Here is a 131,393-nt window from a genome sequence, read left to right as displayed (position 1 = left end):
CACACATCACTTTACACTTGCTTACATCAACTTTTGTTTGCCATTTGAATTCCATTTCCCTCCATTTGAAGAGATCCTTTTCAAGTTCTTCACAGTACATTTTTGTGCACACCAAACTAAATAACCTTGCCACCACCGTACTCGCTTGTTAGCCCAGAACATTTATGACCAAGTTTAAAAGCACTGATACCAGTATTAAGGCTACTCTGGTTCACATCCCTCTGCTGTGAAAATTTAATATTTATTCCTGTTCTCTGCTTCCTGATGTTTAACTAATATTCAGCCCATAAAAGAACTTCTTTTATCAGTGACTGTCACATTTGCTCAGGAGTTTTTGATGATGGACTTTGTCAAAAGCCTTTAGGAATTGTGAAATAAAAATGGCTTGCAGATCACTTCTGTCCATGTGTTTATTTGTATTTTCAAAGAACTCCAAATGATTAGTGAAACAGAATAAATCAGTCATGGACTGACTGATTGATAGGTTGATTGGTTGAAGTAGGACTTAACCTTTGCAGAAGCCATGTTGATTCTATTTAGCAGGCTTGGCTTTTTAGATGTCTGTCAAAGTATCTTTGATTATACTTTCTAGTAATTTACATAAAACAGAGCTTAATCCAGCTGGTCTTTGAATTCCTGGATGTCCAATGGATTCCTTTTTAAAGAAAACAATGTTATTTAACACCAAACAAAATGGCCAAGATTTACAAAACTGGATCCGATAGATGTTGGAAATGTCAAATGGCTTCCGGCTCATAGTTTCATGTATGGTGGTGGTGCCCAAAACTTAAAATATACTAGAAGCAGATACACACTACAATTGAACAAATGTTACACATAAAATATGAAATGACACAAGAAATATATTTTTTGAACATGTTGAATAAAATTCCAGTACAGATTTAAAGGAAGCATGGACATATAATGATACAGTATATTTAATAAGGACTGCCAGAATAGTGATGGCTCAATACTGGAAGAATCAAGAAATGCCTAAAGTTGAGGACTGGTTAAGTAAGTTATTAGAGATGTGTGAAATGGACAAATTAACCTGCTAAACCATAAAGATATGGAGGTAGCAGAGAAGGAATGGTCCCCAATATTATTATATTGCAAAAATAAGTATTGAAAGGTGCAGAAGAATGACAAATGGTTTAGAATACTACATGAATACCATGATAAAATGTCTGGGTATGGAATAAACTTTATAAAAACTTCATTGAAAATGAGCATAATTGTAATACTGTTAAAAATAAGTATAAAAAAATAACAAGAGGATTTGAGACCATGTATGAGAGGGACCGAGGAAGTTCATGTTCAATGTGCATTCATGTTGGTATTATATGTTATATAATTGCCATATTGGAAATATTTGATGGAGCATATTTTTATTATGATTATATGTATTAACAATAAAAAGTAAAAAAAAAAAAACAACCAATGTTACGTTGGCTTTGATTCCTCTAGCACAATAGTTGATCCTGGGATTATTTTATTAGTGAGAAGGTTCACAATTTCACATTTGATTTGTTTAAGAAGTCTTAGGGAGATACCATCTGGACACAATAATCTCTCTGCAATTTGTAAGGTATCAGACTTCCTCTTTAGTTGCTATTATCTGACACATTTCATTATTCTCCTCACCTAGAGAAGCACAGGTATTTATTAGAACTGAAGGAAATAAGAAAATAATTCATTCAGCTTCATTGCAGTGGCAAAACAAAAAGATATGAGAAGGGAGGAAGAAACAAAGCAAACCCAGGAGCTAATTGTCATTTACAACATTTAAAACTACTGTACTTCTTAATTACAGACTTTTTATAATAACCACACAGATCAAGGAGAAGAAGAAACAATGTTTTATGGTTCTCAGCAGATCCTCTGGACTGGCACAGTTTGCTTCTCCTCACCCTTAGCTTAGGTGACAGGTTAGATTAGGGTCAGTGTTATTCTTTTGCTCATCTTGTAAAGAGATGTTTCTATTTACGGATTTTAAAAAGAAAAAGCATTTGTTGCAACGAACTAACTTTTGGGGGGAAACAGACAGGTAGGAAGGACTGGCGCTGCAGAGAACAGATGCCGCAACCCCAATCCACCTTGAAGCCAGCCAAAAAAGGAACAGATAAGATCAAGCCAAAACAGACAGGCAAAAAAATCCCACTTCCAGGCACCATTGGCACATTTAGACAGCATACATCCTGAAGATGGTAGAAAGCCATCTTGAAGCTGTCTGGCTGGCCAGACATGGGTGGCTTTATGACACTCCAGCAAAGTGCCATTTATATGGTGCCTGCCCCCGGAGTATCTTAAAGCTGGCTTCAAGCTACAGCGGGACGGGATAAGCCAGCTTTTTGCCAGCTGGAAAAGAAGCAGATCCATTCCATTTTCAGCTGGCTTCAAGAGGGATTGGGGCTGCAGTGTCTGTTCACCACAGTCTCAATGCATCCTTGGAAGGGGTGGCTTGAAGTCTTCAAGCTGCCCCTTCCTGCCTATCTCTTTCCCCCATCTACTCTTTTTTTGGCCAGCAAAAAGCTGGCTTTTCCTGCTCTGCTGCAGCTTGAAGCCGGGTTTAAGACACTCTGGTGGTGTACAGCATATAAATGCCGCACTGCTGGAGAGTCATGAAGCTGCCCACTTCTAGGCAGTGAAGCAGCTTCAAGCCGGCTTCTAGCCATCATTGGGACATGCGGCATATAAACACCTTGTGCCAATGACACCTGGAAGTGAGCATTTTTCGCCTGTCTGGTTGGGCTCTAAATAACTATATTTAATTTTAAACATATGCTTTACTGATCCTAAATTGCATTTTATACCATTGTGATTCTACTTTATAATATTTTCTATTGTATATTTTTAGACTTTATAACTGTTGGTATAAAGGGACTTATCTTTCCTTCATCATTCTGTAACTGCAGTCATCCAAAATGAAAATCTTAAACATTTTCATTGTTTGCATGTACTTTAGACTTTAGACTCTTTATTTTCTTCTCCTTTTTTTTTTTTTTTTTTTGAAGAATTTTGCCTGAATAAAAGCAATAACACTATAACTAAGAAAAATACTGGGCCTCAAGTACTTTAATATAAGAAAAATGTGTGTCATATGCATAAAAGTATAAAGGACACATACCCAGCCAGCAGCACCTTCCAAACCTGTAACATATATGTGTTTGGCAGACTTGTTTACTGAGTTTTAAATAAAAACAGTAGTTTCTATAGTAACATTTGCATCATAGGTTGTACTTATGCTACCAGTGATACAGAAAGACAATCTGATATGTGACCCTTTGTATTTCTTCAGTATTATAAAGAACAAGTCTATTTTCCAATAAATAGACATTTCCCCCCTGAGGTTTATTCCTTTCAGATTTTCAAGTAGTATAGTTGATCTATTTTTTAAAAAAACAAATGTAATAAGTAAATGTTATGGGAGGTAAAAGGGCATGTCTGATCTCTGAGGAAAGGAATAATAGAAGGTGTAAGGCTATAAGTATCATGAAAATATTAGCAACATTGGTGGTTCATACTTGTAGCTTTGTTTCTCTTACAACTGTAAATGCACAAGCAAGAGTTAACAAGCCTCTGACAAAGAGGCTCCTTTTTACAAAGTCTTTTATACCACTACAGCCCTCTTTCTCATCCTCATCCTCTGTCTAGCTAGTCTTTTTAGCAGCATCTTCATTGGGAGAATGGTGAAGGGGCACTGGAGAAACACAGACTTTCAGTGTTAGGCTGCAGCAGCATGTTTGCAGTAAACAATACACTAAAGCTTGATCTGGTAAAGAGTGGGATTCTGCTCTTAACTAATCCTACTGAAGCTGTGTGTGTCTACCAACACAGGAAAGATAGACACCACTAATGTTAGACTCCTCACATGCATGTGTTAAAAAGTTTACTGAAACATGTTCAGCAGCTCTTCTTTGATTTCTATATTATTTTTTCTCTGGTACCAAATTTTCTGTTGAAAATGTAATGCCTGGGAACACATCTACTTCACCAACTGTATAGCTGTAATTGCTTTCAAGTCATTTAAGACTAACACGCTATCTCTAAAAGCACTTTCCCACAGCCTCTCAACAAGTCAAGCAATGGACAACCAGTAAAATCAGTCTACCTGTCTACTAATTAGTTTTATCAATAATAACAGAAGAGAGTTGTGTATCCATGTATGTGTGTTATTTCCATTATGGCTCCAAGATCATGAATTTAAAATCCTGAAACTTGTTGTGGAAACTAAGTGGATTGTAGGGTGTGCTCCTCAGAGTTATTTTTAATTTTTAATTGATTAGTTATTTTTATTTAATTAAATCACAATTTAAAAGAACAATGCAATCAAATGAACAATGTAATTTAAAAGAACAATACGATTAAACATACAAAATGTAAACATTAAAATACAATTAAATTATTCAAAGTATTAAAATAATTCAAAACTCAAGTTAAAAATAATAAGAAGCTATTAAAAACAGTGCAGTTAAACAGTTTAGTTAAAACAATATAGCAACTTCTAGCCCATTACTTGAAAAAGCTTTCTGTTTTAAAAGCCTGTTTGGATAGAAAGATTTTAAGCCTGCTGATGGAAGGACAACGAAGGGCAACATTTTGGCCTCCTCAGAGAGGAGAGTTCCAGAGTCTAGGGACAGCCACCAAGGAGGCCCTCCCTCATGTCCCCACCAACCTTGCTTGTGATGGTGGTGGGACTGAGAGATGTGCCTCTCATGATGATCTCAGGGCCCAACAGGCTCATAAGAAGTCTGCCGAATAGCTTGGACTTGAGCCATATAGAGCTTTATAGATCAAAACCAGCACTTTGAATTGTGCAAAAGAACAAACTGGCAGTCAGCAGAATTGTTTTAATGGGATGTAGTGTGGTTTCTGTAACCTGTCCCAGATAACAGTTTGGCTGCAGGTGGTTACCAAACATTATTCAAAGGCAGCCCAAATACAGTGCATTGCAGTAGTCTAAATGAGATGTAACTAAGGCATGTACCACCAGCAGCCAGATGTGATATCTCAAAGAAGGGGCATAGTTGGCATGCAAGCTTTAAATATGCAAAAGCATTCCAGGCCACCACAGAAACCTGGGCCTCTAGGTTCAAAGCTGAGTCCAAGAGTACACCCAAACTGCAATCCTGTCTTCAAGGGAAGTGTAACACCTTCTAACATTGTCTGAATCACTCTTCCATGATCTGCCTTTCTACTGGCCAGAGGCACCTCTGTCCTATCTGGATTAAGCTCCAATGTATTTGCCTTCCTCCAGTCCATTACTGGTGACACACTTGTTTACTATCAAGACAGCCTCTTTGGACTGAAGTGGAAATGAGTAGTAGAGTTGGGTGTCATCTGTATATTGATAGCACCACACCTCAGAACTCCAGTGGTTTTATGTATGTGTTAAATAGTATGGGGAAACCAGATATAACAAAAAGAGAACCCCTCAGGGAGCTCATAGGCCAACAGCAAAGACTCAAACAGGAGTCTCCTAGCACCATCTACTGGATTCGCCCCTTCAGGAGGAAACAGAAACACTATAAAACAGTGTCTTTGTGGTGGCCCAGAAGATACGATGGTTGATGGTATCAGAAGCTGCTAAAAGGTCCAATGTAACCAACAAGACCATGCTCCCTCTGTCAATTTCCCTGACTAGGTCATCCTCCAAGGTGACCAAAGCTGTCTCTGTTCCATAGCTAGTCCTGAAACTAGATTGAAATGGATCCAGATAATCTGTTTCATCCAGAAATCCCTAAAGATGGAAAGCCGCCACAGACTCCAATACCTTGCACACAAAATAAATGGTATATTGAACACTGGCTGATAATTATGTATTGCAGAGGGATTCAGTGATATCTTTTTCAACAAAGGCCTCACAATGCATCCTTTAGTCAAGTTGAAACTCTTGCTGTAAGGAGGCTTGTTTGATAAGCCACGGAGGACAAGGGTCTAACACATGGAGTAGTGAGGTGGCTCTCACCTCTCCAAGGATCCTGTCCACATCCTCAGGCTGCACAAATTAAAAAGTATCTATCCAATGGCACTGGACAAGTAGAAACCAAGATTACATTCACTGGAACTGTATCAACTGTAGCATCCAAGTTGGAGCAGATCTTAGCAATTTTCATTTACAAACTGCTATTGAGTGGTCTGCATTTTCCACTTGAGGACGAGTGTGTAATAGATCTCTGACACTTGAAACAGTTTTGCTGAATGGCTCCTTGCAGATTCAATGGTTAAAAATGCATTCAAAAATTCAAAATGCATTCAAAATGGTTCAAAAACAATTTATTTGCTGCCTGCACTGCTATAAAGTAGGCCTCAAAAAGGCTCTAGCCTATGGAGTTTATCGCATGAGAGGCTAAGTGCCTAAATCCCATGCAGAAATTTAAATCACAGAGAAATCCTGCAAAAACAGGATCGTTTTCAGACTCATTGGGGACATTGAGCATTAATACAAAACTAACACACACAGAAAGTGGGCAAAATCGGACACTTTTTACTTTCAGGAGAATCCTGAAGCACAGTTGGTGGGGACATAAGAGAGGTCCTTTTCTGTAGCTGCCCCTAGACTATGGAACTCCCTGTCCAGGGAGGCCAGAATGGCCCCTTCCTTGATGGCCTTCCGCCATCAGGCAAAAATCTTCCTTTTCAAACAGGCATCCAAAACAGAAAACTTTGAAAGAACTGGGATGCTATATTGTTTTAATGTATTTTAGATATTTGTATCTTCTTTTTTATTTGATTGTAGTAGCTTAATATTATTTTAATGTTTTATTTTTGTATCTTTTTAACTGTATTGTTTTTAATGTTGTAAGTCGCTCTGAGTCCCAGTCCTGAGAGATGAGCGAAATATAAATAAAATAAAATGATCTCATCTGAACATAACCAGTGCCTTGTTCTACCTCTTGAGAAAACACCATTTATACTAGGCAAAGCATTCCTAACCATTGCCACCTGTCCATCCAAAAGCAGCACTGAATATTCACAAATTGAAAATCATAACTGTACAACACTATCCTAAACAAGGAACAGAATGTCATAGAGGTATGTCTGTCTCATTTACCAACAATGTCCTGACAAACACTCTGTCCATTCCTTCAGCCCACAGGGCATTAAAGTTTCAGGAATCCAAGTATGCTGTCACTATCTTGCTATTTCACTAGGCAGCTAAACTGTTTGGAAGGCAGGTGATGAAAAAGCAAAGCTGGAATGGAAACAGAGTATGAGCAAGGGAAAAATATTAGGACAACTGATAAAAGCAAAGTGAATGAAAGCTGTGAAATGAAAGACATGTACCAGAGATTGGAATGTGGGGACAACACCAGAGGGAAGGGAAGTGAAAGCCATAGAAATGTGGAATGGTTCATGGAACAACATTCATCTATTAGTCCATGTAATACTTGGTTCCAGGCAACTTTCTCTTGATCTTAAGCCATGGGGAGCAAAATGATAGTCTTGTCATAATGTCATCAGAGGATTGTGGCTTTATTTGTGTAAGGCTTCATGTACTATAGGACTCAAACCATCAGTTCTGTTCAAAAGACACACTATCGGACTATACGTAGCTCAGGGATTGTTTTTCCATGAATTCATTCCACAGTACTGCAGAATATTTGAAACAAGGTAGATATGTGTCCTAAAAGGATAGCCTTCTTTTTGATGGCCTTGTAAAAGACAGCCCTCTCTTTGTAAGCATATTCTGTTTTAAAGTTCCCAGTTTCTAAAGAGAAAGTACATGAGAGATGAAAGCAAGTGCCTCAAATGTATTCACAGCCTTCCACACTGTTTTGTTGATGTGCGCCTCCAAGTCATTTTCAATTTAGGGCAATCCTAAGGCAAACCTATCACAAGGTTTTCTTCAGAGGGCATTGGCCTTCTGAGGCTGATAGAGTGTGACTTGCCCAAGGCCACCCAGTGGGTTTCCATGGACAAGCAGGGATTTGAATTCTGGTCTCCAGATTTATAGTCCAATGCTCAAACCACTTCACCATGCTGGCTCTCTCTTTGCTACTGTGCTGTGATATACTCTATTTTTGTTTAAAATATAATTATACATTTTCAAGGAATGTGTGCACGAGTGTGCAAATTTGGCTCAAATTTTGTTCTCTTTCAAGATGCTGCATTTTAGCTTTGATTGGCAATATCAACGTGGCTACCCTATTTTGAAAGTCCAGCACCCCCAACATAGATATGTATGCTGGGGGGTGGGGTGAAATGTGCATAACCTTCCTATATGATGACAGACACAACTTTAATGATGTTACTGTAGGAGACTAAAGATCCATGACTACTGAGGTGAAGTAGTAACTTACAAAGATGTGTGTGTATGTGCACGCGCGCATGCACGTACATGTGCCTTCAAGTTGCCTATTGACTTATGATGACCACATGAATTTCATAAGGTCCATATGTGTGTGTATTGTTGTTGTTGTTGTTTTAAGGTAAAGAGTACTCAGAGGTGGCTTTGCCAGTTCTTTCCTCTGAAATATAGCCTGCAGCACATGGTATTCATTGGTGGTCTCTCATCCAAGAACTAACCAGCACTGACCCATCTTAGCTTACAAGATCAGATGGGATCTAATGCCTTTTGGGTATATCTTGTTGCTAATTCTGCAGCTAGAATCTTGTTGTTAAGTCATGTTCTCAGCAATATATTTATTTTTGGTGTTCTAGGAAAATTTTCTATAATTATAGGGTGTATGCGATATAGATTTCTACATGATTATGATAGAAAAAGCCAATTCAGGACGACAGCCATGTTGCACACAAACAAAGTCTAATGTTTAATAGGTTGTACGTGCTGAACAGAAAGATGTTTGGGCAGAGTAGAAGTGGGAGAGGACTATGGAACAAATAAGCATGTCATTTTTTCATTACAAAATAGAAAAAAAACCACTCACATTTTAACTTTCCCAGTAAAAATACTCCTAGAGCCTGACATGAATTAGTTGCTAGACCGCTTAATAAAGTACAGAGCAGAACTCAATTAAAGTGAATAATTGACATTAGAAATTCCAGAGAAAGCTTGATCTACTTTGCATTTTCCTCTTTTTTCTCCACTTTAAACATATGACTTGGTCAGACTATACAGAAGATGTAAACAGACCTAGCAATGCAGAGAAGGAACATAGCTGGTCATGTAAAAATGAAATTCTGCTGCTAAATGTGAGAGGTCAAATCAAAACTTTCCTTAACAGGTGCTGTGCAGAACATTATTGTCTGAAAGTGATGAGCTGTGGTACTTCATAGAGGGCAAGAGAGAGCAAGAGAGACTACTTTCCTGCCTTTGCCCTAACTTTCTACCCATCTCACCAGCAGATCAGGTGGAAAGTGAGGACAGCACTCATTCACAGATAGGCACGTATGCATAGCCAGCCTATATATATGTATAATCATGCACAGGCATATATCTTTCACTTCTCTACTCATACTCATAAGAAGTCAAAAGCTGCCTTATAACTAAGCAGACTTTGGTCCATCTATCCATTCATCCATCCCTTCATTTATAATTCCACATTTCCAATACTGGGGCTCAGAGATAAAGAATACAATAAAATACACATAGTTAAAAGCATACATAATTAAGATTGAAACATCATTAAAAACAACATAATTAAAATAAATTAAAATCATAGTTTAAATACGTTTTAAAACAGTATAGCATTATAAAAGCTATTTTTGGTTAAAATAAATTTCCAAATATTTGCTGGGAAATAAAACTCTCAGCCTGTCCCTGAAATGAAAACAAAGAAAGAGCCACCCAAACCTGCCGAAGGTGGGAGTTCCAAAGTGTGGGTGCAGATACACAGAAGGCCATCTCCCATGTTTCCATCAGTCATGCCTGGGAAGGTGGTGGGACAGAGAAAAGTGCTGCCCCTGCAGATCTTAGAGTTCAGGAAGGCTCATAGGGTAAGATATGACCCTTCAAATATCCTAGACATGAGTCATATAGTGCTTTATAGGTCAAAAACAGCACTTTGAATGGTGCCCAGAAACAGCAGCAGTTACAACAAGGGAAGTTGTGTGCTGTTGTGAGAGAAGAAAGGAGAGTTCCCTGGTTTTTGAAAAAATTAAATTTTATTTTAAAAAAAACTTTTTAAAAAAATCACATCTTACCAAATTTTAAATTTAGCACATGAAGCTATTTACATGTAAATACAATTATACTGAGTATATGATATTGTAATTTAAAGGTATCATTTTAATAGTTTTTTGTGGGGTTTTCAGGTTATGTGGCCATGTTCTAGAAGAGTTTCTTCCTGACGTTTTGCCAGTGTCTGTGGCTAGCATCTTCAGAGAATGCTTGCCTGGAAAGGAGTTCGGTATCAGTTTAATTTTGACAGTTGTTTCACAACTTTTACAATTACATTCAGCGATATATGGGAATGATGATTTATGAGTTACATTAGTACAAAAAACATTACTAAGGATTCTGTATGGAGTAGTATGGGAGTATGTCAGTGGGGCCACATCAAGTGACACCATGAGTTACCGCACTGAGCAATGCCAACTCTAGTGATGCCACTGCATCATGGTGGGCAACCAGCAGCATTTGAGACCACGAAGTGTCACTCCCTCATTACTGTACACCTCCTCCCCATTTTGGAGTTGTGGCTTTAAAAAAACCATTCAAATTGCAGAACAATTTCCAATGTTTGGCGTAGGGCAGAGCCAAGGCTGGTTTAAGCCCAGGGAATGCTTTTATATTAAAACAAGGAAGTAAACCAGAGTTTGACTTTCAAGAGGTACATTTTACGGTTGATTTCTTAGAGGTACATTTGGGGGGGTGCTGGCTGGTCTTGGGGCCAATTCCAGCCCACTGGCCATATTTTCTCCATCCCTGCTCTCCATCTTAAAACAATACATTGCACTACCATATGGCTGCCTATCACAAGCTACCTGTGTGCCTTTTTCCCTGTATTGATCAGCTTCTTTAACCAAAAGGTCTTGCTGTGATCCATGTCAAATATAAGCCTGATTTCGCTGTTTAGACAGACATTACTTCCCCCAGTAAAGGTCACATTTAACATGATTCCAAAGTGTACTTTGTCACCGATTATATGGCCAGAGTTTGTTTTGTTTATACATCACCCAAACCAGCCAAGCGAAACATTAAACCTGCACATAACATATTCACTGTTGGTTTGCAACTGAAAAAACAATAGGAAAAAATCCAGTTTTGAGTTGCTACTAGTGACAGGGTTGGCGTCAGGTTTGAGTGGGCTCAGAGCAAGCTGTCCTCTATGCCCCCAATACCACTCCCACCTCCCTTCTGCAAGGTTAATTTTGCCACCACAACCAGTTCACTGGGTACTTGTCTGCTATGTACAGGCTCTGGTTGATATATCTGCCAACTGGCTGCAGCCTGAGCCCCTCCTTTACAGATCCTCCTTTACAGATCCTCCCTTAAATTTACAAGGCCAGGCATGGCAGACAACAGTAAGGACTGGTGACAGGCTTTTGCTCAGTGCTCAGCAGAAAAGAGAGGCACTGGTTGAAATGGCTGTAACATTATCTTTCTTTCCCACATAATATCTCTAGGCTCCATTTCTTTGGAGTGCAGATAATATATGGGGTAATCAAGACAAGGACTTGGAAATGTTACTTCAGGACAACAATTCCCAGAATCCCCTGCTTTCTGGTGATTCTGGAAGCTGCTGTTCAAAGAAGTAACTTTCTCCAGCTGTGATCAAGAAGGCAACTCCAGCAACTTCCTTGTTCAATACATCCTATCAGAGTTACAGAAGAGCTGGTTGCTGTTTTTGAATTTGAGAAATAAAAAAGTGATAATGCTTGGTAGGTGATCCAAGGTCTGGAGGTTCCAACATTTGCCCCTACATACCAAGTATGGATGTTGGTACACAAAGATCAGAACAACAAATAGAATTCACAATCCCAACTTCTCCCTTACCCACAGATTCTGTTGCTACAATGTTACTCCATGTATACCAACAACAGAGACCATTTGCTATCCCTAAACCTTGAGTACTTTCCTTTTGTTTTATATTTTCATTGACCGTGAAAATGTTGTCTGTCTTCTTTCATTCTTCACAGCCCATGCGTCATTTACACCCTTTCATCTTAAGAACCAAGGAACTTACATGGTAATGTGCATACTAATTTCTTACGCACAAAAACATTTTTTAACAAAAAAGTCAAATTACAAAGAAAATGGTGTTGTACTCAGGCTTCTATTTGTGCTGGAACTAACTGAATATAAAATATGGCACCTAGATTCAGAGCCAAATCCTGATATACATGTAGAAAAATGCCTCTAAGCATGTGCTGAATATATCATCCTCATTGTTTCAATTATATTTTATATGGCCACTGCTAATATTCAGGATTAATTATGTGGGTTTACAGGGAATAATGGACTAACAACACATCAAGAGCTAGTATGGTGTAGTGGTTTGAGATGGATTAGGACTCCAGAAGACCAGGGTTCAAATCTTTGCTCAGCCATGGAAATCGACTGGGTGACTTAAGCAAGTCATACAAGGCAACAACAAACCTCCTCTAAATAAATATTGGTGGAAAAAAATATTGTGATAGAGTTACTATATGTCAGAATTGACTTTAAGGCATATCAAGACAACAGCAGAAATCCTCTTTATGGCTCTCCACAACTCCCGTTGAAATTTTGGCAATCTCCTTTTTGACTTTGGCTTATACCACCACTGTATTTTCTCATACAGAGAAAACTTTTTGCTTTCCAGTCAGTATAGTAGATACCCTAGGTGTCTCTATGGTTTATGTTTTCCACTTCATTTTGCATTCAAATGCTATGTGATTGTTTTTAGTTGTGGCAGATCTGCAACCAATGTGCAACAAATGAAAAACAACAAGGACACATACTGCTGCGCCTCGGCACTTCTCTTAATTGGAATTAAGCATAAGAGCTTGCCCAAGATCATCTTTCTGCTCAAGGTGGCAGCTACTCCTATTCCATGCACCATAGTTAATTAGAGTGCTGGTTGAATCTTTCTTCCACAGTGGGACAGCATTCTCCACTGTACCTCCAGGGAGCAGGCTAATGGTGGAAGCATAGGGTAGTCTTTGTGGCTTATTGCTCCACTTAACTCATTTTAACTTATCCAAATTCAAGCCTAAATCAGGAGGCAGCCAGGTCTGACCACAAGGATTTTGCGACCTAAGCCACTGGGTGATACAGCCTGGCTGCAGCCCAGGTCCCAGGCAAGCTCCGGCAGCCTTATTTCGAAGTCAGGAGCTTTCTGACTTGGAAAAATGGAGCTTGCTTGGGACCCGGGTTGCATCCGTGCTGTACTCGCCCAGTGGCTTGGTGGCAAAATCCTTGCAGTATGCCTCATAATTTGGACTTGAATTCAGATGAGGTAAAACGGATTATTTAAGTGGAGTGATAAGCTGCTTTACAGAATTTATTCACCAACAATGTGTTGCTTTCTCACAGTATCTGCTTAGACATCACTCGGCCTGTTTATTTAGTTACTGATCGTCTTTTTAACACACATGTCAAGCAAGTGTCTCGTAAAGCAGCTCACAGCAATTTTATAAAAAACGAAACAAGGTCTGCCATCAGGCTTAGTAATTAAAACAAGACACACAAAGAAAAAGGATTGGGAGTTAAAGGAAGCAGTAGGAGATCTATTCTTCAAATAATATTGCTGACGCATCTTGCTTGAAGACCAGTTAGTGGCCTTCGTTCTTTCAGCTAATGAATAGGTATATTTCTTCTGCATTTCCAAATCAGGCAGGGAGGAGAAATCAAACTCCCCACAGTTTCTTCTGCTCTGCTCAACAGATAGTCTAAATTGTACTCTCCTTTGGCTCTTCAGATGCAGTGGGGGCATCTTCCCTGTGGTCTTAGGTTCTATTGATGACAGGCAAAGATGGTGTGCTTTTAACCGTAGGGCCAGAACTATAGGTTCTGTGCAACACACAACCCCACCCTTTAATGTTTAACCATTTTCTATCCCCTGCATCTGCCACCTGAGGTGGCAATGTCATTCTGCCTAACAGTAGGCCAATCTTTTAAATAAAGTCCCAAACATCTTTATCAGAGTAACACAGAGAGATCCCAGCATTTCCCCATAAATATCTCATCATGCTTTTCTTCCTGCTTTTGAATAGCTCAACAAAAATGTGCTTTCCATTGAAAACTCTCTCTTTCCCAATATGCAAGTTTTCAATTCTGTGTCTTCGTGACAAAGAATTCATGACAACTTGTGTCATGTCGTGTTTTTGATGCCCAGGCCAAACCCAGAGTGTCCTTCTTTTCCCTCTATCAAAATGTGCACCATGTGTTCTCCCCATCAACTTTTTTCAAGTTGTGTTTCCTCTATTTTCCCAATACAGCTTTGTCTACAGTGGTCTGAAATGCAACAGGAGCATTACAACATGAAGCTATCAAATTTTATCCATTTGGTATGTAAGGCCAACAACTGCTTGAAGGTATTTTCTTTTTGCTTTATGGCCTTGAAGATTATATGTATTTTATTATACACACCCACCACTTTTCTGCCTGTCAAAAAGGTTCTCTGAGTAGTTTACGAAGGCTGCAAAACTTACAAGAGCAGCAGTTAGATAAAATAAAAAATCTGAAAAGGTCTAGTAGAATAAATAAGTTTCAGCAGCTCTCCTGAAATTATAGTCTCCTACCTCAGGGGTCTTTCATCTCTTCAAGAAAGCATCATATAATTTTATTTTATAATTTATTTATTGCAAAGAAGAGAATGGGAGGGATTACTACAAGACACTATCATAGCACTGCTGTAACAATGAATGATAAGACTTTGAATGTAAGAAGTACTGAAGCATAACATTTGAAAACTAACTTCTTAAAATTAAATATGCAAAGGGATTTTGTAGCACCTTTGAGACTAACTGTGCAGAAGAAGTTAATCTAACAGTTGCAAAGGTATGTAAAGAGATCTTGTAGCACCTTTGAAACCAACTGAAATGAAGAAGTTGGCAGCAGGAACTTTCTATAATGAAATCTATGAAAGCTCATGCTGCCAACATCTTTATTTCAATTAGTCTCAAAGGTGCTACAGATCTCTATACATACTGATTCTACAGACTAACATGGCTATATCTTTGAGTTTCAAAGGTACTACAAGATCCCTTTGCATACTGATCTTTCATACTAATATGGCTATGGAGTCATGCAGACCAGCAGCTTGGAGCGGCCTCTAGCCACTCCAGTGCCAGTCGGAGCCCATTCAGTGTGGGACTGTAGCAACTGGATTCTGCACAGTCCCAAAGCCAGCCACTGCCATAGCCCTCAATGGACTGCTGGCAAGGAACAGCTTTTCACTGCTCTTTTTGCGGCTGGCTTTTCCCATGCAGCTTCTGGCCATTCTGGGGGTATGCATCATCAGAAGTCACACTTTACTGCCCATCTGTTTCAGGTCTATATCTCTGAATTCATAACATTTAGTTTGGTGGGGAGATGTTTTATGTCCTAAAAATGTTTTATTTGCATGGATGGACCACAACCATACATACATTTCTCTGAAGTAAGTCTCCTTGAATGCTGTACTGATTTCTCAGTAAACATGCACAGGATTGTGCTACAAGTCTTCAAGTAAGACATATGAATGATCTCTCACTTAAGCCTACATGTTTGCAGAAAGCCGAAGAAATGTTACAGAGCTAATGAAATTATACAAAGCGCTACAGGGAAACACATATTGACTGCTCCTAATAATGAATTTAACTAGAAGACTTCCTCATTATCTGCACATTACAAAAGAGATTTAGCGTAGGGAATAAAATTAGTTTCAACAACTTATAATACCTTACTGGAGACGTGCACGACAAAATGTTCATTTCACTGTCAGAAGAACAAAACATAACCATTAGGGTTTGCCCTTTGATTTACTTGCACTAAGAGGGTTTGTTGTTGTTGTTGTTGTTGTTGATTAACAAGAATACACGTTTGCAACTTCTTTCTGTGAAGTGAGATACAAACAAGATTTTGCTTTTCCTCTAAGCAATTGGTCTTGATGCTGAAGAAAACAGAAGATAGCGTGTGCAATATGCCAGTATGTCCTAATGTTTATGTGTCATGGGAAATAAGTTTTCTGGGATTCATTCAGATAAATTGTAGCCTAAGGGTCAGTAGAGCTCAGGGAAATATTAGAAGGATGAAGAAAAGACTTTATCACGAAACCTCATGTAAATTCGTTCAATGAGTAAAGTTAAAAGAGTATTATATGCTAAGAAATGCCCATGGAATATTATGATAGATGTATAGAGGATAAACAGAGAAAGAAAGTATTAATTTAAAATCAAACTGTACAGCTGTTGAAGTATTTAAAAGGTTTTAAAAAATATTTACTTTCTTTAAAAAGGAGGTTTTTTAAAGTTTAGAAAAGTTTTTAAAATGTAACACTTTAAAAATGTTTATGTTGGGGGTGGAATACACATATTAGGGGAGACTTCAATGTCGCGATGGATGTGAACTTCTAGAGTGAATTTTTGTAGTGCAAGTAGCAGCCATAAGGGAATATTATTGGCTAATTATTTTATCATGGTATAATTTCATTTCAAGTAGCATCCAAAAATAGACTAAGAGGAAGAGAGTGACATAGTCTTGCTTACTGTTGAATTATAATATCATCAAAAGCCAAGGTTCTGGATAACTCAAGGAACAATTTCCTTACAAAACCTTTTCATAAATTATTTTTAAATGTTCTAATTCATTTTCTCCTCAAGGTGGGAAGTTCAAGGGAATGTTTTGGTTGTGCAACATATCCACACTCCATGTATGGCACCATCAGTCATTGATGAAACAGGACATTAAGAACAAAGGGCTAGGGACAAAAAGTGGGCATAACCTGCACATTGCAAATGTTCCTCAGAACCTCTTCCTCTGGAAAGGTAACTGTGTGCCTGAATAAAGCACAATTGCTCATTTGAGAGCACTCCCTGGCATTTTATTTTCCTAATATACTCAATGATAGAAGACATAATGAATATTGCATTTGGTATTCTAACAAATGGGCTCAGTTACAAAACAACCTATTGACTAGCTTTTCAAATAATGTTCAGTGCATTTCAAAAAGATTTAAAAGCCTTGACCTCCAAACCTAGCCATTCATATCTGTCTTGTATGATGATGATTGCTCTATATTCTGAAGCGCATTCTCGTTACAAGTGAGCTCTGCAGGCACTTTTATGAGACCACACATGTTCCAAGGTATACTTGCATAGAGGTTTTTTAATCTTTGCAGCAGCATGTCTTAGCAGCTCTGTTCAGTGACTGAAACAGAGCCATTTCTTAGGCATTTGTTATTGAATGCAGATAAAGAACAAATATGCACATAAATAATCACAGTTTCTGAATTAATCTTATATAGTGCCTTGCTTCTTTAACCTTCCACATTTTATGTCACAACCTACTGCATAGTAACAATATTTTGCAACTTCACTGTTTTGTATATCAAGTGGTAGCAATGCCAGTTATATCCATTTCGATTTCAAGTCATAACACAACAAAATATTCAAAGGGGAGTAGCAAAATACTGTAACTGTGAACTATAGTAGAACAGTGTGCAGTGTGCGATAGACTATCTGATGTCAAAAGTATAAGACAAAGAATTAAATAAACACAATAAAAATCCATAAACAAGACTTCAATGTGGGAAAACTAACTTAGAGATACACTTGGGAATTTAGAGTGAGAGCTTGTGAAATCTGAAAACCGAGGCCAAGATCAGGGAAGGCCCAAGTGGACCAAAGTGGGCAAGTTTTCAGTTTCTGGGAGAGCACAAGAAGTTATGCTTAGCAAATTTGCTAAGTTCAGGTACTTCTGGGAATTGTAAAGACCAGAAGAAAAGAAAGAAGAGAATGCAAAAGAAAATTTAGACTCTTTCAGTAGTTTGCCTAGAGTAGATCAGTTGAATTGGATTTACCTACATGTTGAATCACCAGTTCCTTGATCATGCTACGAAGAGGATTAGGGGCACATTTTAGGGACAGGAAAGAAACTGTGGAAGTATACCCCCCCCCATGTATTTGGAGAAAACCATAATAGGCATTGACTCCTTTTTTTCACAGGAAGAAAAATGTATTTTTTGTAAAAAAAAATAATTTACCTTTCTTTCTTCCTAACTTAATTGTAGTCTGAATTACCTTCTGCTTGACAATAATTATTTCCAGGTTCATCTGTCTGTTTTCTGAATGTTTTCAGAGATTTCAGTCCCAGTCCATTATCTCCCTCTGACTTAGGGTTGTTGACTAAATATTACCCTATTGTGGCTAATTTTGTATCTTCAAATCCAGAAAGTATATTTGGGATAACCATGCTGACCATGGAGCAAAATTCAACAAAATACAAAATCCACAAAACAGTGATACCTTTATTGGCAAGTTTTACCTACTTCAGTGGCTATTGGAAAGGGAAACCCACATTTCTCCTGCAAATCTACTCCAGTAGGTTTTACCTTTAAGATTGAGGAACCCTCCAGAACAGCATTAATCATGGCACCAGCGGTGGTGATGCAAGAGGGATGAAGAATAAGGAGAAATCATATTCTTCTCCTTCCCTTAATGGAAGTGTCTAATAGATTAAAAGACCATGCTGTGAATGAAAGGACATGACAAGAAGCTACAGCTCTAGAAAACATTCTGAATCAATCTCATTTGAAAATGTTAAAATTCGCAGCAGTTTCAGTAAGTTCAGGTTCTTTCCCATAAGTTATGAAAGAAAATATATATCTCCCCAGATGTCCAACTCACTTGACAAATATGCTTTTTACCCTGTTACAAATGAAGAAAATGTTGAACTATCCACTTGATCTCAGAGTAAGATGTGCCACCAATTTAAAATGAAACTGTATTTTGTTACACTCAAGCAACTCTTCTCCCTATGCACCAGTTTTGATAAGTGCTAAACGTCATATAAGAGCATATGCATAGTTTAAACTAAGTTTGGAACATTTACTTGGCAACAGTTGTCCAAATCTGAAGAGCAAATGGTTTTTGAACTTTTGTTCTACTGTGCTTTAAAGACATTCTTTATTCGTCTTTAATTTATACCGTCTTGCCTTGTATGAGGTCAGTGTGATCTTGAGCTTCTTCTCAGTTGAAATAAAATGGAAAGACACAAAAATAATTCAAAGTTAATGACAATAAACTTTAAAGTTTAGTTTTATTAGAGTTTAAAACTTGCTTCAATTCACAATTACATTGCAATAGTGCATGATTTCAGTACTTCAAATGACAGAGTTTATAATAATATTACTGAATACCAAATATGAAATATAGAAAGCCTAAACATGAGCAAATATAAATAATAATAATAATAATAATTTGTTTTATTTATATACCGCTATTCCAAAGATCATAGCGGTGAACAGCAAGTAAGCTAATTAGCAAGTAAGCTAATTTGCCCCCAACAGTCTGGGTACTCATTTTAGCGACCTCGGAAGGATGCAAGCCTGAGTCGAGCTTGGGCCCTTTTGCTGGTCTTGAACTCGCAACCTTGTGGTCTTGAGTGAATGGCTGCAGTACAGGCATTTAACCACTGCGCCACCAATTCTTTGAAAGATCAGCTTGCAAAAATACATATTGCATTATGCACAAACTTTCTTCAGTAATAATAATCTTGGAGGTAAAGGCACTTTGATGTTTACTATCATGGAAACCATTAAAGTAAATGAATGTTCACATCAGGTAGGATGACAAGCTTGGAACGGGTCAGTATAAGGCTTATGGGAATTTTTACAACTATAGCAGTAAACCCATGTCAAACAAACTGCAACAGGGAAGCAAGAACAATTTAAGTTTGCACAAGTAAGAGGAGGAATAGTATGCCATTTTGTTTCAATTTTAAAAAGAAAAATGGCAGTTTGATATTGGCTAGAAAACTAATGTTACTAGTTACCATTATACTTTATTCATCATATACCATTTTGAAAAGCTTCTTAATACAGTGGTGAGTATCCAATGTAGCAATTGTGTGTGTGGAAGCAGCCCCCTCCCACAACTCACCATGTGATCCAAAAACCTGGTGTAAAGCAATTTGTGGTAAAAAATAAAAATTTGCAGGGTAAAAAAATCCCAACACTATCATAAGTATTGTGCTGAATGTGAGCCTGTATGATTTTTGAGTGGTGGTTTTCCCTGGAACAAAAATCCAACCTTAGTTCCTACTCCTTCCTTTCAAAGTAGTTCTTCTTTCTATTCCTTCCTTACCAGTGATATTTACAGGGTAGCTTTAAAGCTCATGTTTATTCAAAAATGAAACCCATTGTATTCACTGCAATGTACTTATATGTATGCTGAAGACTGAAGGTTTAATCTTTCTGTCTCTACTCTGATTATTGCTAGAACCACTTTTAAGAATTAAAAATTATTATGATCTACATTAATGCAAACCAAATATGAAATTGGTGATAGGTTCAATCCAGCTATGTGTGGAAGCATTCTTTGAGCATGGTTCCTCTCAGAAAACTCCCACAGGCAGAAAGGGAAGTTGCCTTCTCCCTTTTATTAGTGGGATTCTTCTGACAGACTAGAAGATTCCTATGACTGGAAAGAGTCCATCCATTTGCCAGAGAAAATTCTGAATGCAATCCAGAACATGAAAGGCACTTTTAGGATTATACCACACAATCTGCAAGTAGAGGATCATTTTTTTTTCTAAATGTAGGTCCAAAACACACTGCAGAAATAATCCAGTTTGAGACCGCTTTAACTGGCCTGGCTCAATGCTAGGGAATTTGGGGACGGTAGTTTATTGCTGTACCAGAGCGCTCTGACAGAGAAGGCTAAATGTTTCACAATACCACAGTTCCCAGAATTCCCTAGCATTGAGCCAGGGCAATTAAAGCAGTTTCAGACTGGATTATTTCTGCAGTGTGTTTTAGACCGTAGTCATGCAAAACTTAATTATTTTTATTTTTTGGTGAGATTTAATAAACTCTTTTTACAAGATTGTTTGAATAATTATAAATCTTTAGTGATTTAAGATTCTAATAGAGTGGATAGACTACATGTATCACAATTAAAGTAGGCCTGTGCACCTGCCACAACAGAAAGCTCTACTAGGGAACAGTTATATGAGCATTTGGACAAAATTGAATTTGTTAATCTTTTAACAGATTTAATTTTGTATTTCATAAACCTCAATACCTTTTGTTATAGCACACAAAAAAGAAGAGAAAAAAGCAACTGTTGTACTTAATATGAATACTGAGGGGGGAGGGGGTTGTGTTTTTATGTGCCTCCAACATATGTATGAATGAACTCCACAGAGTTTTCTTAGGCAAGGAATACTCAGAAGTAGTTTTATTAGTTCCTTCCTCTGAAATGTAGGCTACAGCACATGGCATTCCTTAGTAGTCCCCCATCCAAGGACTAACACGACTGACCTTGCTTGATTTCCCAACAGCTCTTCAAGTCTCCCTTAACTTTCAAGGCCATCCCAACCTTCAAATGGATGCTACAGTCAGTCAATCACTGCCCCTTTATTTAGTCCCTGTTTTTGCCCCAAGACTGTGATTCAGGAGACTTTTCCCAAAGATCTTCACAAGCTAGAGTAAGGCCCTCAACAGACTGGCAATAAACGCTGGCATCAGGGAAGAGCTGGGACGTGGTGACTGCTCACTGGCCGCCGTGACTCCGTCCCCATGCCGGCTTCACACTGCATGCCCCACTGCATGGCGGGCAGCATCACACCACATCTTTGGCACAGTGTGTAGATGTGCTGCATCAAAGAGCTGCAGAAGAGCCAAGGTGGATGCAAAAAGGGTGCCATTTCTATGGCACAAAAAGAAACCACTTTTTGTGGCTTCTTTCTGCATCAGGTTAGGGACGTGGCATGCAGTTGTCAAGTCTCCAATCCAGTGCTTTCAGGGGCAGTGCTGAGCCACCACTTAGGGGCCATCTGCTGAGCCCCTAAATTACACATACCCAGCTAAACACATATTCCAGCATTAGAAATGCAATGAGTCTTCAGTGTTTTTGGCCAACCAAAATATAAAGGTAAAAATCGAAATGTTTACTTCCACTGGTTCCTCTTGCTTCTGTCAGAATTAGAGGCCTGCCTCTTCCTGCAGCTCTTATTTCATCCATCCATACATCCTACAGAAATGTTCCAGAAATCTGCTTCTCCAGAGCAAGATTTTCAGTATCAAGGAGGACTGCAGCTGGGGTAAAGTGGGGCAAGGGACTCTCAATTTTGCTGATGTTGATACCCAAATGCATTAATGGATTCTGACCAAAGGTTATTCTCATTTCTAACATTGTACAGCTATATCTGCATGCACTTAATACAGGTTAACATATGCACATGTATACATAGTATATACACACAATTACAACGCACTGTAAAATGCCAAGTCAATAGTCAAGGTATATAGGACAGATCCGTATCATACTGAGGTCTACCACTGTTCCCAGGTAAAATCATCTCCTCTTCCAAACAGAACAAAAAAGCCTAGAACCGTAAGGAAAATTACAGCATTGCCAGCCAGCACAAGGGCACAAGCTCCCCACTTGATCTGAAATAGAAAATTAAAACATATATATCCCTTCATGAATTGATCAAAAAAACATATTATTTCCAGCATTAGAGTGGCACAAAGAAATACAACATCTGCATGCTAAAAGCGCTTAAGATCAAACAGTAAATTCTGAATATGAAGCCAAGTAAAGTAATTTATAGTCATTACATAATTAGTAATAATTACAGCACTTGCTTATTATTTTACTGAAATGCAGAACCATTTATTAGTCCTTGATCATGTATAATAAATCTGATCAAGAGAGCAAATAAGAAAATATGTACAAGACATTCTGAGATTTTTTCCATCAGCAGCAGCATCCGTGCCCTATGAAAAAATGATTTAGCCACACTCCTCTCAAATTAATTGAAAAGCTCCTAGCTATCACAAGAGATATAAAGATCTGAACCACTGCTCCTCACAGATTATTTCTCTTCTTTACTCCTGTTTGGTTTAAAATATTGGAAGAAACCTTAATATTAAGTATTTCATTGTTCAGAATGATTAATAAAAGACTATTTTCAACAAGCTTTAAATATACAATTCTTACATAAAATTCATTCTGCCGTAAATTTCCTAGGAACCAAAAATAAAAGATGATACCATATCACTAGTGATACCATTGCTATGGTACTCAACTGGGTTGTTAGCAGTGCAACTTAATTTTATGCATGTGTTCTCTGAAATAAGCCCCAGTTAAGTCAAAGGGAGCTTCTCTCTCAGGAAGTGAGCAAGGAATTGCATTCACAGCCAGGAACATTCTTAGGAGTTGGTGTTGGAAAACTACTTTTACTGTTTATATAGAAATAAGTGTACTGTATACCAAAATACAATTCAGATTGATCAAGAAGTCCAAAAATTTGGTTTGTGGTCAGGAGGTTTATAAAGAGACATAACTTTGACCTTAAAAAAAGACCAGTAGTTGAAAGTCCTCACACAATAACAACATATTATCCCCAGAGTATTTTAAAGAAGTCAGTCAGTCAGAGGTCAGTTAGTGGCTGAAAGCTAGAACAGGACCTGAAGACTACAGGAAAACATTTGGATCATCTTAGAAGGTCAGAGCCACCAAGAGGAATGTGGCATAGAAGGAATATGCTATGATTATTTGCTTCTTTCTTTGTTTAATGCACTTTTAGACTCCTGAACCACCAGAGTTATCTGCAAAATGTACAACTGGTGTGTGTGTGTGTGTGTGTGTGTGAGAGAGAGAGAGAGAGAGAGAGAGAGAGAGAGAGAGAGAGGTTCAATGGGTACATATAAAATACACCATCTGTACAGCATAGTGGTGAATGATTGGCTGGGGTGAAAGTTATGACAAACTGGTCTGGTGGGAAAGTTGCTGAGAAATGTTTAACACCCTTAAGAGTCAAGAGTAAAATTAGCAAAGATTGTTTCTGTGCTTGACTGGATTAGGACTACATATGCTTATGTAGCTCAATGCACACTTTTGTATGTATGGGAACTATTAAGTTAGCATATTTGACTTAAGAACTGTGTGTAGACAGTCTCTTTCTACTATATGAAAGATAATGTTTACTCATTATTCCTTTAATTAATATTTTAATTTTGTTGCCTTTATTGGTACTGTTGCCATTGAAACAAAGCAACTGTTTCTATAAAGTGGCATCAGAAGAGGGTTTTACAGTTAATGCTGGATACTACGACTGAAAAATCTATTGAAGATCTTTATTATTTACTGTGGCAAGAAGGTCCATACACCCAAACACCCAAAATTTTATAAAAAATATGCAGAAAGGAGGGAGATATTGTTTTCTCACACATCATCCTGTGCAGCAACTGAAATCAACTGATATTTTTGAAAGATAGGCTACACTTTAACTACTATACTACTATAGCTGGGACAAACCATTTATTATAAGGTACACCTTACTAAGTATGTACATGTGAAAGTTAAGAAGCATGTTTCAATCAATGAAACCTCCCCATTTTCTGAAATCCATGAAGTATCGAGAGCCCAGAATCACAAATTCTGAACATTTCAAACACTGATAGGGATTAATGAAATAAACTGGTTATGCTTTTTCAGAGATATTCATCCATTCGCTCAAAGATATACCCCACTTTCCTTCCCTCAAGTGACTCAAAGCAGCTTACAATAAATAAAAGTGCAGCTAAAATCTTATTTTACAAAAGTTAAAAAAATAAACAACATCAGAGTTGTCCTAAGCAAGCTACTGCTGTATATATTGCTCTAACAAAAGGCATAAACAGCATAAATATGAGTTTAGGATAGTTAGCTCTATTTGTTGTTCTTATGTGCTCTCAAATCATTTCTGACAGGACATATCAAATCCTTGGCAAGATTTGTTCAGAAGGAGTTTGCCTTTGCCTTCCTTTGAGGCTGAGAGAGTGTGACTTGTCCACAGCTACCCAGTCTGTTTTCATGGCTGAGTAGGAATTAAAACCCCAAGCTCCAGAGTTGCAGCCAAGCTACACCACACTAGCTCTCAGTTTACAGCTAATACAGTAGGCCCTTAGTATTTGGTGGTGTTTGGTTCCAGGAACCCCTGTAGATAACAAGATCCATGGATGATCAAGTCCCATTAAATACAATGGCAGAGTAAATGACTCTTATATAAAACACTCCTATAAAATGGCAAAATCAAGGTTTGGTTCTTGGAATTTATATATTGTATGAAGATTTTCAAGCCATGTAAGATTGAATCCCCAGATAAAAAATCCATGGATACGGAAAGCTGACCGTATAGTATTTTCAGCCTGATTCTTTGCATCAGGAGTGGACAATTTTAGTGGGTCTGCCAACCATTTTCCCCCGAGGACTGCACAGATTGCCCCAAATTGGGGGAAGGGGAAGAGCTGGAAATAGTAAAAACTTGTATTATTTGATATTACACAGCAAACTATTTAAGGGGTATATCTTCATTCCTGGAGACTTCTGTGAGGGGGTAATTCACCCCTACCTCTCTTTGGCAGAAAAATACAGCCTGGAAGAGGCTGTCCGCTCAAAAATAGCTCTGGGGATGCACTATACTCACTCCACATTTACACCAAAGCAAGTCTCATTGATTCAGATAAGCTTACAAATATGGGACAAACATGCAGATTTCCAGTAGATGGTGATGTAGCACTCAATTATAAAGCTTAAATTCATTGTCCAGAGTTGTTGTTATTGCTGAATTATTTTCTAAGCTTTCTAAGTATATAAGGGGTTTAAAATTTTTGCTTCGTATTATTCTTACTGCTATTATTGTAAAGTATTATATACATTTCATTTCTTCCTCATTTCTAACAAGAACAAAAAAGGAAATAAAAAGAAAAAAGAATGTCTTTTTGTAAGAAAAAGAAGGAATTAGAGCGCTCTCTAGTGGTAAAATTACATTACTTACTCTTATACTAAATTAGAAAAAAGAAGTGTATTTTACTGAATGGACTAATGCAGATGTAAAAACAGTTTCATCAAGAACCTAGGATAGATATTTTATAGAAAAACACAAGTGCCAGTAAAGACCTAGAAAAAAGGAACCTAGAAACAGTATGACATCTAAAAAGGAGAAATACACAGTTTTAGTAAAAGAGTGGAATAAGCAGTAAGAGTAATCAAAAAGCAAATAAGGAAGAAGCAAAAAGAATAAGAAGAAGCAACCAAAAAACCAAACAAACCTTGCAGGAAATTCCAAGTGCCTTACCAAAAATGCTGAAGAAATACATGTTATTGTTTTTAAAGAAATCTTAAAATTTATATCCCATTTAATCACTGAATTCTCAAACTTCTTTCTCAAACAGAACATGAAGAAAAGGTAAATAATGTGGGGAGGGGGACCGCTCGACATTCATGTACAGAAAAGAATAGTTGAGAAGTATATGTGTGGCGTAGTGGTTTGAGCACTGGATTGCGACTCTAGAGACCAGAGTTCGAGTCCCTGCTCAGCCATGGAACCCACTGAGTGACCTTGGGCAAGTCACACACTCAGCCTCAGAGGATGGCAATAACAAACTTGCCAGGAAACCTCCATGATAGGTTTGCCTTAGGGTCGTTGTAAGTCGAAAATGACCTGAAGGCACACAACAACATTAATTGGAGAAAGCCAACATAAGGAAGTGGTTTGAGTATTGGACTATGTCTCTGGAGACCAGGGTATGATGCCCCTCTTGAGGGCCAAGTGGGCAAGTCACACCTTTTCATCCTCAGAGGGAGGCACAGGCAAACTCCCTCTGACCAAATCTTGCCACGATTTGTCAAAAGACTAAAAATAGCGAAACAGCAACTGTAATACCCAGTAGAAACACTAACAATTAATAAATAATACATTAATAAATAATTAAGAAACCAATCATTAAAGCATGTAAGTCAAGAGACACATGAATCAGCTTACATTATCTTGGTTTGATATCTTACCAATTCAACTCGCGCAAGGATGATAGGAAATCCAAAGGCAGAAACCACAATTCCCGTAGTGAAAAAAATATGCCAGTTCCTTGCAGGCACTGCTTGCAGCATCTGTATCGTCACTTACTCTTTTTGCAATGAAATGAGGAATAGGGCTTATGAAGTAAAATATCAAGACAAATAATGGCCAGTAAACCCTGTCGAATACAAAGGCAAGAAATGCAAGTGTAAGCTAGTTTAAAAAATAACTTCATCTATAAGCTAGTTTCATCCCTAATTAAGCACTCATATATACACAAACTATATACATAGGCGTAATAAACTGAACATAAATATAATATTAGGGTGAAAACTTTTATGGTGAGGTGAGATGCACTGACTCCTTGCAAACTCATGGGAGGATGTATTTTTCACCATACTAGTCCCAAACTCCACAATTTCCCTTTGAACTAAGGCATGGGAAGCATAGTAAGATATGCTTTTTCGTAAAATTCCCTTTTTAGTAAGATTGTTAGTGCTTGCCACAAAATATAATCCCACCACACAAACACACACACACACACAATAGTTACCATCGCTGAATAAAATGTTTGAGGTAGGAATAGGGTGTATAGTAGTTACTCAAATACGCTGGATCCAGATTATTTAACATTATATACACTAATGTCAACATTTTTGATATGGTCTATATACTGTAGTATGCGGACCGTCAGTACAGAACTTACAAGGCCACTTTTATGCGCTTTTGACACCTCACTCTACTCAGGAAACAAGCAACTGCATTCATTTACAGATTTCAGTTTCAAAAGTAGGCCCTGTGCAGAACATATTGTAGAGGTTACCAGCACTTGGACCACTGTGGTCAAACAGACATGGTTATAGTTCAGTTAGCTGAAGCTGACAAAAGGTATTTATTCCAAATGAATTGGTCAGAACATGAACCAGTGTGGCCAGGTCATAATGTTGGACTTGGGAGACAATCCAGCTACTGGGGCCCACTGGATGATCTTGAGCAAGTCACACACTCTCAGCTTCAGAGGAATACAATGATAAACCCCCTTTGAATTAATCTTGCCACAAAGACCCTATGATGAGATCGCTGCAAGTTAGAAATGACTTGAAGGCATATGACAACAATAAACAATACACGCATACACACAGAGAGACAAAGACACACACACATAATCAGTACATTCTTACCCATAACGTTCTAGAGCACATCCCAACATTAGGAATGTCAGTCCAATGACTCCAGTAAATGACAAACCAACCAAAGCTGGAAAAATTAAAATAAAATGAATAAGATCACCAAGCTGTAAATCAAATTAATTTGTAAAAATCACTATCCAGTTATTGACATATAACATATTTTCTGCAGTAAAATTCACAGATCACTACACAAAGCAATCCAATGTTTATCTTAAATGTGTAGCAGCTTCCTTATCCAATAAATGTTCTCAAGGTGAAGTTACTTTGCTATTGCTAATGGAGTTGAAATTTTAATTTGTTGTGTACCTTCAAGTCATTTGTGACTTATGGCACTCCTAGGGCAAATCTGTTGTGCATATGTGCCATAATAATAATAATAATAATAATAATAATAATAATAATAATAATAATACTGTTTATTTATAGCCCACTTTTCCAAAAGAGATCAAAGCGGGTTACAACAAGAGCACAAAACAATGTACAATTTACAACAGTATCCACATCATAAAAACACACGAAACTACACTAAATTTAAAACACGATTTAAAAACACGATAAAAAAATTGCAAACATTAAAAACCACAACAAAAACTAGCTTAAAAGTGCCAGTGTAATGGGGGGAGAACAGATGTCACAACGCATGGGGGAAAGCCTGTTGGAAGAGGTAGGTCTTCAGCTTCTTCCTGAACAGGTCAAGGGAGGTAGCCAAGTTGCCTTCAAGTTGCCTGTTGGCTTATGGTGGCCCCATGAAATTCGTAGGGTTTCCCTAAGGAAGGAATACTAAGTGGTGGTTTTTGTCAGTTCTGACCTCGGAAATACAGCTTATAACACCTGATATTAATTGAATATCTCCCATCCAAATACTAACCAGGGCTGACTCTGCATAGCTTCCAAGATCAGACAGGATCTGGTGCTTTTAGGATATGAAGTACACACTGCTGTTTGCACAGAAATGGTGTGGTGGTGGCTACCAGAAACAAAGTTGCACGTCAAGGGTAAAAATTACAAAATTTTCCAAAGAAAATGGGAGTGGGCTTTGAAATGAAGGTGTCTGTTCACTAGATCCACAGGCTGTCAGAGCATTGCTATCTTAATAGATTCCAATAGGAGGAAATTTCATCAAATGTAAATCTTGGAACTGTTGGGTTTTGGACTGCAGCTCCCAGAATCTCCCAGCCAACATAGCCTGTGGGATCCTGGGAATTACAATAAAATAAATTATTCCAAACATTGCATTGTTGCAAAGACAGTTTTGCTTGGTCCTATATGGCCCTATACGTGTGATGTTCTGTTTTGGACTATGATTCTGGAGATCAGGGTTTGGTTCCCTGCTGGTGCATAAAGATCCACTGGATGACCTTGGTCAAGTCATAGTCTCTCAGCCTCAGAGGATGGCAATGGTGAACCCCCTCTGCCAAGAACACCCTACAAAAGCCTACGAAGGCACACAACAACAACAGGATCAGTCACCCCAACCCGAATGTCCTGTTTGATGCAATTACAAAAGGAGCCGCCCTGCCTGGTGATCCAAGTTCTCACAGGAGTGTCCAAACAGGAAGCTCTCAGAAACATTGCTCCAGATTACGTTTCACATTTACAAAAGAAGTCAACCATATACAGTATGTATGTATATATATATATATATATATATATATAGAGAGAGAGAGAGAGAGAGAGAGAGAGGATATTTACAGCACTTTCTCAAGGGATCTGGAAAACATCAGGAACCAGAGCATTTCCCAACATGGCCTCAGTTTGGTCATATTTGGTCAACACCCCAAAAACAAAGGCAAGAGTGGAGGCAGTGATTTTAAACAAGGGGCAAGCATGGTGTAGTGGTTTGAATGTTGGCCTACTATTCTGGAGGCCAGGGTTTGATTCCCAGCTCAGCCACTCAGTGACCTTGGGCTAGTCACACTCTCTCAGCCTCAGAGGATGGGAAGAGCAAACCTCTGAATAAATCTTGCCAAGAAAACCCACTTAGGGTCACCATAATTCGGGAATGACTTGAAGCCACACATCACCACCAAGGCAGATGTTGTTGTTGCTGTTGTTGTGGGCCTTTAGTGCATCCGTTCATACATTCATGTATATTCACATAAGGCAGTGGTTCTCAACCTTCCTAATGCCGCAACCCTTTAATACAGTTCCTCATGTTGTGGTGACCCTACAACCATAAAATTATTTTCATTGTTACTTCATAACTGTAATTTCGCTCCTGTTTTCCAGTGGTCCGGCAACCTCTGTGAAAGGGTGGTTCGACCCCAAAGGAGCTGCAACTCACAGATGGAGAAACACTGACATTAAGGTGTAGTGGTTTGAGCATTGAACTAGGACACTGGGGAGAGACCAGGGGTCCACTCCCTGCTTGACCACTTGGTCTAGTCACACTCTCTCAGCCTCAGAGGAAGGCAAGGGGAAACCCCCTCTGCATGAAAGTTGCCAAGAAAGAGAGGGTCGCCATGGGTGGGGGAAGACTTGATGGCACCCAACAAAGCAGAGCACAAAAGAAAAACAAAAAATAAGTATGCTTTCCAGCTGAGAGCCATCTGCATGCCAGGGACCTGAAGTCCCCAAGCCATTTGGGGCAGAGAAGGGGTATCCCTCCAGAAAGTGGGGGAATAGGAAGGGAAGACGAGGGTGCCTTTAGTTTTCCAAGAAAGAAAGAAGGACGCCTTGGCCAAAGCCATTGCAAAGGAGTGTGGAGAAAAGGGCGTGTGTATGCCGGGAAAGTTAGGCAATCCCTCAGAGAGAGGGAGAAGAAGGGGCTACTACTACCTTTAATTCCCGCCATGCCCCCCTCCTGGCTTAGGGGTGCCTTTCCTTGTTGTGGGGGCTCTTTTCCGGACTCGGAAGGCGAAGATGGAGGCGGTGTCTTCCGTGTCTAGTCCTCTGCTCACGTGGGCCTTGCCTAAGCCTTCCCTTTTCCACCCACAGAGAGAAACCCAAACAAACAAGGAAGCCCTTTTGCTAGACATAGTATTATCAAGAGAAGAACGTGTTGCTCCAGGAGCTCCTCCTGGGAAGGAAGGGGAGGTGGGCTTTCTCCTCAGAAAATGGCCCCTTTTCAGAGATACATTTGTTTGGGGGCCTTTGCTACTGTTACTGCAGGGAGAGGAATCCAGCCAATTCCTCTTTTCCTCACTGCTGGCAAACCACCGCTGTGAGGCTGCATCCACACTGGAGAAATAACCCGGTTTGGCACCGCTTTAACTGCTCTGGCTCAAGGCTATGGAATTCTGGCAGTTAGATTTCCAAAATCACTTAGCCTTGAGCCAGGGCAGTTAAAGGGGTGCCAAACCCCAACTCCCAGAATTCCATAGCCTTGAGCCAGGGCAGTTAAAACAGTGCCAAACTGAGTTATTTCTCCAGTGTGGATGCAGACTTGAGTAACCTTTGCCTGAGAAAACCCTGTCAAATGCATGGGGTCACCCTAAGGCCTCACAGCTTATTTGAAGGGACACACACAGAGTCTTTTTATTTTAGGCACACTTCCCAGCCCAGGGCCCGACTTTTTCACTTTTCGAGGAGTGTGAGCTCTCTGACAGACCAGGCTGAGCAGCGCAGCAAACTACAAATCCCAGGAGTCTTTAGGATGAAGGCATGGCAGTTAAAGGGGTGTCAGACTGCTTTAATTCTGCACTATTGCCCCAATCACACAAGGCACTGCCCTGGAATCATGGGCCAAACGCTTCAGAAGCTCGGAGGTTAGATCGCCGGTCACGCTTCTCAAGCATCATTAAGGCATTTCATTCTTCTCCCGTCAACAAATCGTTTGCAGAGAAGCTGTTATTATACAAATGATCCTGTTATTACACAAATGGCTGCTCCGTGAACGATTTGTCAACAGGAAAAGAGCAGGATGCACTTCAGTGACATTTGAGAAGCACAACTAGCGATCCCACCTCCACACTTCTGAAGTCTTTGGCCCACTATTCCAGCATGGTAAGTGCCTCGTGTGATAAGGTCCTTAGAGTCTCTCAGGGCCAGAGCAGACAGGAAGGAAAAAGCAACTCAATCCTGGGTTTTCCAAAAGTGGTTGGAAACCCCACTATCCACACAGCCCACTTCCAGGATGGACCGAACACCCAGGGGCTGTCCGCATCACGTGGCCTCAAGCTGCACTGTGTGGTTTGCTGGTTTGTTTTTGTCACTATCTAAGCACACCATCACATAAACACCACCTGCAACCTCTTCCTGCCCAGATGCCATTCCATTGGATGCCCACCCACATGACCGACCACACAGTCGCAGGTGCAATGCACTGCCTGTGTAGTGCTTTGGTGCATTGGTATGCTCAATGATACACTGGCAAACCACAATCATGGACCACCCCCATACATGCTCCCTTCAGCCCATGCCCCTCTGTTGGACTCTCTGGCTTGTGTTTGTTGCCTTCCCTGATGTACTTCCGCATTTTTGCTTCACCGCAGTCCTGCATTGCCTCTGGGCTGTTTATATGCAGTGCAATGATGCACATTGTCTACCTTGAAGCGAAGTATCTAAGCTTCTTTTTGCTCCAGTTTTTAGCCCCGGAGTGCGGCTTCGTTTCTCTTTCCTGGTTTTGCTTTGTGTATCGTCTGAACAGCTAGGCTTCAAAGGAGTTAGAAGTTGCTTTATTTGGCCAGTGCGGACAACTCCTCGGCTTCAGTTTTCCCCATATCTGCTACCAAGAGACTGACCTGCAGAGCTTGGTTGTCTACAAGGTTAGAAGTGTTGCTCACCAAGATGGCATAAAGTTAACATCCTATCCCCTGCGAGCCATCCTGACAACAACATATAATGGTAACCACATTTCTGCTTCTGGCATTTGTAGCTATTAAAAGATTAGACAAGGGTTTAATTCAGAAAAATTAAAGTAATCTATGCTGGTTACACATCAGCTATTTCAAGAGCAGTTGGTTTCGTGGACATCTCTGCTTCCCACCTCAGATCAAATGGCACACAGGTTTGCTTATTTTGTTTCAGAATTCCTCAATAATTATGGAAGAAAAGAAAGTTTTGTAAGTTCTGGTTTTCTCTTATTTCCCTCTATTTCTCATATATGCACATTGATATTTAGATGTGATCTTCCATACTTGGGATATAGCTGTACAGCTGTAGAACCATCTACACTTTCATGGCTATTGAGATCTTTTGTTGCAATTCTAATGTATACTTTTGCTTGTTCTGCTCCATACGCTATTGATACGAAGCAGCAAAACCTAGAAACTGTTGCCATTCCTACTGCCTGTATACTTTAGCCAGTTCTGATACTGAATTTTGTCCACACTGAAAAGTGGAAAATCTGTTTATTTAGCATGGAGAATGAAGCCACAACATTGCAGATAATACTTGAGACTCAAGGCCCAAGATCCTGGATTGGGAGATGTGTTATAAAGTTCCACATTAGCAAAACTATGAAATGCATTCTGTCAAACACTCCTCAACCCACTATTCAGTTGCTGTAGTTTTCTCTTCCCCCCCCCCCCCCCCCCACCCAACACATAAACATAAACATAAACATAATCAATTTATTGGCCAGTGGAGAATGAGAGGCAACATAGAAGCATTTTGCTGTATTTCTATAATTGAACACATAGCTAGGAAGCATCCTCTGAGAGGATCATCCTGGAGCATGAGCTCAGTGCTGTGTGTGCAGGTATGGGAACATAGCTGGATGTTTCTCTGCTGCTCCCCTGCTCTCCATGAGCCAGTAAATTGGTATTGGGTGTGTGTGTGGCCTACAACAGCTAAACAATGAGTTTTGCAGAGCAGTTTGGTCATTGCACGAGGTCAGTAGAGAACTCCAGCCTCTACAGTGACAAATAAATAAATAAGCTTTGTATGTATCAGTTGGACTTGTACCTGTGTAAAGCACTAACAGGATGCCAACCAAGCTTTTCTAGACAGAAAAAAAAACCCTAAGTGTATTAGTCCTAAGACAACTGAATTCTGTTGCTTCTCTGAGCATATACAAAGATTTACACCCAGAAATGGACAGATAAAGAAATATGCAGATGTGCAATGCGTGTGTGCGTGCATGCATGTGTTCTGTGCCTTCAAGTCATTTCTAACGTATGGCGACCCTAAGGAAAACCTATTGTGCAGTTTTCCTGGCACAATTTGTTCAGAAGAGGTTTGCCATTGCCTTCCCCTGAGGCTGAGAACATGTGACTAACTCAAGGTCACCCAATGGGTTTCATGGCTGAGCTGGGAAATGAACCCTGGTCTCCAGAGCTGCACTCAAACTACTATGCCCCACTGACTCTTGGAAGTACAATATAGTACATATATTATGTCCCATATATTAAGTTCAATGAGCTTCTTTGCTTGTAAGCAGGTTCGGGGCAGCCCCCTCAGTATAGTTAGAATCAGCACAGTAGACCTGCAGAGGGCTTTCTCTCCAGCAGCGCCTTGACTGTGGAACTCTCTGCCCACGGAAGCTTGGGTGGGCAGCCAAAATCGTGCTGTTCTTAATGGTCTTTAAAGTCTGAAAATGCTCTGTTCCAACTCTTAAAATTGGATTTTAGGTTTGTTTTTAAATTGTTTACAAGTTTTAAGGAGTATACTAACATGCTTTTAAATGTTTGTATCTTTCTACTGTTTTGAGTGTGGGCTAGAAAGCAATACAAAGATATCATAAACAAACAAACAAGCAGTTGCTCTCCTGGGGATATACAGAGTTAACATAAAAACAGAGATATCATATATACGTACATAAAGAAATCTTCAGAAGTATATATATTGAGTCCCATATATTAAATTCAGTGAGCTTGTTTTCCTGTAAGAGGGTTCAGGACCGTTCCCCCTCCCCCCAGTATAGTCAGAATGAGTAAAGTCTTTTTTCTATCTGAAATGTCATGTCTAATGGTGGTCATATTTTGCCACTTGAACCTTTCCTTTTATATGAAGGATAAAATACAAATAAAATGAACTGAGTTCTTTACGGGTTTTTTTTTAATATATACAAATGTTTTAGACCAGTCACAACTGAGTATACTGTATATTTACACCAAAAAAAAATACAGTAAGCTTTCAATCAGACAGTAAATCTAAACAATGACAAGTTCTGAAATGTCCAGATATAACCAAGAAAAAGGGGGAAAGTGTAGGAATTCATTAACAGGACTGACTTTCATGCACCATAAAAACACACTGGAATTAAAGGTGGTGTTTCAGTTAGGGGATTTTTTAAATTTTTAACTGAACTAAATGATGCTTCAATAACTTCTATTTTGGGGATCTGAGTTATTGAGGGCTTTTTAAAAATAAACTAGTTAAATCTAATGTACAAAGCTAGTGCCATTTTTGGAATTTCAAAAATGTATGCTACATTAATCAAATTCATTTGTTTATCATAAGCATTGTTCGCACAATATCTACAGATGTGGATGAAAGACAGGAACATGATTCACATTCCAAAATGTTTTTAATAGACAAGCACATACTTGATCAAAACATTTTATTATATGTTAATAAATAACATCCAGTTTGTTATAGCTGTTCAATGTTAATATAAAAAGGAGAACTTGTGTTTTGTTTCACATTGGCAGTAAATGGCAATAAATAAAGGATTAAAACAACAAAAAGATGGCATTTAATATAAAAATAAATGTAGGCTGGTTGACATGCTGTATCTGCAGAAAGGAGTTTCCCACTAGAAAACCAGGACAACAGAAAAACAGATTGTCTTTTAAAAAAAACATCAATTTGACAAAAGATTTTCACACCACTTACAGAGTTTTTTGTTTAACAACGTATGCGGAAACCTTTCTGCCTGTCCACTAGCTGCCTAATGAAAATACAGATGACCACTTTTCTCATGTAGTGAATGTAGTGTCTACCGAACAGTACTCATGAGGAAATGGGTTGTGTATCAGAATCCAATGTACGATAGCACTCTAGTGTCACCATGCCTTCAACAAACTGAAAATACCTTCTTGTCAAAAACTGATGCCATTTCAGAATCTAATCAATACTGTGGTTCTCTCCAAGCAACCCAGTTCTTCATGGCTGTCATTTCAAACTGACTAAATGTCAACTTCTTTAAGAGAAAACAAGCACGTAATATTCATCCACCTCATGCCTGAGGAACTGCGTTTCATTCAGGAGGTGTCAGTAAATAAAAGTGCCTTTACAATTTTTTCTGCAAAAGTAAAAAAAAAAAAAGGCATGTAAAATTAGTTTTGTAAGAAGATGAAAAAGAACATGACTTTCATTTTATCTTTTCAGATACTACCATGTGAATACATGAACATTATTGCTTACTGGCCCAATATATCTTTTGTAGGTAAGTAAATCTGATTATTTGCTGATTTTCATTTCTAACAGAATCACACGAACAATGTAATGAATTATCCACAGAGGTTTAGAAGCTATGTCACAGCATCAGCTTCCCTTCCTGACTCTCTGGGAAACAGTGGATATTTTGATTTTTGACTGAATAAAGTCTGAATGAATTAAGAAAGATATAACTTCACAATGTCAAAGGAGAAGAAAGGACTCCTCTTTGTTTTAGATGTGAGATATTTAGGCCTTATTTCAGTGGGTATTTTTTTTAAAGTGTCTGCAAAATATTTACTCTCATTTTCTATCAGTGCCCAGAAGTCAACTCAGTACTCTGTTGATTTGGAAACTTCAACTGGTTTCTGTCTGTATAACATATTAAATAATTTAAATAATTTAAAGACATTCCCCAAATTCTAGGGTCACGTAGAACGTCTGCTTATTTGCTTGTCTGAAACATGAGATACAGTACTATGCTTAAGGCAGCAGTAAGTTGCCAGAGACATAATCAATTGCTTAGCTGTCAGATTTGAAAACATACTACAGCCAATAATTGAAGGGTCAAATTATAAGAGATAGTGTACAGTGAATAGCTGGATACAGATGAAGATTTTGCGGAAGTTTGTCCTGGATACAAACTTTCAAGACTACGCCACATCCCTCATGGTACGGGGTCCATTTGGTCAAGGTCATAAAAGGCCATCTATTTTACCTCACATTCCAAGACAAACTATCCCAGTTTGCTGGAATGTCTCCTTCCCTACCCTGTTTCACCCTGAAATAACACTATTAGACTAATGCCAAGAACTCCTTTGCATTTGTGAGACATGGCAGGTGCAAGGAGCAGCCTCCATATTTCCCCCCTCTCCATGAAGAAAGGTTTCAGTTTTACTGTTTTCACATTTCCAGCCAGGAATCGGTTCAACTGTGAAAATCTTGTGGCAAGGAACTATACAAGCACTAGCACAGGTCTATAGCAATGTCTGAGGAAGGACACTAATACAAGGGCTTTTGGCCTTGGTTTTCAAATTCTGACCAGGCATCATTGAGCTCCATAAAAATCATCTTTGCATATTGTTCATATGGCTGTCCTGTAGCCTAGAAGGGGAGGAAAAAAGACAAGTTATTTACTAAGGCAGCGTAGGATATAAAACAGTAAGATCCATCACAAACATTTCAAAAGGTGTTGGAAGATGATTAATAAAATATTACTTTACTTTAGATTTGTTGCAGAAAAGTGAGCAAATTTCAGAGCCAACAAAAGCCTCTGGAGCAAATCAGCAAAGGTCACTAGTCCACAAAACCCTTCCATGCCTCTATTTCTGTACCTCTTAGTAGTTTTGGAGTTAAACAAATCAAATATGTAATGAAGCTTGAATTTATTTATCATTTATCATTATTTATTTATATATTTCTACTTATCAAAAGCAACAAGTGTTTAAGCCTGGTCTCTGTACACATTTTGCAGCATCGAAGTCTGAGTAGATGGAAGTGTTTTCAAAGGAGAATAAATAAAGAATACCCTACCCTATCAAGGAGGTCATACTCTTAATATCATACTCATGTATCACTAGCAAACTGTCCAGAATCTATAATCTTCTTATTCTTGTTCTTCGTCTTCTATGTCTTCTTCGTCTTCTACCTTTTTCCCAGATTGGGTTTCACAGAGGTTTACTTTAGACTTGTAACTTTCTCCCTCAACCTGGTCATAATCTATTTTCAAAGCTGCTCTGAGTTATATAATTCTTCTTATCATATACAGACAACATTCAAGATAAACATTTTCCCAGCAATACACCCTACTGGTCAAAGTCTTCTGGGGAATCAGGGATGGATGACCATTATGTAGGGTGAGGCAGATGGCACATGCAAAAGATTTTGGTGGTCAGAGGGCAGAGGCAATATGTTGAAGAACAGAGCTGAACATGACATGTACCTATAACCTGTCCCCTAAGCTAGCCTGCCACACTCAGGTGCAGTGAAAATGCTGACACATCAGCATTGTCGGAGAGAGATTAAATGGTCACTCTTTGCACATGGAACTGAAGTGGGGATATCCTCTAATCCTTTGCCTAAGGCTGCAAGATATCTTAGGTTGGACCCATGGCTAATATTATTTGATCATTTTGCAAGAAAAAAATCACAGGGCTGAATCTTACATCAATCCACTGGTTACATAAAAGAGGTTGATAATCTAAAGATAGCATCACTTACTTTATCAGGATGAACAACAAGAACTGCTCTCCGGTAAACCTTCTTCACTTGTTCTGGAGTTACAAGATCTGCCATGCCCACTGGTTTCCATTTTGTTTCTCCCTCCCATAACACTGTATGCATTGTAGATAACAGCGCTCTTATGTTTCTCTCCTTTCCTTCAATCCATTCTAATATCTGTGTAGACAGATACAAATTTGAACAAACTGCAATCAGTATTTGGCTGATTAGAGCAGAGGTAGATATTGTTGCAGAACACATTCTTGGATATGCTAGCTAGGTTTGATGGGAGTTGCAGTCCAAAAGCATTCAAAGGCAATGGTTATATATTTCGTCCCAAACCATGCAGCAAAAACTGCTGAATGGGAGGGGACCTCTTTGTTGGCCTCCATGAAGGGAGACCAAATGACTCTCCACTTGTCCTTCTTGGCCAAGCTGCATCATGTGATGGGGTGATCACTGAACCTATTTAAGTCTGTTGTCCCCTCACACTGTGTCTTCATTGATTTCTGCAACCCATCCAGCTGCCTACAGTGCAGTGTGAGCTTTGCTGGTTGCCTAGGGGCTGGGTAGGAATTTTATTCTCATTACCTGGGTTTTGTCTCCTACCACATACTGTATTGTACTGTTGGGACTTGAGAAATTGGCTTGAGGTGGTGTCGACAACTAAGTTTCCTTTGGCAGGTAGTCAGGAGTTAAGATTTTAGAATGGTGTACACCTTGGCACTCCATTGTAGTGGAAGTCTGGCCTCTGGAACTGCTTCTATGGATTATGTCAACCGAGCTGTGGGAAGGAGTCTACCCTTGGGGCTGATCTGGGGCTTACTCTCTCTAAGAGGTGTCAGAGGTTGATATCTGGGATTCAGCTGGACCTGCTTGAGGTTTCTTCCCCCCCCCTCCCCATTTATCAGTTTGCTTATTCTCATGCCTCACACAGTTAAATTGATTATAGATCAATAAAATGTGCCTTGTTTAATCCAGCTAATCGTGTCTGGTCTTGTTATTTCACATACTGTTTCTACCTGACTTGCTTCAGAATCAGAAACAAAAGTGAGCTCTATCAAATGGACAGGTCACCCCAACCAAATATATAAATATATTAAACCTTCTGAAAGTGAGAAATAAAATAGCATCTCTCAAATTAGGATTAAAGTTATAAGGCTAAAGAAATTATTTTTGAAAGACAACGTATAGTAACAGAAGGATAAAACTTGTGGACCAAGGAGATTAGTGTGTATCAGAAGTACAAGGGCTTGAGATGCAAAGATTATAAACCCAGGAAAATAAATACTAGGAAGGAAAGTGTGACTTTGTGAATATACGTGTGTACATGCACATGAAAAAGGAGAGCAGACTTTCAAAGTGACAGCAGTGGGATGAAACAGACAGGGCTGATAAAGCAATTTAAATAAATCAATTTGGGCCACTGCTGCGTTTTTTGGAGCCTGTCTGTTCATTTTTGGCCCAGTTCTTCAGCAAAGGTGCAACCTCACAGTGGCTTCCAGCTGCACTCAAGGCATGCGTCATCTAGACACTACACACCAAACGTGTCTGGAAACCAGGTTATTTGGCCCATCTGTTTCAGGCCAGTGTTAGTCTGTTTCAGTACATGAAGAAAGGTATGTTGTGGTACCTTTAATCAATTTATTCTGAAAGAGGTTTAAATTTAACAAGGGAAGATATACAACTGTGAAGTTAAGAGAAACAAGCACACTAGGATAAGACTGCAAGAGATGAAATTAATAGGGTGATGGTACAGGAGTCTTTCTCAATTACTGTAGCACTTTTCAGTAAAAACATCAGCAAAGTGTTGGCATTGCGGTGGGTCCAAGGGTTTCTACATGCATATGTGGTGGGATTGTCCTTTTGTTGTTGTGTGCCTTCAAGTCATTTCCAACTTATGGCGACCCTAAAGGAAACCCATTATGGGTATTTTGGGGGCTGAGAGTGTGTGACTTGCCGAAGGTCACTTGCCCAAGGAAAACCATTGCACAAGTGGGTTTCTATGGTTAAATGGGATATCTCTAGAGTTGTAGTCCAATCCTCAAGCTACTTCACCATGCTGGCTGTCAATATACATAGACTTGGAGGCTGCAGTAATTTTGTCCTCTGGCCCACTGTAGGGGTCCAAAAAGAAGGGGATACTTTTCTCCCAAATCAAAAGTGACTGCCTCCATTCACAAACACACACAAAGCAGCAGTGGACAAAGTGCACTTCCCCTGGTCTGTTTTTTGTAGCTCAGGACTCCCTGAATTGTTGCTGCCAAAAATAAAAAAATTAGAGTAAATGACCTGGAAACCTCCAGGAACAGTGCATTATACATCAGTAGGTATCTCCTGCCCAATAGGACCAGATGTCATAACTGCAAATGAAGACAAGGCACCACAAAATGTAGAACATTTGAGAAAAATGTAAGCCATTACAAAATAAAAGCTAAAAACACAACTATAAATGTAAATTCATGCTTCTCAGTCATGCTCAAAATGGAAGACATTTTGAAATTCTTCATGGACATGTCCTGGAAAAGGGGGATGTCTGGTCACCCTGCTCCTGCCCTTTATAACAGAAGGAAGGTACATTTTTTAAAAAATCAGTAACCTCAGAGTGTGAGGCTTCTTTTGAGGTTTTTAAATAGAGGGTGTCTGGCTATCTGTTGGGGGGTGCTCTGATGTTTTTTTTTCTGTGTGGCAGAATGAGGTTGGATTGGATGGCCCTCAAGGTATCTTCCAACTCTAGGATTCTATGTGTACATCTGGGCACTTTCAGCTTTCAGCAGTTTGTGTGAAAAATTGTCCAGCCCTGTGCCTTGCTGTAGAGGAGGAGTACTGTTCATGGAGACTTCAAAAAATGCCAGATCTTCCTCGTGGACTACCTATCTATCTATCTATCTATGTACAGAGCTACAAAACTAGTGATAGGCTGCATGTAGCTCATGGTCCAACTGTCGTATAAACAAACAGCAAACATAATTAGCAGAATTCTATGCATATGTGGCTCTTGCTACATGTTTGTTATCTGTCACTAGTTTTGTAAACTTATATGAAAGGGGGCTCAGATCCCATCTAATCTTAGAAGCTAAGCAGAATAAGCTCTGCTTAGTACATGGATGGGAGACCACCAACAAATAGCAGGTGCTGTAGGCTGTATTTCAGAGGAAGGAACTAGTAAAACCATGTCTGAGGCGTGGCCTCTTGGCACCTGTTTTTCTGCTGGAAGGAAGCCACAGCCGCCAAACCACATGACTTCCCGCTGGCGGAAAAAGAACCTGAAAAAAGCGGGTTCTTCTAAAGCCATGGCAGCAGCATAACAAGTGCGCCATTGGCACACTGGTTACATAAGCGCCGAGTGGTGCTGTGCAGACGCTGCATTACGTTTACGTAACAATGGCGGCGCCCATGTATACAGGGCACCACCATTGTTATGCCCTCATCATGTGGTAGGGTTGCGGGGCGTGTGGGCGCTCCGACCCCAGGCAACCTTAGCATGTGATGAGGGTGTCACAAAGGGCCCATATGTACCAGGCTTGCGTTTTCCTCCCCTAAGGAAACCCTATGAAATTGATGATTTATGGGTTCTCCAAAAGTCAACAGATGACTTAAAGGCACACACACACACACACTCATGTGCAGTAATAAAAGCATTTATACCCACAGTCCAATGCAATTCCAACTTTTACTGCACCAGAAAATGAAAGCTTCTTTAAGAGGTGCAGTAAAACCTATTGATTCTCCCAATAGAGCCACATTAAGTCATTGCACTACAAAGTTACACTACTAAGTTGTTTATTGTGTGTGCATTTGCAGCTGAAATGGTACTAGGGGAACAATTTAAAAGAATACACAGAGAGATAGTCCAAGCTATAAAGCTTGTAATTAGCTTTTAATGCATAATTAATACATTTTCAGTCAAACTGCCTGACAACATTCAGGAAGTGTGCAGTCTGAAGGACAGTTGTGTTTTCATTTGTGCATGAGTATGGGAGGTGTGGGTTGTATTACTATTAAAAGGAGACCAATGAAATCCTCAAGCAAGGTGCAAGAGTAACACACATATCAGTTTCAATTTGAAATGAACTTGGGACGTGAAAAGGTTTGCAGCTTTTCTGCCATCAGCAGAGATTCCCTCCTACCTTTACAAATGAAATCCCCAGAGTTTTCTATCATCAGTGTCTTCACACAGACATTGATGTTTGTAACGCAAAGGACCTTATCACACAAGAGGCAAAGTGCCCAAATCCCATGGATAAACGGGGTTTAAATCCCAGGAATATTCAGCAAAAGCGGGATTGTTTTCAGACACGTCGGGCTAATTGCGCATTAACACAACATTAACCCATGCAGAAAGTGGGGAAAATCGCACTGCTTTTTACTTTCAGGATTTTCCTGAAAGTAAAAAGCGGCACGATTTTGTAACTCTCTGCACGGATTAATGTTGCATTAATGCTCAATTAGCCTGATGTCGTCTGAAAATAATCCTGCTTTTGCAGGATATTCCTGGATTTAAATCCTGTTTTATCTACAGGATTTGGATGTTTCCCTCCTGTGTGATAAAGTCCAAAGAAATAATATAAACCTGTATCCTAAAATACAGAGCATGAAAAATATGCTGCAGGATTGTTGTATTGGACACAAAAATAACAAAATATCCCCTAAAGCATCTGCAATGTTTTAAATGTTAATGTGTTTACTAATACAAAAAGGACAATGTCCTAAATTATGTTAAACATCTCATTCATGCTACTTACTTTTAACTTTTCAGGGTCCATCTCCTTGGCCATTTCTTCTTTCCGCATTTCTGCTATTGTTCTTGGTCCTTTTTTGTCTTTGTGGGCATTAAATCCTTGACCAGATAAGAGGTCTTCAAAATCAGCAGCCACTTTTGGTTTGGAATCTTGATGAACAAAATCAATCAATAAAAATCCAGACAGTTAATGTTTTTCTTGATTTAGGAAGACACAATTGCCATAACATTAATCGAAGGTTATTACTTTCTGCAGTAAGAACTCAGGCCAAACACGTTTTAAGGGGCACTAGAATTTTTCCTATAGCATGAGGAGGAAACTATTTTAGCATCTGCTCTGCCAGCCAGGCTATTCTGAGCCCACTGAGATCCCTCAAAGTAGCATATCCCTGAAAAAGCTAGTCAAGGATTCAGTCACAGATCTCTCATATAATGTGTAGCTTGGCAATTAACATGTAGTCCTTTCTAAACTGTCCATGAATTAGCAGAATTCCTCAAATGAGTTTCTGATGTCTTCTCTCCCATTTTGATCTTGAAATCACTTACCAATTCAAGCTGGAAGTATTTTATTGACCATAACAGTGAGAAGTAAGAGTTGGATGCCTTTTAATTTTTACTCACTATATTTGATAATGATAGAATTCAAAGACATAGCCATATTGGTCTGGAAAATCAGTATGTAAAGGGATCTTAATAGCCTCAAAAGTTGTACAAGATCCCTTTGCATATGTTTGATGAGTTCAGCCCACATAAGCTGATAAAAAAGGTACTGTGAATGTATAGTTGCAAGCATCTTTGAATGAACCTTCAGATGAAGTTACAGTGGTACCCCGGGTTACGAATTTAATTCGTTCCGCGGCGTCGTTCGTAACCCGAAAGATTTCGCAACCCGAAAAAAGGCTTTCCGCTAGCGCTGGAAAGCCGCGGCTTTAAAATTTCGTGCCAAAAAGCGCCGAAACACACCAAAAAAAATTTTGTAACCCGGAACAGTTTTTTCCTATCTATTTTTTTCGTATCCCGGAAATTTCGTAACGCGATCAATTCGTATCCCAGGGTACCACTGTACATTCTCACTCTCTTCCCAATAATATCTCCCTACTAGCTGCTGGAAGAACTCACAGCATGATGTCACATGTAAATGAAGCTCATGGCAAGAAGTTATTGGAAAGAGAAGAAGAACTAAATCTAGACTACTCTTTTTATCAAAAGCCCCATATCTGATTAGAAATGGAATATCTAGGTAAATGCTGGCTAAAACCCCTTAGCTTAGAAGTTTTTGTCCCACAGCTTTACATCCATTTTACAAGAAAAATACGAGAGTTTTTAAATTCCATTTACCAGAACTGCCTGATCCTTTTCCACGATCATTTTGGCCACCTGGCATTGCAGAAAAACTCACATTATAGTTAGGCCTATTTTGTGGAGAGGAATGTGGCATGCTTTGCTGAGGTTTGGTCTGTGATTGTGGCCAGGAGTATCCAGTGCCCTGTTGCCAGCTGCCACCTCCCATTGGCTGGGGAGATGGTTTCTGTGGTGATCCCATAGGAGGAAATCCTCCACCTATTCCTGTAGGTGTGCTAGGCTTGCTGGCAAAGGAAGGACAACCTGAAATATGAAGCAAAGCAATGTGTATTAATAGTTTGGTCAGCTTAACAGGAAGCCAGAATGAGAAATGGATGATATAGCTGTATTTTAAGAATTGCAGTATTTCAAAGGAACAAGTGATATTTCTAGGCCTCTCCGGATATGTTTTTGATCCCAAATATGTTATGAACGACTGGTGGAAAACAAGAGTTTTATTGTTAATTAATAGATGTAGCAGTTATTTACAACAGAGAATGCTGACTTTCCCCACTCAAGTGGCTGGACTAGGGTTGCCATAAGTGAGGACCTCCAAACCGGGACAAATGTAGGACAAATGCAGGACAACATTTTCAAATGTAGGACACATTTTATAAAAATGGAGGACACGCAAAAAAATTGAGGCTTTTTTTGAAATGTTAATATAAATCCATGTTTCTTAGGCATGATCAAAATGGAGGACATTTTGACATTATTCGTAGACAGATCACGGAAATGTACTTCCCTTTCTGGCCATCCCCCTCTCCCCATTCCAAACAGCACATTTGAGCATTGAACATGGCTTTATTTTAACATTGCCTCTTGCCTATTTCAGAGGCTTATTCCACAACCAAACCCTTTGGTCAAGGGACTTTGGTTTTTCTTCATTTTGACTTGTTTTGTCTGTATTCCTCCCCACTAAATAAAGAAGACATGAAATGGAGTTAATGGGTACAAGTTGTTAAACAAAAAAGTCTTGTGAGACTCTGTAGGCAAGAGGTGCACCATCTTAAGAACTGCATTAAGCACACTTATGCTGCTGCCACACTGCTTTCACTCTCATCACTCCATCCTATGGAATCCTGGGATTTGTAGTTTGTTGTGGTGCCAAGGCTGGGCTTTGAAATCTCAGGCATAAGAGAGGCAAAAGGCTTGGGCTGCATCTACACTGGAGAAATAATCTGGTTTGAGATCACTTTAACTGTCTTGGCTTAATGCTATGGTTTGTTCCAGCACCACAGCAGAATGGCAGTTAACCCCTGGAAAGCTCTCTGACCAAGGTGACCAATGCCCTCACCCCAAAATGTAGGGCACCCAAGCAAAAATATGTAGGACATGGCCAAAAATAAAAGCTAAAAACACCCATGTAATTATAAATCCATGCTTCTTAGCCATGATCCAAATGGAGGACATTTTGAAATGTGACAGAAGAGGACATGTCCTGGAAAAGGAGGAGGATGCCTGGTCTCCTTGTCTCTGGTCCAAAATGCACTGCAGAAATAAAACAATGCTGGACTGAAATGCCCAGAGTTCCTCACCAAAGCTGCATCCACACTGAGGAAATAATCCAGTTTGAGAGTGACTTAACTGTCCTGGGTTAATGCTGGGGAATGCTGGGAATTGTAGTACATTGTGGCCCCAGAGCTATCTCTGACAGGGAGTCCCATAACCCTCCAAACGTAGTTGAACTGCAGTACCCAGAATTCCTCCCCAGGTGCATCCACACTGAGGAAATGTTTGAGACTGCTCAGTGCTGGGAAATCCTGGGAATTGTAGTCTATTGTGGCCTCAGAGCCATCACTGACAGAGAAGTCTCAATGTCTCCCAAACACTAGCATTCCCAGGATTATTATTACTGCAGTGTGTGAGAGAGATATAAAAGCTAGGGACTGGATTCATTTGGAGGATCTCTGTCTCCAAAACACACTGCTTGGACTGCCAGGGCTCAGTGCTATGGAATCCTGGGAATTGTAGTTTATTGTGGCACCAGAGCTCTCTGACAGAGAAGGCCAAATGCCTCACAGACACCAGAATTCCAGAGCATTGAGCTTTGGCAGTTAAAGGGGTCTCAAAGTGCAGAGGGGGGGGGGAGAGAAAAGCCAGGGAGTGTGAATGAGCTCTGAGAGGAGGAGGAGGAGGAGGAGGAGGGAGGGAGGGAGGGAGCCAAGGGAAGTGGCCAGGACCATCAGCCTCCTCTCTTCCACTGAAGACTGCTGGCAAGAGGCTCTGCCCCCGCCTCCTCTGTGGACCATTCAGCTTCCTTTTGTCAAAAGAGCTCTGGTGCCACAAGAAACTACAATTCCCAGAATCCCAAAGCACTGAGCCATGGATGTTTAAGGGGGGGTCAAACTGTTTCTGCAGCCTTTTGCTACCCCAAAGCCCTTCCTATTTACAAGGAAGGCAAAATTTCTTCCTTCCAAGCCATTGAAAACCAACCCAAGTGGAGGGCTGATTGCTTCTTTCTGATTGGTCAGCTTCGGGAGAAATTTGCATATTACAAGTAAAGGTGTTTAGGGCCTCAAAAACGACCCTGTGATAAAGAATTACAACAATACTGAGTGGTAGACATTGAAAAGATGAGGCATTTAGACTCCCAGTGAAACATGAATGATTTATGGCTTTTTTTACTTTGCTCACTGTAACCTGGAAAGTAAGGCCTCTTGCAGGTTATATATACCAAGTGGGCTGGCAATAGCTCTGCGTGGCAGATGTTTTGAAGACCTGCTCTCTAGGCTAAGCCAGGCAGGGAGGCGGGGAGGGTGGCACACAGCCATGGGGAGGGGTGGAGCTGCCTCCAGGGCTTTGCGGGGGGGTGGTCCTGGGGGAGGGGCTAAACTGGGGCGGGACTGTGTGGCCCTGCCCCAAACCGGGAAAGTCCCGCCCCCAGGTGGGATATGGCAAGCCTAGGCTGGACTCCAAGACTATTGAGAAGGGCCTAAAAACTCTCACTCTCAGGATGCATAGTGTATGCATCCCCACCTGGCATCAGGTCAAAGGTGTGGCTAACAGAGGAAGTCTTATGATGAAAGCCTATGCAAAGTAATTTCTTTTATACAGGTGCAAGGGTCCCCTCCTGTCTCCTAAAAGCTGTGAGGCTAGGAAGAGTAAAGACAGGTCCAAAATACACTGCAGAAATAATCCAGTTTGAGACCGTTTTAACTGCCCTGGCTCAATGCTTGGGAATTCTCATCTTCTTATCTACTGGAAGGTTCTGCCAAGATTCAAGGTGAAGTGCAAAATAAACTTCTTCATGCCTTTGGATAGTTTTCCTTTATCCCTTCTGTTCCTGAAGGGCCATGAAGCCCCTAGAGTGACATCCAATATTGCATAAAGGATAAAAAATTAAAACTGAATTCTTTGAAACCTGTATGAAGCTTTTTAGGTGAAACATGCAGGGCTATCTAGATTGCTTCAAGTTTCATAGTCTTGTTAAAAAAATTCTTTATTTAAAAATCTATTATTTATTTATTTTAAAATATGTTAGATTTCAAAATTATATATAAATATCTACATGACTTCCAATTAAACTGAAAGTAGGTAAAACTTACTTACAACTATATAAATGTTTAAATATTTTGAATGTTTAAACCTTTTAAAAATGTTACGCAGAAACATTGAAAATTTTTTTTACAAGAAGTAGATAATTGTGAACTTCCTAAACATTTTGGATTTGGTGTATAGATGAAATTCCAAGTTTTTCAACACTGTTAATATTGGAAACATCCCATTCTGGAGCAGAATATTTACACATAGTCTCTGGGAGTGGGGAAGATCCTCCCACAACTTCCCACACCTCAGCTATCAGCACTTTCAGAGAAGGCAATCATAGTTCCAGTGATTCAATGAACCTACACTAGCTGAAAATAACAATCACAATCAGGCTTAAGAAGTGAGCAAAATATGGCCCATGGACTCCTACCCTACAAAATAAAAAATAAAAACAGCTTTCTTGCAGTGGCAGTTCTGTGATTGTAGAAGCCTTCACACACATACCTCCTCGGAGCTACAATAATAATAACAGAAAGAAGAATGGCCACTTCCAATTCACTTTTGTTTCAATTTATGTTTTGCATTTGGTGGACCACAAGGACCAAAAACTGCCCCTTCCCCGGGGCCTTCTGCAATAGTTCATTCCTGCATTAAATTAATTTAAAAATATCCAGAACCAACATGACATCACTGTTTCCCTTCCCACCCAGGTGTTTAGATCCTGTATATTCTAAACTTTCCCTTAAAATTACAGAAGTCCATCTATATTTTTAAAAGGGGGGGGGGGGGCAGGAGATAAGAACCATAAGTAGCAGCACTACGTGACATCAGGCACATTTTTTTGTTTTGATCCTGCAGAGCTACAAAAAACCAGCAGGAGGAGCAGAATACCTAATTTCAGAACCAACAAGACATTTTAGCAGATGAGGCAGTAAACAGCAAGGGAGGAAACTCAAACTGCCTGCTACCATGGCAGAAATTAAGGGGTAAGAACTATCTAAAGTAGGGGGGAGAATCCGTTTATGAAAAGGGGAGGAGGGGAGAAAGCACCAACAGATTGAAAAGCTATTGTAAAAGATAACAACTGGTTACATTTAATTTTCCTTTTTAATTAATCTTCATCTGTTTCTCTAATATTATTAATGTCAGACCTTTTATTAAAACTGGTAATTTTTCACATATAAAACCAAAGATGCAAAATTGGCAATGCTGCGTAAATGTATAGCTTCTGGGACCATGCCCTACATTTAAGTGATGCCATGTACACGATCCCACATTACAGAAATAATTTGATAAATCCAGTTATCACTTAAAATTTGAGTGTGAAATAACTTCTGCTGAGAGTAACATGTGATCAGCTACCACTGACTGGCTGGAACTGGCAACAATAACAATAAAAAGATAATCTCTGCTGCCAAAGTACTTACACTGGTAAATCCTATTGGATATAGGATCACAGCTTAAACTGCAAAGCATAAAACCTTGCTTACACTGTCAGGCATGTGTATAATAATTTAAGAATATTTCTGTGAAAAGATAGAAAGCTAAAGATTTGCTTGTACTCAAAAAGCACATGGGATGCTAGAATTACAGAGCTGAAAGAGACCACAAGGGCCATACGTTCCAATCCCATTCTGTCATGCACTCCCAACCAAAGCTCTCCCAACAAATGGCCAGCCATCCTTCATTTTAAAAACTCCAAAGAAGGGGACTCCACCACACTCAGAGGCAGTCTATTCCACTGTCACACAACTCTTGCTGTCAGGAGGTTTTAAGTAATGTTTTGGTGGAATCTCTTTTTCTGTAGTTGTGATCAGCTGCTCTGTGTCCTAGTCCCATAGTGGCAAACCTATGGCACACATGCCAGAAATGGCACAAGAAGCCATTTTTCATGGAGAGGCAGCTGAAGGCCCAGGAGGGTGTGGGGGGAGGAGGAGGAACAAGTGCACACCTGTTCCTCCTCTTCCCAACCATCCTGGGCCTTCAGCTGCCTCCAAATAGGCATGTGCCTGTTCCTCTTCTTCATCCCTCATTCCCACCCCCAGGACTTCACTTCCTCCAGAGAGGCAGCTGGAGGCCCGAGAAGGTAAGGGGAAGAAGTCCCACCCCAGAGATCCTGCCCTCAGGGGGCAGAAGTCCTACACCAGAAGTCCTGCCCCCGGCACCAGGTAACACCCGGTGCCAGAATGTCTTTTAGTTTGGGCACTCGGTCCCTAAAAGGTCATCCATCATTGCCCTAGTCTCTGGAGCAGCAGAAAATGAGCTTTTCCTTTCACAATATGACATCCCTTCAAATATTTACACATGGCTATCATGTTCAAAGCTGGTTAGTCTTTGTTATAAAGTAAGATTTTAAATTGTTTTAATTGTGTTGTTAAATTCTGTCTTAAAAGTAATTCTGTATGTTTGTAACTATCTGTGTTTTATTGTCTTTTCTGCCTTTTTTTAAGCCACCTTGAGTCCCAGTCAGGGAGGACAGCAGGACGTAAATAGATTGGTGGGTGCAGTTTTCAACAAAATTCCATTCTACTGTTTGTCGCCTACCTCTTTAAATCGAGAAGTATAAGATTCTTACATATCTAAGATGTGGGACAGACAGTCCCAAAGTGCCGTGCTGGTACTGATTCTAGGGTTCGGGACTGTGCACCAACCGCATGGTCCCTAACCCTAGCATGGCTTGGCGGCATGCTAATGCCGGCGTCCCATGTACACGGGCGCCACCATTTCTATATAAGAAATGTGCTGCATATACATGTAGCTGCACGTTGCTTGCATCGTCCGCCCGGTGGCTGAAAAAGAACCCGGCTTTTCCGTGTTCTTTTTACTCTTGAGGGATGCCATGTGGTTGGGCGGCTGCAGCGGCCCTCTGGAGGGAAATAGGCCGCCGACAGGCCACCTGGTTGGGGCGGTCTGTCCCGTGCCTAAAAGTGCTTCCATAGAGTTATAGCAGTCTGATACCATTTTAACCAATATGCCTCCTCTCCACTGATATCTGGGATTTGGTGAGGTATTTAGAATTCTCTACTAGCTTGCTCTAGCAGGGAACGTCCCTGAACGTCATATAGCTCTTGAGCTCTCCAGTGCAAAATTCTAGATATCTCACCAAACTGCAAATTCTATGCCTCCACATGACGGAATCACATTTGTAAAGTAGCCTCAAATTGCTATAACTAGGTAGTGTAGATACATTCTGAGAAAACAACTTACTTTAGAAAGGTGTATTCAGGTGTTCTAATATTGGATTGAATAATATCATGAGATTATTTTGTGTCAAAAAAATAATACTGATATGTTGTCATGTTCTGTTTGTAGGGCTACATGCTTTATTGCCATTTAAAGCAGTAGTTTGGGCCTTAAATCCCCATCCAGCCATGGAAATCCACTGGGTGACCTTGGGCAAGTCACATTCTCTTAGCATCAGAAAAGGCAAAAGCAAATCCCCTCTGAACACATATTGCCAAGAAAAGCCCATGATTTAGGTCGCCATAAATCAGAAATGACTTGAAGGCACAAAACAACAATAAGATTTTACTGCTATACCTTTCAGTTTTCCTGTAAGCATAACTTCTCATTTGGTTAAAAAAAAAAGCTAGTGAAAAGTTTGAAGCAATTTTAAAACAATCACTAGATTGCGGGGAGGGGGGTTAATGTCAGAATTTGACATGTTATGACATTCCAAAACAAGGGTAATCAAATTGCAGTTCGGGGGCTGCATGTTGTCCCTTCCTCCAAGAGCTGTTATCACATCCTTTGACTATTCTGGATTTTCTAGACTGCACTTTTTCTGGCGAGAAAAAAGGGGTTGTCTCTCCTGTAAGCTTTCAGCAGCAGCAATTTACCTTCTAAATAGGTTACAGGGGTATGTACCAAGCTCTTTTTTTAAAAAAAAATCACAGTTTTTCAAAATGAGAAGTAGACTTGTGGCCACTTCCAGTTTTGTTTCCTTTTTTCTTTTCTTTTTTTACACTTTTGGTTTCTGAACGGTCCTTAACCTGTCACAGTTGCCCACTTCTGCCCTAAAGGTAAACGCTTCTTCATTATCAGTCACTTTTCCCTAAGTTGTCTTATTGCCTGCTTCTTCCTTGCTTTCCATTTTCCCACCAGGACTTCCCATCCAAACGTAAAGAGTAAATTGCACACATATTTTCAGAATTTTAATTGAGCAAAGTGCATGTCATGAAGAGATATCTGGCAGCCAGTTCATCACAAAATGTTAGGCTCAGAACAGACATATTGGTACAGGTGTGTTCTTTTTGTCATAGTACTAACAACTACTGCAGGATAGGGAAGCCAAGCTATGGTTCTCTCTTTCCATTTTAGGACAACGTTTCAGGGTAACTATGGATGGGGATCAAGCAGAAACAGATAGGAGATCCCTTCTACAGTAAATTGTAATATATTAAATGCAACATTTTTATTGGTAGTGTAAAAAAATCACAAATCAGTATCCACATTACCTCACTACACTTTTATAGTGCTGTTATTCTGCTATTACTGCTCTGGCTGCCTCCTGTTGCATTCTTGGGGTGTAGTTCAGTGAGGCCTAAATGCCCCTCCTTAAACTGCAAATCCCAGAATGCAACAGGAGGCAGCCAGAGCAGTTAAAGTGGAATAGCAGCATTATAAGAATATAGGGCGGTAATCTAGGAATTGATCTTTGTGACAGATCTCACTGGCAGATCTCAGATGTTCTGACTCTTACTAGTTTTGCAAATATTGTACATTTTTAAAGCTTGCTTCCATTCATGTGTTTATTTGTCCCTTCCATTTTTCTCAGACCACCTTCCCCCTCCCTTTTATCCCCATGTCAAGGTTCAATATACATTGAATATTTTAATGCAATTACAGTACCCTACACTGCCCAAATTAAAAGGACCATATAGGCTAAATGGCTGTATACTCTGGAGAAGTTTACAATTCACTATGGCCCCTTTTTTAATCACCCAGTTTGAAATGGAGTTGTAATTATCCCATTCCATGCAACTATCATACCCATCCTAACCTGCTAGATTTGCTCCAAGAGTTCCCAAGTCAGCAAAAGGATCCAGAGTTTGTGGTTTGGCTTGATGAGTAGGGGTGCTATGCACTGACCCTGTAGGGCTGGTAGCAGCTGATTTGCTCCCCTTACCTAGGCCACCTAAGAAGAAAAAGAGCAGGCTTATCAAATGCAAGCAAAATGACTGTAAAAATAAAAATTGATATAATTGGAGCATGTATCGTTTGGTTAACTCAACACATACAAACCACTAACATACTAATTTGAGTGTATGTTGAGTTGTGATTTGGAGATGAAATGGTTCTAGGAAACATACACAGAAAAAAGTGTTGACCATGTTCCAGCAACTGCCCAAATGATTCCTGGCAGAGCACATTAGGGATCGCAATGTCTTATGATGCCCCCTCATTAAATTTTGCCATCAAATGAACAGACACTAAAGAATTTAACTTTGTTCATGTTTATGAATTGCCTTTTGACAATTGTGCAATTGTAGTAGGGTACTAACCATTAGACATATTCAAGCTTTGCAAAAAAATGATCTTTGTATGTCACCATTTTACAGTTCTTTTAGACTTCTGTAATGCCTTTGAACACATCTTGCTCAAAGTTAACGTTTTCTCTGCCTATGATCTCTGTATGTGATCTGAGGCCTAAAATGGTGACATTAAAATGTGTCCTTGTATTCAACATGCATGTATTTTTAAAAATTATGTATTAGTAAGGGGCTGATGATTATCAGGATTACAGTAGGTAAAAACAGGTGATTTAACCCTTTCCATCCATCCTGTGATCCTAACGAAAACTCCTTCACTGATGTTGATATCTGTACTGGGAAAATTTATTCTACCAGCACTAATGTGGGATTGCCTGTCAAAATGAACAGAGAAGGACTTTAGAGATGTTTTGGGCCTCATTCACACTCACGTTTTTATGTTGGATGGGTTCGAACTGCTCCATCAATTCAACACCGAATAGATGTTCAGACTATGCTTGTCACGATCAAAACTCTTAGTGGCAATTTGACCCAATTCACATTCACATTTAATTTGCAACTGGTTCAAAATGGCCATCAGAGCAGACATTTTTTAACTGTCAGTCAAGTGACACACATCTTCATCACTGTGACATACCGCAGATCTTGATCAACAATAAATAGCAACTTCACAATTTTTTTAAAGCACTGTCACGTGAAATCCATGCATGCCAGGGCAGAATCCCCATGGCACCTACAAATCCATCCGTGCCTGGGAAGAATCTCTCATGGCAGCCACAAATCCATCCATGCCAGGGAAGAGCACCCCCAAAGGCACACAAATGCAACAGTCCACAGAAACCTTCAAAGTTTTTTTTTAAAAATCATGCTGCACCACGCCCCCCGTCCCCAAGGAACCTCCTCCCAGACTTCCCCGACCTCTGGCCAAAAGGGAAAAGGGAACCAGTTCACAGGCAGAAGCGATAAACAGCTGCATGCTTATTTAAAGGGACCTTTGATACCAAGGAAAATTTGAATTCACAGGATTAAAAGAGCCGGCATCTTCACCCATGGAACCGTGAGCACGAAGAGGAAAAAATTTTGCTGGTTTGCCAATACCTGTGGGATGGGTATGTTCTGCCCCTGTGCCTACCCTTTGCCCATTGCCCCACCCTCCTGGGTGCCCTGAATGGGATCAGCAACGCGTTCCCATTGGCGGAAAATGCCTTGGTTTCAAAAGAACTGGGTTAAAGGGAATTTGCACCACCTCCTCCCCCAAAATTCAGGTTGGAAAATACCAGCACAAGTGTGAACCACCCCCTTTTAAACAGGTTTCCAAACAGCTCAAAACATAGAGTGAATGAGGTCCAGGTCTACAGATCCCATTAAAACTACAAAGCAAGGCCAGTAGTAAAGGGTAGATGTAATCCAAAACACTTGAAGGGCCAAAGGTACTCATCTCAAGATTACATATTCCTGCTTTTCTGCTTTTTGCAGTTCTGAAAACCATCACAGAAACCACTTGCTACTATTAACATGCTTTTAAAAATACATGTATTTTACAATGTATTAAGATTCATGAATAAGTTGAACCTGTGGTCCAAGCTTCTTGAGTGTGATACATATTCAAATAAAAATATTTGACTGCTACCTTCCAGTGTTGTTGTTACTCTGGATTACAGCACACATAATCAAGACATGTTGTTGAGGCCCAGAACATCTGAAGAAAATTGAGTGGCCTGTCTAATTTTTGAGCGTATTTCATTTGTGTAGCTGCCCCACTATAAAAGATTGTAATAGAAAAGAAACTTTTGGGACACTAAAGGGAAAGGTTATGATTCCTAGCTAAAATTAACACATTTCACATAGATAATTTTAAACAAATTAGAAAATGGTTGCTGACAAACCTGATTTATGAGGCCATTCCCAGTCACCTGAAACATCTGGTTGAATGGAAACAGTTGGTGCACTCGAAGGACCTAAACAAGATGACAATTGTTTATTAGCATGCTCTTTCCTTTTTTGCAAGATTTGAAACCAGTTGTTGCAATGAAGGTTTTTAAAGATGTAATCACTAAATGGGATGGCATTTAACCCAATACACAGTGGTGAGCAATTGTAGCCCTCAAGAACATCAAATAGTGAATGCCTTAATCCACTTTTACAGCTTAAATATCCTAAAGGAAATGCATCCTGTTTGATCTTAGAAACTAAGCAAGGCCAGCTCTTTTTCATACTTGGATTGGAGAGCACCAACAAATACGTACCTATATTTAGGCTATATTCCAGAAGAAGAAACTGGTAAAACTACTTCTGAGTATTCCTTGCCTAAGGAAACCCTATAAAATACATGGGGTTGGCTTGAAGGCACCCACATACAAATAAATTATTTCAACCAGACAAATGGGATATCTAAGTGCCCAAGATTCACACTTTGTTGCAGAATTCACATAGAATTAGACTTACAAGGTAGGCATTTTATTACATTCTCACCTGCAGTTATAAACAAAGATCTCATAGGCCCAGGACAGACCACCCCAAAAGGGCGGCCTGCCGGCGGCCTATTTCCCTCCAGAGGGACGCTGCAGCCGCCAAACCACATGGCGTCCCTCCGGAGTAAAAAGAACCCAGAAAAAACAGGTTCCTTTTTAGCTGTTGGGTGGACATCACGAGTGCGCCATTGGCGCATTCGTGATGTAAGCAAAGTGCAGTGACGTGCAGACACTGTGCGTCGCTTACGTAAAGATGGTGGCCCTCTTGTGGCCGGGAGGCCACCATCAGGACACCACTCGCACATTCTAGGTTTAGGGACCATGCGGTTGGTGCTGCTATCACCGCCGCCATGCCCCTTGTGGCCCATCTGTCTTGGGCCTGAGTTTCAAGCACCTTCCTTATGTAGTTTATAAAAACATCTATTGCATTTGTGATTATTATATCTTTTGTAAGCAGGGAGCACTGACACAGCTACACAAAACAAATGTTCCACTTCATAAAAAAAAATGTTTTCCCTGTTTGGGCATTGTGAAATACTCCTAAACATGAACCACAAAAAGTCCTGTAGACACAGTATATTTTTATACCATTTGCAGTTCTCATTGGGATCAAATAACACTGCAGCTTAAAGCATTCAATAGAAAGTTCTTATCTGTCTGGGTGAGAGTTAAATACATTAAAGACTAAAAGATAAATGGTTTGGGGGTCACACATCCCAATTCAATGTGTTTTTTGCCCCAACAATATCTGGTAAGTCACAACTGCCACAATTCTAATGGGTGTTCAGCATCCAACAACACCTTAGAGGCCTAGGTACTACTGATGTGATATACTGTATCTTACATTTTATGGAAAAGTTCCTGATATCAAATATTTTTGTATTCTTTGACATACTGAACAACTTGTGGGTTGTTCCTGTTGACTTCATAATGTGCAAAATGCACCTTCCTATTGAATATCTGTGGTCCAAAACATTTAGGAAACTGGAAGAGAAATTGTTTTACAACATTATACTCTTTATAAGAAACTGTCTTACAGCACCTTAAAAATATAAAGATAAAAATAAATATAACCTTTCATTTATTTGGCATAAGCCCACTTCAGGGGAATTGCAACACTAGAGAAAGAAGTTTTCACCATGAAGGCAACATCTACACTGCAAAAGTAATGCAGTTTGACACTGCTTTAATTGATATGTCTCCATACCATGGAATCCTGGGATTTGTAGTTTTGTGAGATTTTTCTGTGACAGAGCTCTGGTGCCACAACAAACCACAAATCCCAGAGATTCCATAGGATGGAGCCATGACAGTTAATGCAGTGTCAAACTGCATTAACTCTGCAGTCTGGCAGCAGCCTTGGTTCTTGTATTTCTAAATGAAAGCAGAGACATTAAAAAAAATCCTACCCATGTTAAAAGGATCCCCTTGCACTGTAGGTGAAGGACTCCTTGCTGCTTGAAGGAAAGGATCTGTGGAAGCATTTGATGAACCAAGAAAAGAGCCTAGGAGATCTGGGGCAGTTTTCTTAGGGCTACCTCCAAATGGGTCAAAGGCAGTTGCTGCAAAAAACAACATATTTGCTTTTCAAACTATGCAACCATTTACATCCAATTACCATTGAGATGTATTCTTTTACTTCAGAGCCCTCTTGCTTTATCCTTAGCTGTTCTGTACTTAAGCACACACAAAATCTTGGATATCTAGTTTGCTTGCATATTGATAGCTGTTTAATATGGTTAAAATATGCCAATGTATATTTTAACATAAGCAATAATTTCTGTTGTCCAGTTTGAAAGTGGTGGTGGGGATTCACTTAGGGGTTCTACAGACGGCCCCTGGATTGGTGCTGCAACATGGCTTTGATCAGGCCTTTGGAGGGTGCAAAAAGGAGCCGTAAAAAGTGGCCCCTTTTTGCACTCTCCAAAGGGTGCCACAGCTGCAGCGGTGCGGCTGTATGGTGCCCCTTCGGCACTGCGTCATCTGGATGCAGTGCTGGAGGTGCATCATGATGCCATGTGCCGCATGGAGTGGCACGTGGCATCATGGCGCCCTGGGGACAGAGTCAGGGCATGCATTGTCAGGACGCTGCACCCTGACTCCGCCCATAGGCCAGCCTTTCTGGCTAATCTGTATAGGAGCTTAGTCTCCTCAGTACTCAGCTACTACTGAAGCAATAAAAACAACAATTTCAACTCATGCTGAGGTGGTAGTGGAAAGATACACGACCACTGCCAACATGTGCTGGTCAAGGTCCCATGCTAACACAGTTAGTATAGAGGAATGAGGAATCCCTTTGCCTAAATCCAATTAGTAGTCCCAAACACAGTAGACCCATTTAGTCAGTAAGATTTATGCAAATAATGACCGACCATTTAGCTTCAATGGATCAATTCTAGTTAAGAATATAAATTGGATGTAGGGTCTTGTGTCTATAAAAGACTGATTTTTTTCAGCCCAAAAACCATTAGTGAATTCCCCCCATCCCCAAAAGCAGTTCAGACCCTTTTCATACACACACACACACACACACAAGTTAGATTTTTAAAGCAACCCCCTACTCCAAGTGCCTCAATCAGGGATTTTTACCTTCCCCTACTTTGGGGGACAAAGATGGGGATGCTGAAGCTGCAGATCGCCGTGGGGTGGATTGTGCAGACCCAGTTCCTCCCATTTGAAAGACATCCTCAACCCCTGGTTGTGCAACTTGGTTTGATCCTGCAGAATGGCCAGCCCCAAAAAAATCACTCAGCAAGTCTGAATTAGAGGGTGGCGCAGTAGGTGCTGCTGGGAAGTTCTTGCTCATAGGGCTGCCATCCAATCCTAAAAGGTCCACCTCCTCTGGGGGTGGGGGTGGACCCAGTGGTTCTTGGTGCTTTTTGCTGTGCTTTGGTGCTCCATGGATTCTGTCAGCACTGGTGTTACTGTGCTGACTGGAGAGGGATAGGAGTTCATCGTCTGACTGCTCGCTTTCTTCATGAACCAATGCTGTTCGGTCCTCAGCACTGGGATGTGAGCTGCTTCTTTCCATTTTTTGATCTAAGTGGTAAAGAGAAGCACCGAATTAGTCCGATGTTCTTTTGATTCTGTAATACTAGATATTGGGAGGGGGGACTTTTTCTCTTCTTTTCTTTTCTGGAAGCAAAGAATGTCCATCATGATAACATTTACATGTAATCCAAGTAATTTTAGTTAAATTCTAAGAACACAACTGAAACCCTAAAATTCAAAACGAAGTAATACAGTCACCCCTCCATACCCATGGATTCTTTATCCATGGATTCAACCATCCATAGCTTGAAAATATTCAAATCTATATATAAATTCCAAAAACCAAACCTTGATTTTGCCATTTTATATAAAGGACACCATTTAGTTATGCCACTGTATTTAATGGGACTTGAGCATCCACAGATTTTGGTATCCATGGGGATGGGGGTCTTGGAACCAAACTCCAGTAGATACCAAGGGCCCATTGTACAGTGTTTTCAAGGACACCATTAATTACATTACCATGTAATAATGGAAAACAGAATCAGTCTGATATCAGTCTGTCCAGGTTCCCACAGCTCTGTGGAGTTTAATGAGCCAATTAAATTCTATGTATGTCCTAACCAGTTATTTTCTATAAGCTTTGGAATGCTTATTAGCTGTCCCACAGCATTGACAGGTTCTCTGGAGATAGACAATGAGGTGAAAGAGGGAAGTAAATTAATATATGGACTATGAATTGTGAAAAGTGTTACCAAAGCAGAAATCTTATGTACCTTGCCAGCTGAGAGATGATAAGAATGCACCCTGTCCAGCATTCTTTAGGTTATCTTGTGGTAGATCTATAGAACCTCTACCTATAACGTACAAAGTCAAACCAAACCAAAGATGAGTGAAATTGAAAATGGTCAAGCTTGATATTTTCATGAAAGCTGAAACATCTGCACAAATAATAGCTCTTACCAGCCATGGCAAGGGTGTCCTGCTGTTCCTGGTGTGAAGAGAAAAGAATGCTTGGATTTATGTCTTTTGTTGTGAAGTTCTCCCATGGAGGAGTTAGGTCAGTCGGTCTATCAGCAGAATCTATTTCTATCTCCAGTAGGATATGGAACAGCTGGGGATATTTTTCTGGTGAGTCACATGCATCCAGTTCAGGTCTAAACATTGACAGAAAGTTCTTCAAATTAAAATAAAAACAAACAGTTTGAAGATTACCTTTTAAAATCAAATCTTTTGCCTGAATATGATGGTAACAAATAAGTTGCTTTGTCATATAGTTAAAACTTGACTTTGTAGTATGTACTATAGAGGTCAGCATGCAATTTATGGCCTTTAAGAGAATGGTAGAATGCAGTCTCCACAACCTTTTGCTAGGTGTTCTGACTGGAGCTAGTGAGAACTGCAGCCCAAAAACATATGATGATCACAAGTTGCCCAGCCCTGTTAGACAGCATTTCATTAAAGTGGCCAGAAGACAAAATAAAACTACTTTTGAGACATTAAGTTACTAATTATTTTTTCTCATGTTTAGAACCTAAGTATTTGGATGCTCAGAATAATTTTCTGATTTGGAATACTGAAGAACAGTCCAAAGAAGCAGATATGAGAAATTCTTCCAAAATCTTTGCAGATAATTGTTGTATCTCTTTCCTTTTGGACCACATGAATGCAGAGTTGAACCATAATCAGTGTTCCCCTCACTGAAAACCTATTCAGTTTCAAAACACAGGTACAGCCATCTCCGTTCTAGCCCATTCAGGAGCCCAGTGGCTATTACCACTACTGCCCTTCCTCTTTTGAAGTAGCTGACTTCCTCAGTCAACAGAGGGGGAAAATATGACCAAACTGGTAGAACCTCACAGACTGAGGTGGAATCTGCTGCAGCTGCCACAGAAACCCCATCATCTACATATACTAGCCTGTAGACATATATGTGTACCACAGCCTTGACTGGCTCACTTTAATAATCTTACATGGTAGGCAATTTTTCACCTCAGTATCCACTGCAGACTATACCAGTACCAAAAAACAGAAGTCAACACCAATTTATGTTCAGCCTAAGAAAGAACTGCAATAACCCAGACGTGGATGGCAAAACACCCCTCCTGGCACCTAGGTATTCAATATTTTTAGTTTCAAAGTTAAAAAGTACAATACTTCTGGCAGACCACCTTCTGCCTGCAAGCCACACTCTCCTCATCCCTAGGTTCACTCCTAAACCTTAAGTTCAAAAGGCATTATTCTGCATTCACTAGCAAAAAATCATCATCAAGGATCAGAACAGTTATTCATCAAGTAATGAAATTTTTAAGCTTATCACATGAATTTTTATGAAATCTACAACAACCAGTATCACATAGATTTCTCTGTGGATTTTGCTTCTGCATCGTTTGGAGCTCAGCCACAGTTGAAGTTATGGGCTGAATCACAATCTTCCTTGCAGCTTTTAATAGCACAACATAATGAAACAATATGTAGCACTGGGAGGCTTTAAAATATTCATTATCTTTGCAAGAGAAATATATTGAGAAAAATTGGAGACCACAGTTTCCATTCACTCAGATGATTGCAGTATCTGTTATAATAAATGGCTCTTGTTTACATATCAGCATAATGAGTGACACTATTACATCAGTCTATATCCACTTTTTTATCATGCAGCACACAATCTCCAGTTGTGGGATACTCACTTGGTAAATTTTAATACCGTTGTTCCTAGGGCTATAAATCCAGTGTGAAACTGAATCTGGAATATTTGTGTGTTTGACATCTAAAAAGAAATAATAAACATTCCATTACCAAAAAATAAAATAAAATAAAAACAGAGCTAATCTCAGAGGTATGCCATACAGAAATTAGCCAGTTAGTTCTATCACACTACAAGCTACTGCTATAATTCCTTATTTTAAAAGTGAATAATTTGAAATGGCAAATTGAAAAATCAGTAAAAGAAAGCAATATTAGGGCATATTTAATTGCATAGTGTTGGATCCAGGCTGAGGCTGTACTTCTATTCCCACTTAATTAAACCATATTGAACTTAATGAGATTTAATTTTAGTAGACTTATATGCTATTGTTGTTGTGTGTCTTTAAGTCGTTTCCAATTCTAAGGGTTTTCTGAGGCTGTGTGTGTGTGACTCACCCAAAGTCACCCAGTGGGTTTCCATGGCTGAGTGGGAAATTGAACCCTGGTCTCCAGAGTCACAGTCCAGTGCTCAAACCACCATACCACACTGGTTCAGATGCATATAGGATTGCACTATTAGTCCTACTTAAATCTGGCTTTAAGCCCGATTAATAGCAATATATCACATTAAATAAGATATAGATTGGCTCCAACCACTCTTTATATCTCATGCCTTCAACATAATGGTGCAAGATATAACATCATGTTCCCTAAGTGCTAACAAAATAGTAAAAACCAAAAATAATGACACATATAAGCCTAATATAAAAACTAAAAGCAACAAAATCCATTCCAAAATTACTGTTCTTATATTTAAGTGAACATAAGTATTTCCTTCTAATTCACTACATATAAAGTTATATGGTACAAATTACTTTGTAAAGTACACAATATAGAAGTATTATTTCTATTCCACTGTACACTAGAATGACTGCAATATCATTCTATATCATTCTTTCACTTCTTTTGAAACAGGTCTGGATGTTACCTGAAAGGGTGGGTAGATAAATATATGCATATTAGGGCTATCATGGCTATTAGTCCTGATGACTATATGTTACATGCAATATCAGAGAAAGTATTTCTGTGTACATAAGTTCCTAGGGAATGTGAGATGTATAGTGCAGTTGCCCTTACAGCCTGCTTATGGATTTGCCATAGACAACTGGTTGGCCTTTGTATGATCAAAATGCTTCTTCATAAGATGGACCCTTGGTCTGATCCAACATGGTGCTTCTTAAGTTCATAATAATTTATATGTTCAGATGCAACTGTTCCTTAGATGTGTCCATTATGCCTCAGATATTCTAGTTATTTCAAGAAGAATGTCACAGAATTTGTACCCAAGCCATGCAGCAAATGGCACTGCAGGGGAAGGGGCATTTTGTTGGCATCCATGAGAGGAGAACTGCGGGGCTAGGCACTTGGCCCATACAGCCAAGCGAAATAACATGCAGAGGGCCAGAAGGAGGCTATTTAAAAACTCATTGCCCCCTCACGTGCCTGATCGCTATCTGTGGGCTTACTTTTATAAAGTCATGGGGCTTGGGAGAGACTCTCCCCCCCCCCCCAGGTTGTCCTACAAATGACCATCTGAGATGGAAACCAATCTTTTTTATTGCCCTTGGGAGTCTAGTGTTTCACTCAGAGGTGGCTGGGGAAGTGTCACAGGTTGACAGCTGTGCCTCAGCTAAACCCGCACCAGGTTCCTCCCCACTTCATTTAATCAACCTCAGGTCTCAAACATTTAACTAGGTTTTAGGACAATAACAATGGCCCTTGTTTAACCTCAAATCCAGCATCTGGTCTCATTATTTCATGGTTGGTCAACAAAAGCCTGCCTAAATGTGTGAACTGGGTTGTATTATAAAGTAACATCCAGCTGGTAAAGACACTCTACCAGAAATATTATTAAACAAACAAATATACAAAGCTGGGCAAGTGTAGTGATGCTCATTAATCTACCAATCAGGTTTCCAAAAGGAGCATTGCTGTTTCTCTAATTTTAATTCCATATCCCTTGGTTTAAGTTTTGCTGAAGTGCAAATTGATCCTACTTTACTGTAAAAATATTTTTTTTCTTTCTGACTCATATTTAAATCCCATTGTTGCATCCCTAAGTATGAAAGGACTTGGGTAGGCTGACAGTCATGCATATTTATCTTTGCATTTCAAGATTACATCAGTCATACTTTAGCTTGAAGCCGTCCCCCAATGGTTGATCGCATATGGTAGACAGAAACAACCACATCGCCATGGACAGTGACTCCTAATGGAATTACAACTTTTCCTTCTTGAACGCGGAATTCCCTAAAGAAAAGCAAAATAGCATGCCTTGTATAAAACTTATTACATATAACTACAACCTACATATGGGGGAAAACACCATAAAAATAATTACCCAATTTGTTTTAAATGTGTTTTCCCCCATACTTTATAGGCTAGCTCAACTCTGGAATTGCATATACATTGGTTAAATTATTGCAATCAAAAAACCTTGATGCTCCCAGCATTGACACTCAAATGCCATTCATATAATTGTAACAATAGTTCTCTTTCCCCCCATTTTAAATGGATTAACACTGTCTTGTTTAATTCTCCAACCATTTTAACAAGTTGATATATTTCTCAGGTAGCATTTCACATGGCAGTCTAAGCTCTGTGCAATCTATGTATATCCATGCATGACACACATCTGTGTCATTGCACGTACATGATTGATCAGCACACATGCAATGAACTACATGTACAGTTAAAACATATTTCATAACAGAGCAATCAGAAAAACATTTAAATTAATTAGTAGCCTTGTTCACATATTCAAGAAATATGTGTGCTGAATATACAGTGGTACCTCGGGATACGAAATACCCAGGTTACGAAATTTCCGGGATACGAAAAAATCCCATTGGAAATAATTGTTCCGGGTTACGAATGTTTTTCGGGTTACGAAAAAAAAATTTGGTGCTTTTCGGCGCTTTTTCGCACGAAACGCGGCTTTTCCCCATTAGCGCCTATGGCAATTCGGCTTACGAAGGCTTTTCGGGTTACGAAAGCGGCCGCGGAACGAATTAATTTCGTAACCCGAGGGAGCAGTGTATGAAGAAGATATCAAGAACATGTGGGATAACACTCCTAGTTTCTGACACGCATGTCAGTAGTCCCTGGAAACCTGGTGTTTTTAAATTATTTAGTGCATTTTAATTTCCCCCCCCCCCTAATTTTGTAGACAGCATGCAATTTGTTAACAATTTTAAAAATAAAAAACAACACAAGAAAATAATGGTTCAAGAAGATAATACATAACCAAGATGAAATCACTAAAAGAGAACAAAAACATTTCAACATATAAAAACTAAACTAAAACCAGCAACAGGAAAAAGTACGGGGGAGGGTGCAAAAGCATTTTTAAAAGTTTGTAAATGCCTAGAAGACTAATAGTCTTTGGCTGGTGACAAATGTAGACACTAGGTGAGCCATTCTGCAAGGGACATTCCAGATGTGTTGCCAGCAGTGAAAAGTCGCTATCAGAGTGAAAAGTAACCACTAGAATCTTTCGGCCTAAACACATGGAGGAGGGCAATGACATGAGAGTCCAGGTAGGAAAGTATGAGTAGAATGTTCTCCAGGTAACATGGCCCCAAGCCATTTAAGGCTTTAAATGTTAAAACCTGCACTTTGAATTTGGCTCAGAATCAGAATGGCAAGCAGTCAGAGGGTCTTGCTTCATATGGATGGATGTTGTTAGCATACTCTGCATGCTACAAAAACCAGGATGAATCAAGGTCTCCACCTCTATAGGCCCTCTTCAGCCTAACGTCATACATTGTCCAGGGTGCATCAGTGTTTAGGATGCATGGCTGACTTGAACATTCTGGATACCCCTTTGTGCATGATGGACACCAAGCACTCAAAAATGACTTTTGTTCACACAATAGTCTAACTATAAACCACAAAACTTACTTCATTCTTTCATATTCTTGTGAGGTTGTGAAGATTCTAGTTTCACCAATAAGAATATCACAGAAAGGCCGGCAGCCATTTCTCTGTTTGTTGAAACAGGGCACTGGGCTGAGCAGGACTGATTTGATCGTTAGAGGCTTGCAGTGAGGTTGAACAGGCTTGTCTGCTATTAGATCGCAAATATATCCTATGTACCTGCAGTGAATAATTCAGAGGAGTCCATTCATATTATTGTTTTTATACCTTTATACCTTTCTAAGAATGTATACTTGGAGCTTACATTATTTACCATGATTTGATATTTTTAATAGCACAAAAGCTGCTGTCATCGAAAAAAGTGTTTCGTCTGATATGGAAACATATTATAATTAGATGAACTAATGGATGGAAATCCAGTGAAGAATCTTTAATAACCAAAGAGATAGAATAATTATAAACACACATATTATCCTGGATCTGATGCAGTTTCATTTGAAGCTATAACAAGTAACAAGACAATTACCCAATCCAAAGTTATAGCAACATGCCAAATATCAGGGGTGGGGAACTCATGGACTTCCAGAGGTTGATGATTTATATTTACCATCATGCCTACTTACTGACTATAAAGGTTAGGGTTTTGGAATCTAAAATGCAACAATATTTAGAGGGTCACAGGTTCCCCACTTCTTCCATGTATAAATAGATGTAACAGGAGTCATGCAGTTTTTCAGATGTTAAATTACATCTTCCAGCATTCCTCTCCATGGGCTATACTAGCTACGCTCTCAGCAGTCCATCAATGCCTGCAGGACCAAATCACTGCCATCCTGGTTTAGAATACTGTTTAAGTGCTTGAAGCTTTTGTGCTTCTCAGACAGTACCACGTTACTCTCCAAAATTCAGATGCTTAAAAAGTATCTTCCCTGTTTATTCTGGAAGGGTTTCATAATTTAGGAGAATGTGTGTGTTGGAAATACAAAAATCCAAGGGCCTAAAACAATTAGTTTTCACCAATCTGCCTCCAATCAGTGATGTATTTTAGCACTGATTTCCATACTGATTTCAGTGTAGTTGCATAGCTACAGGTATATATCAGGGTCTGAGAAAGGGCAGCCTCCAGCCCCATGTTTTCAGGCACCTATTTGCAGAAGAATCCCCCTCATTGTTGAGTTTTTAAAGGAGATTTTTAGGCAAAGGGGTTTTTTATACAAAAAAAGATGTCAAAGGGTCCAAAGAAATGTGGACATAGGTATCACAAGATGAAAAACTACATTGCACATTATTAGATATTTGGTCCAAGTGTGCCTTACCTTCTGTGGGATGGCCAGAGTACTATTCCTGGTCTCTTTGAATTTAGCAACTGAATGGCAGGAGGTGGACTAGAAAAGAGATGACAGAAACAGAACATTGCACTGACCAGGACTGCTGATGCTACACGACCATCCTGTCAAAAAAAATGCAAGAGCAACCTTCAGAAAAACCTTACCATCCAATTAGCATTTTAACTTACAAGACCATTTGAAAAAGATTCCATCAGCACAGAATCCCCAAGCTAAAACAGATGCTCCTTTGATATTAATAAGGTGCTTTCTTCTGAGTAAGCATGCACAACATTAAATGAATTAATCAGCAATAAATGTTTGGTTGAGATTAATAGCAATGGAGGAGAAGGGTCCAAAGTTATTCCTTTCTATATAGGTGCTTTCATGGACCAACCATTTTTATGAATGCCCCTCAAAGTTTGCAAATATTACTTTTTTAGGACTATAAGTCTCAGGATTTTCCCAACCAATATGAGACTGGAAAAAAGCAGACAGGGCAGAAAGAGCAGCCAGAGGCCATGCCCACTCCAATTGCCTGTGTACCAACCTGGGACCACAGCAACCAGATGCCTCCTGCAATCCTGAAAAGGACCATGAAAAGGAGCAGTAAGAAACCTCTCCTTTCATGGCCAGTTTTGGGCTGCATTTGATGGCTCCAATGCAGCTTCTGGGTGACTCTGGGGTGTTTGTCATGGGCCATCTATTTGAGGCCTATGTTGGCTAAAGGATAATAGGAGTTATTGTCCAAAAATTAACTTTCTGAAGTTTTGGGAAACAACTGCAAACTGCAATTAATTTTAATATTAAATTCACAAAATAGCAATTGACTACAGAGACTATTAATACCCTAAAGCAACATACAGACCTAACTTGCACTCACTCAGTGATGCTCATATAATCTATAAAGATAATTTTAAACCTAGCATAGAAACCATGAAAAACTGTTTTTATTTAGCACACTCCATGGAAACACTAACATTTACATGCCTCATACTGCTGATTCTGCCTGACTGTATGAAAAGAAATCTCCACACAAGTCTGTTATCTCCCTGGCAACTACTGACTCTGGTATAAAGCTGAGTAGGTGGATGTGATAAAGAAGCCTATAAACATTACAGATTCTCTAGGTCACAATGTAGAAAGAAAGAGTTTTTCAGAGATCTCCCCATAGGGTCCATAACTTATTAAGCAGCTTTCGACTTTGCTTAGATATGCTCAGAGATGTACTCAGAACTATATTATCAATAGGCTGCATTCAGTCTACTGTGATGTGTCATCTTTAAATGTACATCTTCCATATATTAACACAATTACAACCTTTGAAGAGGAAGGCACTTCTGGCACTTTCTAATTTCTTTTCCCTCTCAGAGTAAAGAAGAGGAAAGTATTTTTATCCTAGGGAATCCAGGGAGCCCCTCAAAAAGCTCAGTAGCCATAAATCTACCACTATCAAGAAGACTCAAAAGAGGGCATTTAAGGGGGAGGGCAAGATAGAGGTAGTTTTGGAATTACTGGAACCAAGGCTCCTGCTGCCTACCTAGCTGGCTGTTATATTTCTTATTGGTTTTAGTCCATTTCCTATATTTTGGTTTACATTTAAAGTGTATGACCAACAGAAAAAAGCAAATAAACCCATGCCCTACCCACATCTTCCATGCAGGCCAGAAGAGCTTTGGAAATGGTGGATAACTACATTCCTTCCCCTGGTAAGGGTGTGTTGTTGTTGTGTGCCTTCAAGTTGACTCTGACTTCTTCTTGGCAGGATTTATTTAGAAGACCCTCTTAGAATGAACAAGTGTGACTTGCCTGAGGTTAACTAGTAGTTTCCCATAGGTGAGCAAGGGATTCAAACCCTGTTTTTGTCTGCCTTCAAGTCGTTTCTGACTTATAGTGACCATAAGGCAAGATTTCTTGGCAATATTTGTTCAGAGGGCAATATGCCTTTGCCTTTTACTGAGTGTGAGTGTGTGTGAGTTATCCAAGATTACCAATGAGTTTTTATTGCCAAGCAAGGATTCAAACCCTGTTCTCCAGAGTCATAGTTCCAACACTCAAACTACTATGCCATACTGGCTCTGTATTTGAACCCTAACTTCCCAGAGTTCAAGTTGAAAGCTCAAAGCACTACACCACTATACCCAAACTAATAGATTTTTATTTTTTTAAAAAATGTGATTAAATTATTGATTTTTTTATAAGTAGTTATTTCTGGTATTAGCACATACAACAGTGGAAGAAATCCTATTTCACTTTTTTCTAAATATCAAATATGCTATTTTCCAAAAATCTATTTTATTTATATGTAAATTCAGATTTGTCTGGTGACAGCCCTGCTAGCTAGGGCTAGGCCTCAATCAGACACAAGCCAATCTTAAAAAGATTACTCGTTTCAGCTACATTTTGATGAAAAAGTACTTCTCTGCTCTCTGATTTTCAATGTGATCAACATTTATTTACATCTATAGGTGGGAGAATCCACAGCAACATTCCAGGTAAATGGTGAGACTGTTCCTCATTTTGTATCCAAAAGCTCTCTTGTGGTTATCATTAGCATCATAGTATGAATTATGGCACATTGCAATTTTAACACATTGAAATAACTTTTAACTTATACTAAATAAAAACAACATAAAATCAAAACTTGTTCTTTACATTGTGCATATCTCAAATCATATTTTGAACAACTAAGCTTTTTTCCCATTAAATGATACTAGTTTATAGCAAAAGTTGTATCTAAAGTGCATTTTTAATATTTATTCTTCTATAAGCATGCTGGTTTTGAGCAGATGTTTTTCAAAAATGGTTACTTACTGCCTGACTTACCATACAGTGGATGACACAAACATTTTTAGGGTTTTGTTGCAACCAGTTATGCATGTTCTTACATACAGCATAGAGGTTGTGAAGACTTGGTGCTTGTCTAATTGGCCAACTACATTCAGATACCTGCAAAAGGGACAAGAGTGAAAAGCAATTCATTTGGAATGTCAAAATAATTTTGTATGCAATTAGTCTACATTGCCCACAAGCACAGTCCCGCATATGTCTGTTCACTGAGTTCAGTAGGGTTCACACTAGTGATGTAATTTGTCACAAATTTTCTTCTTGAAGGAAACAACAAGTAATTTTAGCCATTTTCTCCCCATGCAGTTTTTAAAGCCTATTCACAAGTCAGAATTTGTTCTGCACAAAATTCACACGTTTCATATAGAAAAGTGCATTTTCTGGAAACATTCTTTTCTACATAGAAAATAATATTTCTGCATGGAAATATTGCCTGCACATAAAATGCAGCCTCCATTGTGTTGTTAAAACATGGAATATCTCAATCAAGAAGTACAGATCTTGCATCTTTTGTTTTCATTTTTTTAAAGTAAAAAAGTAAAAGTTTTTAAAGAAAAAAAGCAGAAGTTGATTCTAGTCATTTTGTTATGGATGGTAGGGTCCTGCAGTCCATGGCAGGAAATTGGTCCCTGGATCATCTGATGTCACCCATCCATGTTATAACTGTCTCTATCAGGGAAAGGCTTCCTTCTTCATGGAGACAAAAATGTGGACAGAAGAGCCAAGCTTTGCAGTTCTGGTCTAATCAGCCTCCAGGAGGATACCTCCAGATAATTCAAGATGTTGATTTAAGATCAACCAATGCTAACACAACTTCTCTCATCAGCTGTCACATGGTACTTTTTTGAAGTTTTAAAATATTAAACTTTGTTTAATATTTTAAAAGTGGATATACAGGAGACTCCACCAAGAAAATTACAGATTACAACCCTAAACACACTAAGGAGCAAGCTTTGCTTAACACAGTGGAAATTATTTCTAAGTAAACATAAGGTTTTTAAAAGCTTAATTTTTTTAAAACACAAGTTCATTCTAATTTGATGTATACTTCAATACAAGGTGATACCAAAATTCAATGGAAGCGATAGCAATTACTTAAAGATTTTAATGCTCTTGAATGTTTATTTAGCTGGGCCTATTTATAAAACAACAGAATGTGTATATGATTCATTGAATGTCTTAAGGCAGCCTAAGGATGCCAGATTTATAGATGACAGGGCTTTTCTATCACGGTGCAACAAAATAGGCTGAATGAATATTGTCCTCCATGTCTTCTCCTTCCACTGCTTTAAAATTAATGAGATTTTGTATGCAATTAGTCTAGATTGCCCACTGTTACTATCCTAATCTCTGTCAAAATGACCAATGAACCATACACTAAATATCCTCCAACTAGGCCTCAAAGCAGTTGAGTGTAAGCTATTAACTGGCTGTCAAGAAACAAGCACTTTGTTGGGGGAAGTATCTATAATTATGTATCTAAACACACATTTAAGAGATAAAAAAGCATCGGTTTCATTTTCTTTCTATAATGACACTGGAAAGCAGTGAAAATACCAAAACATAATGGCTTTGATTCTAAGTTTCATTCCATGAACAGAAAGAGCTTCCTTTCATGGAAATAATTCTGCCCTTATATGAGCAGAACAATTTGAGCAGATTCTTAACTCCTACCATTTATGGATCAAAAACCTAGGATCCAAACTCTTACATGTTAGCATTATATGCATCTATAGCCTCTGCTTGCAATGCTTATTGCAACTGCCAATGATGTTTTTTTTTTTAAAAAAAAAATCAAAACAAAAACCTTTGACTTTGAAAACTACAACTTGTTTTATAAAAGGAGAGTGGTCAGGTCAGCTATCTGGAAAACGGGGGGGGGGGGAATAGGCTGGATGCACAATCTATTTTCTGTGGGTAAGTATAAAAAGTATCAGTTGCTTACGCACTATTGTGACTAAGGGACTTCAAGCCGCCCCTTTTGAAGATGGATTGGGGCCACAGCAATCTCACACCATGGCCCCAATCTGCCTTTTTGCTGGCTGAAAAAGGAACACAAGAGAGCCTCTCCTTTTTGCACTAACAAAAAGCCAGCTTTTCCTGCCCCACCATGGATGGAAGCCGGCTTTATGATGCTGTGGTGGAATGCAACATGTAAGTCAGCCCACATGTGGGCAACCGGGCAGCTGGAAGCCATCCAGACAGTGGGGCAGTCTGTTTCACCCCTGTACAGCAATCATGCATATAAAATAGTTACCGAGGTTTCCTCTTCTGTAACTGTTCCATATTCACGATTGCTACTTAGCCATGATTTTGACACAATTGTCACAATGGTCAATTGAAATTCAAAATCCTTTGTGTATGGAAATTTAGTGGCAAGTCCAGTTTGAACAAAGGCATTGGGAACTAGCATTTGTGTGTGGAAATGGAGTGGCAAGACCAGTTTGGCATTACAAACTAGTAGGTAGATGGAGAGAATAGATGAGTGTAGGATGTACCCATGAGGCTCGAGTCAGATAGTCTTGAAATATGTGTAGTGTGCCAGAAAGCTGTTATTTTTGTTCAATCCATTGCTGAGAGATTGTAGTCTGTAGCTGAAACTCCAATTCGTCTGTTTCTCTTTCTAATCTGCCTTTGTAGTTCTTTTCTTCAAGGACCAGTGTTCTGAGGTCCCTGGGCATTCCATCTCAGACCTCAGAACAGCTATTTGAAGGCACACAACAACAGCAAAAGCGCATTATAACCTGATACAGCTTAGAGGCCTCTTGTAAGTAGGACTCCTTTGTATGGTGTTTGAGATAGGATGGTGGAAAGCTGCATATAAAAGGGTATATATTAGAGAAAATTGCATATGAATTGGATATATATTAAGGAAAACTGCAAATAAGTGAGAGTATGAGTATGTGTTTGTACATGTGTTTAACTCAAGGCTGATGTGCAAATTGGATGAAACGTAACATGACTGAATACATGTTAAACTGAGGTGAACTGGAAACAGATTTATTTCTCCATCCGTAATACTTTAGGCCACAAACATGGACAAATTATCAAGTAGAAAGATGAATTTTACATGATCTGCGGCTAATTAGTTATCACAGGCAATTTCTCTTTCTCAGGGTAGATATTTGTATCAAGCAATCTCTCTTTCCTACACCTTATAGTCTTCCCCATCCAGCAAATCATAAATTGGTTACCTATGTCACTAAATTCTCTCTTTCAAAGGCAGCACAGCATTCCTTTCCCCCTCTTATTAATTACAGTTAATGGCATAACTAATTTTACCAGTAGGGCTGAAATCATCATAAACCTTGTGAATATGTTTGACCCATCATTATACCAGCAGAAATCACTTACCCTGTTATGAAACCTCGTAGTACGATAAGACTTTGGTGACAAATTGAAAACTGTGTAGTGATCAGGATGTCTTGTATCCAAGAATGTCCGTACATCATCAATATGATTCCTAAATCCCAGTTCAACTCCTTCACCAGGAAATGACATCACTACCAAGAAAACCAGGAGGAAGTCACATTTATATTCTATACCAGACCAGAGACAACACTGGAGCTCAAAAGTTTAAATTACCTTGTTTATTATTTGAAGTAAGTGACCTACTTACCAATAATTCTTGAGGTAATATAAGAAATATCTAATTCTCCCTTGGTGTAACTGTGAAAAAGAAAGCAAGAGAGAACAAGAAAATAGATTATAGTTAATATGTATGTGCACATAAATATATAAAAATGTTTAGAAAACATGTTCATACACAATCGATTTTCCCTAAATTAACCACATATCCTGGATGCCGATTATTGTCTCTGTTCCTCTGAATTCACCCATCATATTTGTTTAGCAAATGGATACCACCATGACAAACATTTCTGTAGACCATTTCTCCAGTTTTGCTCCTATGATTCCATCTTTAATTACTGGAGTCATAATTTTGTGTCAAAACATTAAAATGCTACTGGTTTCTGAAATGTAACTATATAAACAACGCAAGTGAAGATATTTCATAACAGTAACTTACTGGTTTGATAAATTTGTTGTTGTTAACTGCCCTTGAGTCGATCTCGACCCATGGCGACCCTATGGATGAAACATCTCCAAGACCCTCTGCCCTCCACTGCTATGCTTAATTCCTGCAAACTCATACCCATGCTCTCCTTAAGAGAGTCTATCTATCTGGTAGTTGGCCTTCCTCTCTTTCTACTTCCCTCCACCTTTCCCAGCATTATTGTCTTTTTCAATGAGTCCTCCCTTCTCATGATGTGTCCAAAGTACAACAACCTCAGTCTGGTCATCTTGGCTTCCAGGAAGGTTTCCATCTTGATCTTCTCTAGGACCCATTTGTCTGTTCTTTTGGCTGTCTATGGGATCCTGAGCACTCGTCTCCAGCACCACATCTCAAATGAATTGATTTTCTTCCTATCATCTTTCTTGATTGTCCAGATCTCATATCCATACATGGTAATAGGGAATATGATGGTTTGTATGATTCTTTGTCCTCAGTTGTGTATCTTTGCATTTTGATAAATTGCTTGGCACTAATATGCAAAAAAGCCATGGCAAATTAGTCATAAACCACTCTTTAGTACTCACTCTCATGTCCACGCTTCCCAACTGCCCCTGTATTAAAGATTCAGAATCTGCACCTAATTTGTATTATCATGAGTAAGTGGTCAAAGTTTCCAGTTCTCATCCTCTGTTCCTGCTTGCACACAGTAGTACCCAATATCTATTATATGATACTATTGTGTCTACTCGGCTAATAATAAATGACCCTTTGATCTGAAGCTCCAGCAGCTACAGACCCAGAAAGGAGAACAGCATATAAGATAAAAGGATAAGCAATTGTAAGAAAAAGGAATGCTAAAGTGACCTCTTTGAACTTTAGGAAAGAAACAGAATCTTTAAATTAATTATGGTGGGCTCCACTCATTTGTCTTGATGCTGAAGACCTCAACAATCAGAAAAATCTCTTATTTCTGTCTCTGGTTCTTCACATACTTTCCAGACAGGGTAGGAGAGCTTGGCACAGATAAGAGATTTTCCTCTTCGTTATCTCACAATTCTATAAGCTAAGGTCATGCAATGGAATTGAACAACATTATAGATTCATGAGAAAGAAAATAAAATAATTCTTCACACATCACACAGTTAGTTTATGACAGTCTGCTTCCTGTTGCCCTTCAGATACCTTAGACTGAAACTACCACCTGTGTTGGCTGAGATTCTTGGAACTACAATACAACTGATATGGAAAACAGGTCAGAGGAGATGGTTTAGGGAATAACTTAATAAAGTTGGCTATTACTCATGATGAGCAAGTGAAATTTCTATTGGTAGTGCAAAGGAGTAAAGAACAATTGCCTCTGTTGTTGGGGGACAAGAGTCCTGAAGTTACAATTATGTGTGAGTTTGGGTGGATGTTGCAGTAATCAACCATTATCTCAGAACATATATGTACCAGGTGCAGGAAAAACAAAACCAAAGTAAAGAGCTTTATTCTTAGAACTCCCAATTTTTTCAAAGAACTTCACTTTACCAGACTAAAATCTACCTAAGACAGTTTAATAGTTTAGTCTTATATCAATGTGTATGGCCCTCAATTATTTAATTTAAACCAGAGGTTCAAGCAGTAATGGACTCTCTGCTTCTGACCCTCCAGATATGGTAAGCTTTAGCCAGCATAACCAATGGTGAGAAATGCTGGTAGTGGCAATCCAACAACAACTGAAATGCCACTCCTTTTTTATACATAAGTTAAAGAATCATGCTGAGTCACAATCTTTTCTTCTCTTTCAACATGCACATAGGCACAGCTGATTGTTTTGCAAGTGCAGCCTATGTCATGACAGAACAACCAATATTTATTCTAATGGGAAATGCCAAAAAACCTTATGGAAATGGCAAGAAAACTTTTATTAGCAACAGCTGAGACCCTGGTTTAGCTGGCAATGCAGAATCTGGTCCTTCTGATCAGGTTCACTTCCAGCTCCATCTCTGGCCCCACCAAGATGCCAATATTTAGAGATTGACAGCCAAAAATTTGGAGATCTGATAAATTTAGAGATCCAAACAATGGAGTCTTGTGGCACCTCAGGACTGACAGATTTATTTCCACATGATCTTTCATGGAGTATAACCTACTTTCTCAGATCTGAGATGTCAGATCTGAAGGAAGGGATTACAAATATTGAATCTGAAATAAACAATAGATTACAGTCGACCCTCCACATTCACTGGGATTAGAGGCACAGGACCCCTGTGAAAGTCTGGAAAAAACATTTTTAAAAACCCTACTCTTTTTTTTAACCTGAAAGAACACCTCTCCAGGAATCTCTACGTCCTCCACTGCAACTCTACAGCCAACATCTGGCAGAGGTTGACCACAGAATTGCACTGGAGGGCCTACAAATGCCTAGAAAATATTCTCTCTAGGTCCTCCAGTGTTAATCTGTGGTCAGCCTCTGGCAAAGTCACACTGGATGAAATAGATACTCCTGGAGAGAACATTAATATGCAAAAGGATCTTGTAGCACCTTTGAGACTAACTGAAATATGAGCATTGGTAGCAAGGGCTTTCGTAGATTTGAACCTGTTTCTTCAGATGCATGTCTAAATGTCCACAAAGTCTATGAAAGCTCAACGTTTATCTTTCAGTAAGTGTCAAAGGTGCTGTAAGATTCCTTTGCATACTGACACTTTGCTGCAAGATCTTTTTGCATACTGATTTTCCAGACTAACAGGGCTATATCTTTGAATTCTAGAGAAAGTATATTAATCAAATCTGTGAATAATCAGATCTGCAAAACTCAAAGCCACAAATGCGGAGAACCGACTGTAATTGCTCATTGCATAATAAAATGCCATAATCATGTTGTGCCAAGCTCAGGCTTTCACATCTACCTTTACTGCAGGGTGGGCAAAGTGCAGTCCACAGGCCATTATCCCCAAATGTCCCAACTGCCCTCCAGATGGTATGGGGGCATTTGCCTCATTGGTGGACCCCATGGTTCATTTTACATGTGAGAGAGCTTTTATTTAAAAACAAAAAAAAAATTAAGAGGAAGTGACTTCCACTCCTTGTTGTTAAAACAAGGGAGTTTATTGCATTCAAGTTAGAACGGCCCTTGAGCGTTATTAAAGGGACCGTTCTGGGGACGGGAGGCAGTGGGAAACGCTGTATATCACACAGTGAGAATGCTGCCACCGCCAAGCATTCCCCTTCCGTTCTGGGAGCGTTCCCCAGGGCCGATTTTCAGGAACGCTTTCTCAAGCATTCTCAAAAATCGGCCCTTTAGAATGGTCCCCAGAATGGTCCCTTTAAGAATGCTCAAGGGCCGTTCTAACTTGGATGTCATAAACTCTAAGGCCTCTCTTCAGTCTGTAATGGCTTGGGGTGATCTAAAATATGGAGAAGATGCTTCCCACACCCCATACAGGGCATTGGGGGCAAAATTGTGTTGAGGTTTTGATGCTGATTGTAGCAGGTCTCCTTGTGAAGCTAATGTGGCCCTTTAGTCACCCACAGTTGGCTGCCACTGCTTTAGTTTGATTCATGAGCATATTTCCCTTTTTACTCTTAATCTTTCACCAGGCTACTAAGTAATCTAATTTCTTTTATGCAAGATTACTATAACCTAATTATTCCTTACAGACATCTTGAAATTGCTGTTTTGATAGTATAAACCAATCCAGGTGTGTGTGTCTCACAGTACCTTGCAACAGATTGCATAACTTTAGTAGAGGTGTCTTTTAGAGTGTCCTTCAGGTTATCCTTTAAATTGCTGAAGAGTCTCCCTGCTCCTCCTTTCATCATGTCCAACAGACCACCTCCATAGCTAGTCTCCATGTCAGGAGATGAGGCACCTTAGCAGAAGAAAATAAGGTATAAGAATATGCATATTGCTTTTCAAGAAGTTGCTGCCTTTAATCATGAGATAGTAGTGTAACAGTTAATAATTCCACTGCACTACAGAAGAAAACAAAACACAATTCTAAGTCACTTTATCCATGCTGTAAGGCTTGTGGATGCCTACTGTGACTTCTTCCTTTCTCCCCGTTCAAGCAGAGACCCCACATCCTTATCACAATCAACTGTAGTACATGTGTTCGAAACAGCCCAGTTATCTCCATCATTTCTGGTGAGCTTCTGTCTGGGTAATTGTGAAAGACTAGGATGTTTTGTTGTGAACACTGTTTATATTGGAAAGGATTGTTACCAACATGTAATGTTGTGCGACAGAAATTATTCACTAATTCAGTTGTTGTTTTCCTCACTGCAAGAGTTTTTCAAAAAGAAACGGAGAAGAAATACAGGTGGCAGCTTGTGATAACATCCTCATTAATAACCTTATGGGCAGGATATACTTTAGTACTATAAGGCTGCATAAATACTTAACCACTACCCAGTGCAAGCTGAATGCTTAATGGTCTCTTTCACTGTCTCATTTCCTTGACACTTCTACAAGTTGGGCAGCTAAGGTTTACATACATCCAAAAGAAAATTTCCTTGTTCACATTCTAAAACAATTTACCCTACAGAAAAAGTCTATAAATTCATGCTTAAAATTGCCATTTAAACAATGATGACACAAAACACAGCCAAGGGCAATATAATGCTACTGAAACAAAAAATGTGTAGATGATCTGGTCACCCTATTCATTCCTCAGAAACAAAGAGACTAATGAAATGCACCCTTTTCTTTTAAAAAGTCAAAAAGCGAAAGACAGACCAGACATTGTCCAAGTGACTGCCCTGTTTTGTTTTCATGAGATATGGAGACATCGCTTGGCTTATTCAAAAAGTAAATATAAAAATGCAAGGGAATGTAACTTCTAGAAGTTGAAAAGTTATTTGCTTTATTTGATTTTTTTATAATATACAATATATTAAATGCATTTACAAATAACACTATATTATTATATTAATCACTATTTCACTGACCGCTATTAGCTCTTTCTTCTAGGATTCAAATGCCATGCTTTTATTTTCATTTATTTTTCCTAATCTAAAGCTATTTTGGACCAAACTAACATTGGCAGGTAACACTTATTTTTTTATTATTGATTTTTAAAAATAATTAAATTAAATTAAAAATAGCTTTAAGATTGGAAAAAAATAAATGAAAATAAAACTTTGGCATTACAGCCTTTTGTGACTTAATCTAGTGTTTCCTATCTTTTAAAGGAAGCCAATTCTCCGAACCTACTCAGAACCTATGAAGGCACATAATGAATAAAACTTGTTTATCAAACACTTTTTTTCTTTTTGGAGGGGGAATTATTGTATGGCAAATTATAATATTCTACAGGTTTTATTATTTTTTGATTATTTGATTGATCATTTCACCATCATCTTTTAAACACTTCAAAACAACTCTAAAAATTGCTTCATACTCTTGTTAGCTGAGAATCTCTGTATAGATTTTAGAATGCAATACACAGTTCAGAAAGTTGACAATCTTCTGAAGTGAGAGAGAGCTGTGTAACAGTTTGGAAACCATGTATTTTTGGAGAGACAGTAAGATGAAGGACCTTGGTTTATAAATTCTTTGGAATCTGATATAGGCTTAGAAGATCAACTATTAGTTGAAACACTGCCTCCACTACTCATATATCTGTAAATAAATCACATGTTAGTGAGATGCCAGTCTCCAGTTCTCTTTCATAAAAATAAAATTAAATCTACTGCAATCCTAAACCCACTGAGTAGGATGTAAATCTCACTGAACACAGCGGGTCTTAAATATTTTTAGAATTGTACTGTAAATCCTAAATCTTCTGGAAATTACTGAAGTATGTCAGGGCCTCCTCTCTGCCAAGAAAACTAGATGAACAGTCCAGCAATAGGATATTTACAGATCTGGCATTTAGTGGTATATTTTGTTTAAAAAGTGAATTTACCTTCACCTTCTAATATAATTCGCAATGAGTCTTCTGAACATACAACTTACACATTTTCTAGTAAAAGTAAAAGCCAATGTAAGTCAGAACTGTTGAAATTAGAAACAAACATTGCTAGTTGAACAGTCACAAACATTGTGACTGAATTCAGCATTTCCAATAAGGGAATGCTATTCACAGAGTTTATCTTGAAACTGTGAAGGTTCATTAAAACATGAACATTAAGAGATACTTGCACATTTCAGGAAGCTGATATTTCAAATATAGCTTTATGAAACATATGCACATCAATGAAAACTACACGGCTCTGTCACTCTGTCCAGACTCTACCAGACTGTCCCATCCTGCATTTCTATGTCCTTCTTCTTGAAGGCAAAGACTACTAAAGATGAAGAAGCATCCAAGTATCTAATTGGGTATAAAACAAATGCAAGGGTAGTTATATATTTTTTTAACTTAGAGTGAGCAGCTGCCATGGCACTAGGAATCACTTTACAGGTTGGCTAAGTGTTCAAGGATAGCTTTTTTGTTTGTTTATTTTGTGATTTTTACAGGGTTTTAGTAAATATACATAAAACTAACTAGCTAGCTATGCAACATAGATTACATTAGCTACAAATAAAAAACCTAATTAATTGAATACAATTAAATTAAATAAGGGAGAGCCTGAATTGTGTAGTGGTCTGAGTGATAGACTATAACTTTAGAGACAGGGTTCTAATCATGGCTCAGCCATGGAAGCTCAGTGGGTGACCTTCGGCAAGTCAAACTCTCTTAACCTCAGAGTATGGCAAAGGCAAAGCCCTCTGAAGAAACTTGCCAAGAAAACCCCATGATAGGCTTGAATTAGGGTCACCATAAGTCATAAATGACAAGACAAACAACAACAATAACAACAAATTAACTAAACTTCCCACTCATTTTTAAGAAATAAAATCCTACTGTTATTTATTGAATTTCAATATAAATAAACCTTAAGTGTACTTAAATTGATTTTCATTAGCATTATACTGACTTTTCATATTAGAATATAATGAACTATCAGTTATTGATATCCCACTGACTATAGTGTGTTTAATTCATTTACCAATGGAACATAATTCATTTAGCAGCTTGTTATGAAATTTTGGTATAATTATTATTTTTATTTATTTATTTCCAGGATGTATATCCTGCCTTTCTTCCACAATGGGATTCAAGGTGGGTTACAATATATTAAAAAGACATTGATTAGAAAAGTTAAAAAATAAAAATAAAGAAAAACAGCAGCGTTTAAAACAGTAAAGATAAAGAAACATTAAAACAGGACACTACATTACTCAAATAAATTCTACCCACCAAATATCTGTCTGTATAAAAATGTCTTCAGCTGCTGGCAGAAAGAAACATTGTGTATTGTTTTAAAAATTAAAAACTAGGCATATTGAAGGTGAACTGAAAAGAAGAGCTTGCAGCCACATACTGTGGGCTGTACTTTCTTACCCTCCAAAATATCGAGGCCTTATCAAGTAGTAATGAACTGACATTCCGTCTTCCACACACAGAACAAAAAATATGGGCAAAAAGAAAATTGTTCATGTGCACTCATACTACTTTACTGGAAACAGTAGAAATATTCAGAATGACAGAAATACTGCTGGAGAAAAGCACTATGTAGCCTTAGACATATACAAATTTGTCCAGTTTTTACAATGAATTGGATTTTTAATTGCATTTTCCAGCAAAATCTGTAGAAAATCTATTACTAGCAATAATAAATTAGTGTCTGGAAATGTATGCCTTATTCATAAAATTAAATAATAATTGAACATATATTAAATATTAGATCTGTCATGTATGTATGGGCCTTCAAGTGACCTGTTGATTTATGGGGACCCCATGAATTTCATAGGATTTTTTTTCTTAAGTAAGGAATATTCAGAGATGATTTTGCCAGTTCCTTCCTCTGAAAGGAGGATGATGGTCTCCCAACCCAGTAGTGTTCAGGGATGAACTTGCTTATCTTCCAAGATCAGACTTTGGTGCCTTTAGGATATTTAGGCTTTGTTAACCAAGACATGGCATAAATGTTGTTCAGCTCTGCTTTATATAACTTTCTGGAAGCAGATTTTGCTGCCCCCAAAGGGAAGGACCTCTTTCTTACAACATGGAAGGCTATTTACCCAGATGAGGAATCCTTCTGATATAAAATGGTGGAGGCAACTTTTGCAAATTCCCCTGTAGGCTGTAGCCCCTCCTGCTGCTGGGAGCTTTCTCTGTAGAGAACTCTGTGTGCCGTTCCCTTAATGTTTATAGGGTAACTCACAATACACATTTCTAACATGACAATAGAAATTGTCATGTTCATAAAAGTGTTTTATGTTCATAAAAGTTCATAAAAGTGAAGACATTCTCATCAGATTTCTGTAACTTTACTAGAATTAGAAATGCTTGAATGAGAGAATAACATAAATAACCTGGAAACGCTCCTTAACTGGTTGTATTTATTACATACGAACATGCTTGGGATTCATACTAATTTGCAACATAAATCTTGACATACAAAAACAGAGTTAATTATTATTACTGCTCCTACGTTCATTACTATCATCTTCATGACTATCATAACATTGTTTTTGTTATTTAGTATGAACAGATGGGAAGTAGAAAATGCATAATGAATGCAGCAATATGCAAGCAGCATACAAGCTTTCTTGGAATAAGCCTAGCAACTTGAAACAGCTTTAGATTATTCCCTACACTTGCCTTCTCTGTTCAAGCAAACATTGCACACTCTGTATGATTACTTTGAAATATATCATTAATGCAACACACATAAAATAAATTCAAGGTAGCAGAGTAATAATGAGCCAGCCAAGGGATCTGGTGGATTGTTATAGAGCTGGTCTCCAGAGGTACTTCTCATTCACGGTAGAATTCCATCTTGCCCTTTCTGTATTTGACCTAGAGTTGTGTGGGGTTAGGTTTGTGTGTGACAGAGAGAACAAGATAGCTCCTAGAATATGGAAAGTTCTCGTGAGGGAAAGCTCTCATAGCAAGCAAAATTGTTGTTTTTTTCTCAGTAACACCAATAGGGCTAAACAATGAAAACTACAGAGAGCAGTGGCTTTACAGAGTACTTCTGGCCCCAGCAGCTCTTTCCCTTTTCACCACCTATCTCAGCTGGATTGTTAGGGAGAGGAGGGAATTGCAGGTCAAAAAATTACACACAATGGTAAAGATCACTGAGTGATGTCTAAGGGACAACCAAGTTTTTATTTTTTTTAAAAAAAGCAATGAATGAAGTAAGAATTACTGGCTACTCATAATGTCCAAAATCCTATTAGGCCACTTACACAAGTCTAAGCAGGAGGGAAGAGGCCACGAGCACAGTGTCCATGAAAGAAACAAGGCACTGGAAAAATAGGTTGCTGGAATCTAGTGTATTTTGTCTTCTTTCCTCACCACCATCACACAAATCGTAGCACTAGTGTAGAGTATCAACAAGTACCAAAAACAAAAACAGGAAAAAAAAACACCAGGGGATGCAAAGAAGTAGACTTCCAATCATTTCCAGGTTTACCTGCTGGCCAATTTTCAGGTAAAAAGGCAGTGTCACGCCCTACCTTAAAGATGCTGGAACAAAAATTGTATCTCATTCCCCTTGCCTACTATGGTTAAAGACTAACACATGTATTATAATATATTATAATATGAGCTTTCATGGACTATAGACTACTTCATCCAATGCATGGCATTTTATTCAGAATTTCAGGTATACATACATTACACATAACTGGAGGTGGACTTATATATAGGTTTCTCTGATCTTAGTGTCTACAATCCCATCTCCAACCAGAATTCCAGCCTGGAGTTCTGAAGAAAAAAAAAACCCATGCATCTGATGAAGGAGGAATATAGTCCATGAAAGCTCATGCTCTAAAAATGTGTTAAATATTTAAGGTGTCACAGCATTCTGGGTTGTTTTGCTGCAACAGGCTTAACACAGCTACGTCCTTTGCAAAGAGACAGAGTATGGGTGGAATTCATGGACCACCATGAAGGGACCATAAAGGGACCACCACCATATGGATCGGATTCATAGTTATATCTGTGCCTTGTGAGACACAAAACAATCAGCAATGAATTTGGCTTGCCTTCTTTATGTTCTCTTAGAACCTTAACAAAAGTTAAAAATAGTAGCCAGTTCATTAACTCTAGCAAAATCATTGTAGCCCTGTCAATCAATTACTTCCATCTTTCTCAGGTCTGCATTTGGGGTAAAGGCAATATATGATTTTGCCATACTATAGGGATTTTTCTGTTCTTTTCCCATCAAATTAAAATATGCACCATTTGATTTTGAAGTGCTCCATTTTAATTTAGTGCATTTTACTTGGATGACAAGTCCTCTTAGAAGTAATCATGTCACATTTTATAAGCACATTCCTGAAACTCTGTGTGTGTGTGGGGGGGGGGGGGTTATACATATATATAATAGGGCTGCCTAATGCAGTGGTTTAAAATCTATACTGTACTAGTAAAACTTGTGTGCTCAAGAGGCACTCTTATTTAGATTCAGCACTGAAATTTCTAAATGGATTGAGGCAAGTAAGTATTAAAGATATTTCCAGCATGCCTTCCATGCTAACTCAGCAATATATCCAGTGCATAAAAGTTCTCTCAGGGATAATTTGGAATTGCCTCTTCTCAGAGGCACATCAAAAACCAAAACTTAGCATCTTCTGCACATAAAGCCTAATATTTATTTTTTTAAAAAAAAGTTTATGTATCTAGTCATTTGGGGGGAAATTCAAACCTTTTTTATTGTAGTTTTACATACATGCATTATCAATTATGCATATCAGACAATAAACACACATATTGACGTTAATTACAATACTGTAAGAAAATTTTAAAAAAGAAAATTTTTTACACTTTGTATCACATAACATATAACACATGTTTCTGACTTATGGCAATCCTAAGGCAAACCAATCATGCAGTTTTCTTGGCAAGTTTATTCAGCAGAGGTTTGCCATTGCATCTTCTGAGGTTGAGAAAGTGTGATTTTGCGCAAGGTCACCCAGTGAGTTTTTATACTCAAGCAGGAAATTTGAGATTCCCCTTATGGGCATCTCTCATATATTAAATTTACCTTTCACTTAAAGCATGTCAAAATACAACTAGCTTCAGTGTTTTACTTTGAAAATCATTAGTTTTCCATACCTGTGAATATCACCTCATGATTTTTCTCCCACATAAATTGTATAAGGACTTCCAATCTTTCAGAATGTTATCTATTGATAAATTTATCAATAGATTAATGGTTAATTTATCCATCTCAACTAATTAAAACTTTTCAATATCCATTCTTCTATTGAAGGTACTTTTCTTAGTCTTCCATTTTTGGGTGTACACAAGTCTCACTGTTGTTATCATATACTGTAATATTTTTATTTGCTGTCTTTTCATTTCCCTTCTGTTAATTCCAGTAATAAATTTTAGGTTTGAAACTCACTTTTATCCTAATCATTTCATGAATTCATCTCCCATATTGTTTTGCTTTTTTACAGTTTTAAAATTTTCATTCCTTTCACACTTCCAGCATTTATTATTCACACCTTCATAAATCTTTGCTAATTTTCTTGGTGTTAGGTAACTAATCTGGTAACAGTTTTCTCTAAAGTTGATGGATAATGTGAATTTTATTCCTCTGTGTCACATCCTTTTCCACCGTTCCAATTCAGTATTGGAATATATGCTTTCACCTGTTCCTCTTCTAACTCTATTCTTAATAACAACATATAGGCTCTACCAATCAAGTGGTCCTGTTTCACATATATCTGGAGCTCTAATTCCATTTTCCTAAAATCAAAACGATATTGTTCTTTGTCAGTTTTAAAACTTTCAAATAACTGCCTGTGATACTACCACTAAAAATTAATGTGCTCTAACATAAGATCTTCTTTTGTTTTGAATCCACTTTGTTGAATTTCACATATCAATAAGTCTTGATATGTCAACCAGCTTTCTTTCTCATTTTTGTCTATCCTAAAGAATGCCTTCTGTTCTGAAGTCCATGGTCCAAAATAAACTGCAGAAATAATTGAGTTTAAGACCAATTTAACTGTCCTGGCAGTTAACTGGATTATATCTAATTTAACTGGATTATATCTACAGTGTGTTTTGAATCTAAGTTGGTGTTTTTGGGTATAACCTGTTTTTATACTTGCTCCAGATTCTTAGAATATCAAGTCTTAAATAGCAAGTTTTAATTGGGACATGTATAAGAAATTGGAAAAGGGGGAAATCACCTAAGAGGAATTCAAGGGTAGGGCTAAAGTCAGAAAAGCTAAAGCGCAGAATGAAGTCAGGCTTGCTAGAGAGGTTAAGAACAATAAAATAGGCATTTTTGGTTATGTCTGTAGCAAAAAGAAGAAGAAGGAAATGGTAGGGCCACTGTCTGGAAAAGATGAAGAAATGCTAACAGAGGATAGAGAAAAGGCAGAATTAATCAACATCTTCTTTGCCTCAGTCTTCTCAGAAAGGGAAAAGGGTGCTCGCTCTGAGAAAAATGGAACAGAGGACACAATAGGGGCAATGCAGTACAGAATAACTAAAGAGGTAGTACAGAAATATCTGGTTAATCTAAATGAATGTAAGTCTCCGGGACCAGGTGAACTACATCCAAGGGTATTAAAAGAACTGGCAAATCTAATATCTGAGCCACTGGCAATAATCTTTGAGAACTCCTGGAGGACAGGAGAAGTCCCACCAGACTGGAGAAGGGCAAGCATCTTCAAAAAGGGGGGGGGGGGGGGGGGATCCCAACAATTATCGTCCAGTTAGTGTAACATCAATACCAGGAAAGATTCTAGAGCAGATCATTAAACAGAGATTCTGTGAACATTTAGAAGGCAATTCCAAAATCAGAAAAACAAATCTGATCTCTATTTGTGATAAGATTATCAGCTTGGTAGATGAAGGGAATACTATGAGTATAGTATATCTTGATTTCAGTAAGGCCTTTGACAAGGTCTCCCATTAGATTCTTGAAAACAAGCTAATAGCATGTGGACTAGACATTGCAACTGTTAAGTAGATTTGTAATTGACTGACCAACTGAACCCAAAAGGTACTCAGTGATGGCTCCTCTTTATCCTGGAGAGAAGTGGCCAGTGGGGTGCCACAGGGTTCTGTCCTGGTCCCAGTGCTATTCAGCATCTTCATCAATGACTTAGATGAAAGAATAGGGGACATGCTTATCAAATTTGCAGATGACACCAAATTAGGAGGAATAGCCAATACCCCAGAGGACAGGATCAAAATTCAGTATGACCTTAATAGGTTAGAAAGCGGGCCAAAGCTAACAAAATGAATTTCAACACAGAGAAATGTAACATACTGCACTTAAAGTGGGAAAAGGAAATGCATAGATATAGGATGGAGGACACCTGGCTTAACAAAACAACATGCAAAAGGGATCTAGAAGTCCTAGTAGACCACAAGTTGAACATGAGTCAACAGTGTGATGTGGCAGCTAAAAAGGCCAATGTGATTCTATGTTGCATCAATAGATGTATAGTGTCTAGATCAAGTGAAGCAAATAGTTCCACTCTATTCTGGTTGGTCAAGCCTCACCTGGAATACTGTGTCCAGTTCTGAGCACCACAATTCAACAAAGATGTTGACGAGCTGGATGTTGAATGTTGTCCAAATGAGGACAGCTAACATGGTGAAGGGTCTGGAAACCATGCCCTACAAGGACCAGCTTAGAGAGCTGGGTATGTTTAGCTTGGGGAAGAGAAAGTTCAGAGGTGATATGATAGCCCTGTTTAAGTATTTGAAAGGATGTCATATTGAGGATGAAGCAAGCTTGTTTTCTGCTACTCCAGAGAATAGGACATGGAACAACAGGTGCAAGCTACAAGAAAAGAGATACGACCTCAACATTAGGGGAACTTCCTGACAGTAGGACCTGTTCAACAGTGGAACACACTTCCTTGGAGTGTGGTGGAGTCTCCTTCTTTGGAGGTCTTTAAAGAAAGGCTGGATGGCCACCTGTCGGGGATGCTTTGAATGTGAGTTCCTGCATGGCAGGAGGTCAGGCTGGATGGCCCTTGTGCTCTTTTCCAACTCTATAATTCTATGATTCCATGATTTTAAATCTAATATAATGGTTATTGTGGTGCTTTTTTTGTATCCTATATTCATTCTGGGCTCATGTTATTAACATGTGTGCATTTCCATTTTAAAATTCCCAGAAGTTATCTTACATTCAAAACACAGCTCAGAAACCTTCAGATACATCTGTTTTTGTCCAATTTTCTCATGACTATTCTTAGTCAAGTCAGCCACCGAAACATTATATTCTTATATTCTTTGCAAGTGTGGTATGTGTTTGTATGTGTGTATTTGTAGTGTTCAGAGTATTGGACTGGGTTTGAAAGATCCATGATGAACTGTCTAATGAGCCATGAAACAAGCTAGATGACACAGTCTCATCCTGATCCACCTCATGGGGTTATTGTGAAGATAAACTGGGGAGGAAGGAGAACTTGTTGCAAATAAATGAGGATATAAATATAACAAATAATTGCAGGATTTAAAGATTTGAAGAAGCATTTTTTACACCAAGCTAAAATGGAGACATACATCTGAAAATTATATATATATATATATATATATATATATATATATATATATATATATATATATATATATTCTGCTTTCCAGAAATCTACATTTTAGTGATATATTCCCTTACCTGGATGTAAGGCCTGTTGAATTAAATGAAACACATACAGAACTGCATTGTCAATCAATTTTGATATTGATAGGGAAAACCACAAAAAATAGTGTGGTGGGGGAGTGGAAAGATCTCATCCTTAATGCAGGGAACTTTATTTGTAGTCTCAGTGATATACTTCAGCATATTTATTTCCAAGCCTTTGAAGTATCTCTCCTTATTGTCATTTATGACACCTCACAGGCAAACCCTCCTGTTGAAAAAAGTCAGGCTCCCAATGCTTTGTCCCAGACATTTGCTTAGGAGCCGTACAATAGTGGAATCCATGGATGCAGAATCTGTGGCTATGGAGGGCCAACTGCAGTGGAAAGGGATTTATTAAAGCTGAAGTTCAAAAATCATCTGGAAGGTCAGAGTTGTCCACTTCTCGGATAAGGTACTTCCGGCTACAGTCCCTATCCCAGAGGTGGCCAGCTGTGACCCTCCAGGTGATTTTTGAACTACAACTTTAATAAATCCCTTTCCATTACATTTGGCCCGCCATAGTCACAGATTCTGCATCCATGGATTCAGTCATCCATGGTTTGAAAATATTTTTCCAAAAAATAGCTAAAGGGCAAATCTTGAATTTGCCATTTTACATAAGGGACACCATTTTATTATGCCATTGTATATAGTGGGGCTTGCACATCCGTGGATTTTGGTATCCGTGGGGGTGATAGAACCAACCCCAGCAGATACCAAGGGCTTACTATATCCTAGCTATGGTTGCACACTTTATTGTGTAGAATTTAGATTGTGTTTTACTGTCATATTTTATAATGTAGCTAAAATTCCCAAGCATACACTCTCAAGCCACCTCACAAGCTTCTGATGAGCAACTCTCTTTTTCTTAAAGCATTTATATTACATCAAAGAAAAACCAACTGAGCACTAGTAGACTATCAAACACTCAATCTGACAGTTGCGCCTTGGGATTCACTTCTGCACTTGATATGAGGATTTTTTTTTAAAAAAGAAGCAAAGTGGCAGCACATCACTTTATGGAAAGTGCTTATACATCAGAAAGATGCACTCTGGAGGGAAAAGGAGGCCAACATCAGAAAGGATGCAAAGTTGTGGGTAACATTCTTTGCAAGTATTGCTGGTGTCCATGGCTTTGCCAAGAAAAGGTCTTTCAAAGGAACACACCCACTTCCAACTGAAGTGCATAAAAAAGATAATCCATCAATAACTACTTTTAGCAATCCAGGCCAATCTGAAGCAGGACCCCTGAAGTGAATAGCTTCTTATTACCAATCCTGCGAACCATCTGGCCATCCAATTGGGAGATTTAACAGAGGGAAAAAAACCTATTCATGCAGCATGGCAATCTAATTCCACCGGTTCTATCTATCCGAATACCCATTGGCATGTGGAGGGGAGGGCACAACAGCCTAATAAAATTGCATATATATTGCTCCCTTTTCTTGCTATGAGGAAAAAGAAATCTCTCGCTTCAGGCAAATTAATGATTCCTAATCCCTTCTAAGGGGCTAACCTCACCCAGTCTCTAGCAGATGGACTGTTTACCAGGGGGCCTGTTAGCTTTCGCAGATAACAAAAGAACTCCTTTGGCCAAGAGTAGCAAGCCATGGATGACTGTTTGTACAAATAAGTCAACCATTGTTCAGCATCCCTCAATTACAATGGCAAAAAGCATTGGTCAGGATGATCCATATTTTCTGCATTTGATCTGTTTTCCCTTTGAGGTGATGCATGCCTTTCCAAAAACTCCAAAGCATGCTCATTACAGGCAACATTGACAGTCCATGGACCAGATCTGGAGGAGGGTGAGGGTGAGCTCTCTCTCTCACACATGCATCACCCCAGGACTTCCCCAAGTTTAGAGGGCTAGTGGTTTGAATGTTGGACTGTGACCCTGGAGACCAGGCTTGGATGGTCATGTAAACCCACAGGATGACCTTGGGCAAGCCACATGCTCTCAGCCACAGAGGAAGGCCAGGCGGCCAAGCTCTGAGCAAACCTTGCCAAGAAAACCCCATGACAGGTTCCCCCTTAGGGTCGCCATAAGTCACAAACCACATTTTAGTGATATATTTTCTTACCTGGATGCAAGGCCTATTGGATTAAATGAAGCCCATACAGGATTGCATTGTCAATTGATTTTGATATTGATAGGGAAAACCACACACACACACACACCTAGTGTGGTGGGGGAGTGGAAAGATCTCGTCCTTAATGCAGGGAACATTATTTGTAGTCTCAGTGAGACTACATATACCACAGGATTATCATATATCACTGAGTGATATATCAGCATGTTTATTTCCAAGCCTTGGAAGTATCTCTTTTTAATGTCACTTAGGCCCCTTCTAAGGCAAACAGTCCTTTTTGGGGGGGGGGGGGAGAGCCAGGCTCCCAATGCTTTCTCTCAGACATTTGCTCAAGAGCCGTACAGCATGGGATCCCAAATCTGTGGCTGTGGGGGGCCAAGTGTAGTGGAAACAACAGCACCGGTCCAGGGGTACTTTGCAAGAAAGCCCATGGGCCAGAGAGCCAGGGTGCTCCTTGTCCTTCCCAGCCCTGGAACAAAGCCTGGGCCCCAGCAGCAGAGCCTCCCTTCCTCCTCGGTGACAGAGCTGGGCTCTCTTTCCACTCATCAGAAAGCTCTTTAAATTTGCAACAGGGGGCCCTCTCGGGTTTCCTCTCTCTGGGCCTGAAGAGGCCAGGTCCAAGCCCTGCCAAGAGCAAGGCCTGCCGCCCAGGCCTCCCAAAGGGAGCTGCCAGAGGAAGGGGCTCTCCCTCCCCATCCCTCCCTCCCTCCCTCCCTCCCGGGCCAAGGCGAGGCAGGCGTCTCCCTACCTGAGCTGTCCATGGTGCTGGGGCTGCAGCCGAGCGGCTGGGGCTGGGGCGGGGGGGCTGCTGCTGCTGCTGCTGGCGCACTGGGCTCCGGGCTTTGGCCGCCAGCCCCGGGATCCCGCCTTGCTTGCTGAGGCTGCAGAGGCTGCTGGTGCTTCCTCCTCCTGCTGCTGCTGCTGCTGCCCGGCTGCTGGAGAAGTCACCGTTGCTGTCCACCAGCTGCAAAGATTCATAGCCATCATTGTTGGTCTTTTTCCGGTAGCTCCCCAGGAGGCTCATGGAGAGGCTCAAGGGAGGAAGGCTCCACCGAGAGGGAAGAGGAGGAGGAGGAGGAGTGCAATGCAACCACACACCCAGAGAGAGAGAGAGAGAGGAGGGGGCTGGAGCCCCACAAGGGCCTGGCTGCTGGGCTGGGTGTGGGCCTCCTCTCCCTCCCTCTCTCTCTCTCTCTTTCTTTCTCCTCCTCCTCCTCCTCTCCCGGCTTGGAAGGGATTGGAGCAGCCTTGCTCAGGCACCGCCTCGCCTCCTGCATCAGACAAGGGGGGAAGAGGAGGCAAGGGCCGGAAGCAAGGGCCGGAGGAGCCTGGGAGCAGACCCTGCCCACCTTCTGTAACCCACCCACCACCACCCCCAAGGTCCCTCTTCTGTGGGAGGCTCAGAGAAGGGGTCAGGGGTGACATGGAAGAAGCCCTGCTTAAGCATTGGAAGGAGTGTCATGCTGAGGATGGAGTAAGCTTGTTTTCTGCTGCTCCAGAGAGTAAAGAATCATAGAGTTGGAATACACCACAAGGGCTATCCAGACCAATCCCCTGCCATGCAGGAACTCTCAGTCAAAGCATCCCCGACAGATGGCCATCCAGCCTCTCTAACGACTTCCAAGGAGGGAGACGTCACCATACTCCAAGGAAGTGCGTTCCACTGTCGGACATCCCTTACTGTCAGAAAGTTCCTCCTAATGTTGAGGTGGATGCAAACTGTAGGAAGAGAGATTCCAGCTCAACATTAGGAGGAACGTCTTGACAGTTAGGGCTGTTCACCACACTGCCTTTTAAAGTGCAGTGCCCTTCTTTGCAGGTTTTTAAACAGAAGTTGGATGGCCATCTGCTGAGAGTGCTTTGATGGAGAATTTCCGCATGCCAGGGTTGGACTGGATGGCCCTCAGGTCAGGGTCTCTTCCAACTCTGTGATTTTATGAGTTGGAAGAGATCATACCAGCCATAAGGTCCAACCCTCTACCATGCAGGACTACACTATCAAAGCAGTCCTGACACATGGCCATCCAGCCTCTGCTTAAAAACCTCCAATGGAGGAGACTACACCACACTCCAAGGAGGCATATTCCACTGTCAAACAGCTCTTGCCATCAGGACGTTCTTCCTAATGTTCAGGTGGAATCTCTGTCCTGTACTTTGAATCCATTGCTCTGTATTCTAGTCGCAGCAGAAGACAAGCTTGCTCCATTTTCAGTATGACATCCCTTCAAATATTTATACAGGAGGCCAGGAGGGAAGCAAGAAACAATTCCCAACCTCCCTCCCCAGGCAGAGAGAAGCCAGCATGGTGCAGTGGTTTGAGAGTTGGACTAGGGCTATGGAGAGCACCATTCGAATTCTGGGTCAGCTATGAAACCCAATGGGTAACCTTAGACAAGCCACACTCTCTCAGTCTCAAAGGAAAGTAAAGCCCCTCTGAAGAAACTTGCCAAGAAAACCCTATGATAGGTCACCTTAGGGTCGCCATAAGTTGGATGCAACTTGAAGGCACACAACAACAACTCAGACAGAGACTTGATCCTCCTCCATCCCTGGGGGGTGGAGCAAGAGGAAAACAATCCAACTGAACTTCCAAGATCAAAAGCCTTTAGGCGTCCACATTGCAGAGTCCAAGTGGGGCAAACAGGTGCCTGTGGCACAGGAAGGGGCCCCCCGCTGCCCACACACCCACCCTCGTGGCGTTTTACAGTCTTGTTCTTGTTGCGTGCCTTCAAGTCATTTCTGATTTATAGCAACCCTATCATGGGGTTTTCTTGGCAAGTTTCTTCAGGGGGGGTTGTGCCATTGCCATCCTCTGAGGCTGAGAGAGTGTGATCTTCCAAGGTCACTCCATCAGTTTCCATGACTAAGTGGGGATTCGAATCCTGGCCTCCATGATTGTAGTCCAACTCTCAAATCACTACACCACAATGACTCTACCTTACACTCTCCAGCCCCTAGAAAGAACCCATCCTAACAACTATTGCTCTAGCACTCTACCCAAAGGAAAGTTTTGCCAAGTTTTCCCCCTCAGACATATATGCACTTTCCATCCCATCTCCCCAAGAGGTGTCTCTCACCCTCCGCTCAAGATCTTTTTCACAAGGTCTTCCCCAATCACTCATAATATACAATGTCCCCTGCCTGAAACTGTTTAGCTTCTATTGTCTGGGAAACATTAACTTAGAGGTTGGGTTATTTTGCCTTAGGGAAGTGCACAGAGCTGCAGAGAATGACACTGAAAATTAGGGACCTTGGGGTAAATACCTTAGACTCCCATTTCATCTTTTTGAGGCATTTTTCAAGGTAAAAGATAATCCACAAATTAGTCAGCCAAGGTATAGCATACAGAAAATGGATTCACACTGGATAGTTTAACAGAATCATTGAATAAGACACAACTGTTGAAATCCTATTTTTCAATTGCTACTCCACTACATTTGGAGGTTTTACTTTAAAATTTTGCATCCATACTCATCATGAGATATTGAACTGGAAGTGTGGTATCATGCATATCACCACACAAAATAGTGTTGTTATTCTTGTTAGTTTGGAGCAAAGACAATAACAGTCATATGTGCATATGTGTAAGTTTCTTCATGATGCCAGTCAACATAATCATATCAATAAACCCAACAGTTCATGATGGTCAATGAATATGGGCCAAGCTTTCTACTACATGGCAGCTACAAGGAATGTACATTGCTCAGCATTAGTTGAGGCTGCATCCACATGCTATAGGCAAATTCATGCAAGAGAAACACAACAGTCTATTGAGATAGTATTACAATTAGCTATTCAATCTACATGTATAGCTCACTGAAATAATTTAAAATGTGTATCTATTAGTGCCAAAGTGAAGCTGTGAACTCATTCACTCATTGGTCACTCATTTTATGGCATCCAAGGCCAGCTAAATTATTTGGGATTTTATAACAAAAATCCCACAAGCACCTCTCCCTGGAAGCAAAAATACAGTAACAGATTAAATAGCTAATGATTTGTTGCCCTTTCATGACATACAAAATCAGCTGCCTTAAATTGCTTTTTCACTTTCTGTACTGACAGGACCAGCCTTCACTACTAAGGTTCCTAATGAGTGGCTGCTTTTTTGGGGATCCTATTTAGACTTCTGTAAATTAAATCTCTAGAATTCCTTTGTATTACGTATTATATATTATAGCTTCTGGGCCTCTAAGCAGTAAGATGTTCTGGGATGCACTGCTTACCCAAATTCAGTTTATTATAGAAAGTGAACACTGTGGGCTGATGGAACAGCATTTTAAAATATCTGAATTTATTTACAGATATACTACTTGAGCATATATGGAGGCAACCATGTTTAAACACTCCAATAGACAACAACATTCAACAGCTTCCATTACAAATTTCCAGACAGGCAGTGCAAAATACAATTGACGTATACAGCACAGAAACTCATCTCTCTCAGGTTACATCTACACTATAGAATTAATGCATTTTGGCACTGCTTTTACTGCCTTGGCTCAGTTAATTCTTGGGTTTGTAGCTTTGTGAGATACTTTAGGATACTTTTGTTCCTATCTCCCTGCATCCCTTCCTGGAACCAGGGGACCTGAAAATGGTGGTACATGCACTGGTAACCTCATGACTTGATTTCTGCAATGCTCTCTACATGGGGCTACCCTTGTGCCTAGTCCGGAAACTTCAATTAGTTCAAAATATGGCAGCCAGATTAGTCACTGAAAAAAACTAGAGGTGACCACATAACACCTACTTTAAAATCTCTCCACTGGCTGCCCACTAGTTTCTGGGCGCAGTACAAGGTGTTAGCAAGGACCTTTAAAGCCCTTCATGGCCTGGGTCCAATCTGCTTGTGGGATTGCCTTCTTCCATATAATCCACCCCGCACACTTAGGTCCTCTGCCACCTACAAAGATCAGGTTGGCTTTGGTTACCCAAAGGGCCTTTATATCTGCTGCTCCCAGATTATGGAATGGCCTGTCGGAGGAGATCTGTCATATCGCCAGTCTTGACAGCTTTAAAAAGGCTGTCAGATCTCTTCCGACAGGCCTTCCCTGAGTAACAAACTTGTTTACCTGCCAAAATGGACTATAAGCCCGTCTTTCTATCTCTGTTTATTTTAATGATTTTAATGTTTTAAATGTTATTTATTATGGTTATGTAGGGATCATTATGTTTTGTTTAAGGGAGGGAGGGGGTAATGGGATTATTTTTGTATTATATGAAATTATTGTTATTGTAAGACACCTTGATCCTGATGGACAACGGGATAAAAATAAAATTATTATTATTATTATTATTATTATTACTATTATTATTACTATTATTATTATTATTATTTAGCCTTACACTTCTCAGGGTTCCATAGGATGAAGTCATAAAGTTAATGCAGTGTCAAACTGCATTAATTCTTCGGTGTGGCAACAGCCTTAATCTCATTTGGAAACTGCAGTCTGTTTTTGGTTCCATTTCATGAATATCTAGATTACATCATCTTCAGGTACAGAGATGGTTTTGCTCCCTCAGAAACCTTTTAGTTTGTTTGTTTGTCTTGTTAAAGGCATCCCTCATGCACAAACAAACAAGAATCTCCCCAACAAAACCTAATTCAGTAGCTTGCTATCAGCTGTTAAGTAAGCCTCTTCTCTTCTCTTCTCTTCTCTTACCCAAACCCTTACAATATTGTCAGTAAAAGAGTTCCCAAAGAAGGAAAACAGTATGAATATATGTAAAGATGATTATACTACTAGCTGCTTATACATGCTTTATTATTCCTAAAGTGCTAATGAACCCAATAAATTGTAATGTCAATAAAGATCTATGATATCCAAAGCTTAGGGAGAAAATGTAGATGGCGGGAGAGTAGCAAACCAGAGAGGAAGCTTAATCTATGCCTAAATCAGTTTCACAATTCATTTTCAACTCCAATGCAATAAGGGGTGGCCTTTAAGCATGAGCAATGTGCCTTTATCAGAATGCCATGTCCCACCACCTCGTATCTGGAATTGGAGCTTCTGGACATTATTCTCACTTATAATTAATTAAAATTGGCACAAAGTTGAGCTTGGGGCTTTTTTTATATTCATTTATAATTAACCTTATAAATGCCCCCAAGACTTTGAATTTATTAGGCAAGGGACAGCCAAATCTTGTTTAACCACATCAGGGATAAGGAAAATGATTTTTTAAAAGTGATATCACCGATTACTATCTACCACCATCAGCTCTGACCAGCTGACAAACTGGTTCATACACTTTCCCATCATTTAATTGACATCTTAATAGTATGCTTAATTAGAAAGCTTTAAAAAGATAGTTAATGGAGAAAACCCATTAGACTATCTATTATTAATTACTCAGATACCCTAGATAAACATGGCTTTCTAATACATATAACTAGTGGAAAGAGTCAAGTTGATCCATATGTCAAAATATAATTTTGTTTCAAAAAAAATTCCTGTATCACTCTTAATTGTTTCACCATACAAATCTGTCCTTTCCTCTTGATTAGGTTGGCTAAATGTCTCCCTAAGGACTTGTTATGAAAGGTTTTGTTTGTGGATGAGACATCTCCAAGACCGCCTATCGTCCACTGCTTTGCTCAAGTCCTGAACGTTCGGACCCATGACCTCCCTGACTGAGTTTAACCATCTGGCATACAGTCTTACTCTCTTTCTACTACCCTTTACCTTTACTAGCATTATTGTCTTTTCTAATGATACATGCCTTCTCATGATGTGGCTGAAATAGAACAGCCTAAATTTGATCATTTTGGTTTTCAGGGAGACTTCAGGCCTGCCCCCATTTGTTTGTCTTTTTGGGTGTCCATGGTATCCCTAGCACTCTTTCCCAGCACCACATCTGAAAAAACTTGATTTTCTTATCAGCTTTTTTCACTGTCCAGCTCTCACGCTATATATAGTGATGGAAGATACAATGGCGTGGGTGATTCTGACTTTAGTATCAATTGTATATCTTTACACTTTAGGATCTTGTCTTGTTCTTTCATAGCTGCCCTTCCCATTTCTAGTCTTCTTCTGATTTCTTGATTGTAATCTCCATTCTGAACAATGTTTGATTCAGGGTATGGGAACTCTTTAACTATTTCAATTTCTTCATTGTCTAAGCTGAATTTATGTAGATCCTCCATAGTCATTATTTGGGGGGGGGGGGGGTGGTTTTGTTTTGTTTTGTTTTTATATGTTCAGTGTTAAACAGGCTTTTACACTTTTTTCTTTGACCTTCCTTAGTAATTTTTCCAAGTGTGATGTTTCTGCTAGTAGTAAGGTGTCATCCGCTATCTTAGATGGTTGATGTTCCTTCTCCCTCATTCTATTCTAATCCAAAATTCCACAGCATTGAGCCATGGAAGTTAAAATGCTGTCAAACTGGATTATTTCTACAGTCCAGATGCAGCCATAGTTACTGCAGTCTTTCGTGTCTCCTTTTTGTGGGTGAGGATGTATACTGATTTTTTTCCCCAGTCTATTGGCCCCTGTTTTGTTTTCCCTATTTGTTGACATATATAAGTTAACTCTGCAACTGATTATGTTTGTGTGGCTTGTAGCAGTTCAACTGGAATATCATTTTTTCTGATGATTGATTTTTACCAGTTTCTCTTATTGCAGCTTCCACTTTCATCTTCATGTGGTTCTTGATTCCACGTTTCACTATTTTTTTCATCTTTTTTATATAAGTCTTCTGTATATTGCATCCAACATCTTTCATTTCTTTTTTATCTTGCAGTATGTTTCTTTCCTTGTCATAGAGCATCTTGGCCCTCGTTTTGAACTTCCCTTTGAGTTCCCAGATCTTGTGGAAGAGGTCTGTCATTCTTTCTTTTTTGCTGTTGTCTTCTGTTAATCATTATAGTAGTTCTCTTTATCCTTGCACACTAGTCATTGTACTGTTGCATTCATGGTTCTGGTATTGTTCCTATCTCCCTTTTCTTTTACTTCTGCATGATTTCCAACTCTGACCCATAGCACAGTACCTTTTACAATTTAGATTATGCACCCAAAGTTATTTGCTCTGGAGTTTGGAGCAGGCAACTGCAGCCGGTTCAGGACAGAATGGCAAGGACTACTGAAAAAATTCAAAAAAGCACAAAAGTGGCTGGAAATCCACTTCTGAGCCTCAAAAATTTGTATTTTTAAATGCTAAATGGTACCTTTGAAACCTATTTAAAAGTAAATTGTGGCACCTGGAGGCCACAGTAATTTGCCTTCTTTCTTTGGCCAATAAAATATCAGCCACAAAACCTTGAGTGCTGCATGTGACTCCAGAGCCACATATTGCCCATTCCTTTGCTAGAACTAAGATAGCCAACTTCCTCACCCTTTACAACAAGGTTTAGCATCTCCAGATGTTAGATTAAAGCTCCCATTAACATTAGCCAATGTAATTAATTGTTCCATCATCTCTTTGTTGCAAATGGATGCAAAGCTTTGCAATTTAACAACATCTGGAGGGCCAGTCCTGATCTAGAGAAATCCCATTGGCTTTAATAACACTAATCAAACTAAGTCATACATGAGGGCAGAAACTGTAAAGTCTTTGTATATTAGACAAAACCATAATTAAATGGTAACTTAATGGAAAGATAGAAACTGTCATTTGCTTTAGGGAAGTGAGAAATATGGCCAGGATCAAATGCAGAGCGTGAAGATAACATGTCACAAGTACTGGTTCATATACACAGCCAAGTACTGGTTCTAATACTGTTGGACCGTGATTCCCAAGAGCCCTAGCAAGCACAATGACACTATTCAATCTTGGCCTTAAAATGTTTTACAAGAGCTTGTATTATCTTTCTATACCAAACACTGCTTTACAACAGTTTATTTCTTGTATTGTAAATACTTGCTCACAGCGACAATGATGTCAACAAGCAACATATTCTTGATATAACAAGATCACCTTCTGATGGCTTTATCACCTCAGACAATAATAACAGCTTGTGAAAGATATAATGCTAGATGAAAAAAATGAAGAAAGAAATTTATTGTAATACAATATGTATGATATTGTATGTGTATAATTATGTTAATAATCAATAAAAATATTTTTAAAAGAAAGATACAATGCTAGATTAAAGGTTTTAAGTCAAAAGCAAGATGGAGCATAAACCAAGATCTGATTATATCTTCATTTCTCTTAGAACAGAATCCACTGCAGTGTCTTTAACGCAGATAAGATTTAAGAAGTATTTGAGGGGATTTTGATTTTTTTTTTTAAATGAAACATTTGGCTCATTAAACATTTCCTGTTTTATGGTAAACTCATTTAAAGCAAAATACACAAAAATATTCTTTGAAAATATCTAAAAATATTTAATGTTAATTCATGCTTTCCAGAAAAGTATGACAGATATTCATAAAAACAGGTAAAACACCTGCCAGAGCATATGATTTATAGCACAGAGGCTTACTGACAGCAAGCTGCCAATTCTGATCCTTAAAGCATTAAGTCAAGCCCCATTATGTATGGAGATTAGTGATAGATTACTTTAAGGGTCAGCCCGATCTGACTTTCATAGAAATAAAATATAATTAGCAATTCTCTAGATATTTTTGAGTAGAGAAAAATAGGGAGGCAAATACACTGTACTTGACAAATCACTTATACAATTACTAGTTTCTACTGCTATCCTATATACATTTACCTGAAAGTAAGCTCAATTGAACTCAGTAAGGCTTACTCCTGAGTGACAATTCTTGAGACTGTATATTTGTTGAAGTTTAAATATACTTCAGTCATGGGTCAGAGCAACTAGTGGCAAATTCTTTACTTAGAAGCAAGTTGCACAGAATTCAGTTAGGTTTATTTTCAAGTAAATGTGCATACACTGTAAGTGCACCCTTGCATTCCAAGCTGATGAATACTTAGGCAGGAGAACATCAGTGATTTAAAGCACATTTAACTATGGTTCTGACTACATAGGATCAGAATATTAATGTAACCAGAGGATCACTATGTTGCTACATGTAAAAGAGAAACGGGCAGCTTTAATAGTTAAACTGTGGAGGGAATGTTATCAGGCATTGCATCTAGCCTTCCTAATCAAGATAGTGACTGGGTTATACAATGGCTTCCAAGATATCATAAAAGGATTCTGGATTCCCAAATTAAAGAATTGCATTATGTAACAGAAATGTACATTTTTAAAAGTGTCACCCTTTGCCAGGAGAAAATCAGTATGATCACAATCCCAATATTGCTAACTACAGGAATATCAACTCAAAAATATTAAACTGGTATGTATGTTTGTGTTTCATTTGCCTTCAAGTTTTTTCTGACTTATGGTGACCTTATCATGGAGTCATAGCAGGTTTCTTCAGAGAGAGTTTGCCATTGCCACTGTTACAATTGTCATATAAATTTAAAAGAACAACAAAATAATATTCTAGGTAATAACCTATTTCCAGAGACATTCCTACTTTATCCTATTATAACCAACCATTAGGCATTAACAAAATGAATATATGTATTTATAAGATATGATAAGGAACCAGTGTAGTGCCTTGATAGAAACTAGATTTTCTTAGATTACAATATTTTACCTAGTTGCCCAGAAGTAAACCCCATTAAAGGGAGCAGGACTTATTACTGAGTAGATAATTCACAGGATTACAATGTTAAGTATTCATCCTTACTATGGCCAGAGAAACACTGAATAGACAGACATAGTATTGGAAAGTTGCACTTCTAAATATACGATTAATACTAATTGTGTCAATTCTATTGTCTGAATCTACTGTGATGGATTTGCATTGTCAGAGTTCCTGAATCAACATAGACATGCATCTCCCAGGATTACATCAGCTGATTTTGCTGCCAACTTTGGAGAATGAATCGTTTGCTTGTCTTACAGGACTGTTTACTTGTGTTATAGTTCTATCTGACCCACTACTGAAATGTTGAATGGCCATGATGAGCATCTCACATGAACATCAGATTAAAATGGTCAAGACTGGGTGCTGTGATTCTCCTAGTACAGTGCAATCTACCGATCTGTGTGGGGTAGCTACGCTGAGCAATGTGAAAAGGAATAATTTCTTTGTCATTTTGTTTGTCAGTATAACAATAAAAACATGTTTTAGAGATTTTTTAAAAGAGAAATTCAAACACTGCTTCACCAACTGATGTCTTTGGCCTCCTCTGCATGGTCCCAGTGCTAGCCAACATCTTTATCAGTGACTTAGATGATGGAATAGAGGGCATGCTTATCAAATTTGGAGATGATACCAATTTAGGAGGGGTTGCTCCTAAATCAGAATACAAAATGTCCTTAACAGATGGACCAAAATTTAAAAAATGAAGTTCAACAGGGAGAAATGGAAGGTGCTACACTTGGGCAGTAAAAATGAAATGCATAGATATAGGATAGGTAACACCTGGTTTGATGGCAGGACATGTGAAAGCTTTAAGGGAAAAATCACCAAGGGCTGACAGTGAGCATAGGGAGCAGCAGAGGGCCTGTGATATAAGGAAAGCTGCATGGAATGTGAGGACTGGCAGGAATGATGTGGTAATGGGTATTTTGCAGCATGACTGACAACTGAAAAGCATTCCTCCTCCCCCTTTTTTTTTGGGGGGGGGGTCTCCCTATTACCTAGTTCACTGGGTTTTACCCAAATTTGGAATACATTTATGTTAGGAAAAGGAAAGTCAATATATTTTTTTAAACATAAAATTGCCCCCAAATGACCCCTAACACTTCTTACAAATTTGGCCAACAATTTTGACACATAGAGCAGAACTGGGACGCAGGTGAGTCTCTTTTTTTTCCAACAGAAAGAGACATCAAAGTCAACTACCAAGTGACTTCTTGTTGGGAAAAATGTTTTCTTTTTTATTTTATCTATATCAGCCTGGATAAGGCCCAAAACATGGCTACACTAATATGGGAAATAGTGGGGTTCACTGGGATTTACACAAATGGCCTCAGGATCTGCATGCAGCTCACATGCTGGGCTTTCACAACCCCAGCATTGCATGGTTTGCTTTCAAGCCTGTTTCCACAACCACCTGACCTAGAAGCAGTTCCAGCCATCTCCCAATCCTTCATTGCCTCTGTAACATCACAAAGACCCTCCAAAGGGCTTGCCTCTAGCATCACAAGTACCTGACCCCCTGGTCTTAGGGCTTTGCTTCCCAGTCTCAGGTCTTGGCCCTCAAATCTTAGGATATATGATGTTGCTGACTTATCTGTACCTAAGATAGATAACTCACTTTTACTAATGATAAAGGTGGCCCCGCCTTTTAGGTATACATCTAAGAGACATAGTGTGTGGAGTGACACATTAAAGACCAACCCATTGGACAGGGTAAAGGGAACTGGTCTGTAATGTGTCACTCTATACACTATGTATCTTAGATGTATACCTAAGGGGGGCACCTTTATCATTAGTAAAAATGAGTCATCTATGCACTATGCACTGATGGTCAGTGATGAAAGGATAGTTTTTAAATGGTGGCCAAATTAGTTTTAATCCAACATATAACAGACTTTTGACAGGTGAGTTAAGTGATCAGAAAATAAAATAAGCAGAAATAGTTATTAAAAGCAGGGAAATCTGTCAGGAGTCAGACTACTAACATTAAAAGCAATAAAATCAGATTCTGGTGTGGAATTATGATGGGAAGAGCAAGACGTATAAAGGGTATTTGCGATGGGTGGGTACTATGAAGTACTTACACACAACCGACCAAGCAGTTCTTGGTAGAATCTCTTACAGACATATCTGAGGTGTTTGACAAGGGAAATTGGAAGTATAATCCAATGGCAATCCGAATGCAATCATGGGGTTTAATGTTATTGCGTGATAGACTACCACACGCAATTTCAAGCAATGGGAAATCAGTCCAAATGCAATCATGGGCTTTCACGTTATTGCATGAGAGGTGATCACATGCAATTTCAGACAATGGCAAGCTATTTTTGGGCAATGGGAAGTCAGTTTGAATGCAATTCGAATTCACGTAAATTCGCTGACTTAGCGAATTCACGTGAATGCGTTCTGGCCCCACTTTCTTTTCATTTGAAATTAAGAGAAATTCCTCCCGTGTGATAAACTCCTCAGTTAACAAAGCCTCTGACAAAGAAGCTCCTTGTTACAAAGTCTTCTTATGCCTGCCCAATGCCACTTTTCTTCCTTGTGTTCTGACTAGCTGGAACATTTTTTTTAAAAAATATGCAACACTTCCCTGACCTGAGTGTTTCGTTTTTAAAAAAGTTTGTTAAAATACATTGGCCTACTACTTTTTTGTGTGATTCAAGGGCCCTTCCATGTTATTTTTACCTCTGGAACCAAATTTTCTGCTAAAGTAGTACCCAGGGATGTATCTACCTGTTAACTTAGGTATACCTGTAATGTGATTAACAAATAAATCTGGGATTCAGTATGAAAATTCCTTAAAGGAAAGGCAGAGAATGAAAGAATGCTGTTTGTGCAGTTTCCCTTTTAATAGAACTAATGCCAAATATGTCAACTCAGGGGATCTGTGGGGGCAGCTGTCAAAAAGAAATCTCAGTTGGAAAAAATATGTTTGCCTTTTGCATGTCCAGATGGTTTCATACCTATGCATGCCCTTCAAAACTGTAACCCCTATTTTTAAGAAATACAATATGTGGATATACAGCAGTGGTATCACTAGGGGGTGCAGATTGTGTGGACTGCACCAGCAGACACCTGAAGGTGAGGTGACACCACTGCTCCTCAAACATTTACCTTTGGGCAGAAACGGGCTCTGGCATTTGCCTATGTCCCTTTAAAATGCTGAAGAGATGGTGTGAGTAGGGTGAGGCTTAATGGGAGGAGAAAGGTAAGGCCCTAGTTTTTAAATTTTAAATTTAACGTTTTTTAAAATTTTCTTTAAAAATATCACACTTTACCAAATTTTCACTTCAACCACATGGAACTATGGATATGTACATGCATTTAGGCTGGGCATATGATATTGTAATTTAAATGTATAATTTTAATTTAGCTAGTTGTTTATGTCACAACTAGTAGCAGGATTCTGTATGGTGTGGTATGGGAGGAAGTCAGTGGGGGATAACATCATGAGTTACTGCACTGGATGACACCAAACTTTGTGACCCCACTGGTGTACAGTAATGCTTTTAAAGGGAACTCTTCAAAAGCTCCTACCCTACGTTTAGAGTAGGGATGAGCAAACGGTAATCCCCTAGATATTGTTGGCATGCAATTCCCATAATCCATTGTCAGTGGAGCTAATGGTGGAAGCTGCAGTCCAAGAATATTTGGAAAGTTCAATGTTCCCCAGCCTTGATTAGACTGCAAATGGTAGTGTGGAATTCTGACTCTTTTCCTATCCAATGTTTCTGCTCTTGTGGTTTTCAGAGGCAAAATCATGTCAAAATGTTGTCCTGGAAAGTGATCTCAATTTGTCTCTTTTCCATAGATTACAAAAAGAAGCAAGGAGATAAATCTGTCATAGATATGAAGCATGTTTTTCCTACATTCCCTTTTCATGGTTTGTGTATAACTACTAAAGTAATTGTTAAGCGTGTGAAGGACATACAATGTAGCATGGTGTTTCCAAGCTAATAGCACAATTCTTTCTACTACCTAATGTGTGAACACAGACCACAGTCACCTTCAGGTGTCATTTGCATTTTTAGCCCTACTCTGGCTTACTATCCAAGTGGCACGATCTGGCAGGGACAGTCCCAATTAATTCTCTATGGTCCCATTTTTTTCAGCTATTTTTAAAGGTCAGTTTCTCTCTCTTACTTCCACTTTGGCCCTTCATCCTAAATTTACTTCAGTTGCTGCAAACTGAGTTCAAGGTGCAAAAGTGATGAATACTCAGTTAATTCAGTGGAGAGAGTGGAGAAGAAGGGGAGGAATCTTGCGCTTCCCTGTAGACTCAAGGCAAAATTAAACTGCTACAGGATCTCCTAGCTTGTATGTTTCTCCCCATGGATATCTCCATGGATCTTGATCATGCTCTAAGGTTGCTTGGCCACTTGTGTCCCAGATTTTGTCTCTGAAATTTTAGAGGGTATTCTGTTGTATCCTCACTTCCAAGGGCCACAGTAATTTTAAATTTATTTTGGACAACTGAATTCTAAGAACTAGGTATGTTCTTTTCTTTTGAACAAAACTTCTCTTTGGCTGCTGTCACATTGCAGAATTAAAGCCATCTGACACTGCTTTGACTGTCATGGTTCCAACCTATGGAATCCTGGGATTTGTAGTTTGTTGTGGCACCAGAGCTCTCACAGAGAAGGCTAAATATCTCGCAAAACTACGATCCCCAGAATTCCATAATATTGAATCATGGGAGGTAAAATGAGGTCAAACTGCATTAATTTTGCAGTATACTCGTAGCTTTTGCTTATTTTTAATTTACTGTTGGCAATGCACATGGAGCATAAATATTCACACACTTATTCTGCATAGGGTTAGGAATAGGAATTGTGAGACAGTATCCATTTGCTTCTCACAAGAGGCCCAAAGCTATTTATGCCACACAGTTGGGCAAATCTGGTGGGAAGCTGCCATCTGGTGCATGACAGAATCCTTGATATTATGCCAAGGCATCTTTGCAGGCAATTCCCTTTGGTAGTTTTATTGTAGGATGTGAAATATTTGCCCTGTCCTACTGTATCATGGGATTTACTTCCTGAGCTTTCAATGAGGCATGATGTTTGCATGAATGGATCACAAGTGGTTTGTGGTTTATTGAGTAGACTGAATTTGTCATAGCCAAACCAAATGAATAACCATGGTGAAAGGTATATCCAGTGCAGCTTGCAGGGTATGCAGCCCATTGTTTTTTTCCTTGAAGATCACCAGATACAAAATGAAGAATGAGACAGAAAAATGAGCTGTCTAGAAGGAACACTTGAACAGCTAAAAAAATTAAACCTTGCAGAAGTTGTACTAAATTGGTTGAGATAAAAAGCGACAGATAACAATGTGAAAAAGTAAATTAAGCTGTCCAGACTGCCTAGATCAAGCATATCTATTTCTCCTTTCTTGCCAAAGATAATCCCCACAGACTCGCTATAAAATATTCAACGTTTTTTCTAATATGAAGGAAAATAATCTAGAGAATAGAGATCCCTTTCTTGACAAGTTATCATGAGAAGTTGCTATAATAAGAGTGATACATGATGCACGTAACATCAAATATATCATTCTTAGCAAGAACATGATTGAGCCAACATTACACAAAACATTTATGCCTGAAAGGAGCATCACAGCACAATATTGTTGGACTCAAGCTTCAAAACCAGAGACATCTTATATCTAAATTTATCACTGTAATTAAAGTCAGCCACATGTTACTTATAACAAGCAAGTTATCTAGTGGACCATGTTCTGCTTTCTTTCAAGATACAGTAGAGTCTTGATTATCCAACATAAACGGGCAGGCTGATAGTTGGATAGCTGAAAATGTTGGATAATCCAGAGGGTCCAAGAAAAGCCTTGAAATCACTATGAATTGCAAACGTATTGAAGTTTTTTTGCAGTAACAGTAAAAGTAACGTTGCAGTAATGTTATAGGAATAACATTGTAATGTATAAACAGTCCTCTAAAAATGTAAAGAAATCACTGATCAACATTGTGATGTACAATATGTACTGTATAAACAGTTCAGTCCTCTGAAAATGTAAAGAAATCACTGAGCAGCGACGTTGGATAATCCAGAATGTTGGATAATCGAAGGTTGGATAATCGAGACTCTACTGTATTAACAAGATATCTTTTCTTTACAACTTGGTACAATGGACCATTAAGTAAATAGCAAAGAAAACATATCTCAGGGATAGGTGACTTCCAGGGTTTGGAGAAATGAACTGATTTTGTAGCACCTCTGAGACTAACTAAACACAAGAAGCTGGTAGCATGAGCTTTCATAGGGCTCTTCACACAGAGGAGGCAACCATCATTAAAACATGATTAAATCATGCTAATAGTGTGATTGAGGAGAAGATTTTCACACCCCCGCGTACTTCTCCCATTTGTGTCCCATGCATAAACTGTAATGGACACATTATTACTCAATAACGCATCAATTACAGTTTACGAACAGGACATGAATGGGAGAAGCACATGGGGGTGTGATAATCTTCCCCCTGACCGTGCTATTACCATGACTTAATCACATTTTAATGATGCTTGCCAACCATGTGAAAAAGTCCATAGACTTGGGCCTACTTCCTCAGATGCCTTTGGAGTGCATCTCCAAACATGCACCTGAGGAAGTAGGTTCAACTCTAGGAAAGCTCATGCTACCAGTTTCATACTTTTAGTTAATCTCAAGGGTGCTACGAGATCCCTTTGCATATTGATTTTCCAGACTAACGGGGAGGCGTTACAAACCGCCGCTTTGCGGCAGTCTCCTGGCGCTGCTCTTTGCTCCGCGAGGTAATCGCAGCATACAAACCGCGCAACTCCCTCGCAGAGCAAAAAAGAAGCTCCAAAATGGAGCTTCTTCCTGTGGCGCCGTTATGACGTCGCGAGGCGCCCATGGCGCACCCACGACGTCATAACCGCTATGACCCGTCTGGATGCTATGTGTCCAAGACGTAAACATGGCGGCGGCCATGTGGAACGGCCGCCACCATTTGTCACGGACTGAGTCCGTGATAGGGAAAGGGGCGTCTAGAAGAGACGCCCCTTTTTTAAAATGGGATGTCCTGAGGACGTCCGAAATGGCGGTCTATAACCCGCCATAGCTATGTCTTTCAATTCCCCCTCAAGTTTATTTATCTCCATTTTATTTATATTCTTCTTTTCTCCAGCATCCAAGGAGACTTACAACACAGATTAAAACTGAATGCATCTCAAAGAAATCATAATATTTAAGACAATTAAAACACAAATAAACTATCATATTTAAAACACGAGAAATTAAAAACCTTTTAAAAGCATTTAAAGAATACAAAGGGGGGGAGTACAGAATTCCGCATTAAAAGGCTATTCTACAACTACCAGGGCCAAATTTTTAAATAAGTCAGCAGAAGAAGACCAAGAGGGGTTCAATTTACGCTCCCGTGGAAAAGATTTCCATTCTAGGAGCATCCATGAAAAAGGTTTTCTCTTACTCACCAAACATACCTTTTAGGGTAGGTTTATATCAGAAAATATAGTCCTTCAAATAACCAAGACCCATGCTGTATAAGGCTTTATATATCATGGACAACATTTTGAACTGTGCTTGGATCAGACTAGGAGCCAGTGAAATTGTTTAAGGAAGGAATTATATGTACTCTGTAGCCAGAATCAGTTAACAATGAGCATGCAGCAATTTGGACCCACTGAAGTTTCCAAACACTTTCCAGTGGCAGCCCAAATAAACTGTGGCAAGATTTATTCAAAGGCACTTTGCCATTGCTGAGGAAGTGTGATTGAGAAGGTATGAATTTGCTCAAGGTCACTCAGCAGTTTTCCATGGCTGAGTGGGGTTTCAAATCCAGGTCTCTTGGTCTCCCAATTCAGCACTCAAACCGCTGCCTCATTGTATGTGATGGAAATTCAAATGGGAAGTAGCCAAAGCATGTGTTACCATGCCAGATCAGACATCTCCAGTAAGTGGCACCACTGGTACACTAGTTTGAAGTGTGTACTCCTGACCACCACTGACATTTGGGCTCAGGGCCTGAGTCCAGAAATTCACCTCCTAACCCATTATCCTATGAGGGGGGGGTGGAGTGTATTTCCATTCAGTACATGTGGAATCCGATTCCCTGATTTGTCTTTAGACTGAGCAGAAGCACCATTGTTTAAGTTTCTTCATTCTCATCAAGTTCATTATTGATAACAGCACTGACTCAGCACAGGAAACAGTCTCCTTAGAATTAGAACTGGGTGTTATTTGCATATTGCTGTCATCAGTATGAAGATTTTAAAACTTTTTTTTTTGAAGTGTTAAAATTTGAAATAGCCCCTATACTATCTCTTTAGTGGGAATTGTTTCAGGATCGGGGGGGGGGGGGGGGTAATATATTCTTAAACCTATCATTAAACCAGAAGAAGTTTTTCTAAACTAGGCAGTTGAGAACCTCAATCAACTTGGTTTTAAAAAGGCCTCTCCTAGGCCAATACAGCTTCTTAAAAGGTAAATTTTGAAAGTAATTAGAAATCATTACTTGCTTCTCCAAAAAGTAGCAAACAGTACCATATTACTTTTAAAACTTAACTTGATTCCATCCTCCTTAGCCCCTGCCCTCCAAGTAACATGCTACAAATAATGGTACTACTTGTAAACTGGTTGTTTCCAACTCTGATGCTATGCTGAGATTGGTTCCTTCCCTAGAACTATGTTGCTAGTATGCTATAAAAGGGAAAACTTCAGCTATCAGATGTCAGTGATGTGGAACATATCCCTGTGGTTTGATGTTGGACTAGAATTCAGGAAGAGCAGGGTTCAAATCCCTGCTCAGCCATGGGAACCCATTGGGTGACCTTGAGCAAGTTTTCTCAGCTTAGGAGAAAGGCAACAGCAAGTCTCTGCCTAGTAAATCTTACCAAGAAAATTCAATAATAGGATCACCATAGGTCAGAAGTGACTTGAAAGTACCTAACAAAACAAATGTGCTATTGTGTCATTTTTAACTATCATTGACTATAAATTGAAAGAAAGGAACTAACACACAATCTTTTTTAAAATAACTCTTCTATTGATTAGAACCTGCCTATTAGGCCTACATCTAAAAGAAGAGCCTTTAATTTAGTAATTTGTATATTTATCAGCTACATTCTGACAGAATGAGCAACTCTGTGGATACAGTAAGTATGGCACATGAAAATGTAATAATAAAGTAAAATAATATAATAGTCATCAACAGAAAAACTAGGGGTACACCTCAGGGAAAGTCTGCATAGCATAATTTGGCTGGAACCATAACATTGCATGGCTTATCAAAAAGCTACAAATCCTTGTCCTTTTAAAAGATATGTATATTTGAAAATTATCTGATTCAACACAAAACAGTTCAATTCAGTCTGCTGTCATGTGGAGCTTGGTTTAATGCAAGTTTATCAGAGGTAAGTGCCATTGGTTTTATCAGTACTTAGGCCAAAATAAGTGTGAACAGTTTCAGCCTCACAGCCAAATCCAATACACACTTACTGAAAAGTCAGTCCTACATTGTCCAATAACTTTGACCACTGGGCTAATTTCCAGGTACATGTATATAACAGGGTTGTGCAATTTATGATTTTGCAGATTATATTCGACCTGCATACTCCCCTCATATTAGTTATGCTAGCTAGGGAATGATGGGAATTGCATTGAGAGAGCCAAAGGATGTCACTCCACTACATAAGACTGCAGCTTCTGAAATCAGTGGTCTTACTTTGAAGCACTGCTAGATTCTAAATTCAGACAATGGGCCCAAACAGACAGGGCAAAATAAAGCTTCTTTGAGCTTGTTCCCACTTAGGATTTGATACGAATTAAAATAAAACGTTTTTAATAAAATCGAATTAAAATAACACAGTTGTTATCCCGCTTTCAGAATCGCTTTATTCATCGTTCCCATCTGCTTGTTTAATTCGGATTTTTTACCTGCAAGCGTTCAGTAAGCGTTCTCACTTGGCATGAAATCGGTGTTTAAATAAAGCGATTCTTCTCCTCCATACCTTATTTGGAGTTGTCAATCAATACTACGTCATAATGACGTAACGGTAACCCGCATTAATCGGAATCGATTTATCTGTGACATCGTTTCCATCTCTGTGACCGTTTCTGATTCGATTTATTTTTGGCGGTTTTTTTTTTAATGGACCAATCAAGGCGCTTAAACGATCAAACGTCATAAGCGCTGTCTGCCTTATATACATTTTCCCTCCGAATTTAGTAGGAAACCCAAGCTCTCTCCAGAGGAACTATGGGATAGGTTTTCCAGGGCAGCATCCCCGCTTCATGTCTCCTAATGACAGCCAGGCAGAATCCCTTCAGAGAGCCCACAGAGATCAATGAAGGAGGCTGCTGGCAATGCGAATTTAGTAGGAAACCAAAGCTCTCTCCAGAGGAACTATGGGATAGGTTTTCCAGGGCAGCATCCCTGCTTCATGTCTCCTAAGACAGCCAGGCAGAATCCCTTCAGAGAGCCCACAGAGATCAATGAAGGAGGCTGCTGGAAAAACAGGGAGGGAGCACTCTTCCCAAAGATTCTCTTTCTAGGGTTGGAGGAGAAGGCAGATTCCGTTTGAGAAAGAGAGGGAGAAAGGCTCTATCCCCCCCCCCATTGATCAGAGCCCTTCCCTGCCTGGGCGAGATCAGATGCCTCCTCGCGAGGAGCCTTCCCTTCCCTGCCTGGGCGAGATCAGATGCCTCCTCGCGAGGAGGCTTCCCTTCCCTGCCTGGGCGAGATCAGAGCCCAAGCGGGCAGGGAATGCCTCTTTGAGAGGAGCCTTCCCTTCCGGCCTCTCCTCCGTTAGAAATGGGCTCTCCCCACACAGAGGGGAGGTTGCAATCCACCGGGAGAAGCCTTGTAGTCCTTTGCAGATGCAGGCGCTGGAGCAGCCGGGACTTCAGGCGCTTAAAGCGCTGAAGAGATTAAGCGCCTGTAAACCATTAAAATAAAAAATAAAAATAATCCTTATCTCTTATTGAAAGACCACAGCGAACAAAGGGGTGAGGGAAGCAAAAATGGGGACAGAAAGGGCAACTCCCCCAAGGACAGCCCCCATCGCAGTCAGCTCCTCCCATCCTTCTAGCCCGATTCAAATGCTATCGTTCTCATCTAAATACTTCGGTTCCTAACTCAAATCAAGGGAAAAACACTAGGTAGGACCCTAGTGTTTTTTTAACACGCGTTAAATGAGGAAAACACGGATTTAAATTTTAACCCGCTTCTGGATTCGATTTCTAGTGGGAACGATTCCGGGTTGGTCTAGAACTGTTCTAGATTTAAACCGAATCCTAATGGGCACGCTGCCTAATGAAATCGATTCAGAACGCGGGGTTTCCCCTAGTGGGAACAAGCTCTTTGGGTCACTTTGGAGGTATGCTGTTTAAAATGACACTTACATCTTAAGAGGCCAGAAGCTGCGCCAAAGCTGTGCTCCAGTCCTTAGGACTGGAGCGTGGCTTTGGCATGGCTTCCGGCCTCTTAGGATGCATGCAGCATTTAAACAGCACACTTCCAAAGTGGCCCAAACCAGCTTTATTTTGGATTGTCTGTTCAGGCCCAATGACAGGGAAAGTATTCCTTGCAGTGTTTGGCCAGCAATGGCTGCTTTAGATGTTTATCTTCTTGTGTACTACAAGTATAATAAAGTCATATCTTAATGGCAATTATTATATATAATCTTTGGTGGAATAAATCTCCTTAGAGCAGAGGTGGACTAATTAAGCTTTTAGAGATGCACTGAAAGTTATATGCCCTCTAAAACTGTGGGGTGAAAAAATTAAACAACAAATGATTGAAGTTCATGAGCCATTGAAACAGAAGACATGAAAAAGCACTTTTTCTGCAAAGCAAGACAATGCATTGTAGTTTAGAGGAGAATCCTAGAGGCTTCCAGAAGTTTGCTTTTTATTGTTTTATATCAATCCCCCTCTCCTGGCAGTAGCCATGGGCTGGTAGTCTGGGCATGGTTTGGGGCTCACAAAACAGGCAGTAAACTGAATGCTCAATTGCTCCCTATTGCCATACAGAAACTGACATATCTTTGTAAGCATTTTAGCAAGAGGAACATCTGCACATGCTTCATATGCCTATGAGAAATATGCCTTCCTATTTAGTAGTAGTACTTAAATCATTTTAAAATTCCAGGTAAAAAAGCTGGTATTTCTCGTCATATGCCTAAAACAAGGGAAAGTTAAAATTGCAAGATGGTTGCAATCCACAAATACACAAAACTATATGCCAATTAAATTTGTATTCCACCTCTTCCACAGTTCTACAATGGCAACAATGACCAATTACTGCTTCTAATGCACTGGTATGTCTAATAATTTATTTGCTGGTAAGTCATTCCACTGACATTGTGTCTGCACTGACATGAAACCCCAGCTTCTTGGGAGGATTTCTCTGGGTTAATGGTCTTGACCTTGTCTGCTGACACTCCTCCCCCATCTCTGCACCAGTGCACAGTCTGCACATCCAAGGGATTCTCCTGAATTTTTGGCCTGATTCAGGGGAAACAGGGACTCTTTTTACTCCAGATAATCACTCTGGAGTATGCATTGGACCCATGATCCACCCGTTTTGGCATTATCTAAACAGATCAGCGGGAACGAGGTAGGAATGTTTCTTTTCCTCTGTGTGGACACGGCCTGAGTTAGTACTGGCTACCAAACACCACTTCCTATGCTACTGTACCACAGCCCTCCCTTTGAATTAGAACTCCTGTATATCCTGTTCTCTTAAGGCTGTTTTTAATTGCTTTTTCAATATGTATTTGGACACAAATGAGATGTGCATTTTGTCTGTTGAGAATAGCACAGGTACATTTGTACATCTACTTCAAATCTCAAATTAGAAGTGAAAATCTGTTCCTTTCCTGGTTTTTGCCACCATGTATGACATAAACATGACAGCACTGTTTCCATCCTATTGGAAGCATTATATTGAACTTTCTTTTTTTCCCCTTAGCTTTAACAAAAAGGCAATAAAGGTAGAAATAAGTAAAAAAAATTACATCAAAGTGCTCCAAACTATCATCTAGTGAATTATATCACCCCACACACATGGGATTTTATTGACTATCTACCTATTATTTAAAGGAGGTACAATAAACATGTGAAGAATATACACATCTTAGCCCTAGCCCTAGTCTCTCCATTGCCACTTTGATTACTTTATACATGTGAAAGATAACTTTCTGAAAAGTGGAGTCTCTTCTATCTGTGGGTACCTTCATGTTGTTTTGAATCTTAGAAACTTTCTTCTTCAGAAGGGTGTCCTCTACATGAAGAGAGAGAGTAGAGTAGTGATGGAAGGGGGAGAGTTAGCATGATTTTCTACCTTGCCCATTGGTATAGAAAACTATTGCTATACTTACGTATAGCAATAGTAATAATACAGTGGGCCCTTGGTATCTGCTGGGTTGGTTCCAGGACCCCGGTGGATGCCAAAATGCTGATGTCCCATTTAATATTGTGGCAAAATAAAATGGTGTCCCTTATATAAAATGACAAAATCAAGGTCTCCTTTTTGGAATGTATATATATTTAAAACAGTTTCAAGCCATGGATGGTTGACTCCATGGATACAGAGGACCAACACTTTATATGTTTATGGTGCTAATAGTAGATGGGAGCAGAAGAGGGGGAGGAGGAGGAAGAGGAAGAGATTTGAACATGGCTAAAGATTTCCAAATCATCTTCTAGTCCATGCCTAAGCACAAGGTTAATTTGGTGCTCAAGGTTCTGTGTGCAGCCCCTCCATTTTACCCTCCCTCCTGCTGGCCTACTTGGTCTTCTCAGGTTGGTTCCTGCCTTCCATCACTCTTACCTTACCTGGAAGACAGCCACTTCCCGGCCTTCCTGAATTCTTCATGAAGCCATTTTAAAACTCTACACTGATTTTAATATTTTATGGTATAGATTGTACTAATTTAAACATTTTGCCCTCAAAAGTTAAAACTAACTTAACTGAAATTTGCCTAGAGACTTTTGAGAAGTGCCCCATGAGTAACAATGTATTTAATGAACTTTAAATATTGTACAGTTAGCAAAACAGACATTGAAATGATGAGGGCTTTTTCCCTGGGCTAAAAAACACAGTTTGTATTATCTAGAAGGTACATGAAAGCAGGACTGTCTCAAAACATTTTTCTGCCTGAGATGAAAGATAATGTATCCCTTCTGTAGTTTAAATGCAGAAGTTGACCAAAGCAATAACTAGGTTTTGTTTCAACACTTACAAGGGGGTAATGCCATATACCACATCTGAGAACAACATCATAGCATTGGGGGTGCAAGGGGGGAAGGAAAAGAGATTCCACCTCAACATTAGGAGGAACTTCCTGACAATAAGGGCTGTTTGACAGTGGAACAAACTCCTTCGGAGTGTAGTGGAGTCTCCTTCCTTAGAGGTCTTCAAACAGAGGCTGGATGGCCATCCGTTGGAGATGCTTTGATTTGGATTTCCTGAATGGACTCTTCCAACTCTATGATTCTATGATTCTATACCTCTGTCCTCCAACACTTCATTGCTTCTCCTCCAGCATCTGCTGCCTCAGGGAGCCCTATTTTGCCTAGCAGAAGAACCCACCTTGCCTTGAAAGTGGTGATACAAAACTGGGAGGGGTAGCTAATATATAGGAAGAGAGAAATAGAATTCAAAAGAACCTTGATAAATTGGGTAGAAATTAATAAAATTAAATTCATCAAAGACAAATGAAAAATTCTACATTTAGGCCACAAAAAACAAATGGACAGATATAGGATAGGGGATACGTGGCTTGGCAGTACTACATATGGAAAAGACCTTGAGATTATTGTTGATCATGAATTGAATGACACAGCAGTGTGATGCTGCATCAAAGAATAAAAATAATATTTAAGCCTCCACTAATAGAGCAAGAGCAAGCAGGATTCAGAAAAGGAAGGGGCACTAAGGACCACATTGCAAACTTGCAATGGCTAATGGATTGCACCAAAAAAATCCAAAAAAGAATCAGCATGTGTTTTATAGACTACAACAAAGCATTTGATTGTATAGGTCATGAAAAGCTATGGAATGCACTCAAAGACATGGGTGTGCCACTACATCTGATAGTCTTGACGAGGAATCTGTACCAAGGACAAGAGGCCACTGTCAGAACAGAATTCGGAGAAACAGAGTGGTTCCCAATAGGCAAAGGGGCCAGGCAAGGCTGCATCCTATCACCTTAGCTGAAAACATCATAAGAAAAGCAGAATTAATCAGAAAAAGGAGGAGTGGAAGAAGCAACATTAACAACCTAAGATATTCAGACAACACCATAATACAGTGCGCCCGCATACGTGGATGCAATTTATGTGGCTTTCCGCATATGCTGAAAGCTGCACCAGAAGAAGGCTCAGCATACCCCAGAAGAGGTAATGACGAGCACGCCATATCTTTAATGGGGCTTGAGCATAGACAGAATTCCCCTTACATGGGGGGGGGGGGGGGGTCCAGAACATATCCCCCATGTAAGAGAAGGGCCCACTGTATTAGCAGAAGACAGTCAGGAATTGGAACAGTTAATAAGGAAGATCAAAGATGGAAGTGCAAAGGCAGGTCTGATGCTGAACATAAAGAAAACAAAAATAATGACCACAGAAGAAATACACAAATTCAATCTAGATAATGAGGAAGTTGAAATAGTTAAAGAATTCCCATATCTAGGATCAAACATTGACCAGAATGGAGACTGCAGTCAAGAAATAAGAAGAAGACTAGGAATGGGAAGGGCAGCTATGAAAGAACGGGAAAAGATACTGAAGAGCAAAGACATACAACTGAGAAGTCAGAATCGTTCAGGCCATTGTATTCCCATTTACCATGTATGGATGTGAAAGGTGGATAGTGAAGGAAGTAGACAGAAAGAAAATCAACTCACTTGAAATGTGGTGCTGGAGAAGAGTACTTAGGATACCATGGACAGCCAAGAAGACAAACAAATGGGTTCTTGAACAGATCAGACCAGGGCTCTCCTTGAAAGCAAAGATGATCAAGTTGAGACTATCATACTTTGGACACATAATGAGAAGGCACAGATCACTAGAAAAAAACAATAATGCTAGGAAAGGTGGAGGTGGAAGAAAAAGAGGAAGACCAGAAACCAGATGGATAGACTCAGTCAGGGGGACTGTGGGCAGGGGCTTGCAGGATCTGGCAGGGCAGTGAAGGATAGGGATTCTTATAATAATAATAATAATAATAATAATAAAATTTATTTGTATCCCGCCCCTCTGAGAACAATCGGGGCGGCTAACAAAGGTAAAATACAGAACATGTAAAATCCCTAATACCCTCCCCTGCTTAAAAAAGTATTAAATCCACTACAGTATTTAAAAAGGCACAAAACAAAAAATACGCAAACATACAAGTTAAAAACTGACCAAAAAGTCAGCAACATCACGCCCGCAATCAGTGGGAGCAGCAGTATCTTTCCCAGACATTCTTCTAAGGCCGGGTTCTCTATTCTGGGAAGGCCTGCCGGAAGAGATCCGTCTTAACAGCCTTTTTAAAGCTGTCTAAGGATGTAAGTAGACGGATCTCATCCGGCAGGCTGTTCCACAGTCTGAGGGCGACGATGGAAAATGCCCTCTGGGAGGTAGTCGAAAGCCTAGATTTTTGTGGTTGAAGTAGGTCTCTCCCAGAGGTCTCATCCATGGGGTCGCCATGAGTCAGAAGTGACTCGAGGGCAGCTAACAACAACAATTGAACCATAGTTTCTAAGTCAAGGGAAATAATAGTCCCACTATATTTTGCATTGGTTAGACCTCATCTGGAGTCCTGTGTTCAGTTCTGGGTGCCTAATTTTTAAGAGGGAGACAGACATGTTGAAATGGGTTCAGAGACAGGCAACAAGAATGATAATAGGGTATGGAGAACAAAACATATAGATATGTCCATTTTGGAGAAGACAAGACTGAAGAGTGATAAAGTTGCATTCTTTAATTCGTAACCCGGAACAATGATTTCCAATGGGATTTTTTCGTATCTCGAAAATTTCGTAACCTGGGTATTTCGTATCCCGAGGTACCACTGTACCTCAAAGGCTGTCACAGAGTGGTGGGTGTACGTTTGTTCTTTCCTGCCCCAGAGGACAGGATCAGGTCTAACAGTTATAAATTACAGGAGAGTAGATTTCAATTAAACATTGGAAAGAACCTCTTGATAATAGGAGTGATTAAGCAATGGAACCAATTGCCTAGAGGGGTGGTTGGGTCTCATCTAGACAGCTTAAAAAGAGGCTAGACAACCTCTCAGGAAGGTTCCAGTCAGTGAGACTGGGGAATAGTTGCTCTTGTAAAAGAGAGATGACATCTGGCGTTCCTCAGGGTGCCATTCTATCCCCCACGCTATTCAACATTTACATGAAGCCGCTGGGAGAGATTATCCGGAAGCATGGAGCACGGTGTTATCAGTACGCTGATGACACCCAGATCTATCTCTCCATGTCTCCGACTGATACAGTGACTAAGGATGGCATCTCCCCTCTGGATGCCTACCTGGGGTCAGTAATGGGCTGGATGAGGGAAAACAAACTCAAGCTGAATCCAGAGAAAACAGAGGTACTTGTGATAGGTACCCCAAGTCCAGACAGGGAAATTTGCCATGCTATCCTTGATGGGATTAAGATTCCCCTAAAGGATAAAGTTCGCAGTTTGGGAGTACTCCTGGACTCATCTCTACAATTGTCATCTCATGTAGATGCGATGGCCAGGAGTGCTTGGTATCAGCTTCGGCTGATATGCCAAATGTGTCCCTGTCTGGACAGAAAGGACCTTGAAACTATAGTACATGCACTGGTAACCTCTCGCTTGGATTTCTGCAACGCGCTCTACATGGGGCTACCTTTGTACCAGGTTCAGAAGCTACAACTAGTTCAGAATGCTGCAGCCAGATTAATTACAGGTACCCCGAGATCGGACCCTATAACACCTATACTAAAATCTCTTCACTGGCTGCCTATTAGCTTCCAGGCGCAATACAAAGTCTTGGTCATTACCTATAAAGCCCTATGTGGCTTGGGCTCGAGTTACTTGAGGGAGTGCCTCTCCCTACATAATCCGCCCTGCACCCTCAGAACAACGGGGAAATTTTTACTTGACTGCCCCAGGGTAAAACTAGCAACAACTCACTGGAGGGCTTATATGACAACAGCCCCTACCCTCTGGAACTCTCTCCCAGAAAAGATCCGACTCTGTCCCACATTAGTAGCCTTTAAGAAGGCATAAAAAACTCACCTTTTTTTAGTAGCATGCCCTCCCGATTCTGTTTAGATTAGGAACTTCCCCCCGCTTTGATCTATAGGAAAGGCGGTATATAAATAAAGTTTTTATTTTATTATTATTATAATTGCTGGGGATGTTTTAGCTGGAGATCCTACATTGAGAGGTGTGGGAGGGTGGATTTGATGGCCCATGCGCCCCTTCCAACTTTATGATTCTGTGATTCCATGAACCTGCTATATTCTAGTTGGTTACTTTTAGAGTAATTCCACATTTTAAAGGCATTCTGTTGTTAATGTATTAGGAATTACAGCTGGGCATATGGGGTCTGCATATCAATAGCCTTGGCTAGATTACAGTGCATTTTTAGAGAATTAATGTGGGGAAGGGGAGTTGGGAATGAAGCCACAGGCCCCACCTTCATTTCCATGTGTTCATCTGACTTTCTTTACAGTGAAGGTCACAAGCAAAGTCTATAATGCTGTATACACTCCACTGTAAACTCCATGCAAAGGCGTGGATGAATGGCTGACTATCAAGATTAGGACCAGGAAATGCAGTTCTGCATTCTTTATGTATATATTTCATCCCCTCATTTGCCTCAAAATATCTTCAGCCAGCCCTGAGGTGAGCTCATAGAGCTATAGTTGTCATGCCACTAATGCAGGATAAGCCAGGCAGAAAACAAATTTGTGATAAGACCAAAGCTCACTGGCACAGCACCTTTTGGGGAAAGACCCAGGTTTAAAATCTGGTACCCTTGATTTTTAGATAAAGAATCAGGTGGCAGGTAATGCCCTTCAGCTGGGAGGAGAGACAGAATGGCAACCTGTGCTGATATCAAAGTCCTTCATCTTCCTACCCAGAGCTTCGTAATCCCCTGTAATATCCTGAAGGTTATACCTTGCTACGGTTCGCATGGACCAAAAGGAAGGGGTAATGGTCAGAAGGTTTGATGAGTCTTGTCAGCCTCTTTCTTACATCAAAGATTTTTGCCCCAAGGAGACAACATACCTCTCGAATCCTATCAAGCTCACAAACCATTACATCTGCTCCCCTCAGTAGGAGAAGTTGGGCACATATTCTACACTTTAAGAAAGCTGATTTCATTAATCTTAGGGAAATACTGGGTGTGATCCCATGGTCAGAAATACTAAAAGAGATGGGAGTTCATGAAGGAAGTAATAATATCATTCTGTTCTGCTTTGGTCAGACCTCACCTGGAATACTGTGTCCATTTCTGGGTGCCATAATTCAAGTAGGATGTGGACAAGCTGGAGCATGCCCAGAGGAGGGTGACCAAAATAGTGAAGAGTCTGGAAGCCATGCCCTTGAAGGGGTGGCTTAGGGAGCTAGGCAAGTTTAGCCCAGAGAAAAAAAGACTAAGAGGTAACATGAAAGCCATGTTTAAATATGTGAAAGAATGTCAAATTGAGGATGGGGCAAGCTTGTTTTCTGCTGCTTCAGAGGCTAGGATATGGAGCAATGGATTCAAACTACAGGAAAAGACATTCCACCTGACAGAAAGAGCTATTCAGCAGTAGAATATATTGCCTCAGAGTGCAGTGGAATCTCCATCTTTGGAAGTTTTTAAACAGAGGCTGGATGGCCATCTGTTGGGGGTGCTTTGATTGTGTATTCTTGCCTGGTAGGGGGTTGGGCTGGATGTCCTTTGTAGACTCTTCCAGCTCTATGGTTTTATGATCCTATGATCCTAATGGGAAGGGCCTGGGAAGGGCCTAGGAAGTAAGGCTGGTACATATAACCAGTAAAGAGCTAAGGAAATATGTAGTCTGTCCTGGAATTCCTGTAGTATTATTGTGTTCCCATTAAGTGAACCAAATCTAAAATCAAGTCAGGTTTGAAATTGTGAGTTTCACGCTGCAATATGTTGAAAAGCTGAAGAGGTCAGTTCATACCTTCTAATATTTCATAGATGAAAATATTGCCAAGGATCATGAGAACATGATCATAATGGCAAAAGCTATTAATGAGGAAGAACACACAAGCTAGGAGAGGATTAGAACAGTTTTGTTTTATTTGAGTCTACAGAAAAGGGCAAGATTCCCTCCTCTTCACTCTGTCAGCCTGAGTTAATTTAGTGGAAAATGCTTTGTACAAAGTATGAGAGCTAGTGTGGTTTAGTGGTCTAGATGTTGGAGACCATGGTTTGAATCCCAGCTTGGCCACATAAACCCAGTGGGTGATATACTCTCTCAGCCTCAGAGGATGGCAATAGCAACCCCCCTATGAAGAAACATGCCAAGAAAAGCCCATGATATGTCTGCCTTAGGGTCAACATAGGTTGGAAATGATTTGAAGTTACACAATCATGACAACAAAAACAAAGTACTTTTGCAGTTTGAACTCAGTTTGCAACAAGGGAAGTAAGCCGATGACAAAAGAGAAAATGGGGGGAGGAAAGAGAAAGTGAAACAGTTGGAAAGCAGCTGAAAAAGTGGGAAGACAGAGGATTATTAAGGACTGTCCCTGTCAGATCAAGACAGTTAAAGGATCTGCAGTCTCTCTGTCAAAAATAAATCACCTGGTGGTCACTCCATCAACACTCAAAAAGGGGGTTTGTCATCACCCCTCAAAGTCTTCTGATAATTAATGTAACAGAGAAGAATCTGTGTTGCAGAGTGGAAGTCTTCAAATTCAAAAGATTTATAATATTAAACAACATCTAATATTAAATTTGGTCTTTGGTTTCCATTGGGACATGCTTCCAGGACACACACGTACAATGGATACTAAAATTCATGGATGCGCAATTCCTATTATACAATGATGTAGTAAAATGGTGTCTCTTATATAAAATGGCAAAATCAAAGTTTGCCTTTTTGGATAATTATCTTATTTTAATTTTGGAATATTTTAAAGCCATAGATGGTTGAATATGTGCATACAGAGGGCCGAATGTACATTGATTTTACATGTAATGTCACTGATAATGATTATATATGCAATTTGTTATTATTTTAGGGTGGCAATAGTATCTATTCTTGGCTCTACTAAAGAATAAGAGAGTAATGTGCAACTGGAAGGTAAACTAATCTGGTTTCAAGCATTGGGAGATAAATCTATTAAACTATGACAGATAAATCAATTAAACTCAGAGATAAATCTATTAAATTATGTTTAATGGGGCTTATCCCCTAATAAGTAGTGGTTGAGAAACTTATATTTTTAGTCTACAGCTATCAGAACGAGCCAGCCAGGATGGCCCATGGCGGCTGGAGTACTCTTGGAAGCTGTGAGACACAAAAAAGAAAAGAGAAAGAAAGAAAGAAAAATCTCCTGCACTGCTAATAAATATAGAATCACAGTCAGAGGCTGCATCTACATGGCAGAATTAATGCAGTATTACACTGCTTAATTGCCATGACTCAATGCTATCAAAATCTGGGATTTGTAGTTTTGTAACAGCTTTAGCTTTCTCTGTCTGAGAGCTCTGGTGCCACAATAAACTACAAATCCCAGGATTCTAAAGGATGGAGCAATGACAGTTAAAAGTGTGTCAAGCTGCATTAATTCTGCAGTTGAATTAGAAGCATCTGTCATTTGTAACATACCAGTATATTATCCATATCACAGTGTCTGTCCCAAACAAAGTGGAACAACAAAAAGTGAGCCATGCCAGAGGCATCTTTAAAAGAAAAAAACAAGTTTATATAATGAGTCCAGATGGTTAAAGCAAGTGAGTCATATACCAAGGAAAAGTGGCCCTTTCCTACTAGTCATATGAGTCATATGTTAAGCTAGGGATGAGAGAAGAGTGATCTCCCCATATAGATATTAAACAAGCTGACATAATCAGGAACAGTTTCTTTGCACCCTCAAACAATATAGGCTAAAAGGTACATTCAGCAGAATGCAGCAGCCCTTTCAACTGCAGAATACAGTTAGAGCACAATGATTCCACTTTATATACCATGACAACATCATATGGCGTCTTGGACTTTTCAGTATCTAAATGCCTTTTCAGAGGCACATTTAGAATGATCAACCAGAGAATTAGAAAATCAGCTAGTGTCTCATCAGACTACAAACCTCATGATTCCACAATATGTAGACACAGAACTTAAAGTAGAATCACAGTGGAAAAACTGTACTGTGTAAAAAAGTCCCTGTTATGATTTCCTGGACTTTACCACACCAGGTGGAGAAATATATGTTTGAATACCTCCCATGAGAATGACAAAGAAACCACTCTCCCTGTGCATATATAATTATTTTTTTAGATAGAAAGATTCAAAACCAGTTATCTCCTTGACATACCATTTTTGATATGTGAAAGGATGCATAAGGGTTTGAATGTTGGATTATGACTCTGGGGACCAGGGTTCGATTTCCCACTTGGCCATGAAATCCATTGGGTGACCTTGGGCTAGACACATGTTCTGAACTTCAGAAGAAAGCAATGACAAATCTCTGAACAAATCTTGCCAAGAAACCCCCATGATAAGGTTCATCTTAGAATCGCCATAAGTTGGAAATTACTTGAAGGCACACGACTACAACAACAAAAACAACAATAACGAGGCATTATTATTTTGTGGAGCTACCTTCAAATACATATTCCTTACCTGTAAATGAAACCTGTACAGTCATGGAAAAAGGGGGACTATTGGAACCTTCTCACTAGACAAAGTGTCCCTTGGACTACTTATTGGCTACTGTTGATGTAATATTATGCTGGCTACAGGAACTCTAATGCTAAAAATAGAGAAGCAGCTGTAGATTTATGCTGCTTTCTCTATAGGGTTCATGTGGCATAGGTAAGATAGTTTAAGGTGCTGATATATAGCTGCTAAATCCAAAAGATAAATATTGTTGTTTTTTTAAATGAGTTATACGCTAGACCTTAAGGTAAGAATTTTGTTTATGAAGGGGGGAGTATATGTATTTTAATGTGCCAGGAACGCCACAGCAGCACTGTTCAGAAAAAGTGTGTGTGTGTGTGTGTTGTAACAGTGAGTGGGATGGAATCACACAGCACAATATCTAGGCTTGCGGCCTAGGCTTTCTTTCTCCTCTGAGGATTAGTCTTCAGCTGGGAAAAAGCCTTATGTGGAACAGATTAGTTCAGTCAGCAATTAAACAAGAGTGCTTATACTACCATTGGCATGCAGTAGAAACAAAAAACAAGAGTTTCAAGGGCGAAACATGGCTCCACCTTAAAGGTTAAAGAGATTTGTAAATGCTGCATATATACCAGCCACAAGCATTTCTTGGATCAGAGGGAAACAGACGCTGTCACAGCTGGCTAAATTTAGCACATCCCTGCATTGCCTCTTCAAGCTGTTGTTGGTAGCAGCATCTGAATTACATGAACAGACAGAAAGAGCTTTTACCACAAAAATGAAGCTGCAACTGTGATACCTAGTTCCCTCCCCGCAAAGGAGGATTAGAAGATGGAGGTCTCAACCCAAATTTGGCATCTGAATCTACACTGTGCATGTCATTTTATTTATTTATTTATTTATTTATTTATTTTGCAACATTAAGAAATAGCCAAGATCTGTATATAAAAGTATACATCTGAAAAACAGCAGAAAAGGCCAAAGCTTCATTATAAGATCTTGGATAACCTACCTATAACATTGGTAATGTCATATCATTGCATCACTAACACTTTTACTCCTTTGGTTTTGGTATTTCAGATATCAAAGCAGAAATAATTTTAAAATAAATCTAAGATGATATGTGTTTGGGATTTATTAGTGTGTTTTCCCAAACAGTAAATGTTATGTGATCTTGAAATATCACCCTGCTGCAGTTATAAAAGTCAGTTTCATGCATATAACCTGAAAGACTGGGTATTTTGATACTGATTTTTTTTCTTTCAAAAAGAAGCAGAGGTCTGTTTATCTGCTCTAGATCCCATGCTGCTAAAATTTTAGCCTGAAACTATCTCATTATTCCTTGCTGATTTTATTATAATCAGATAACACCACATGAAATATTAAATATGTATTGGAATCTGAAGAAAGCCACAATAAGAGAGGAAAGAGATAATTTTCCCATTTGTACAATAACATGTACAATAATGATGGCAGCTATAAATTACTGAATTTGGCATTCTCAGTAGCATATCAAACAACAAATGTGAAAGGTTTTGGCATAACAGATAAATTTCATGCAAAGTCTGTCCCTCAGCATATTACATAATTGCATTAATTTTTAAAGCATCCAAGATGCAGGATGTGAAGATGCAATTTTAAAATGGTTACTCAGCAGAATAGACTATAATATACTAATTAGTAGCCCATATCTTAATTAGGCATCATTTTTTGCAACACTGTACCTGTTTCTAGTAATAGTTTTTTCTTACCTTTATTTTCAGATTCTTTCATTCTCCCTTTCCTCTCCTTGCTGCAGCACAGCAGTAACAAACAAAAAAGCCCAGCTGATTACTGAAATGCTGACTTTTGATTTGTCATTCAAAGCCAGTCATAGGTCACCAAGGCTGTGTTCCTCAGTCCAGGGTAGTGATGTGCTGATAATTTGTATGAAACAGTGTTCAGTGCTGGGTTATAGTTAGGATTATAGAAAATCAGAGGAAGGATGAGGATGCAAGAAGACATAACATATTTTATAAAATCTGGCATGGATCAGGATCTGGAGTCAAAAGGTTTTTCTCTCAGTTTATTTCAGGAGACAGAGTCCTATTTGTACATTAAACAGAGAATACGCCATACTTTTTTGTTAATGCCAACAAGAAAATAAGATGAAGAAAAACAGCTAGAAGCTGTTCTTTGCAAAAGGGTGTTGGAAAAAAACAACAACCTAGAATCTGTGTGGATTTGGAGACCTGGGCCTCATTCATACTATGTTTTAACCCAGTATAGAGAGCTGGTTAAAGGGGGGGGGAGTATTCATACTCACCCCAATTACACCCGGTGCAATTGGGAGGGTGCAAAGCCCACTTAAACCAGTTCTTTTGGACACAGGAGTTCCAGTGTGTTTTTAAAAAAGAACTGGTTTTTTGAAGGAGAACGCAATATTGATCCCATTCCGAAGGAGGGCTTATGTGATGAGGGTCAGAACATGATAAAATGGTGGATTTTTAATTTAAAAAATTGACGCCTTATCTGCACTGTTGCTTTCGCATGGTTGCCACAGGGGGTTTGAGGGTTTTGCCACTGCACTATGTGTTGTTTGCTCTTGTTTCCAACTTATGGTGACCCTAGAGCCACCCTATCACGGGGTTTCCTTTGCAGAGTTTCTTCAGAGGGGCTTGCCATTGCCATCCTCTGAGGCTGACCAAGGGGAAGAATCTCTCCAAACTGAAGCTATCACAGGGTTTTGTGGCAAGGCTTCTTCAGAGGGGCTTGCCATTGCCATCCTGTGAGGTGGTGAAGAGCATGGCATCAGTTTACACACCAGTAGTCATTATTGCAGTTTGCACACTTTACAATTCCTTTATACTATTTCAACATGGGAATGCAGTTTAATGTTGAACTAGACTGGAAAAAATCACCCAAACAGTGTGACGTACATGCACATCATTTGATTGACATTAAAAAAAAATCCAAGAACTATCAAAATGGAGGCTTCATTTTAAATTGATACAAATGGTAATGTGAACATCAACAGGGTTAAATTGTCACAGAGAGATTCGATTGGAGTAAACATAATGGGAACTTTGGTGGGTTACAGACCGCCGCTTTGCGGCGGTCTGCCACTGCCGCCGTTTGCTCCATGCGGGAGCCACAGCAGCCACACCGCGCGGCTCCCGCACGGACCGAAAAAGAAGCTCCAAAACGCCCCCCATCCCTTTCTCCCCGCGGGTGTCTGCACCCGTGGGAAGGAAGGGAGGAAAAGGAGACGCCCCCCATCCCTTTCTCCCCGTGGGTACCTGCACCCGCGAGAAGGGAGGGAGGAGGAGGAGGTGGCCCCCTGTCCCTTCCTACCCGCAGGTGTCTGTGCCAGCGCCGGCACTCGCAGGGAGAAGGGAAAGGAGAGAGCCCCGCCCCTTCCCCTTTTCCCCGTGCGGTGCCTGCGCCAGCGCCGGCATCCACGAGGAGAAGGGGAGGGGGAGGCAGGGAGGATTCCCAACCTGGTGACCCCCGAGAAGGGGTCGCAACCCCCAGGTTGGGAACCCCTGTCCTAGAATATCCTGCTGTGACCAGCATGGCTGAGGACGCAGAGGATGAGGGGGCTGAGTTAGAGTCCCAGTCTGAGATTGAGACTGAAGCTGAGCCGGGCCCTAGCTCTGCCCTGCCAGCTCAAGCAGAGTCTAGAGGCTCAGCAACCAGGCCTCCCAGCAGCAGAGCTTTCAGGCACAGAAGAGGATGAAAAGGCACTCACTCACAAACCACAAGGTTACGAGTTCAATACCAGCCAAGGGCTCAATCTCGTCTCAGCCTTGTATCCTTCCGAGGAGATCACTAAAATGAGTACCCAGATTGTTGGGGGCAATTAGCTTACACTTTGTAAACTGCTTAGGGAGTGTTTAAGTGTACTGATAAGCGGTATACCTATGTTCGACCAGCGAAGAGCTTTAAGGGTGTGACTCCGGCATTCAAGGAGGCTTTATGAAAAACGCTGAACCATCAGCAACAGCTGAGCTCATGCAAGCTAGTAATATAAACAGGTGCAGGATGCCAGGTCAATTGACAGAGACTGTCTCAAATTTGTTGGCAAAAGCATGGTTGTCTCTGACTCCCTGTTTGGCCTGAACCCTTGATGCTCGGACTGCTTTCTCATCTTGACTATCTGGAACCCTTGGACTGCCTTGTTAATCTGCCTCGTTGGAACCCTAGACCTCAGACTGCTTGACTATTCTCTGACTGGACTCTTGGTTTGTACGATGGAAGTTTGCTTTAATCCTATTTTGTTTGAAATTGACTTTGCTTTTCCTTAAAACTGCACCAGCCTCCATGAGCAGATTCTCTTGTTTAGTGCTGCTATCAGCATTACTGGCTGCTTTCCCAGGCAGATCCAGAAAATGGTTTTCCCTGTGTATTCAAACTGGAGAATGGTTAGATGCTGATCTACCTCCTCCTTAACCAGCATTTTTTACTTCAAACTGCTCATTAATATCATCAATGGCTGGCCTTTAGAATGATAATATTTTTTATTGAATTTTCATACATTAAAAATACAAAATAAAGAAAGGAAGAGAGAGAAAAAACAGAACAAGGGGAAGAACAAAGGAAACAATAGAAGAAAAAACAAACAAGCAAAACAAAACAGAAAAAATGTGAGCCTATATATTTATAATGATGTATGAGTTACAAATCTAACCGCATCATATTTCCATTTCAGCATACTTAATATAAGTGTCTAATAACAACTTTGCTTTCCACATTACATTCTTAACTATTCAGTCTCTTTATATAATAGAAAGTATATCTGTATCCTAAGACCACAGTTTCTCAACCTTCTACCATTTGTTCTCAAACAAATCCTCTCATCATTACAGTACAGTATTAACATTGTCATCCAATCTTTTCACCAAGAAAATCGCAGGATATGACAATCTCAGGAAAAACAAGAAAGAATACAGAGAGCTAAAGGGACAGAATAGAGGGCATGATCAAACTACCAAAAATGAAAATAAAGCAAGATTAGAACACAGAGAGCAAAAGAGTAGCTACAGTGGCAAATCACAAATAGAGAGTTGATCAAGATCACAGAAGAACAGAAAAAGATGGGAAATAAGCAGCACACACATTTTACACAACAAATAATATCCAAACATATTATAGGGACATGGAATGTGAGATTCATAAGCCAGGGGGAGCTAGACATAGTTCTGATATTTTATTACTTCTTTCTATTGTTCCTCATATCTATTAAGTCAGTTTTCTTTAATGTGAAGGTTGTCATAAGTCATGGCTTATGTGATATTGTTCTTGATCACTGAAACTATCTCTTGAATCAGTTTTGTACCTGACTCTGCATCCACATCCACCTGTTATTTTGCACCTGATTCAGTTGGGGGACTTTGGGGTTCTAGTATTTAAAAGTACCCATGCAAAAGCCTGAAAATAAGTCTGCTCACCACTACTGATTGTGTTTCTGTTTTGTTTTTTTAATCTCTCAAGAGTAAGCAATAGACTAAGAAAGTGTGTCCAGCAAGCTTCCTTCCTAATCAGCAGTTTTAATACAAATCTTTGAGTTCAGAATCTGACATAATACTCTAAGCAGGATTCCTAAATTCAGGTCCCAGACTAGAAGCTAAAGAACCCTCAACCATTGGCCATGCTAGCTATGGATCCCATTACTGAGCCCACACTTGGGAAACAATAGGCCTGTTAACCATCAGTTTCATGTCAGACACAACATTGGTATTTTTAAAGCCAGAGGCCCTTTCAAAATGTATTGGAAGCCACAGCTTTATGGACTTTTATATTGTCAATCAATGCCTATGGGTCATACTGTTTCCTTCAAGTCTTTTTGAGATATAATAGTTGGACAGACCTTGCTTAGGGCAAGAACTTGGGCCATCCTACAAAGATCCTTTTTACTGTGGATACAAAATCTGTCACCCAGTGCCCTATAGACTTAGGCATTTAGAATGAATAAGCCAAGAACCAAAATCTGATTTATGTAATAGCTCCGCAGAAATGTTTTCCCTCTAATCTATCTCTTAAAACAAATATAATCCTCTTGTTGAATACAGGCTTCAGTGTGTTATTTTAATTTCAACATGGTGTTTTTCATGGCTGTTGTTTTGTTTCCATGACTTCAGTATGTATCAGGAGAAATTATTTGTTTTTCCAGTTGAAATTCTGTTTTTGAACTGTTTTGATTTAGGGCAGAAACAATAGCTTTGAAGTGAAGTTTATTACTTTGTCATTGGGACGCAAAGTGCATTCATCCTTTTAATTTCCTTCTCAGCAGAGGTTTGCACACTTTTAAAGATGAGGCTGTTTGGCTTCCGGTGTTGCAGGTCAACCCATCTTCTTAAATAGTCTACAGTAACTCACTGTTTTGTCACTGTCAAGCCATTGGTAATCTTTGCCAACCTACATAGAGATTAATGTCCACAATCAAATGTTGCTATACCTTCACTAAGTGAGTACGAAATGGGAAAGAGATTAAGGCGGGTTACAGACCGCCCATTTGGGGCAGGCTGTACCCGCCCCTTTCCCCAGTGTATCGGGGCCTCAGTGGCCAGCATAACACCCCGCCCTGAATCCAATCCACTCTCCTTCCCTTGTACGTGCTTCTGTAGGTTGATCCGCACTGGGGAAAATAATCTGGTTTGACTCCACTTTAGCTGTCCTGGCTGAGTGCTATGGAATTCTGGGATTGGAGTTGGTGTGGTCCTTGCTCGAGATATGGAATTCTGGGTTGGATTTGTTGTCCCCCCAGCCTCCAATTGCCCTCTGTTCTCCCAATATCTACCCCCCGCTCCTGTTTTCATTCCTTTCATCCGCTTCAACTACATCCAAACGTGCCCCCCGTTCTTGAAGGAGCACTGGAAGCCAAATGGGGCAAATTGCCAGTGCCAGCATCATGGGAAATGTGGGACCTTGGAGTTTGGTGGGTGGTACCAGGACGGAAGCAAAGTTGCATTCCACACCAGACCAATTCGCGTTGAATTGAAGTGAGCTTGAAAACAATTTTGTGAATTTGCTTGTTACCGAATTCACAAAAATCAGGAGTCTCTTGGATTGACTGTGGATCCTCAACCTCAGAACAACCCCCCATAGAAGCAATCACGTGAGATATACATCACGTTTTAACATGAATTCACAAGGTTGGAACACATTGGCTTCAGATCAGAACCGCAAAACCCTCCGTGTGATAAGGGCCAAGTTTTTTTTAAAAGAAAGAGTTTATTCTGTGAAAACTGCTCAACTGTTTCAAGTGCGAGAAATGATTTGGTATGGCCTTCTTCTGGAAATACACTTTAAAATCCAGGGATTC

General features: G+C 39.6%; 2 protein-coding genes across 4 annotated transcripts; both read right to left on the bottom strand.

Annotated features, from left to right (window-relative positions):
• Nucleotides 1-20,764: 20,764 nt before the first annotated feature.
• On the bottom strand, nt 20,765-31,011 carry LEPROT. Its single transcript, XM_042463783.1, is given in 5 exon segments — nt 20,765-22,484; nt 26,869-26,934; nt 26,936-27,056; nt 28,060-28,135; nt 30,847-31,011. Coding segments are annotated over 5 exon segments (396 nt in total). The 5' UTR covers nt 30,863-31,011; the 3' UTR covers nt 20,765-22,367.
• Nucleotides 31,012-35,460: 4,449 nt separating this feature from the next.
• On the bottom strand, nt 35,461-126,073 carry DNAJC6 (DnaJ heat shock protein family (Hsp40) member C6). Of its 3 annotated transcripts, none has more exons than XM_042463780.1 (20): nt 125,842-126,073; nt 91,383-91,598; nt 77,599-77,749; nt 73,494-73,543; nt 73,229-73,377; nt 69,842-69,976; nt 67,019-67,152; nt 65,727-65,921; nt 63,956-64,073; nt 61,766-61,845; nt 60,039-60,232; nt 59,852-59,932; nt 58,674-59,123; nt 57,494-57,646; nt 55,500-55,571; nt 53,124-53,258; nt 44,630-44,896; nt 43,296-43,441; nt 38,551-38,727; nt 35,461-37,434 (listed from the first exon to the last, which is right to left on the bottom strand). In XM_042463780.1, exons 2-20 carry the CDS (start codon nt 91,393-91,395, stop codon nt 37,333-37,335), a joined length of 2,802 nt encoding a protein of 933 aa, XP_042319714.1. In that variant the 5' UTR covers nt 91,396-91,598; nt 125,842-126,073; the 3' UTR covers nt 35,461-37,332. The 3 variants fall into 3 exon arrangements, with proteins under 3 accessions (XP_042319714.1, XP_042319716.1, XP_042319715.1); XM_042463782.1 differs by having other exon boundaries at nt 69,854-69,976; XM_042463781.1 differs by lacking the exon at nt 125,842-126,073 and having other exon boundaries at nt 91,383-91,787.
• Nucleotides 126,074-131,393: the final 5,320 nt, after the last annotated feature.

The sequence above is a fragment of the Sceloporus undulatus genome, chromosome 4 (assembly GCF_019175285.1).
Source record: "Sceloporus undulatus isolate JIND9_A2432 ecotype Alabama chromosome 4, SceUnd_v1.1, whole genome shotgun sequence".
Taxonomy (NCBI): Eukaryota; Metazoa; Chordata; class Lepidosauria; order Squamata; family Phrynosomatidae; genus Sceloporus; species Sceloporus undulatus.
This window is presented reverse-complemented; position numbering and strand designations above follow the sequence as displayed.

Excerpts from the sequence above, each read along its gene's own strand:
- DNAJC6 (XM_042463780.1), bottom strand. Across the intron at positions 44,897-53,123 it reads TCTTGGAGCAAATCTAGCAG|GTTGTCCTTCCTTTGCCAGC; the intron begins GTTAGGATGGGT and ends TTCATATTTCAG. Across the intron at positions 37,435-38,550 it reads TTGTTGTTCATCCTGATAAA|GCTACAGGACAGCCATATGA; the intron begins GTAAGTGATGCT and ends CTCCCCTTCTAG.